The 144,179-nt window shown below is 45.2% G+C and overlaps 2 protein-coding genes across 4 annotated transcripts in view; both read left to right on the top strand.

The window, feature by feature from the left end:
- The first annotated feature begins 31,407 nt into the window (after positions 1–31,407).
- LOC121576507 (TSC22 domain family protein 2) lies at positions 31,408–92,954 on the top strand. Its single transcript, XM_041889695.2, has 3 exons — positions 31,408–33,743; positions 90,149–90,200; positions 90,459–92,954. Exons 1-3 carry the CDS (start codon positions 32,101–32,103, stop codon positions 90,747–90,749), a joined length of 1,986 nt encoding a protein of 661 aa, XP_041745629.1. The 5' UTR covers positions 31,408–32,100; the 3' UTR covers positions 90,750–92,954.
- Positions 92,955–103,339: 10,385 nt separating this feature from the next.
- Positions 103,340–144,179, top strand: part of LOC121576505 (run domain Beclin-1-interacting and cysteine-rich domain-containing protein) — a 58,105-nt gene continuing 17,265 nt past the window's right edge. For 2 of the 3 annotated variants that reach the window (XR_006002490.2, XM_041889692.2), the window contains exons 1-12: positions 103,340–103,602; positions 118,162–118,315; positions 118,656–118,739; positions 120,807–120,966; positions 121,401–121,507; positions 121,919–122,144; positions 124,106–124,561; positions 126,895–126,942; positions 127,687–127,785; positions 130,211–130,326; positions 130,917–131,106; positions 139,660–139,767. Coding sequence is in view for 2 of the 3 variants with exons in the window: in XM_041889692.2 (XP_041745626.1) it covers positions 103,574–103,602; positions 118,162–118,315; positions 118,656–118,739; positions 120,807–120,966; positions 121,401–121,507; positions 121,919–122,144; positions 124,106–124,561; positions 126,895–126,942; positions 127,687–127,785; positions 130,211–130,326; positions 130,917–131,106; positions 139,660–139,767 (1,777 nt within the window). In the remaining variant the exon portion in view is untranslated. The remainder of the gene's footprint in view (positions 103,603–118,161; positions 118,316–118,655; positions 118,740–120,806; positions 120,967–121,400; positions 121,508–121,918; positions 122,145–124,105; positions 124,562–126,894; positions 126,943–127,686; positions 127,786–130,210; positions 130,327–130,916; positions 131,107–139,659; positions 139,768–144,179) is intronic. The other variant, XM_041889693.2, reaches the window with a different exon arrangement.

Genomic DNA, 144,179 nt, shown 5'->3' with positions numbered 1-144,179 from the left:
CACCTTGGTTGAGTGATTTAGTAGTACACAAGAATGGTGACAACCCTGGGATCAACTCACCTTCATCAGCATGTGTCCTCGTTACCCTGTCGGACTTCTGTTGACCTACATTTCTATTGTGTGTAGGTTCTACCAAATTATCGACTATATTGCTTTTTAGGGTCACATAGAATCTGTGCTGATTTTCGTCCACAGAAGCCATATTGCGGTTGATGCAGAGGCGTAGTCGGGGGGGACCAATTTTGGTGGGAGTCCTCCCCCAGATTTTCTTTGAAAATTGAGAACGCATTTCCTGCATTTTTAAAAGGCCCAAATGCAGTCATTTTATCTCAATATCAAATCATTTCTGGGTAACAATGAAGTACCTTACTGTAATAGTTTTCCATTGAAATAGTCAAAAAGCAACAAATAGTTTTTAAGCCATTAATGGTAGTGATTGGGGCATGTGAATATCATTTTTATTTATGGTCAAATCACCTTTAAGTAACATCAAACCAAATATGGAGTTGATTTGAGTTTAATTCAGGTGATTTTGGTCACAGAGATCACATGCTAATTGGTAGCTAAAGTTAGCCAAATTTGTAGTGGAAGTTTAAAGAAAACCGAACCATGTAATTTATCCTGTCCCATAGACCACTCACAGGGTGGGGAACCATGTAACATCAAGTTGAAAAATCATGATCTACTCCTTTTAAGTAAGTACACCTTGGAGAAGTAAGCCTTAATGAGGCAACTTGATGTACAAATACACCCCCTGGACAGGATGCTAGTCTGTTGCAGGGCCTTAGCATTAAGGAGATGGATTGGGGCTGAGTACCAAGTAGAGAGGCATCAGGTCCTATTTTGAGTCTTTGGTTGCACTTGACCGGGGATCAAACCCCCAACCTTCCAATCTCATGGCGGACACTTTACCCACAAGGCCAATGAGTTGGGGCGGTCCTTCATGGCTCAGTTGGTAGAGCATGGCACTTGTAACACTGGGGTTGTATGTTCAATTTCCGTGGCCAAAATGTCTCCAATGACAAATTGTGTCTATCAATTTCTATAACTTATATGAAAGCATTTCTTTATGGCCGAAAGGACATTCTTTGATAGACAATAACTTTTGTATGTTCATGAGTGTTTGAGTTTAGGTCCATAGCTGGCCTCTATCTGCTTACGTTGCTTTCAAGGTAAGGAAACATGGCTTCTTTTTGCATTTCTCAAACTTTTTTTTGTGCCAGGGACATGGCCTTCTTCCTCCGAGGAGCGCTTGGGTAAAAAATAATTGACCACCTTTGTTCAAAATATATATATTTTTTAATGCATTTGATCTATAACTACTATGCCTATGTTAACACATATCATTGTTTTAAGATAGTAATAACATGTACCATCAAGCTATACAATTATCTATTTTAGGAAACCTGGGGGTATCGTATCAGAAACTAATGCGTATAAATTATGATAAAACTTTTGCATTTGGCCTTACTGCCATTACCTTATTAAGTGCACTAAATAACACACAAAGATATGTCATATCAGGTAGCCCAAATTTCAATCTAAAGGATTAATGGTTTCTAGTGACTAAAACGCATCAGAAAGGTATTGGGAGCACGTGGTAGGGTAATTAGTGTATGTGTAGGAAAAATCTTCATTGCTTTGAAATGCAATTTTGTTACAGTCCTTTCGAATGTGTCATGCGCGAAATGTGTCTCGTGAGCATCGTGGAGGGAAACAGAATACACGTAAGTGTTCCTGAGTGTCTTACCTTTCAGTGTTCCTGAGTGTCTTACCTTTCAGTGTTCCTGAGTGTCTTACCTTTCAGTGTTCCTGAGTGTCTTACCTTTCAGTGTTCCTGAGTGTCTTACCTTTCAGTGTTCCTGAGTGTCTTACCTTTCAGTGTTCCTGAGTGTCTTACCTTTCAGTGAAGGGTTCATAATAGCTGATAGCGCCAACCGTTCAAAAGTTAGACCCACATTTTATCACATCCGGTAATTGCTGGTATCTGAGGTTACTGGCGTAACTGCGGTTCTATGAATGAAGCGGCACATTCAGGGATAGAACATTATTGAGGGGGACAAAATAGCCCTTTAGAATATTGGAGGGGACGTGTTCCCCTCACTTATATGCCAACTACGCCTATGAGTTTTTGTCTAGGTTCTCAATTCTACTACAGTGTTTTTGGGGGTCATATAGAATCTGTGATGTCCACTGCCATAATTCAGCTATGAGATATCATACTACTTCCACCACTGTTCTAACAAACACTGCATGGTCATAGGCTGTCTCTATTAGCAGCAATCAATTATTCAATCAATCAATCAAATTAATTTGTAAAGCACTTAATGACACCAATTACTAGGGCTGATTAGGAATTTGACTTCATAGAGAGTTTGCCGTAGTTTGTCCTTCTGTGAAAGTGGCTCTCGTCAGTTGTTGGTTCCCTCGGGTAGTGAGTGTATTTGTGTGTGTTTAGAAAGATGCTAAATGGTAAGCCAATGATGAGGCTAAAAAGTGGCAGCGGTTTAGGTAGAGCAAACCCTAGAGCAGGGGTTCCATGGAGGGCCTAGTGTCTGCTGTTTATTTTCAATTAAGACCTAGAAAACCAGGTGAGGGGAGTTCCTTACTAATTAGTGACCTTAATTCACCAATCAAGTACAGGGAAGGATCAAAAACCCGTAGACACTCAGCCCTTCATGGAATGAGTTGGACACCTGTACCCTAGAGGCCTTCAGAGGTCTTCGGCATCAGGGAAATTCTGTTGGTAAAATAGCGCTGAAATCTTCCACAGGTGTCTAGTAGTCACGTGACACTAGTCTGAGTCAACCAGGAAATAGGCAACCTGTCCAAGGCTAGCACTCATCCCTCACCATTTCCCCCAGTTTCCTCCTTCCTCTAATATGGAAATCTGCCTGGAGGGGTTGGCAGAGACCTATGACAGAATAAGTGACTGGTTGACAGTGGTGGTTATTTGGTTTGAACTTCTTTAGTCTCGTGTCGTGTCTGAGTGGTGTAAACAACAAAAAAACATTCATAGCATGTGCTGTACATGACCGAATCCAGATATGCTCACAAAGACACACACACACACACACACAATCTTGTACAGCTAACCTTACATACAATTCAGTTCCATTGAAAATACCATTTTCCCTAACCCTAAACCTAACCCGTACCCTAACCTTAACCCAAAAACCTAACCTTAACCCTATCCCTAAACCTAACCCTAGCTCCTAACCCTAAAACTAACCCTAGCTCCTAACCCTAAAACTAACCCTAGCTTCACACACACCATTACTTTACATACGCCATACTCTACACACACACTCTTGCATCAAGATTTCCTCATTACTTTTTATTTTTTTCGACTTTGTGTGTGTGAGTGCCATTGACGGTGTTAACTGTAAAATACCATATTTGGAGGAGGATTTGTTTTTTGGGGGGAAGTATTACATTTTACAGATGTTGGAATCTGTCTCTTGAGTCTTACTCTAAACCTAATTCTAACCCTAATTGTAACCTTAACCATACACTCCCTAGAAATAGCATGTGACCTCGTGAGGACCAACACAATGTCCCCAGTTGGCCATTTTTCTCTTGGTTTACTATACATGTATAGTTAAACACGCCCACACACACCCACACGGAAACATACTTCCCACTTTGTCTTTGTGGTTGTAAAGTGATGACTGAGACACAAACACGCAATACACACCCTAATTTTTGCAATAATTATGAATTCCGAAATCAGGGCCTTCTGATTTGCATATAGTGATAAGCTAAAGTTCAGCTGAGACATGACGGTGACACAGACACCCAAGGGAATCCTGGCTGTAGGGGAACTAAATACAGTATCTATTTAAAGGGGCAATCCGAGATTGATACAACCATTTTGGTACTTTTAAATGTCGCCAATGATTGTTTAAGAATATAGCTTATAAATGCCTCATGAGCTTAGTTCAACTTTCGTACCCCGTCAGAACCCCAAATAAGTTTGTTTTACTCCATTGTTTGTAAACAATGTAATTGTAAACACACACGTCATAGCCTCAAAACATGGTTAAAACTATAATTTTGATATCATGGACAGTCCTTGCATCCATAAACGCTCTATCTTTGAGAGTGGTTACATTTCTCCAGCACAATCTCTCAGCTGTTTTAACAAACAAAAAAAACAAGTGGCGGGCTAACCATTTTTGTTTTTCAAATCCCGGATTGCCCCTTTTTAAGTTTTCAAATTTCACTAGAGGTATTGGAGTTGTCATCGTTAACTTTGCGTCTGTGTTAAAGGTTCATTACCTACAATTTATCAGAATTTCGCCCCCTATGTGGAAGCTCGGTGAATTACAACGGCACTAGGATGCATTCTAAACAAATCTTCCCCTTCGCCCGAATCCCATTTCTCTATAACGTGGTGGAGCATTTTACATTCGGTTTTGGTCCACCAGCTTCAAACAGCTGTAAAAATGATATTTTTGTTTGTTATTGAAAATATATTTCTCAGCGATTTAGAAGGTAGAATGATTCCATACACTATTCAGTGCTTGTTTTCTCACATAAACTGAAATTGAGTGAACAGTGTAGAATTTCTGACACCAGGAAATGACAGTCCTATTTCTACATTGGCCACTTGACCCGATTTAAACTAGATAACACAGCCACAAAGTCAAAACCGCTTTCCGATTAAGGCAGGTAAAAATCAATAGGCGAATATCACAGCCAATCACAACACTGTCGGAATAGTAATACTGTGAAACACTATCATTCCACTAGTACTGCAGCTATATTATGGCCATTTTCTGAAATTACAATGCAAAAATTCATAAAGAATCCTGTGTAGCACCTTTAATGACGTGAGAAGTGCAAACCTTTAATGACGTGAGAAGTGCAAACGAAAAAGCCAACTAAACAAACAATCTCACACATACACATTGGCGCTACATACAAACACGTGCAACCAGAAAGACACACACACACACACCACTTTTTAATCACTAGCAGGTTATGTGGTGCCCTGTAAAACCATGAAACGTGACACGTTTATAACCTAAACGTCAGTGTTTAAAACATTATGCATTTAGATTTGCCAATAAGTGTTCTAATCTTAAACACAGGGATTTAGAACGCAAGATTAAACATGATAGTTTCCAACCAGGAGAACACCTATATCTCCTAAGTATTCAGATTTTACTTTCCCATCGTCCTGTTTAGAGTTCATTTAGCAATTAGAAATTGATGTGACTTCCATGCCTTTTACTCGATCAGTGTTAGGAATGTCTGTCACCTTACCTACATTTCAGCAAAACTGAACAGGACATTAGATTCAAAACATATTTTCAATCATGCGGTATTGTTCTCACTCGACTGTGTTGAATTCATTTCCATTAACTCTCTCAGAGTGAAAAAGACGTGGGAAGGGCCTCATTATCATATTTCCAAGCATACTTTGTTGCAGGTAGATTTTTTTGAATAGTTTGTTTTAATATCTATGTTTAATTAATTGATCTTATACTATGCAAAGATAAATAACTTACATTTTTCTAAACTAATCCAATCTGTTACGGGTTTGACTTATTGCACTCGTTACTGCGATGGTTATTACAGTTGTTCAGGGTTCTTCAATTCCGGTCCTGGAGGGCCGAAACACCTCTGTTTTTCATCCTCTCCTTCTAATCAGGGGCTAATTCAGACCTGGGACACCAGGTGAGTGCAATTAACTACCAGGTAGAAATAAAAAACAGAAGTGTTTCGGCCCTCCAGGACCGGAATTGAAGAACCCTGGAGATGGTTTAGATCAGGATTTCCCAACCCTCTTCCTGGAGATCTACGGTCCTGTGGGTTTTCAGTCCAACCCTAATTTAACACACCTGATTCTACTTATTAGCTGCTCAACAAGACCTTAACTAGCTGAATCAGATCTTCTAAATTAGGGTTGGACTGAAAAGCCCTGGTTTAGATTATCTTATTTGTTAAGTCCTTCACCGTCATTCTGAGTACAGGTTGTGGCTGCTAAAATATTCAAATTCATGGATGTCCTCCCTCTGGCTGGATTCTGATAGGAATTACTAATCACTTAACAAACCAACATATTGTGACATGCAGGTCTGATTTTCAGGCCATAATGTCAAGGATAACTAGGCCATAACTAAAGGCCTTAGGAAATGTGGTCATAATGGGTTTAATTTAAATTGAAACACATTCACTTAGGCAGTCACTTGGGGAAGGCTTCAGGAATATAAGTTATTGAATGCAACAACCATGTCTCTGTCACTAACAAACTCCAGTCATGTCATGAGTGGGTATCTCTCACGTTCACTTGGAAGGCATGCTGGGAAATATGCAAATACGGCTTTACACCCTACAGCGTTAAAACAACACCCCCAGTGTTTAAAACTGAAATGTCTTGTATTGAATAAATGTGTTCATGTTTAAAAGGGGTTACAGCGAAAAAAAACATGTTCTGGTGTTTAAAATCTAAAGTGTTACAGATAAGTGTTTGTGTTCAGATCCATTTGGTTTGGGATGTTTTCTATCTCCATGTAAACCTGTTCCTCAGGAACCAGAGCCACTAGTAGCAACAGGTTGGCCATACTTCAGAGATGACAACCTAAATATTTGAAATTAGATTATGTTGGTGAAATCACAATAGGAAACCATAAAAGCAGTTTTAGATGTCAAATCTAAGATTAGAGTTACCATGATGTCACGAGTGTCAGTGTAATGTGGTGGGTCGAAGTCAGGCGCAGGACACAGAAATCAATGAAAACGTACTTTACTGATAAGTAAAGAAACCAATACAAAATACCTCCACACAGGGAGGAACAAACCTGCTCACGAAACGAAAAACAAAAAAAAACACAATGGGAGCCACCGGGTTAAATAGGGAAGGAGTAATTACATGATGGGAAACAGGTGTGTGACAATCAGACAACAACAGGTAGAACATAGAAAATAGATCGGCAGTAGCTAGTATTCCGATGACGACCGCCGAAGCCTGCCCGAGCAAGGAGGAGGGGCAGCCTCGGCAGAATCCGTGACAGTACCCCCGACACCGGCCTCGGGACGGCCAGGAGGACGCGGTGCGGGGCGAGTCGGATGACTGCGGTGGAAATCCCTCAACATGGAGGGATCGAGGATGTCCCTCCTAGGGACCCAGCACCGTTCCTCCGGACCGCATCCCTCCACGAGATACTGCAGGCCTCCCACCCGACGCCTCAAATCTAAGATGGAACGGACCGAGTACGCCGGTGCCCCCTCGATGTCCAGTGGGGGTGGAGGAACCTTCCGTATCTCAGACTCCTGGAGTGGACCAGCTACCACCGGCCTGAGGAGAGACACATGGAACGAGGGGTTAATACGATACTCGGAGGAAGCTGTAACCTATAACATACCTTGTTCAATCTCCTCAGGACTTTGAATGGCCCCACAAACCGCCGACCCAGCTTCCGGCAGGGCAGGCGAAGGGGTAGGTTTCGGGTCGAGAGCCAGACCCGGTCCCCCGGTGCATACACCGGAGCCTCACTGCGGTGGCGGTCGGCGCTCGCCTTTTGCCGCCCGATGGCCCGCTGTAGGCGCACATGGGCAGCATTCCAGGTCTCCTCCGAGCGCCGAAACCATTCATCCACCGAGCACCTCTGAGCACCTCTGAGCTCCATGGGGGTAGGGTCGGAGGTGCTGGGGGATGGAATGGACGGGCCCCGATCAGAACGTCCGCGGGGTTTCCAACAGGTTTTCCAGCCTGATGGACATATCCACCAGTTGGTCCAGGTTGAAGTTGGTATCCCTGCAGGCCAGTTCCCGAACGAACGTCCTCCCTTAAGCTGCATTGATAGTGGTCGATCAGGGCCCTCTCATTCCATCCTGCGCTGGCTGCCAGAGTCCTGAACTCCAGCGCAAAATCCTGGGCGCTCCTCCTGTCTTAGGTGGAACAGACGCTCGCCCGCAGCTCTCCCCTCCGGTGGATGATCGAATACCGGCCGGAAGCGGCGGGTGAAATCCTCGTAGCGGACTGATGTAGCGTCAATTCCTCCCCACTCGGCGTTGGCCCACTCGAGCGTCTTCCCCGACAGACAGGAGATGAGGGCGGACACGTCCTTTACTGATAAGTAAAGAAACCAATACAAAATACCTCCACACAGAGAGGAACAAACCTGAAGGTAAGGAGGTGCCGTTCCCCTCACAGCTCCGTAGGCAAGCACCATGGTCTTGTAGCAGATGCGAGCTTCAACTGGAAGCCAGTGGAGTGTGCGGAGGAGCGGGGTGACGTGAGAGAACTTGGGAAGGTTGAACACCAGACGGGCTGCAGCGTTCTGGATGAGTTGTAGGGGTTTAATGGCACAGGCAGGGAGCCCAGCCAACAGCGAGTTGCAGTAATCCAGACAGGAGATGACAAGTGCCTGGATTAGGACCTGTGCCGCTTCCTGTGTAAGGTAGGGTCGTACTCTGCAAATGTTGTAGAGCATGAACCTACAGGATCGGGTCACCGCTTTGATGTTAGCGGAGAACGACAGGGTGTTGTCCAGGGTCATGCCAAGGTTCTTTGCACTCTGGGAGGAGGACACAACGGAGTTGTCAACCATGATGGCGAGATCATGGAGCGGGCAGTCCTTCCCGGGAGGAAGAACAGCTCCGTCTTGCCGAGGTTCAGCTTGAGGTGGTGATCCGACATCCACACTGATATGTCTGCCAGATTCTATCACACATGCATGCACGCATACACACGATGTGACCCCTGACCTCTCACTGGTCAGACCAAACACACAGGACCCAGGGCCTCTCACTGGTCAGACCAAACACACAGGACCCAGGGCCTCTCACTGGTCAGACCAAACACACAGGACCCAGGGCCTCTCACTGGTCAGACCAAACACACAGGCCCCAGGGCCTCTCACTGGTCAGACCAAACACACAGGCCCCAGGGCCTCTCACTGGTCAGACCAAACACACAGGCCTAATCCTTCGGTGAAATTCTTGAATAGGAGAGATTTTCCTCGGGTTAGTGTTTTTCGTCATTCATCTTGTTCTGGAAGCAGCTCTAGTGGTCAGTGACTGGCACAGGCACACTAGCTGGCATAGCCACAAAGTCATAAAATCTGATTTTAAACCTAACCCTAACCCTAACCTTAACCTTAACCAAACTGCTAACCCTAATGGCTAAACCTTAAATTAAGACCCAAAAGCTAATTTTTGTTTTCATGAATTCTTACAATATAGACAAATGTTTTACTTTGCAGCTGCCTTATCTGAGGAGAAATCACTCAGTTCTGCCTCCAGGACAAGACTCATGACAATAAACGTCAACCTGAGAGATTCCCAATGGCAAATAACCTGACAGTGATATCATTCTGAACATAATCCATTAATGCATCAGAGCATGGCTAAATGCATTCTTTTCTGGGTTAAGCAGACACTTAACTCTTAAGCCTGGTCCCAGATCTGTTTGTGCTGTCTTGCTAATTCCTATGGTCATTGTCAATTGCGGATTTGGGACCAGGCCAAGCAGACGTGTCCTTTATAAATCAATACTTTGGTAATTGTAAACAAAAGCATCAAGCTATTATTGATATCTTATTTCGTTCCCTTTCAGACTGGGGATATACTGTAAATAATTGATTAAAACACACTGTTTTGTAATGAAGGTCTACAGTAGCCTCAACAGCACTCTGTAGGGTAGCACCATGGTGTAGCAAGAGGACAGCTAGCTTCCGTCCTCCTCTTGGTACATTGACTTCAATACAAAACCTAGGAGGCTCATGGTTCTCACCCCGTTCCATAAACTTACACAGTAATTATGACAACTTCCGGAGGACGTCCTCCAACCTATCAGAGTTCTTGCAGCATGAACTGACATGTTGTCCACCCAATCAAAGGATCAGAGAATGAATCTAGTGCTGAAAGCATAAGCTACAGCTAGCTAGCACTGCAGTGCATAACATGTGGTGAGTAGTTGACTTGAAGAGAGAGAAAGACAATAGTTGAACAGTTTTCAACAAATGAATTTCTTCCAAAATTAACGAGAAGTGAGAGAGAGAGAGTGAGAGAGAGAGCTATATTTCATAGTATATATTTTTTCACTTTCACTTACTTAGCTAGTGTCAAATTCAGCTAGCTAGTTTAGCCTACTCAAACACCTGGCTATGTTAGCTAGCTGGCTATGGTTATCCAACACTGGCACTCTTCCAAGTCAAGGTAAGCTTTTGGTTTTATAAATGTATTGCCACCAGAGCCGGTGTAACTGCTAAACTTAATGCTGCTGACTACACTGTACTGCATGATTGTAGCGGGTTTACTAGCACGTTAGTTCTAGTAGCTATGTTGACTATGACTGACAAATGATGTAGGTTATGTGTAGCGGTTAGCGGTCATGATATGAAGGTTTGGCTTAGAACGTTTTTTTAGCCTGGTAACAGAAGTCCACAAGCAAAGGGAAAAGGTGAGAGGAGGAGAGAACGTAGATCCACTACCGTTCAAAAGTTTGGGGTCACTTAGAAATGTCCTTGTTTTTTAAAGAAAAGCATTATTTTTGTCCATTACAATAGTCCTGTGTTCCAATGGCACGTTGTGTTTGCTAATCCAAGTTTATCATTTTAAAAGGCTAATTGATCATTAGAAAACCCTTTTGCAATTATGTTAGCACAGCTGAAAACTGTTGTGCTGAATAAAGAAGCAATAAAACTGGCCTTCTTGAGACTAGTTGACTATCTGGAGCATCAGCAATTGTGGGTTCGATTACAGGCTCAAAATGGCCAGAAACAAATAACTTTCTTCTAAAACTCTTCAGTCTATTCTTGTTCTGAGAAATGAAGAAATTGCCAAGAAACTGAAGATCTCGTACAACGCTGTGTACTACTCTCTTCACAGAACAGCACAAACTGGCTCTAACCAGAATAGAAAGAGGAGTGGGAGGCTGCGGTGCACAACTGAGCAAGAGGATAAATACATTAGAGTGTCTAGTTTGAGAAACAGGCGCCTCACAGGTCCTCAACTGGCAGCTTCATTAAATAGTACCCGCAAAACACCAGTCTCAACATCAACAGTGAAGAGGCGACTCCGGGATGCTGACCTTCTAGGCAGAGTTGCAAAGAAAAAGCCATATCTCAGACTGCCCATCTTAATATTTTCTTTTTATTGGCCAGTCTGTGTTTGCGTGTGATCAGGGGTGTATTAATTGCGCCAATTCTGTTGAAAAATGTTTCTTAAATGGAAGCAAATGGAACGAAACGAGGATAAACATACCTGAATTTGTCCAATAGAAACTCTCGTTTGCAACTGTTGGACTAATAATTACACCCTAGATCAGCTAGATGCAGGCAAGAGTGTGCAAGGCGGTATTGAATGTGTCACTGTCTTTCACCTTAATTACTCAAAATTCTCTCCCCATGTGCACCTACATTGTAGCAACCTCATGATGTGTATAGCGGAAATGCAAGTATCATGTAATAGCCTAAACCTGTCGATGTTACATTGAGCTGGGTGAATGGAGTATGTACGACAGTCATCCAATATGCTGTAATAGAAATAAGGCCATGTTCATTAAAAATATAATCATCCTCCCTCATCTTAAAAGTCACCAGACCGCCACTGAGCTAGTATATTTTGTTTTGACTTGTCCCAAAAATCTATTTGATGACCATATCTCCCTCATGTGAAGTGTTTCCATGTGTTTCATTTAATGATGATATCTAAAACCATTTCATTCTTACCATTATTTGTCTTTGCGCCGTGTGTATTAGTCACAGCGTCTGTGTCTGTCACGCCCTGGCTCTGGGGACTCTAGTATGTTGAGCCAGGGTGTGAGTTTTCATTTGTTTTTCGTTCTAGTTTTGTAGTTCTATGTTGGCCAGTGTGGTTCTCAATCAGAGGCAACGTGTATCAGCTGTTGCTTGTTGTCTCTGATTGGGAACCATACTTAAGCAGCCAGTTTTCCACACAGTGTTTGTGGGATCTTGTTCCTGTGTAGGTTTGTGGTTTGCACCTTTGGACGGCACGTATCGATTTGTTGTTTTTTTGTTCGTGTAATCATTATTTAATAAATATGTTCACCTTTCACGCTGCGCCTTGGTCCTCTGTATCCGACGATCGTGACAGTTTCCAAATAAAAGATAAGTATTCACGTTCAAAACTGTCAAACATATAAATCAGTCTGGTCATTTCATTTCATTATGCGATATAAAAATTAACAAGGCGGTGGAGTCAAGGCTTCAAATGAAAAATCTGGCGGGCCCAACTCTTACAGTGATATGTTGTTAAGTCTTTGGGTGTTGTAGCCTAAGAATTTTTTTTTAAAATCATTTTAGTCATTTAGCAGACGCTCTTATCCAGAGCGACTTACAGGAGCAATTAGGGTTGCTCAAGGGCACATCTACAGATTTTTCACCTAGTCGGCTCGGGGATTAGAACCAGCGACCTTTCGGTTACTGGTGTAGTATATGATGAATTGTGGCAATTACTGCTGTCAACAAAGAGTCCGTTATGCTGCATCATGTTAGAAGTTTTATTCATACCACGAGGTTACAGCATAAATTACAGACACGCGTTGTCCGGAGAACGACTCGCCAGATTGTTATGCTCGTTCTAACGTCTCATCGTTTAACCCCTATTTATAAACCCTGATGCCCACTCTTCTGGCCAATCACCAGTCTCCCCTGTCTACAACCCCCCCTGTCTGTGATATGTGGTATTACACCTAAAACATTCCCCCTTGATACTACCATAAACAACATTCTATCTCTTCATGAAAAACATTTAACAAAGGCATAATCTTCAGATACCATACTGGCACAACGCTCTTAACCACTAAGCTACCTGCCGCCCCAAAGAGTAACCAAACGTGTTCATAGTGCAAATAAAGTAATCAGACATGATCAAATAACAAATAAAGTTATTTCTTTAGATCTATTATAGCAGCAGTCTAAAGGACATGTCTCAAGACTTAAGCAGACAAAATTAGATAAATAAATGTCTTAGATAAAATTAGCTATAATACAATATAGTATAATGCTCTGTGGAAAGGTGAGAAAATACCATTTGGGAATGGTTTTCTTGATAAAAAGCATTATACTTCTATTAGTTCAAATAGCACACCTAAGTTAAATCAAATTTGTTCACTTTAAAAATTGTTTAAAAAAATACATAAAGAATTTGTCAAAAAATCTGTAGCAATATTACACAGTTATTATATAATATAATGTAAATTATATTATATATTACTAATTATATACAGTGCCGTCAGAAAGTATTCATACCCCTTAACTTATTCCACATTTTGTTGTGTTAAAGCCTGAATTCAAAATTTATTTAAGTCGAGATTGTTTTGTCACCCATCTACCCATAATGACAAAGTGAAAACCTGTTTTTAGACATTTTTTATTTTATTTTACTAATTAATTTAAAATGAAAAGCTGAAATATCTTGAGTCAATTAGTATTCAACCCATTTCTTATGGCAAGCCTAAATAAAAATGTGCTTAACAGGTCACATAATAAGTTGCATGGACTCAACTCTGTATTTAACATTCTTTTTGAATGACTACCCCACACATACAATTAAGTTCCTTCAGTCGAGCAGTGAATTTTCAAACACAGATTCAACCACAAAGACCATGGAGGTATTCCAATGCCTCGTAAAGAAGGACACCTGTTGGCAGATGGGTAAAAATAAAAAAATGCAGACATTGAACATCCCTTTGAACATGGTGACGTTATTAATTACACTTTGGATGGTGTATCAATACACCCAGTCACTACAAAGATACAGGAGTCCTTCCTAACTCAGCTGCCTAAGAGGAAGGATCACGCTCAGGGATTTCGCCATGAGGCCAAAGACGACTTTAAAACAGTTACAGAGTTTAATGGCTGTGATAGGAGAAAACTGAGGTTTGATCAACAACATTGTAGTTACTCCACAATACTAACCTAATTGACAGAGTGAAAAGAAGGAAGCCTGTACAGAATAAAAAATTTCCAACACATGCATCCTGTTTGCAACCAGGCACTAAAGTAATACTGCAAAAAATGTGGTAAAGCAATAATTTTTTTGTCCTGAATACAAAGTGTTATGTTTGGGGCAAATCCAATACAACACATTACTGAGTACCAATATTTTCAAGCATAGTGGTAGCTGCATCATGTTATGGGTATGCTTGTAATCGTTAAGGACTGGGGAGTTTTTCAGGATAAAAAAGAAACGGAATAGAGCTAAGCACAGGCAAAATCCTAGAGGAAAACCTGGTTCAGTCTGCTTTCCACCAGACACTGGGAGATTAATTCACCTTTCAGCAGGACAATAACCTAAAACACAAGGCCAAATCTACACTGGAGTTGGTTACTAAGAAGACAGTGAATTTTCCTGATTGGCCAAGTTACAGTTTTGACTTAAATCTATTTCAAAATCTATGGAAAGACCTGAAAATGGTTGTCTAGCAATGACAACAACCAATTTGACCGAGCTGACCAAATTTTGCACAATCCAGGTATGGAAAGTTATTTGAGACTTACCCAGAAAGACTCACAGCTTTAATCGATGCCAAAGGTGCTTCTACAAAGTATTGACTCAGGGGTGTGAATACTTAGGTAAATTAGATATTTCTGTATTTCATTTTCAAGAAATTTGCTGACATTTCTAAAAACAGGTTTTCACTTTGTCATTATGGGGTATTGTGTGTAAAAATATATATGTAATCCATTTTGAATTCAGGCTGTAACACCACAACAAAATGTGGAATAAGTCAAGGGGTATGAATACTTTCTGAAGGCATATTATATAATAATATGATAATAAAGTGATAATAAATGAAATATAAGGTAGTGAATATGGAAGTAGGTCAAATAAAATACCATTTTATTTGTCACATGCTTCGTAGACAACAAGTGCAGATTAACAGTTAAATGCTTACTTACGGGACCTTTTCCAACAATGCAGAGTTAAAGATAAAATAAAAAAATGGACTGGCCCATGTTGGGATGCTGGCCCATGTTGACTCCAACGCTTCCCACAGTTGTGTCAAGTTGGCTGGATGTCCTTTGGGTGGTGGACCATTCTTGATACACATGGGAAAATGTTGAGCGTGAAAAATCCAGCAGCGTTGCAGTTCTTGACGCAAACAGGTACGCCTGGCACCTACTACCATACCCCGTTCAAAGACACTTAAATATTTTAAATCTGAATGGCACACATACACAATCCATGTCTCAATTGTCTCAAGGCTTAAAAATCCTTCTTTAACCTCCTCAGCTTCATCTACACTGATCAAAGTGGATTTAACAAGTGACATCAATAAGGGATCATAGCTTTCACCTGGATTCCCCTGGTCAGTCTATGTCATGGAAAGAGCAGGTGTCCTTAATGTTTGGTACACTCAGTGTACAGGGAGTAGCAGTACCGAGTCGATGTGCAGGGGTACGAGGTAATTGAGATAGCTATGTACTGTACATGTACAGTGGGGAGAACAATTATTTGATACACTGCCGATTTTGCAGGTTTTCCTACTTACAAAGCATGTAGAGGTCTGTAATTTTTTATCATAGGTACACTTCAACTGTGAGAGACGGAATCTAAAACAAAAATCCAGAAAATCACATTGTATGATTTTTAAGTAATTAATTTGCATTTTATTGCATGACATAAGTATTTGATACATCAGAAAAGCAGAACTTAATATTTGGTACAGAAACCTTTGTTTGCAATTACAGAGATCATACGTTTCCTGTAGGTCTTGACCAGGTTTGCACACACTGCAGCAGGGATTTTGGCCCACTCCTCCATACAGACCTTCTCCAGATCCTTCAGGTTTCGGGGCTGTCGCTGGGCAATACGGACTTTCAGCTCCCCTCCAAAGATTTTCTATTGGGTTCAGGTCTGAGACTGGCTAGGCCACTCCAGGACCTTGAGATGCTTCTTACGGAGCCACTCCTTAGTTGCCCTGGCTGTGTGTTTCGGGTCGTTGTCATGCTGGAAGACCCAGCCACGACCCATCTTCAATGCTCTTACTGAGGGAAGGAGGTTGTTGGCCAAGATCTCACGATACATGGCCCCATCCATCCTCCTCTCAATACGGTGCAGTCGTCCTGTCCCCTTTGCAGAAAAGCATCCCCAAAGAATGATGTTTCCACCTCCATGGTTCACGGTTGGGATGGTGTTCTTGGGGTTGTACTCATCCTTCTTCTTCCTCCAAACACGGCGAGTGGAGTTTAGACCAAAAAGCTCTATTTTTGTCTCATCAGACCACATGACCTTCTCCCATTCCTCCTCGGGATCATCCAGATGGTCATTGGCAAACTTCAGACGGGCCTGGACATGCGCTGGCTTGAGCAGGGGGACCTTGCATGCGCTGCAGGATTTTAATCCATGACGGCGTAGTGTGTTACTAATGGTTTCCTTTGAGACTGTGGTCCCAGCTCTCTTCAGGTCATTGACCAGGTCCTGCCGTGTAGTTCTAGGCTGATCCCTCACATTCCTCATGATCATTGATGCCCCACGAGGTGAGATCTTGCATGGAGCCCCAGACCGAGGGTGATTGACCGTCATCTTAAACTTCTTCCATTTTCTAATAATTGCGCCAACAGTTGTTGCCTTCTCACCAAGCTGCTTGCCTATTGTCCTGTAGCCCATCCCAGCCTTGTGCAGGTCTACAATTTTATCCCTGATGTCCTTACACAGCTCTCTGGTCTTGGCCATTGTGGAGAGGTTGGAGTCTGTTTGATTGAGTGTGTGGACAGGTGTCTTTTATACAGGTAACGAGTTCAAACAGGTGCAGTTAATACAGGTAATGAGTGGAGAACAGGAGGGCTTCTTAAAGAAAAACGAACAGGTCTGTGAGAGCCAGAATTCTTACTCGTTGGTAGGTGATCAAATACTTATGTCATGCAATAAAATGCAAATGAATTACTTAAAAATCATACAATGTGATTTTCTGGAGTTTTGTTTTAGATTCCGTCTCTCACAGTTGAAGTGTACCTATGATAAAAATTACAGACCTCTACATGCTTTGTAAGTAGGAAAACCTGCAAAATCAGCAGTGTATCAAATACTTGTTCTCCCCACTGTAGGTAGGGTTCAAGTTACTGGGCAACAGGATATATAATAAACAGTAGCAGCAGTGTATGTGGTCAGTGTGAAAGTGTTTGTGTGTGTGTGTGTGGCATCAGTATGCATGTGTGTGTGTGGCGTCAGTATGCGTATGTGTGCATTTTATGTGTCTGTGGACGTGTCACGATCGTCAGGGAGAGAAGTAGACCAAGGCGCAGCGTGATGAACAAACATGACTTTAATTAGTTAAAGCACGAAACAAAACAAGAAACGACTCGTAACGTCCACGGTATCAATGACCGAACACGGAACAAAAACCCACAACCACAAAGGGAAAACATACAGTTTAAATATGGCTCCCAATCAGAGACAACCAGCCAACAGCTGACACTCGTTGCCTCTGATTGGGAGTCACTCAGGCAAACATAGAATACAACAAACTAGAATGAACACCAACATAGAAATACACACATAGAAATGAACACACCCTGGCTCAACATAATGAGTCCCAGAGCCAGGGTGTGACAGTATCCCCTAAAGGCGCGGACTGCGACCGCGCCTCAACTAAACAAACCAGGGGAGGGCTGGGCGGGCATACCTCCTCGGCGGCGGTTCTGGCTCCGGCCTTGACCACCACCCTCCAATACACCCCCCCATAGTGCCCCTGGTCCAGTCTGGCCCCGCCGGCTGGAGCAGGACTGGACTTAACAGGAGCGATCCTTACCAGGCTGTCGACTCGCACCCCCTGGCTTGGTGCGTGGAGGAGGAACGAGCCTTACCAGGCTGACGACGCGCACCCCCTGGCTTGGTGCGTGGAGGAGGAACGGGCCTTACCAGGCTGACAACTCGCACCCCTGGCTTGGTGCGTGGAGAAGGAACGGGCCTTACCAGGCTGACTTCTCGCACCCCTGGCTTAGTGCGAGTGGCAGGAACAGGCCGGACCGGGCTGGCGACGCGCACCGTAGGTTTGGTGCGAGTGGCAGGAACAGGCCGGGTCGGGCTGGCGACGCGCACCGTAGACTTGGTGCGGGTGGCAGGAACAGGCCGGACCGGGCTGGCGACGCGCACCGTAGGCTTGGTGCGAGTGGCAGGAACAGGCCGGGTCGGGTTGGCGACGCGCACCGTAGACTTGGTGCGGTGGCAGGAACAGGCCGGGTCGGGCTGGCGACGCGCACCGTAGACTTGGTGCGGGTGGCAGGAACAGGCCGGACCGGGCTGGTGACGCGCACCGTAGGTTTGGTGCGCAGTGGCAGGAACAGGCCGGGTCGGGCTGGCGACGCGCACCGTAGACTTGGTGCGGGTGGCAGGAACAGGCCGGACCGGGCTGGCGACGCGCACCGTAGGCTTGGTGCGTGGAGCAGGGACAGGCCGGACTGGGCTGGCGACGCACACCGTAGGCTTGGTGCGTGGAGCAGAGACAGGCCGGGCTGGGCTGGCGACGCACACCGTAGGCTTGGTGCGTGGAGCAGGGACAGGCCGAACCGGGCTGTGGAGACGGATAGGAGGCCTGGAGTGAAGAGCGGCCACCACCCGTCCTGGCTGAATGCCTACCCTCACGCACTCTGTGTGAGGCATCCGCACAGGACGTACAGGGCGGTGAACCCCTGGCCTGGTGGCCTTCTGGATCCGCCCCCTTTTCTCCTCCGTCAGCCCCGTCGTCCATGCCGTGTGCCCCCCCCTAAAAAAATTCTGGGGTTGCCTCACGACCGTCCGACGACGACCCTGATCACGCCGTTGCTCCTCTCTCCGTCGCCTCTCCACTGTCTCACTCCATGGCCGGCGATCCATCCCGGCCAGGATTTCCCCCCAAGTCCAGGACCCTTTACCGTCCAATATCTCCTCCCATGTCCAGGCTGCCTGCTCCTGGACACGCTGCTCCTCTTTCGCCAGGGCCTTTCCCGGCGCTTCCTCCCATGTCCACCCCAAGGGCTGCCCCTGGACACGCTGCTTGGTCGTTGCATGGTGGGTTTTTCTGTCACGATCGTCAGGGAGAGAAGTAGACCAAGGCGCAGCGTGATGAACAAACATGACTTTAATTAGTTAAAGCACGAAACAAAACAAGAAACGACTCGTGACGTCCACGGTATCAATGACCGAACACGGAACAAAAACCCACAACCACAAAGGGAAAACATACAGTTTAAATATGGCTCCCAATCAGAGACAACCAGCCAACAGCTGACACTCGTTGCCTCTGATTGGGAGTCACTCAGGCAAACATAGAATACAACAAACTAGAATGAACACCAACATAGAAATACACACATAGAAATGAACACACCCTGGCTCAACATAATGAGTCCCAGAGCCAGGGTGTGACAGGACGTATGTAATATAATAATATGCCATTTAGCAGACGCTTTTATCCAAAGCGACTTACAGTCATGCGTGCATACATTTTTTTTTTGTGTATGGGTGGTCCCGGGGATCGAACCCACTACCTTGGCGTTACAAGCGCCGTGCTCTACCAGCTGAGCTACAGAGGACCACATATGTAGTGTGTGTGTTTGTGGTTGTGATAGGGTGTCAGTGTAAGTACACTGTAAACCCCAAGGCCTTTTTAACTCAAATACTTATAGTAAGTTGAACTCAAAGTCAATGAAAAGTCATTATTACTTAAAAATTGTATGTGGTACTGACTCAAGACGAAATGAGAAGTCACATCAACTCTATATAAAAAAAAATGTTTTTTAACATTTTTCCCAGCATGCTCTACTGCAAGTTGGTTTTTTGGAATTGTTTTTAATATCTGTGTTTTTTCATGTACATTGAGTGATTGATTGATTAAATGTTATGCTACACAAAGATAAATAGTTTTTTTCTAAACTAATCCAATCATTTCATTTTTGCACCCATTACTGAAATGGTTGTTTCAGTTTAATTGGCTTAGGTAGTTTAGTCCCACTGTTCTTAACACTGGTAGTCATTATTTACCTAGCAACTCACTTGGTGAACGCCACAGGACTGAAAATTAACAAATTAATTTATCTGTCTCTAACAAATACAGTCATGGGTGGTAACTCTACAATTCAATTGAAAATGCAAGGCTCACTGGGAAATGATTGGAGGCGTGGCTTAGTAGGGGTGTTAAATTTAAGTATACCTTACAAAAAAAAGCATTTGTATTAATCAAATGAAGGTAGTACTGCTCAATTCAGCTATTTAAGTTTCTTAACTTAATTTTTTTTAGGTAATCGGTTTTCTCAAAATGTTTGAGTAGCCAGAACTTATCCGGTTTTACAGTGATGTGTGGTTAGAGTCCAGTGTGTGTGCGTAGAGTCAGTGCAAGAGAGTTAGTGCAAAAAGAGTCAATGCAGGTAGTCAGGTTGACATTTGATTAGCCATTTAGCAGTCTTGTTTAGCAGTCTTATGGATTGGGGGTAAAGCTGTTCAGGGTCCTGTTGGTTCGGACATGGTGCACTGGTACCGCTTGCTGTGCGGTAGCAGAGAGAACAGTCTATGGCTTGGGTCGCCTTGTGGCTTAAACAGACGACATTACATTATAAATAAAATACATGATCTGTACAACAGTGAGAAAGGCATGCCTAAAACATGTAAGGGTACTTTAAAATAACGTTCATGATTATGCATTAATAAATTACTAATAAACTATTCATAAATGTGCATTTCATTATTTGTAAACATTTATAAACATTTAGCTATAATGATTATACACCTTACAATTCATAGGCATCTAACACATTTACAAACATAAGCTTATTCATGAAAGTTATTAAAGTGTTACCAATCTAAGTGTATCATGGTATTTATTCATTCATGTACTCTTTTAAATAATACAACAGATGGTTGATGTTGGGCATTTATCAACCCCAAAAGTCTTGCAAAGGTAGAGGTCATTCTAGTATCTTCTGAATCCATCTGGCTGCTTTTCTTTCTCACAATAGCTACCCAATCACCCCATCATGCTGTTCCGCTCATCCTTAAGGGTTAATCCGAATTCAAGCCAAGATTTTCATTTACTGGCAACCCACTAACACACCCACAACACAACACTTACAATGAAAAAAAACAGATTTTTTTCGGGGCAAAAACACCTGGCCATTTTTTATAAAAGCTTCAGCCATGCGCAAAGAACACATGCTTATTATTTATTATTTTAAATGTTCAGATATGACCTGGGATGACTCCTCGTGACCTTTTGGTGGCCGACCATTTTAGAATGTGCAGAGTGATCTTTTGTCAAACATGTTTGTTTACCGTGCTCTCTCAGCCCGCAGGCGCTTCGCTAGAGGTCAGAGTTGAACCAGGTTGGACCACAGAGAGTGACCACTGGCCAGGACCTCTCTCCTGAAAAAGGCTGGCCACACAATGCCTGACTTGTTACCGCTGATACTCTGAAACTGGGCCCAAACCGAACCGTAACACAGTGCTCAGTCACTGGCAAGAGTCAACCCTCAGACCAGCACAAATAAACATGTCCAGCTACACAAACAGTTGGGCCAGTCTGGAAGAGCCTAAGTTAGTTTTTAGGGTCTGTTTCTAAGTAAGGATGTCGCAACTTTGTCAGGCAGTTAGTGTGAGATGTGCCATTGTAACCAAACCTCATGACAGAACTAGATATATTTCCATGAACTGTTAGAGCTAATATGTTTTGCCCCCATTTTAGTTGCCACCGTCTTGACAACGGAATTCTACACATTTTGCCATGAGGTGTAGAGAAAATGTTGCAATTTTAAAGCAAGTTTTTTTTGCAGTTCTACACATTTTGCCATGGTGCGGAGAGAACATTTAGCAATTTTATATGTAGCTCAGTTGGTAGAGCATGGCGTTTGCAACGCCAGGGTTGTGGGTTTGATTCCCACGGGGGGCCAGTATGAAAAAAATATAATTAAAATAATGTATGCACTCACTAACTGTAAGTCGCTCTGGATAAGAGCGTCTGCTAAATGGGGCGGCAGGTAGCTTAGTGGTTAAGAGCGTTGTGCCAGTAACCGGAAGGTCGCTGGTTCTAATCCCAGAGCCGACTAGGTGAAAAATCTGTCGATGTGCCCTTGAGCAAGGCACTTAACCCTAATTGCTCCTGTAAGTCGCTCTGGATAAGAGCGTCTGCTAAATGACTAAAATGTAACAAATTTCCTGTAATTCTCCTCATTTCGCCATGACTTATGCCGTGTTAATGATATCTGAGTGAGAGCAGTGGAGGCTGCTGAGGGGAGAACGGCTCATAATAATGCCCGGAAAGGAGCCAATTGAATGGCATCAAACGCATGGAAACCAATGTGATTGATGTATTTTATACCATTCCATTAATTCCGCTCCAGTCATTACCACGAGCCCGTTCTCCCCAATTAAGGTGCCACCAACCTCCTGTGCGTGAGAGTGACTAACAAAATCAATGGGGCCCCCTGGAAGTCAGGGCCTCTGGGCACGTGTCCTGCGTGCCCGGTCGGTATTCAGCTATGATTACTACAAGTTTAGATAGCTGGCTAGACTAATTTACCAATCTAATCACATTTTTATTTGCTGACATGGCTAATGCAAGAGGGTTAAGGGTTAAGGTTAGGCTGGAGGACGAGAGAGGGTTAGGGGTTAAGGGTTAAGGCTAGTGGTTAAGGGTTAGGCTGGAGAACGAGAGAGGGTTAGGGGTTAAGGGTTAAGGCTAGGGGTTAAGGGTTAAGGTTAGGCTGGAGTACGAGAGAGGGTTAGGGGTTAGGCTGGAGAACGAGAGAGGGTTAAGGGTTAGACTGGAGAACGAGAGAGGGTTAAGGGTTAGACTGGAGAACAAGAGAGGGTTAGGGGTTAAGGGTTAAGGCTAGGGGTTAAGGGTTAGGCTGGAGAACGAGAGAGGGTTAGGGGTTAAGGGTTAAGGCTAGGGGTTAAGGGTTAAGGTTAGGCTGGAGGACGAGAGAGGGTTAGGGGTTAAGGGTTAAGGCTAGGGGTTAAGGGTTAAGGTTAGGCTGGAGAACGAGAGAGGGTTAAGGGTTAGACTGGAGAACGAGAGAGGGTTAAGGGTTAGACTGGAGAACGAGAGAGGGTTAGGGGTTAAGGGTTAAGGTTAGGCTGGAGGACGAGAGAGGGTTAGGGGTTAGGCTGGAGAACGAGAGAGGGTTAGGGGTTAAGGGTTAAGGCTAGGGGTTAAGGGTTAAGGTTAGGCTGGAGGACGAGAGAGGGTTAGGGGTTAGGCTGGAGAACGAGAGAGGGTTAGGGGTTAAGGGTTAAGGTTAGGCTGGAGGACGAGAGAGGGTTAGGGGTTAGGCTGGAGAACGAGAGAGGGTTAGGGGTTAGGCTGGAGGACGAGAGAGGGTTAGGGGCACAAGAGGTTGGTGGCTCCTATATTGGGGAGAATGGGCTCATGGTAATGTCTGGAGCGGAATCAGTGGAATGGTATCAAATACATCAAACATTGGTTTCCAGGTGTTTGATGCCATTCCATTTGCTCCGTTCCGGACATTATTATGAGCCGTTCTCCCCTCAGCAGCCTCCACTGGTTAGTGGTTAAGGTTAATATAATAATAATATACCATAATATGCCATTTAGCAGACGCTTTTATCCAAAGCGACTTACAGTCATGTGTGCGTACATTAGGCTGGAGGACTAGAGAGGGGGTTTTCGAGTAAGGAAACCCTAAACGGCCTCTGTGACCATGCGTTCACCTGGGGCAGGGAGTGAAGGCTTGGCTCCGAGTTGGACTTTTCCTAATTTCACCCCTTCCAACAGAGACTGCCAGAAAGCATGGGGCTGCTTATATATTTATGAAGCAGCAGCTTCCAACAACAATGCAAGTCAGTGTACCTATACACTTCCCCATGACACATTCCACTACGAACCCTCGAGTCTAATTCAAGATGAATGGATTCTACAATGGAGTCCAAAAACAGTGTGACCAAGGATGCTCTGCTTGTCAGAGGATGTTTTGCTGTATGTCATGGGTTGAGCTTGTGACAACAGTTCACTAGGTCTCTAGTTCATGAGCGGGCGTTTTCACGGAACTTAGGCAGCAACCCCCCGGATATGATGGAGATCAAATCAATTCCATCAGCGATTCATTTATAGATTTTTTTATTTTTATTTTTTTAGACATTATGTTTGTATTGGCAAGCTGAAGAAGAGAGATCGAAAGATTGCATTAGACCCATGCATACTGGCTGTATTTGATATAAATAAATACATTAAAATCAGCAAAAGCGTATACACGTCACAGTCATTATTATTACAACATACACCATCTATCTGGAAAAGATATTAACTTGAAATCAGTTGGTTTGGTCTATAATTGTTCCATGACAGATACAAGATCCATGCGTAGATATAGAACACTATATCTGATTCAGCTATTTATATGGATCCATTCATGTAATATATTCATCATAAAAACATTTGGACAACTTGAATATCACCTAATTCAGACAGGTGAAGCATATGGTTTTTAAACATTTGATCTCTATACTGGTTTACTGCACCCAACGGAATGCTACACTGCATTCTGTGCATTGGAGGGGAAAGACAGGGAAATTCATTGGCAGGATGCCTGATCATTTGTGTGTGTGTGTGTGTGTGTGTGTGTGCGCGTGCGTGCTTATTGTGATGAGTGTGATTAGAAGGAGTCAGGCGCAGGAGGGTAAATCACCGAATACAGAGTTTATTCCGTCGTACACAGTTGCGCTGGAGAGCGACAACAAAATACAGGCACAGGGGAATAATCTAACCCGGCAATACAAGGTACGGGTAGCGCCACCGAGCTACACTCAACTCACATAAAACAATCACCCACAAGGACAAAGGTGGCAGAGGGAACACTTATACAAGGACTAATGAGGGGATTAGAACCATGACAAGACAAGACAAATGGAATGATGAGATATGGAGCGGCAGTGGTTAGTAAGCCGGTGATGATGAACGCAGAAGCCTGCCCGAACAAGGAGGGGAGGCAGCCTCGGCGGAAGTCGTGACACTTATAATATGTCCATAAAGCTGAGAATGGCCTGTCTTTACCTTTCACTCACATTTTACAAAATACAGTAAATCAACATCTGAGGAAAAACTGACAGCTATAATCAATGAGGTCCTTCTAGTCCAACCCAGAGCCACGTGGCTCTGTGCCAACCACTTCCATGCCACATTGCCTGAGGACATCTGAACAACTGAATTAGCGGTAGACCTGTATACCATTCTTGCTTGGTTATCCGAGGACAGGCGCTAGAATCATGCAGTTCACAAGATTAAAGACCACTTGCAAAGCACTGGTTAGACTAGATACTGTAGCAACCTTCAACACCTACACCTACTTGTTAAGAGGTTCAGATGTCTTGGTGTCAAGGTGTTGGACTAACAGTCACAGGGACCCCAGGTTCAAGTCCTGGTATGGCTGCCCCCCAAATTTGCTACATCAATGTCAGAAGTGTCGGTGTCGCTGATATGAGGCCATCGAAAGTGTATCCCATTGGTCCAGGCGAAGTGTGCTGACACGTTGTGTGTAGGAAAGGGGTAGTGTAGAAACCTTAGTGCGACCTTAGTAGCTCAATTGGTAGAGCATGGCGCTTATAACGCCGGGGTAGTGGGTTCGATCCCCGGTACCACCCATATGTAAAAATGTATGCACACATGACTGTAAGTCGCTTTTGGATAAAAGCGTTTGCTAAATGGCATATTATTATTAAATATATTATATGGCGAAGATGTTGGACTGACAGCCGCAGGGACCACCATGTTATAAGTCTCACTCCATATTCTCGACAACTAATTCAAACACATGTTATTTTCTTCCAATATCAACTATAAGGACCATTATGCTTCATCAGGGCAAGTTTTGCATAAGTCTGACTATATTCAGATACATCAGAAAAGTTAAACTAGGCCTACCGTTGTTTTTGCAGTAAAATCCGTTTTTCATTCGCTTCAGATGAATATCACAGATTTTGGCCACAAAACTTTTGTTTTGCAATGGAGAAAATGTTTATGGCTATTTGGAGCAGATTTGGAGTCCGTGTTGCCACCACAAGTACTGCATTTGGACAGTATTCCTGTCTATAGACTGTGGTGGTGTGTCATCATATTTGCTTATAAAATTGGATGTTTAATAATTTAATTTACTTAACCATATCAAATCACATTGGTCTAACTAGGCTACATTGTGGCAACTTGCAGCCATTCCAATGAGTTAGAAAAACAGACTTTTAAAATGACTTGATTGACTGAGGCAGTAGCGTCCCAGTAGGCAAAATGATATTTTAGACGTCTTTTCCAGACGCTGACATCACATGCATTTCAGGCGCTGAATGAAAGTTTAGGCAAAAAAAAGTATTAGATGGACGTTGAAAAGACGTCTTATATGGACGTCAAAAATACTTATTTTCCAGACATAGAAAATAGTTATTTTCCGGACATTAAAAATACAAATTTTCTAGACATTGAAATCAGGTGTATTTTAGGTGCTGAATGAAAGGTAAAAATACATATTTTCCGGAAGTTGAAAATATGTAATTTACAGACATTGAAAAGTATTTTTCGGTCATTGATTGGCCAATATTTCAACCACTATACATTCTCAATTAAGTATGCATTATTTAAAAATAAGAACTTTTCACACCTCTTAATAGGAAAGAGGAGCCAACTGAAGATTGCAACATTTACAATAGTGAGTGCATACAAGTTTCATACTTTAACAAACTGGTCCACCGTGGGAATCGAACCTACAACTCTGGCGTTGAAAATGGCATGCTCCACCAACTGAGCCACATGGGACTACACTGAGCCACACGGGACTACACTGAGCCACACGGGACTACACTGAGCCACACGGGACTACACTGAGCCACACAGGACTACACTGAGCCACACAGGACTACACTGAGCCACACAGGACTACACTGAGCCACACGGGACTACACTGAGCCACACAGGACTACACTGAGCCACACGGGACTACACTGAGCCACACGGGACTACACTGAGCCACACGGGACTACACTGAGCCACACGGGACTACACTGAGCCACACAGGACTACACTGAGCCACACAGGACTACACTGAGCCACACGGGACTACACTGAGCCACATGGGACTACACTGAGCCACACGGGACTACACTGAGCCACACTGGACTACACTGAGCCACACAGGACTACACTGAGCCACACAGGACTACACTGAGACACAATGGACTACACTGAGCCACACGGGACTACACTGAGCCACACGGGACTACACTGAGCCACACGGGACTACACTGAGCCACATGGGACTACACTGAGCCACACGGGACTACAACAAAATATATATTATTGCTCCCATCTATCTCATGCAATTATGTTAGCTTTTTCAAAAGCTTTAAAACTGGCAGCAATGATGTTCAATGTAGTCCAACCTACAGAATGAACCAACAGACCACTTCAACTACAGTAACATTCTCAGTAACGGTTACAGATTATTTTTTTCTTGCTATGACTGTGATATGTTGTTGTTTATCTACCTTAGTTGAATGGACTGATTGTGTCACTCTGGATAAGAAAAAAAAAAAGCACCACCCCCAAACAACTGCAGATTTGGTCGGTGCGGACCAGATCCAAACAAATCACAGTTTCACAAGTTTGAACAGCACAGTAGAGCACAGTTTTGTACAATAGAACACGGTACAATACGTGTATTGGACAGTAAAGTAGTGTACAATAGAATATACAGTCGTCATTTAGCAGACACTCTTACCCAGAGTAACTTACAAGGTTTAGTGCCTTGTTCAAGAGCACATCAACAGCTTCTTAATTTAGTCAGCTCAGGGATTTGAACCAGCAACTTTTCAAGTACTGGCCCAACGCTCTTAACCGCTAGGCCCACTGCCCTAGTAGAGTACATTAGAGTAAAGTAGAGTACAATACAGTACACTATACTTTTCTTTACTGTGCTGTACTCTAGTGTGCTATTGGATTGTACTGTACTGTACTGTTCTCTACTGTTCTGTCCTGTGCTCTACTGTGCTGTTCTCTACTGTGCTGTGCTCTAGTGTACTGTGCTGTGCTCTACTGTGCTGTGCTCTAGTGTACTGTGCTGTGCTCTACTGTGCTGTTCTCTACTCTACTGTGCTGTGCTCTACTGTACTGTGCTGTTCTCTACTGTACTGTGCTGTGCTCTACTGTGCTGTTCTCTACTCTACTGTGCTGTGCTCTACTGTACTGTGCTGTTCTCTACTGTACTGTGCTGTGCTCTACTGTACTGTGCTGTGCTCTACTGTGCTGTTCTCTAAGGTACTGTGCTGTGCTCTACTGTACTGTGCTGTTCTCTACTGTGCTGTACTGTACTCTACTCTGCTGTGCTGTGCTGTACTTTACTGTACTGTGCTATGCTCTACTGTGCTCTACTGTGCTGTACTGTACTGTACTCTACTGTGCTGTACTGTACTGTACTCTACTGTGCTGTACTGTACTCTACTCTACTCTGCTGTGCTGTCCAAACTTGTGAAACAGATGTCTACAAACTAGATGGGCTCCCGAGTGGCGCAGTGGTCTAAGGCACTGCATCTCGTGGTCCTCTGTAGCTCAATTGGTAGAGCATGGTGCTTGTAATGCCAGGGTAGTGGGTTCGATCCCCAGGACCACCCATACTTAAAAATGTATGCACACATGACTGTAAGTGGCTTTGGATAAAAGCGTCTGCTAAATGGCATATTATTATTATCTCACTGCTAGAGGCGTCACTACAGACCCTGGTTCCATTCCAGGCCGTGATTGGGCGGCACACAATTGGCCCATTGTCGCCGGGGTAGGCCATCATTGTCAATTAGAATTTGTTCTTAACTGACTTGCTTATTAAATTAAGGTTAAATAAAACATTATGATTGGTGTGGATATCTGAACCAATTATCATAATTAATAATAAGACTTTATCAAACTTTTATAGCATGTGCTTCTTGAAGCCTCCAGCAGATGGGCAGATGTGGTCATGAGAGGATCTGGAAGCTCATAGCTAGATGGTCAGCGGAAGTGGTGGTCAGAGGTGGTGGTCGGAACTGGTGGCCAGGTCAGCATGTCCAAGGGCAGGCAGGTAGGTAGGCAGCTGAATGTCATCAGGGCGTCTCCGACATCTGCAGATTCTCTCCTTACTTCAGAAGTATCTTCCTGAGCAATGAAAAAGCTGGCCCACTGCCACCTCTGCATGCAAAGCCTCCTCTTGGGTCACCGTTGGTGAAAAACAACCCAGAGTCAGTAGGTGTAATTCAAATGAAAACACACACTGGATAGATAGCATTAGCTAGCTAGCTTGTTGACAACACTGTTTTTCATCAATTTAGGGCAAAAATCCAATACATGATATGAAGACTTGATCTGCACTCATTTAGCTATTACAAAATAAAAAGTTTATCAAATAATATTTACATAAAAACTATTAAATATGATTAAATATGTAAAGAATTTCCATGTCTGTTATGTAATTATAGATGTCTATGTTTGGGATAAATCAAGGTCGGTCCGGACCAAATCTGGACGTCTAAGTTTGGGCCAAATATAGACCGGACATCTGTGGACGTCTATGATTGGTTCAGATTTAGTCTGGTCCGAACTGGACCAAAAATCTACGTCCGGGGACGTTGAGAAATCAAGGCCGGTCTGCACTGCACCAGTCAAATGCTTAGTGGGGTGGCCTAATCTAAATGATGTGTGCCATATTAGGTTGATAAAATAATTATAATCTTTAGATCTATATTGCATTTTCATAGCTTTAACATTGCAATATCTATAATGAATATGTCCAATCAGGCTGCATGGGAAAAAAAACTACAATATAAAAAAATATATCTGGAAAACCTCATTGACTGAAAATATGACTCATTCAAGAAAATTATTACATTCATCTTGATCCGTGAATCATGGTCATGAGTCATTTATCTATTGAACTAAAGATTGACATCAAGCTGAATCATCATACCTGGATTCATTGTGGCCACAGGGGGTTGGTGGCACCTTAATTTGGGAGAACAGGCTTGGGGTAATGGCTGGAGTGGAATGGTATCAAATACATCAAACATGTGTTTGATGCCATTCCATTTGCTCCGTTCCAGCCATTATTATGAGCCGTCCTCCCCTCAGCTGCCTCCACTGATTGTGGCACACATTTTCATGAGCCTAGCTTGCACAACTCCGAGTCTTAAGTGGCTCAGTAGAGAACATTTGTTTGAGATCCAACATATAGCTCAGTGTTTGATGCCGAGTTCACGTCATGTCAGAAACTCAGGACCTCCGAGTTTAAATTAATGTAAGTTATTTGCATAGAGCTTCCTATTGGTTGATTCTGATACCTCCCAAGTGGAAAACTCGGGATCCGAATCTTCCGCCTAGATTAGCAAATTGGACATTTCAGAGTTTCCAACACAATGTGAACGCGGCATTTCTACAGCGACTAAGCAAGTCAGAAACGTCAGAGTTATGCCACATTCATGTGCTTGTCGGAACTAGGAAACTCCGAAATTTCGGACGTGCTTACTCGTTGTAGAAAAATGATCCCGAGTTTCTTGGTAAGTATCAGAATCAACCAATAGGAAGCTTACACCAGGGGTGTCAAACTCATTCCATGGAAGTCCTAGTGTCTGCAGGATTTTGGTTTTTCCTTTCAATTAAGACCTTGACAACCAGGTGAGGGGAGTTCCTTACTAATTAGTGACCTTCATTCATTAATCAAGTACAAGGGAGGAGTGAAAACCTGCAGATACTCGGCCCTCTGTGGAATGAGTTTGACCACAGGAGGTTGTTGGCACATTAATTGGGGAGAACGGGCTTGTGTTAATGGCTGGAGCGGTATGAGTGGAATGGTATCAAATACATCAAACACATGGTTTCCATGTGTTTGATGCCATTCCATTTGCTCCGTTCAGCCATTATTATGAGCTGTGCTCCCCTCAGCAGCCTCCACTGAGTTTGACGCCTGTGCTCTTCGTAAAGAATGTTTATTTTAACTTGGAGGTTCTGAGTTTCCGATAGCAAGTGAACGCAGCATTAGACACTGGTTTGAGATGAGAAACACTCTTTTCACGCCACTTCGATACAGCTACAACCGGAAGTTAAGATTAGGGTTAGGGAAAATGTTCTCCTAACCTGCAGGTCGTAGCTGTATTGAAATTGCGTGAAAAGAGTGTGTCCAAATACAGCACAACATAGTCAAAGATGTTGTTCTATCTGTGGTTTGGTGTGTCCCTTCAGAATGGTCGTCACTAGTTACCACAGCCACAAAGTCATAAACCCCACCTATTTCTACCATTTATTTTCCTAAAGTCTGATTTTAAACCTAACCCTTAACCACACTGCCTAACCCCTGACCTTAAATTAATGTTTTCAGGAATTTTTACGATAATAAAAGCAAATCAGCGTATCCCATCCGAAATCTCCAATGATTTACGTAAATCAATGCGCAACCCTCCCAGAGTGCAGTGCGTTTTTTTTGCCATCTTGTCGAGTGGTAAGAGGAAGAGCAGAGCGGCAGTTAGCTTGCTGCTAGTAAGTGCATTTCTGTCATAGCAGCAGCTCTAAAGAGTGAGAGAACCTGAGGACGAGGAAGATAAACTTTCTTAAATTAAGCCATTTCTGTCTGTCGGAGGATATAGATTCAATGTGAAGATTTGGAAGAGGATATGGACTTGTTTACATGATGTCGTACAGGCTTGTTTCTAGGTAGGGATCGAACTAACGACACCGATAGCTATTATTTGGCTAGCTAGTTAGCTTTTAGCTACATTAGCTAGCTAGCTAAAAGGGAGAGTGGTGAAGAACGGAGCCCGCCTCAGACTAAAGTGTCGGTAGCAGCTGGTGAGCGGTAACTGCAACAGGGAGCTGCTTGCAACTCCGGGGCCGGGACAATAACGCACGCAGGAGGCCAGGTTCGGAAGAACCGGAGGAGAGGAGTCGGTGGGATCGGGAGACTTGTCACACAGAGACTAGCTAACGTTACCCTGTCCGATTTCGGACGAAGTGGGCTCGTTCGTTTTTACAGACACAATCTGCAACAGGAGAAGGGAGCAAGGAATATGTCGCATACTTGTTATAATCTGTGAATTCTTTAGGTAGCTAGCTAATAGCTATAACTTATTGAGCTCAGACGAAACACTTATCTGGAAATACAGTCACCTGAGTGACAAGCGTAGATATTCAACATGTCAAAAATGCCAGCAAAGAAGAAGAGTTGTTTTCAGATCACGAGTGTGACACAGGCTCAGGTGGCGGCCAGTAGCATCACTGATGACACCGAGAGTCTGGACGACCCGGACGAATCCAGGACCGAGGATGTGTCATCCGAAATATTCGACGTGTCCCGGGCCGATCCTGGAGTATGTGACAGAAGTTCATCGGAGGAGACTTTAAACAATGTAGGGGAAGCGGAGGCAGCTGTCATGGTCTTACATTTACTTCAAGAGGGGCAGCCAGTGGCTGCAACAGGTCCTTTTAATGGGGGCCATGTTTTTAGAAGTACAGGCGTGAGTCATGTCAACCCACCCTTTTTAGGGGGGAGTGTTCCTGTACCAGCTGTGAGTCAGCCATCCATTCCAACCTCGGCCACCCAGCAGCCGACAACAGTCAACACTGGCCCTGCTGCAAGTGTTTCCCCAAGTGTGTCTCAGATGCCCCCCGCGGCGGCACCTAGCTCTTCAACGACGACAAGCTGTAGTTCACGTTTCAGGGTCATTAAACTTGACCACGGTACAGGAGAGCCCTTCAGACGGGGCAGATGGACATGTACAGAGTTCTATGAGAGAGATTCTGAGGGCTGTAGCATGAGCAGGACTGTGGATAGCATAAAACATGCTGTCACCACTGACCACAATGCAGACAGTGGGCTAGGGGCCACAGGAGGCACTGTGGTCGCTCCTAGTACCCTCTCCACACAGGCTCAGGAGTCAGCGGGTGATAGTGGCTACTACACTTTCCACCATGGCCATCCTCCGGAGCTTCAGCAGCAAGGCTACGGCTTAGAGCCCCAGACAGGGAGCGGGGCGAGTGCCTTACAGCCCACAGGGTACTCAGCGACGGTATCCCAGTCCCAGGTCAACGTGCAGCCCGCTGTCCCCCAAACACTTCACCCTACTGGCCTCAATGGCGTGCCCCAAGATGGCATGCTGCAAAAATCCCCCCTTATGCCTCTTCCCACGCAGGCCCAGCAGTTTGCCTACTCCGCTCATCCGTCTGGAATGCCCCCCAGTCAGCACTTACCCCCTCTACAGCCTCAGGGCTCCAGCCCTCAAACCCTCCCCGTGGCCTCCCTCTCTGTGGGGCATCCTTCGAGCCAGGGCCCCTCGTCTGGCAAAACCCCTCAGGCCGGGGAGCTGGCTGGGTCTTTGCACGGCGGTCCTTTAGCCTTGGCCCAGGGGCTGTTGCTGCAGGTAGCCAGCGGGGCAGTTATGGCTCCTCTCCTGCCCGGGGGTGCCCTACAGCAGCCGGTGAGTCATCCTCAGCCGTCAGGAGGAGTGGGCAGCGCCTCCGTTGTACAGAATGTGCCTGCCACAGTGCCCAGCGCCACCAACAACACCCCAGGCATGCCAAGCCAGGCTCCTGACACAGGAGGACTCCCCCTGGCCCAGGTAGCTCACGGTGAGACCACAGCTGGAGCAGCCGGGCAGGGCCTTCCCACAGCCAGCCAGGGGGATGACAGCCGCAGGAGGTCGGACACCCTACCTCAGCCCAATGCCACCCCTGGAAAAGATGTCATGAGGCCTTTCATCCCTGAGAGCTTGCAGCTGGCTACTCCCACCGTCAACAGCCTGTTCGGGATAGCCATTCCCATGGATGGAGATGAGGATGGGTAAGAGATTTGTTTCAAATTCACTTCAAATGTCGGAGTCAGAGGCCCTAGCTCAATGTTCAACCTTATCTGTGTTCTGTAGTGTCCAGGTAGGGTGTTTACCATTCACACTCAATAGGCATCATGTTAAGATGAAAATAAAGCTAAAGTGTTGGAAAACTGAGTAGCACTGAGGGAGTATCTGGAAGACTGCCATCATGTTATGCATTCCCATGGCATTCTGCAGCAGTGCGGTCATACTCGACATTGTGTAGTGAAGGCCTCCTCTTGCCAAGGCTAGTGTGAGTTATGCTATTCCTGGAAATGTTTACTTGTATGTAAAAACATCTCTCGCAGTTGTGTTAGGAGGGTAAATGTGGAGTTTGGGGGCGGGAGTACAGCGGGCAAGGTGGCAGGGGGGAGCACTGCGCCAGAGAGAACTGGCATGGAGGAAGGAATATTTTTGAAGGTGTTTTTTTTTTATTAGTGCCTACTAGGGCTGACCCCATTTTAGTGGACTGGTTGATTTTTGTATTTTATGTTTTATTTTAATTTAGTCGAGCAGTTGCAAAAAAATAATTTTTTTATGGCACGTGTCTTGATTGACGCCTGTCTCCGTGGACTAATCCATTGTGGATGCTAATTCCAATAATTTCTAATCTACAATGTTTGTTTGGTTACTGTAGTTTCTGTTAATGCATTCAATATATTATTATTATTATTATTATTATTATTTTACAGTTCTCATTGTCGGAGTGGACCTGTTGTTTGCAGAGCGCACAACCGAGGCTACACTTGTGAGAAACAAGTTTTGGTTTATTTCATTCCATTTACGAGTTTTGTCAATTTATTCATTGTGTTTTGTTTGGAGCGCTCCTATCAATGTTGAGTAAGGACGCGCACCTGATTACGCATAGAAGTAGGCCTAGTCTACCTGGCTTGCACGCAAATTTAGGCTTATAAATGTGCTCATTTGGGGATATGATAGTATTTCTGGAAAAAAAATGTCACGCTCTGACCCGATGGAAACGTCATAAAATAGGCCTACCTCATTACTTATCCTTTGCGCAAATACAGCTGTGTCTGTCTGGAGCTCACTGGCGTGGAAACTCAGAGTCCAGAATATTTTATACAATGTTGAAAGTTTGTTAGTGCAAGCTTTGGGCCGGACCAAGTTGATAGTTGATTCAATGTTTTTAAGTTCATTGCAGACAGGCCATGCGCAGCCAATGTGATTTCTTTTCTACCTGCAGGCTGCAATTATTTTATTTGTTGGCTTTATGTAGGCTATTTTTACATAGTTGACAATGGTATTATAAGTTACTTTTAGATTTGTATAGTTTTCATTTGAGTTTTTATTAATCACATGACAATGATTTTGAGATATGAAGACTTTATTATAAAATAAATGATTGTTCCACGAAAATGTGCATTTGAAAATCATAACTAGCATTCAGATCGGTAGAAATGGTAGGCTAAATTGGCACTCTGAATGGAGAAGGTTGCCAACCCCTGGCGTGTAGCCTATTACCGGCAACTTCGGAAGCTAATGGCAGAATCTGTGAAGGCCAGCAGCAGCGGGAGGAGGTGGTTCGGGAACCGGTGTTATTTTCTTCTGGTTAGGCTATCTTGATCTCTGGCTCCCTTTTGAGTCATTTGTGTGTCTTAATTATGTAATCACAGTGTGCTTAAAGCATCAGACAAGTTCAGTAGCTTACTTATAGTTGATTTGAATAAAACACACAGGGTGGGTCTATATATGGAAAAAATGCACGTTTAAAAATGTCGACCAGTCGATTGGTCAAAAGAACAGACTGCTCTTGGTCGACCAAGATTTTTTCTAGTCGAGGACAGCCCTAGTGCGTACTAAAACACTGGATAACAACCCACTTCGTTATAGTCACTCAGAACCCCTTATTTACCCCCTCCCCCCTCCTCCTTTTCGAGTTGAGGGCTCTTAAATATATTACACTAAAAGTAATTATGTTTTGCAGCTGACACTTCACTGAAGTGAATACTCTCCTAGCATGTAGCCCTGTGTTTTGTTCTCTATGGGGTAGAATACCTCCTCTGGATCTTTTCCTAGCATGACACCTCATAAATAGTGGGAAAAGAGGGAGGAATGAAGATGGACAGAGCAAGTTGTTGCCAGTGTGATGTCATCGGGGAAACAGCCCGTGCCCATTTTATAATCGTTCTCGGATGTTGGCCGTGACATCAGCTTAGCCCTATGTAACCGACCATGGAGCCACGATGGCAGCAGGTCAGGCCTGCGTCCCAAATGACACCCTATTCACTACTTTTGACCAGATTCCTATAGAGAATAGGGTGTCATTTGGGAAGCAGACCAGGACAGGGTGTCGGTGGAGAGGACAGGTCGAGGTGACGGTGATAGCCAACGGATGTGGGCTCCAGTCAGCGATGAGATGACACGGCTGGATTGAGTCCTAGTCTCTGTCAACTGTCTAGCTCAGTCCTGTCATGGCCTGCCCTTGCTGATGTTGACATATGGGATTTTCTCTGTCCTTGAAATCGCTCACATTTCAGACTGGTTCTTGCTGACTTGTACTCTCACTGTTTATTTACTTTTGGGGGATCTCCAGAGGCTTCCTATAGATTATCACAGAAACACGTGTGTAGAATGTTCCTGTGCTGAAGTTTGGTTAATCTTGGGAGTGTGTGCTGGTTGGCTAGCCTGTGTGTAGACTAGGGGGGAGATAGCAGGCTAGCAGAGCCAGCTAGGCCCTAGATTATTATGTTATCAGCTAATATTCAGATAAAATATATAAAACTTCCTGAGAATTCAATAATATCAAAATGTAAGAAACACATCTCAAATCATGTCTTTATAGGGAGTGACATGTTTACTCCTACAGTCAAAGACAAATTGTTCTGGACACAATTTAAACTCCTACATGAAACCAGGTCAGGGCCAAGTCTCATTGTTTTGTTCTGGTCTGAATTAAAACAATGCTGGGTGGAGGAGTGGGACTGGGGAGAGATTGAGTCTTCAGCTTGTATCGGTTGGCATCTTCTATGCTCAATGCTGTCCTACTGCCAAATAAACCAGTGAGGATGCCCTTGGGACAAATTGGCTCCATTCAACAGAATGGCTTGGTCTTTAACTGAATTACAACTCCCCGGATAGATCCCCTCAGCCTGACTCTCAATGGAGAGGTTAGTGGGGCTAGTAGTTGGATCCTTGACACGTTTCTGGGAGCAAGTAAACATTGTTCATAGTTGGTGTGGCGCTGACTGAGTACTAGGCTTAGCTTGTTGTGATGTTCTTAGTGTAGTCACTAATCACTCAAATGTCAAACTAACACTAACTTTGTAGTCGGGTTCCTTAAATCTGAATGCACTTAGCAGTTATTTTAACAGCGATGACATTTGGGTGATAATTCAGTAAGTAGTACTATTTCAAGGAAGTTCTATGAAGATGGGCTAAAATAGAACTAAATTCATGCTACATTTGTTTACCAAGTGGGGAAAGGGTATGTTACTTCAACCACCAATAACATAGGACTACATCTTAACATGCAATCTATTATTATTTATTATTATTATTATTATTATTATCAATTATTTAACCTGTATTTATCACATAAATATTTTTTCCCCTTGAGATAAATACCTGGGCTACTCTTCAGAGGAAAACCCAGGAACTAGTGAAGGTGGCATCAACAACCCAGATTGAGCTACAGTCAGGCTTTATGCCATCATGTGGTCACTCCAGGACCCAGCATTGATAGTCTTGTGCCCCTGTGGTGGCTCTGCTTAACAAAGCGGACGCATGTGAGCCTCGCCCCTGTGTCACTGCTGAGACCCCCCTACCCTACTATTGGTTGGTGGGCTTGCTGCTCTGATTGGCCTTTTCTAACTATGCACTCTAGTTCTTTCCCTTTGTCAGATGCGCCAAATACAACAGGTGTATACCTTACCGTGAAATGCTTACTTACAAGCCCTTAACCAGCAATGCAGTTTTTTAAGAAAATAAACGGAAGTAAAAAAAAATAAAATAATGAACACAATAAAATAACAACAATGAGGGTAAACAGCGAGTAGCAGCAGTGTAAAAACAAAGGGGGGGTCAATGTAAATAGTCTGGGTGGCCTTTTGATTAATTGTTCAGCAGTCTTATTGCTTTGGGGTAGAAGCTGTTAAGGAGCCTTTTGGACCTAGACTTGTCGCTCCGGTACCGCTTGCCATGCGGTAGCAGAGAGAACAGATTATGACTAGGGTGGCTGGAGTCTTTGACAATTTTTTGAGCCTTCCTCTGACACTGGCGAGTGTATATAGGTCCTGGATGGCAGGAAGCTTGGCCCCAGTGATGTACTGGGCCGTACGCACTACCCTCTGTAGCGCCTTATGGTCAGATGCCCGAGCAGTTGCCATACCAGGCGATGATGCAACCGGTCAGGATGCTCTCGATGGTGCAGCTGTATAACTTTTTGAGGATCTGTGGACCCATGCCAAATCTTTTCAGTCTCCTGAGGGGGAAAAAGGTGTTGTCGTGCCCTCTTCACTACTTTCTTGGTGTGTTTGGACCATGATAGTTTGTTGATGTGGACACCAAGGAACTTGAAACTCTCGACCCCGCTCCACTACAAGCCCCGTCAATGTGAATGGGGCGTGTTCAGCCCTCCTTTTCCTGTAGTCCACGATCATCTCCTTTGTCTTGCTCAAAGGAGATGAGTACAGGAGGGGACTAAGCACGCACCTCTGAGGGGCCCCCGTGTTGTGGATCAGCGTGGCAGACGTGTTGTTGCCTACCCTTACCACCTGGGGGCGGCGCGTCAGGATGTCCAGGATCCAGTTGCAGAGGGAGGTGTTAAGTCCCAGGGTCCTTAGCTTAGTGATGAGCTTTGTGCGCACTATGGTGTTCAACGCTGAGCTGTAGTCAATGAATAGCATTCTCACATAGGTGTTACTTTTGTCCAGGTGGGAAAGGATGTGTGGAGTGCGATTGAGATTGTCATCTGTGAATCTGTTGGGGCGCTATGCGAATTGGAGTGGGTCTAGGGTTTTGGGGATGATGGTGTTAATGTGAGCCATGACCAGCCTTTCAAAGCACTTCATGGCTACCGATGTGAGTGCTACGGGGCGGTAGTCATTTAGGCAGGTTACTTTCGCTTTCTTGGGCAGAGGGACTATGGTGGTCTGCTTGAAACATGTAGGTATTACAGACTCGGTCAGGGAGAGGTTGAAAATGTCAGTGAAGACACTTGCCAGTTGGTCCGCGCATGCTCTGAGTACACGTCCTGGTAATCCATTTGGCCCGCGGCCTTGTGAATGTTGACCTGTTTAAAGGTCTTGCTCACATCGGCTACGGAGAGCGTGATCACACAGTCGTCCGGAACAACTGGTGCTCTCATGCATGCTTCCGTGTTGCTTGCCTCGAAGCGAGCATAAAAGGCATTTATCTCGTCTGGTAGGCTTACGTCACTGGGTAGCTCGCGGCTGGGTTTCCCTTCGTAGTCCGTAATAGTTTGCAAGCCCTGCCACATCTGACGAGTGTCAGAGCCTGTGTAGTAAGACTAAATCTTAGTCCTGTATTGACGCTTTTCCTGTTTGATGGTTCATCTGAGGGCATAGTGGGATTTCTTATAAGCGTCCGGATTAGTGTCCCGCTCCTTGAAAGCGGCAGCTCTAGCCTTTAGCTCGGTGCGGATGTTGCCTGTAATCCATGGCTAGGAGCACTGTTTCTTGATGAGCATTTTCTTGTTTGCTTATGGCCTTATACAGCTCGTTGAGTGCGGTCTTAGTGCCAGCATCGGTTTGTGGTGGTAAATAGACGACTACGAAAAATATAGATGAAAACTCTCTTGGTAAATAGTATAGTCTACAGCTTATCATGAGGTACTCTACCTCAGGCGAGCAATACCTTGAGACTTCCTTAATATTAGACATCGCGCACCAGCTGTTATTGACAAATAGACACAGACACACACCCCCACCCCTCGTCTTACCGGACGTAGCTGTTCTGTCCTACCGATGCACGGAAAACCCAGCCAACTGTATATTATCCGATAAGACCCCCCCGAGAAGCACACTCGACAGCTCTCCCTCTCTCGTTGGTCAGCCCTGCACTCCGTATGACAGTGCATGCCCTCCCTATCCAAATCAGGACTTCTCTGAGCATAGTGGTGGGTGTGTTTTTATGTCAATTTGTGGTGTTTTGTTGCACGGGCGTGAAGTTACCCGACTTCTTTATCAAGACTTTACTTTGTACTTCGGTAGGAACCCTTTCGTGTGTCCTCTTTGCGCAGGCGCGACCATCCACTGTTAGAACAACAGGAGGTGAAGAGGGAGGGGGGGTTGGAGGGGAATGGCCAGAGCGCAACCTGTACATTGTGTTCCTTGATGTACTGTTTGCATGTATGTACTGGAGTAGCTCACCTGTACAGTTGTTCCGCCCTGCTTCGACAGACAGCTTGAGCTTAGGTAAAGTGTTGAGTGAGTGCCACATGAAAGCATCCATTGTGTGGAAGAGAGATGGGCATTCTCTAATCAATGGGCCTCCGTCATACTTCATCTCTCCTATCTCGAGTTGTGCTGAGGCCCCTATCCTACCCCATGCTGTAGCCCATCACTGTCACAGTTATTTTACCCCGGGCAGTTTCTTTGTCCCTCCTCTCGTCACTACAAAGCAGTTGGTTAGCATTTGGGCAACAAATGTTTCCTCTCTCGTAGCCTCACCGTGGATGGCCTCCTTGAACAACAACTATGACTGGGTTGTCAGATGAACCTGTCCCTTGGATTGAGGGATGTTTGAGTGTATGTGTAAGTTGAGGTAGGAGTACGCAAGGACCAACTTCATGTTTCCAAGTTGCGATGTTTTCCAATTTGAATGTTGAAATGCCTACAATACAAAACTTTTACGGCCTCCCTAAAACGTGTTCAATCACGTGTGTGTGTGTGAGAGAGAGATTAGCTTGTTATTCATTTATCTTCCTGTGAGTGTCGGGCTGTTTGGCTATGATATCAATCCCACTCTGAACTGCTCTGGCTGTCCATCTTTGTCATATTGATCAACCCACTCTGCCTCTCTCTCTCGCTCTCTCTCTCTCGCTCTGTGTGTGTGATATGGGCAGGGGTCCTACTGGACTCTGCGAGACAGAAAATATACAGCGTGTCAAATCACTGCAGAGATGATTACAAACCACAGTCTTCATAAGAGAGGAGAAGGAGGCTGTGTCGACCGTGTAGGGGAATCACCCTCTGGGGCTTTTTTAGGTTCACATTGGTTGGAGAGAGAGGGTGAAAAATATGGAGGCCGTCTGAGGTTTATTCTCAGCAATTTTAAATATGACATTCCTAAATGAGCAATGCAAATGATTCTGGGTGCATTTTTCTCTCTGCTCAGATCTGTCTTAAACAAACTTATTTTCCTGTTTTGATGTTCGCTTTTATTTTTGTCAAACTACATCCTCGGTTTTTCAACTTTGTTTCTAGTGTTTCCTCTTGTCAGCATTAGGTACTTTCTGTTCCCCCTCTTGTGTTGAGCTTCTGTGAAACGGACGTGACTCATACTAGCAGAGTAGAGCGGTAGCAGTTTAATTCACTATTCTGACACAGTTTTGCAACAGACAACAGACTAGTATTCAATCAGTGTGTGTTTGTCATTCACCAAGTGGCGTAAATGAGGGTGTAACTCCTACCCGTAATTTGGTCACAGTGCACTTGGGTAACCTCACTCCTTTCCAACTCTCCTTTTAGTTATAGGTCCCGTGGGGGTTGGGGGGGGGGTACAGAATTAGGAGAATCTTCTGCACTAATCTAGTATATTTGTTGGTTCCTATCAATTCTGAATGACACAAAGCAAATTCTGTAACGTGGCATATCTTGGCGTTTGCGAGCCACTGTTGCCATCCTTCTATGCCTTCAAGGGTGTGCTGACTAATGTATGCTAAGCCCCTTGAATCTCTCACCTACGCACTAGAGCCAAGACTGTGATTTTACCCCGTCCGTGACAATAGCTGTCAGTGTCACGTCCCTGAATAGTCCTGAATGTGGAAACCAGAAGGAGACCACGTCCAATAAAATCATTTACCATTTCAGAGCATTACGAGGGATTAATTTAAAAAAAGGATGTGGTAAGACGCCACGTGAAACCTACCCTGACAACATAATCATAGCGCATTCATTCTCAAATCCCTCTTTGCGTCATCCCTTTCATTCAGAACTGCAACGATGACAGCCACCTAAAGCTTGAAGTGATGGTTGCTTTGATTTCGATAAAGGTTTGCTCAGGGCATCCAGTATGCTGTCCATAAGGCACGCCCGTCGCAGAGAGTACGGTATGTAAAGGGAGTTGCTTGTGACTTGTCACAGTCTTGTGTTAACTGCAGCACAGACGAGAGGCCTGGGATTCTTGGGCCCTGTAGTCATTAGTAGTGGTATGTACGGTCCAGGCCTGCATTATTAGCTGTCTAAGCACAGCTTTAAAGATTCAGGATACAAGTTATGTAACAGAGGGTCACATGCCGCATGGCTGCACAAAGCGGCCTTTTTAACTGAATCCTTTTACTGGGAGCCCTGTTCATTTGCTACCATTGTATAACGTGGCACAGGCAGGGATGAACTGTGATGTGCCAGTCCAGTCTGTCATGTTGCCACTCTCTCTCGCTCTGCTGCACAGTGGCTGTAACAGTGGATGCCTCACACTCCTCATCAGCTCTCGGCTGTGCAACAGGCCTGCTCATTGGACCACAGGCAAAGTCACTGAAGAGTGACCGTGTTGTTAAAGGGCATTGTCTGGCCGCGCTAGAGCAGATCTGAGGGAGACACAGGGAGTTCAGTGGGTCACGCTCACGCTTCAGGAACCAATTCTGTGCTTTATTTAATCGGAGGAGTCAATGAACTAGACCCCGATTAGTGAAATCGAGCCGATGGCGTGTCTTTCTTACCAAGCTAATGTTATCAGTTGCTTGTGCTACCCCAGCTGAATAGGCCAGGCTGTGGGCCTATACAGTAGCTGTTTTACTCACTTGGATTGACTTATTGTGACAGTGTCAGCAAAGATGCACAAGGAATTTAACACCTTTTGGCACATAGAGCTGATTCTAATCTGTGTAATATTTTTGGCGTCCACCTTTCACTGACTTAACGTTTAGCCAGCTACTGGGGAGCAATTTTTCTGTTAGCACTGTGTGCAGGTGAGTCAGAAGACTCTCGCCCCTCTCTCACGCTGTGTTTGGATGTTTTACGAGACGCCTGCCCACGCCCTGCCAACTGTGACCCACCTCAACCCTCCTCCGTGTCCTGACCCCTAAGGACGGAGGCAGGGATGGGTGGTGGTTAGCAGCACAGATGGTACTCTGTCTGAGTCAGTGTGACTGCAGGGTCGGCCCCCTACTGAGAGTCACGTCCTTTAGCCGTCCAATCTCTCCCCATCTCCCAGATCGTAATGCATCAGCTCTTATGAGACTAGCAGTCCTGCTGCAGCTCACTCACTGTTTTTATTTGACTCCCCATCCAGCTGACTCACTGCCTCAGTCATCTGTCTCTGTGCCCTGAGCTCACATTACCTCTGTTGTTCATATTCTGTATGGGATATTTCCGTTAGGAAGTAGTAGCACAGGGAATGGTGGAGCCGTTAGAAAGTAGTAGCATAGGGAATGGTGGAGCCGTTAGGAAGTAGTAGCACAGGGAATGGTGGAGCCGTTAGGAAGTAGTAGCACAGGGAATGGTGGAGCCGTTAGGAAGTAGTAGCACAGGGAATGGTGGAGCTGTTAGGAAGTTGTAGCACAGGGAATGGTGGAGCCGTTAGGGAGTAGTAGCACAGGGAATGGTGGAGCCGTTAGGAAGTAGTAGCACAGGGAATGGTGGCGCCGTTAGGAAGTAGTAGCACAGGGAATGGTGGCGCCGTTAGGAAGTAGTAGCACAGGGAATGGTGGAGCCGTTAGGAAGTAGTAGCACAGGGAATGGTGGCGCCGTTAGGAAGTAGTAGCACAGGGAATGGTGGAGCCGTTAGGAAGTAGTAGCACAGGGAATGGTGGAGCCGTTAGGAAGTAGTAGCACAGGGAATGGTGGAGCCGTTAGGAAGTAGTAGCACAGGGAATGGTGGCGCGTTAGGGAAGTAGTAGCACAGGGAATGGTGGAGCCGTTAGGAAGTAGTAGCACAGGGAATGGTGGAGCGTTAGGAAGTAGTAGCACAGGGAATGGTGGAGCCGTTAGGAAGTAGTAGCACAGGGAATGGTGGAGCCGTTAGGAAGTAGTAGCACAGGGAATGGTGGAGCCGTTAGGGAGTAGTAGCACAGGGAATGGTGGAGCCGTTAGGGAGTAGTAGCACAAGGAATGGTGGAGCCGTTAGGGAGAAACGAATGGTGGAGCCGTTAGGAAGTAGTAGCACAGGAATGGTAACCGTTAAAGTAGTAGCACAGAATGGTGGCGCCCGTTAGGAAGTAGTAGCACAGGGAATGGTGGGGCCGTTAGGAAGTAGTAGCACAGGGAATGGTGGCGTCGTTAGGAAGTAGTAGCACAGGGAATGGTGGAGCGATAGGAGAGTAGTAGCACAGGAATGGTGGAGCCCCGTTAGGGAAGTAGTAGCACAGGGAATGGTGGAGCCGTTAGGAAGTAGTAGCACAGGGAATGGTGGAGCCGTTAGGAAGTAGTAGCACAGGAATGGTGGAGCGTTAAGAAGTAGTAGCACAGGGAATGGTGGCGCCCGTTAGGAGTAGTAGCACAGGGAATGGTGGGCCGTTAGGGATAGTAGCACCGGGAATGGTAGCGCCCGTTAGGAAGTATGCTAGGGAATGGTGGAGCCGTTAGAAGTAGTGCTACAGGGAATGGTGGCGCACGTATGAAAGTAGCACAGGGAATGGTGGAGCCGTTAGGGAGTAGTAGCACAGGGAATGGTGGAGCCGTTAGGAAGTAGTAGCACAGGGAATGGTGGAGCCGTTAGGAAGTAGTAGCACAGGGAATGGTGGGCCGTTAGGAAGTAGTGCAGAGCACGGAATGGTGGAGCCGTTAGGAAGTAGTAGCACAGGGAATAGTGGAGCCGTTAGGAAGTAGTAGCACAGGAATGGTGGCGCCGTTAGGAAGCAGAATGTGACCGTTAGGAAGTATAGCAGGGAATGGTGGAGCCGTTAGGAAGTAGTAGCACAGGGAATGGTGGAGCCGTTAGGAAGCACAGGAATGGTGGGCCGTTAGGAGTAGTAGCACAGGGAATGGTGGACCGTTAGGAATAGTAGCGAGTAGCACTAAGAGAATGGTGGAGCCGTTAGGAAGTAGTAGCACAGGGAATGGTGGCGCCGTTAGGAAGTAGTAGCACAGGGAATGGTGGAGCCGTTAGTAGTAGCACAGGAATGGTGGAGCCGTTAGGAAGTAGTAGCACAGGGAATGGTGGAGCTGTTAGGAAGTAGTAGCACAGGGAATGGTGGCGCCCGTTAGGAAGCTTACAGGGAATGGTGGAGCGTTAGGAAGTAGTAGCTACAGGGAATGGTGGACCCGTTAGGAAGTAGTGCAAGGGAATGGTGGAGCCGTTAGAGATGCTACAGAGAATGGTGGAGCCGTTAGGAATAGCACAGGAATGGTGGAGCCGTTAGGAAGCACAGGGAATGGTGGAGCCCGTTAGGAAGTAGTGCTGAGGAATGGTGGCGCCCGTTAGGAAGTGTGCTGAGAATGGTGGACCGTTGAAGGTAGTAGCACAGGGAACGTGGAGCCGTTAGGAAGTAGTAGCACAGGGAATGGTGGGTTAGGAAGCACGGAATGGTGGCCGTTAGTAGCACAGGGAATGGTGGAGCCGTTAGGAAGCACAGGGAATGTGGAGCCGTTGGAAGTAGCTAGGAATGGTGGAGCCGTTAGGAAGTAGTAGCACAGGGAATGGTGGAGCCCGTTAGGAAGTAGTAGCACAGGGAATGGTGGCGCCGTTAGGAAGTAGTAGCACAGGGAATGGTGGAGCCGTTAGAAGTAGTAGCACAGAATGGTGGAGCCGTTAGGAAATAGATGGTTAAATGTGAGAATGGTGGAGCCGTTAGGTAAGCACAGGGAATGGTGGAGCCGTTAGGAAGTAGCTAGAGAATGGTGGAGCCGTTAGGGAAGTAGTAGCACAGGGAATGGTGGGCCGTTAGGAAGTAGTAGCACAGGGAATGGTGGAGCCGTTAGGAAGTAGTAGCACAGGGAATGGTGGCGCCGTTAGGAAGTAGTAGCACAGGGAATGGTGGCGCCGTTAGGAAGTAGTAGCACAGGGAATGGTGGAGCCGTTAGGAAGTAGTAGCACAGGGAATGGTGGAGCCGTTAGGAAGTAGTAGCACAGGGAATGGTGGAGCCGTTAGGAAGCACAGGGAATGGTGGAGCCGTTAGGAAGCACAGGGAGTGGTGGAGCCGTTAGGAAGAGTAGCACAGGGAATGGTGGAGCCGTTAGGAAGTAGTAGCTCAGGGAATGGTGGGCCGTTAGAAAGTAGCACTGGGAATGGTGGAGCCGTTAGGAAGCACAGGGAATGGTGGAGCCGTTAGGAAGCACAGGGAATGGTGGAGCCGTTAGGAAGTAGTAGCACAGGGAATGGTGGCGCCGTTAGGAAGTAGTAGCACAGGGAATGGTGGCGCCGTTAGAAGCACAGGAATGGTGGAGCCGTTAGAAGTAGTAGCACAGGGAATGGTGGCGCCGTTAAGGGAAGTAGTAGCACAGGGAATGGTGGAGCCCGTTAGGAAGTAGTGCTAGGGGAATGGTGGAGCCGTTAGGAAGTAGTAGCACAGGGAATGGTGGAGCCGTTAGGGAAGTCACAGGAATGGTGGCGCCGTTAGGAAGTAGTAGCACAGGAATGGTGGAGCCGTTAGGGAAGCAATGGCACAGGGAATGGTGGAGCGTTGCAAAGAGGGCCGTTAGAAGTAGCAGGAATGGTGGAGCCGTTAGGGAAGTAGTAGCACAGGGAATGGTGGAGCCGTTAGGAAGTAGTAGCAGGGAATGGTGGCAGCCGTTAGGAAGTACTAGGGAATGGTGGGCCGTTAGGAAGTAGTAGCACAGGGAATGGTGGAGCCGTTAGGAAGTAGTAGCACAGGAATGGTGGCGCCGTTAGGAAGTAGCACAGGAATGGTGGAGCCGTTAGGAAGTAGTAGCACAGGGAATGGTGGAGCCGTTAGGAAGTATGTAGCACAGGGAATGGTGGAGCCGTTAGGAAGTAGTAGCACAGGAATGGTGGAGCCGTTAGGAAGTAGTAGCACAGGGAATGGTGGAGCCGTTAGGAAGTAGTAGCACAGGGAATGGTGGAGCCGTTAGGAAGTAGTAGCACAGGGAATGGTGGAGCCGTTAGGAAGTAGTATCACAGGGAATGGTGGAGCCGTTAGGGAGTAGTAGCACAGGGAATGGTGGAGCCGTTAGGAAGTAGTAGCACAGGGAATGGTGGACCGTTAGGAAGTAGTAGCACAGGGAATGGTGGAGCCGTTAGGAAGTAGTAGCACAGGGAATGGTGGACCGTTAGGAAGTAGTAGCACAGGGAATGGTGGCGCCGTTAGGAAGTAGTAGCACAGGGAATGGTGGAGCCCGTTAGGAAGTAGTAGCTACAGGGAATGGTGAGCCGTTAGGAAGTAGTAGCACAGGGAATGGTGGAGCCGTTAGGAAGTAGTGCTACAGGGAATGGTGGAGCCGTTAGAAGTAGTAGACAGGAATGGTGGAGCCGTTAAAAGAATAGTACACATGGGAATGGTGGAGCCGTTAGAAGTAGTAGCACAGGGAATGGTGGAGCCCGTTAGGAAGTAGTGCACAGGAATGGTGGAGCCGTTAGGAATGTGCTAGAGAATGGTGGAGCCGTTAGAAGTAGTAGCACAGGGAATGGTGGAGCCGTTAGGAAGTAGTAGCACCAGGGAATGGTCGTTAGAAGAGCACGGGAATGGTGGAGCCGTTAGGTAGTAGTACAGGGAATGGTGGAGCCGTTGGGAAGTAGTACTAGGGAATGGTGGAGCCAAGTTAGGAAGTAGTAGCACAGGGAATGGTGGAGCCGTTAGGAAGTAGTAGCACAGGAATGGTGGAGCCGTTAGAGTAGTAGCACAGGAATGGTGGAGCCGTTAAGTAGCACAGGAATGTAGCTAAAGTAGTAGCACAGGGAATGGTGGAGCCGTTAGGAAGTAGTAGCACAGGGAATGGTGGAGCCGTTAGGAAGTAGTAGCACAGGGAATGGTGGAGCCGTTAGGGAGTAGTAGCACAGGGAATGGTGGAGCCGTTAGGAAGTAGTAGCACAGGGAATGGTGGCGCCGTTAGGAAGTAGTAGCACAGGGAATGGTGGAGCCGTTAGGAAGTTAGCTTACAAGGGAATGGTGGAGCCGTTAGAAGTAGTGCACAGGAATGTGGCCCGTTAGGAAAGTAGCTAACAGGGAATGGTGGAGCCGTTAGGAAGTAGTAGCACAGGGAATGGTGGAGCCGTTAGGAAGTAGTAGCACAGGGAATGGTGGAGCCGTTAGAAATAGTGACAGGGAATGGTGGCCGTTGAAGTAGTGCAGGTGTCCTTAGAAGTAGTAGCACAGGGAATGTGGAGCGTTAGGTAGTGCACAGGGAGAATGGTGGAGCCGTTAGGAAGTAGTAGCACAGGGAATGGTGGACCCGTTAGGAAGTAGTAGAACAGGAATGGTGGAGCCGTTAGGAAGTAGTAGCACAGGGAATGGTGGAGCCGTTAGGAAAGTATGCTACAGGGAATGGTGGACCGTTAGGAAGTAGTAGCACAGGAATGGTGGAGCCCGTTAGAAGTAGTAGCACAGGGAATGGTGGAGCCGTTAGAAGTAGTGCACAGGGAATGGTGGAGCCGTTAGGAAGTAGTAGCACTGAGGAATGGTGGAGCGTTAGGAAGTAGTGCACAGGGAATGGTGGGCCGTTAGGAAGTAGTAGCACAGAATGGTGGAGCCGTTAGGGAAGTAGTGGCACAGGGGAATGGTGGAGCCGTTAGGAAGTAGTAGCACAGGGAGTGGTGGAGCCGTTAGGAAGTAGTAGCACAGGGAATGGTGGAGCCGTTAGGGAGTAGTAGCACAGGGAATGGTGGAGCGTTAGAAGTATAGCACAGGGAATGGTGGAGCCGTTAGGAAGTGGCACAGGAATGGTGGAGCCGTTAGGAGAAACAGGAATGGTGGAGCCGTTAGGAAGTAAGCAGGGAATGGTGGAGCCCGTTAGGAAGTAGTAGCACAGGGAATGGTGGCGCCGTTAGGAAGTAGTAGCACAGGAATGGTGGAGCCGTTAGGAAGTAAGCACAGGGAATGGTGGACCGTTAGGAAGTAATGCTTTAGGAATGGTGGAGCCGTTAGGAAGTAATGCACAGGGAATGGTGGAGCCGTTAGGAATAGTGCTCAGAGGGAATGGTGGAGCCGTTGGAAGTAGTGCTAGGGAATGGTGGAGCCGTTAGGAAGTAGTATACAGGGAATGGTGGAGCCGTTAGGAAAGCTTGAGGAATGGTGGAGCTTGAAGTAGTAAGCACAGGGAGTGGTGGAGCCGTTAGGAAGTACAGCTTGGATGGTGGAGCGTTAGGAAGTGTGCACAGAGAATGGTGGAGCCGTTAGGAAGTAATGCTTACAGGGAATGGTGGAGCCGTTAGGAGTATGCTACAGGGAATGGTGGAGCCGTTAGAAGTAGTAGCACAGGGAATGGTAGAGCCGTTAGGAAGTATGCTAGGGAATGGTGGACGTTAGAAAGTAGTGCCTACAGGGAATGGTGGATGCGTTAGGAATAGTGCACAGGGAATGGTGGAGCCGTTAGGGAAGTGAGATACACAGGAATGGTGGACCGTTAGGAAGTGTCAGGAAATGGTGGGCGTTAGGAGTGTGCTGGGAATGTGGCGCCGTTAGGAATTGCAAGGGAATGGTGGACCGTTAGGAAAGTAACACAGGAATGGTGGGCCGTTAGGAATAGTGCTAGCACAGGGAATGGTGCCTTTGTACGCTGGATGGTGCTTAGAGTATCTTAGAATTTTAGGAGTATGTTTAGGAATGGTCCTTGTGTCCTGAGGATTATTGATATGCTTTGTTGTTAGTCTTAGTGACTTGGTTTAATTAGTGGTTACCGGTTCTTATTCCGTTGTTTGCTAAATGGTGAGTTAGTATAGTTACAGGGATGGTTCCTTAGATTCTTTTTTAGTAGCCGTTTTAGTTGCTTGATTGCTTAGATAGTCTGAGAATGGTGCCGTTGAATGTGCTAGGAATGGTGTGATTCAGGAATGGTGAGCCGTTAGAAGTATACCGAATTTTAGTAATGGTAGTTGGTTACACTAGGAGTGTGTCTTAGGTATACAGAATTCCTTAGGAAATTGCTGATTTTAATTTACAGGGAATGTTTAAGTAGTGCACAGGATGGTGGTTAGGGTGCACAGGAATTACCGTTAGGAAGTATGCTTTATGTACCGTTAAATATTTTCTTGTTGTAGTGTTTATAATTGGATTCGTTATTGCACAGGGAATGTGTTAGGGTTCTAATGGTGGCCGTTAGGAAATTCTTCGGAATGGTGACGTTATTCGTTCCTTAATTTCTTAGGAATGTCGTTAGGAATTGCTCAGATTCTTAATGTGCTTAGGATTCGTTTAGTGATGTGACCTTAGAATAATGCTGATGGTGCGTTAATTAAGTTTTAGAATAATGCTTTGGCTAATTTTACAGATGGTGAGTTAGAGTAATCTAGATGTGGGGGCCGTTAGAAGTAATGCACTGAGAATGAGTAGCCGCTTAGAATATGCTGGGAATGGTGGATTAGGAAATTCTTGGAATTGTTATATGCCCTGAGAATGTCTAATATGCCACAGGAATGTGTTAAAGTATGCTCAGGAATGGTGCAGCCGTTAAATAGTGCCTGAGGAATAGTCGGGCCGTTAGATAATCTGAATGTGGGCTTAAAGTAATGCCTTAGAGGGAATGGTGGCGCCGTTAGGGTGTACTCTGGGATAGTATTGAAATGTCATGTGGGTTGTGATGTTTTAATGGTGCCCTTAGAGTATAGCACCGAATGGTGGGCCCGTTAGAAAGTAGTGCCTGAGAATTGTTAGAAATGTTGGATTACTTAGGTAATGTTGGATAGTGGTTAGGATATGTGTTCTTTATGGACTTGCTATTTTGATTTCTAGGTGTGTTAATTCTAGAATTACTTAGTATGTCGTTGGTGCTAGGAATGGTCCGTTGAATTCTGGAATTGATTAGTAATGCTTTATTGGTTAGGTAATGCTCAGAATGGTCCCGTTAGAATATGCTTACAGGGAATGTCCTTAGGAAATATGGTCCCGTTAGCAAATATTGCCCTGAATATGCCCCGTTAGTTGTTAAATGGTTTAGAATGTCCTGTTGTTAAATGCTACCGGGAATGGTGGTTGTCTTAATGTCGTTTTAAGGAATGTGGAGTTAGGGAGAGCGGGAATGGTGGAGCCGTTAGGAAGTAATGTGGGAATGTGACCTTAGGAGTAGTACGGGAATGGTGGAGCCGTTAGGAAGTAGTACACAGGGAATGTTTTGTGTTTGTTGTTGTAATGCTCGCCCTTTTTTTGATTGCTTAATATCTTTTTTTTGATTGCTAGGAATGGTTTGAATAATTGTTACGTTATGCACGGAATGGTGGATTAGAAGTTGCTGATGGTACTTAGAATGTGCTGAGTGGTCCTTGGATGTGCTGAGGAATGTGCCTTAGAGTAATGCTAGGGAATGTGTCGTTAGATGCTACCGGATAGTCTTAATATCTTAAGGAATGGTGGGCTTAAATATGCCCGAGAATGTGACGTTAGGAGTGGTGCACAAGGAATGGTGGCGCCGTTAAAAGTAATGTTGAGATAGTGCCGTTAGGAAGTGTGCGTGGGGAATGGTGGACCGTTAGGAATAGTAGCACAGGAATGGTGGAGCCGTTGGAAGTAGTGCGGGAATGGTGGGCCGTTAGGAAGTAGCACAGGGAATGGTGGCCCGTTAGGAAGTTTCACAGAGAATGGTGGAGCCGTTAGGAAGTAGTGCATAGGAATGGTGGCGCCGTTAGAAGTATGCACAGGAATGGTGGACCGTTAGGAAGTAGTAGCACAGGGAATGGTGGAGCCGTTAGGAAGTAGTAGCTCAGGGAATGGTGGCGCCGTTAGGAAATGTGCTACAGGAATAGTGGAGCCGTTAGTGTGCTAGGAATGGTGAGCCGTTAGAAGTTGCTCCAGGAATGGTGGAGCCGTTAGGAAGTAGTAGCACAGGAATGGTGGAGCCGTTAGAAATAGTGCTGGAATGGTGGCCGTTAGGAAGTAGTAGCACGGGATGGTGGAGCCGTTAGGAAGTAGTGCACAGGAATGGTGGAGCCGTTAGGAAGTATGCTTACAGGGAATGGTGACCGTTAGAGTAGCTCAGGGAATGGTGGAGCCGTTGAAGCACAGGGAATGGTGGAGCCCGTTAGGAAGTAGTAGCTCAGGAATGGTGGAGCCGTTAGGAAGTAGTGCACGGAATGGTGGCGCCCGTTAGGAAGTAGTAGCACAGGGAATGGTGGAGCCGTTGGAAGTAGTGCTGAGAATGGTGGAGCCGTTAGGAAGTAGTAGCTACAGGGAATGGTGGGCCGTTAGAAGTAGTGCTGAGGAATGGTGGCGCCGTTAGGAAGTAATGCTCAGGGATGGTGGAGCCGTTGAAGTTGCTACAGGATGGTGGCCGTTAGGAAGTAGTATACAGGGAATGGTGGCCGTTAGGAAGTGTAGCTAGGAATGGTGGTTAGGAAAGTAGTGCTCAGGAATGGTGGAGCCGTTAGGAAGTAGTGCTACAGGGATGGTGGAGCGTTAGGAAGTAGTGCTAAGGAATGGTGGCGCCGTTAGGAAGTAGTAGCACAGGAATGGTGGAGCCGTTAGGAAGTGTGCCCTGAGGAATGGTGGAGCGTTAGGAAGTAGTGCTTTACAGGGAATGGTGGACCGTTAGAAGTAGTAGCTACAGGAATGGTGGCGCCCGTTAGGAAGTAGTCACAGGGAATGGTGGAACCGTTAGGAAGTGTGCACAGGGAATGGTGGCCCCGTTAGGAAGCTAGCAGAGGAATGGTGGAGCCGTTAGTCGCTCGAATGGTGGAGCCTTAGGAAGTATCACAGGATGGTGGACCGTTAGGAAAGTAGTGCTGAGGAATGGTGGGCGTTAGGAAGTAGTGCACAGGGAATGGTGGAGCCGTTAGGAAGTAGTAGCACAGGGAATGGTGGAGCCGTTAGGAAGTTAGCTAGGAATGGTGGAGCCGTTAGAGTGTGCTCGTGGTGGGTTAGGTAGTAGCACAGGATGGTGGACCGTTAGGAGTAGTGCACAGGGAATGGTGCGCGTTAGAAGGTACAAGGAATGGTGGAGCCGTTAGGAAGTAGTAGCACAGGGATGGTGGAGCCGTTAGGAAGTAGTGCTCAGGGAATGGTGGGCGTTAGGAATGTGCTAAGGGATGGTGGAGCCGTTAGAAGTGTGCACAGGGATGGTGGAGCCGTTAGGAATAGTAGCTACAGGAATGGTGGCGTTAGGAAGTAGTAGCACAGGGAATGGTGGAGCCGTTAGGAAGTTCACAGGGGAATGGTGGAGCGTTAGGGAAGTAGCGAGGAATGGTGAGCCGTTAGGAAGTAGTAGCACAGGGAATGGTGGCCCGTTAGGAAGTAGTGCTAGAGGAATGGTGGGCCGTTAGAAGTAGTCACAGGGAATGGTGGAGCCGTTAGGAAGTAGTAGCTCAGGAATGGTGGACCGTTAGGAAGTAGTGCTACAGGAATGGTGGAGCCGTTAGAAGTAGTAGCTACAGGGAATGGTGGCGCCGTTAGAAGTAGTAGCACAGGAATGGTGGCGCCGTTAGGAAGTATTACACAGGAATGGTGGAGCCGTTAGGAAGTAGTGCTACAGGGAATGGTGGACCCGTTAGGAAGTAGTGCTCAGGGAATGGTGGAGCCGTTAGGAGAGTAGTAGCACAGGAATGGTGGCGCCGTTAGGAAGTAGTAGCCTGAGGAATGGTGGAGCCCGTTAGGAAATGTGCACAGGGAATGGTGGAGCCGTTAGGAAGTAGTGCCACAGGAATGGTGGCCCGTTAGGAAGTAGTAGCACAGGGATGGTGAACCGTTAGGAAGTGTGCTCAGGGAATGTTGGACCGTTAGAAATATGCCCACAGGGAATGGTGGCGCCGTTAGGAAGTAGTAGCACAAGGAATGGTGGCCCGTTAGGAATAGTAGCACAGGGAATGGTGGAGCCGTTAGAGTATGCTTAGGAATGGTGGCCCGTTAGGAAGCACAGGTGGTGGGCCGTTAGATGTAGCACAGGGAATGGTGGAGCCGTTAGGAAGTTAGCTACAGGGAATGGTGGCCGTTAGGAAGTGTAGCACAGGAATGGTGGAGCCGTTAGGAAGTGTAGCACAGGGAATGGTGGAGCCGTTAGGGAAGTAGTGCCAACAGGAATGGTGGCGCCGTTAGGAAGTGTAGCACAAGGAATGGTGGAGCCGTTAGGAAGTAGTAGCTACAGGGAATGGTGGAGCCGTTAGGAAGTAGTACGGGAATGGTGGAGCCGTTGGGAAGTAATGCTCAGGGAATGGTCTTAGGAATATACTGAGAATGGTGGAGCCGTTAGGAATAGTAGCACAGGAATGGTGGAGCCGTTAGGAAGTAGTAGCACAGGAATGGTGGAGCCGTTAGGAAGTAGTAGCACAGGAATGGTGGAGCCGTTAGGAAGTAATGCTAGGGAATGGTGGAGCCGTTAGGAAGTGTAGCACAGGAATGGTGGAGCCGTTAGGAAGTAGTAGCACAGGAATGGTGGAGCCGTTAGGAAGTAGTAGCACAGGGAATGGTGGCGCCGTTAGGAAGTAGTGCACAGGGAATGGTGGAGCCGTTAGAAGTGTAGCACTAGGGAATGGTGGAGCCGTTAGAAAGTGTAGCATAGGAATGGTGGAGCCGTTAGGAGTGTGCTTCAGGGAATGGTGGCGCTGTTAGAAAGTAGTTTACAGGGAATGGTGGCCGTTAGAATAGTGTTAGGGAATGGTGGCCGTTAGGAATGCCCACAGGAATGGTGGCGCCGTTAGGAAGTAGTGCACAGGAATGGTGGAGCCGTTAGGAATAGTGCTACAGGGAATGGTGAGCGCCGTTAGGAGTAGTAGCACAGGAATGGTGGAGCCGTTAGAAGAGTACAGGGAATGGTGGAGCCGTTGGGGAGTAGTAGCAGGATGGTGGAGCGTTAGGAAGTAGTAGCACGGGGAATGGTGGAGCCGTTAGGAAGTAGTGCAGCAGGAATGGTGGTGCGTTAGGGAAGTACTAGCACAGGGAATGGTGGAGCCGTTAGGAAGTACTAGCACAGGGAATGGTGGACCGTTAGGGAAATGCTAGGAATGGTGGAGCCGTTAGGGAAGTAGTAGCACAGGAATGGTGGAGCCGTTAGGAAGTAGTAGCACAGGGAATGGTGGAGCCGTTAGGAACGTAGTAGCACAGAGGAATGGTGGAGCCGTTAGGAAGTAGTGCTTACAGGAATGGTGGAGCCGTTAGGAAGTAGTAGCACGAGAATGGTGGAGCCGTTAGGAAGTAGTAGCACAGGAATGGTGGAGCCGTTAGGAAGTAGTAGCACAGGAATGGTGGAGCCGTTAGGAAGTAGTAGCACAGGGAATGGTGGAGCCGTTAGGAAGTAGTGCTACAGGGAATGGTGGAGCCGTTAGGTAAGGGTGAGCCGTTAGGAAGTAGCACAGGGAATGGTGGAGCCGTTAGGAAGTAGTAGCACAGGGAATGGTGGCGCCGTTAGAAGTAGTGCTAGACAGGAATGGTGGAGCCGTTAGAAAGTAGTAGCACAGGGAATGGTGGGCCGTTAGGAATGTGCAGAGAATGGTGGCCCGTTAGGAAGTAGTAGCACAGGGAATGGTGGAGCCGTTAGGAAGTAGTGCACAGGGAATGGTGGAGCCGTTAGGAAGTAGTAGCACAGGGAATGGTGGAGCCGTTAGGAAGTAGTAGCTAGGGAATGGTGGAGCCGTTAGGAAGTAGTGCAGGGGAATGGTGGAGCCGTTAGGACACAGGGAATGGTGGAGCCGTTAGGAAGCACAGGGAGTGGTGGAACGAGGAACGGGAATGGTGGAGCCGTTAGGAAGTAGTAGCACAGGGAATGGTGGAGCCGTTAGGAAGTAGTAGCTACAGGGAATGGTGGAGCCGTTAGGAATGGCAGAGGAATGGTGGAGCCGTTAGGAAGTAGTAGCACAGGAATGGTGGAGCCGTTAGGAAGTAGTAGCACAGGAATGGTGGAGCCGTTAGGAAGTAGTAGCAACAGAGAATGGTGGAGCCGTTAGGAAGTAGTAGCACAGGGAATGGTGGAGCCGTTAGGAAGTAGTAGCACAGGGAATGGTGGCGCCGTTAGGAAGTAGTAGCACAGGGAATGGTGGCGTCGTTAGGAAGTAGTAGCACAGGGAATGGTGGCGCCGTTAGGAAGTAGTAGCACAGGGAATGGTGGAGCCGTTAGAAGTAGTAGCACAGGGAATGGTGGAGCCGTTAGGAAACGGGAATGGTGGAGCCGTTAGGAAGTAGTGCTTAACAGGAATGGTGGCGCCGTTAGGAAGCACAGGTGGTGGAGCCTTGAAGTAGTAGCACAGGAATGGTGGCGCCGTTAGGGAATGTGCAGGGAATGGTGGCGCCGTTAGGAAGTAGTAGCACAGGAATGGTGGAGCCGTTAGGAAGTAGTAGCTAACAGGAATGGTGGAGCCGTTAGGAAGTAGTGCACAGGAATGGTGGCGCCCGTTAGGAAGCACAGGAGTAGTGGACCGTTAGAAATGTGCACGAGGAATGGTGGCGCCGTTAGGAAGTAGTAGCACAGGAATGGTGGCGCGTTAGGAAGTAGTAGCACAGGAATGGTGGAGCCCGTTAGGAAGTAGTAGCACAGGGAATGGTGGAGCCGTTAGGAAGTAGCTAGCAGGAATGGTGGAGCCGTTAGGAAGTAGTAGCTACAGGGAATGGTGGAGCCGTTAGGAAGTAGTGCAGAGGAATGGTGGAGCCGTTAGGAAGTAGTGCTAACAGGAATGGTGGCGCCGTTAGGAAGTAGTAGCACAGGAATGGTGGAGCCGTTAGGAAGTAGTGCACAGGAATGGTGGAGCCGTTAGGAAGTAGTAGCACAGGAATGGTGGCGCCGTTAGGAAGTAGTAGCCTGAGGGAATGGTGGAGCCGTTAGGAAGTGTAGCACAGGGAATGGTGGCGCCCGTTAGGAAGTAGTAGCACAGGAATGGTGGCCCGTTAGGAAGTAGTAGCAGGGAATGGTGGAGCCGTTAGGAAGTAGTAGCACAGGAATGGTGGCGCCGTTAGGAAGTAGTAGCACAGGAATGGTGGCGCCCGTTAGGAAGTAGTAGCACAGGGAATGGTGGAGCCGTTAGGAAGTAGTAGCACAGGGAATGGTGGCGCCGTTAGGGAGTAGTAGCACAGGGAATGGTGGAGCCGTTAGGAAGCACAGGGAATGGTGGAGCCGTTAGGAAGTAGTAGCACAGGGAATGGTGGAGCCGTTAGGAAGTAGTAGCACAGGGAATGGTGGAGCCGTTAGGAAGTAGTAGCACAGGGAATGGTGGTGCCGTTAGGAAGTACTAGCACAGGGAATGGTGGAGCCGTTAGGAAGTACTAGCACAGGGAATGGTGGAGCCGTTAGGGAAGTAACAGGGAATGGTGGAGCCGTTAGGAAGTAGTAGCACAGGGAATGGTGGTACCGTTAGGAAGTAGAGCACAGGAATGGTGGACCTTAGAAGTAGTGCACAGAGGAATGGTGGAGCCGTTAGGAAGTAGTAGCACAGGAATGGTGGAGCCGTTAGAAGTAGTAGCACAGGGAATGGTGGAGCCGTTAGGAAGTAGTAGCACAGGAATGGTGGAGCCGTTAGGAAGTAGTAGCTAGGGGAATGGTGGAGCCGTTAGGAAGTAGTAGCACAGGGAATGGTGGAGCCGTTAGGAAGTAGTGCACAGGGAATGGTGGGGCCGTTAGGAAGTAGTAGCACAGGAATGGTGGAGCCGTTGGAAGTAATAGCACAGGGAATGGTGGAGCCGTTAGGAAGTAGTAACAGGGAATGGTGGCGCCGTTAGGAAGTAGGCTGAGGGAATGGTGGAGCCGTTAGGAAGTAGTAGCACAGGGAATGGTGGAGCCGTTAGGAAGTAGTAGCACAGGGAATGGTGGAGCCGTTAGGAAGTAGTAGCACAGGGAATGGTGGAGCCGTTAGGAAGTAGTAGCACAGGGAATGGTGGAGCCGTTAGGAAGTAGTAGCACAGGGAATGGTGGAGCCGTTAGGAAGTAGTAGCACAGGGAATGGTGGAGCCGTTAGGAAGTAGTAGCTGGGGAATGGTGGAGCCCTTATGAAGTAGTAGCACAGGGAATGGTGGAGCCGTTAGGAAGCACAGGGAGTGGTGGAGCCGTTAGGAAGCACAGGGAGTGGTGGAGCCGTTAGGAAGTAGTAGCACAGGGAATGGTGGAGCCGTTAGAAGTAGTAGCACAGGAATGGTGGAGCCGTTAGGAAGTAGTAGCACGGGAATGGTGGAGCCGTTAGGAAGTAGTAGCACAGGGAATGGTGGAGCCGTTAGGAAGTAGTAGCACAGGGAATGGTGGAGCCGTTAGGAAGTAGTAGCACAGGAATGGTGGAGCCGTTAGGAAGTAGTAGCACAGGGAATGGTGGAGCCGTTAGGAAGTAGTAGCACAGGGAATGGTGGAGCCGTTAGGAATAGTGCAACAGGGAATGGTGGAGCCGTTAGGAAGTATGTGCACAGGAATGGTGGAGCCGTTAGGAAGTAGTAGCACAGGGAATGGTGGCGCCCGTTAGGAAGAGTACACAGGGAATGGTGGAGCCGTTAGGAAGTGTAGCACAGGGAATGGTGGCGCCGTTAGAAGTAGTAGCACAGGGAATGGTGGAGCCGTTAGGGAAGTAGTAGCACAGGGAATGGTGGAGCCGTTAGGAAGTAGTGCACAGGAATGGTGGCGCCGTTAGGAAGCCAGGGAGTGGTGGGCCCGTTAGGAAGTAGTAGCACAGGAATGGTGGCCCCGTTAGGAAGTAGTGCACAGGGAATGGTGGAGCCGTTAGGAAGTAGTACTAGGAATGGTGGAGCCGTTAGGAAGCATGTAGCACAGGAATGGTGGAGCCGTTAGGAAGTAGTAGCACAGGGAATGGTGGCGCCCGTTAGGAAGTAGTAGCACAGGAATGGTGGAGCCGTTAGGAAGCACAGGAATGGTGGCGCCGTTAGGAAGTAGTAGCTACAGGAATGGTGGAGCCGTTAGGAAGCACAGGAATGGTGGCGCCCGTTAGGAAGTAGTAGCACAGGGAATGGTGGAGCCGTTAGGAAGTAGTAGCACAGGGAATGGTGGAGCCGTTAGGAAGTAGTGCTAAGGGAATGGTGGAGCCGTTAGGAAGTAGTAGCTACAGGAATGGTGGAGCCGTTAGGAAGTAGTAGCACAGGGAATGGTGGAGCCGTTAGGAAGTAGTAGCTACAGGAATGGTGGCGCCGTTAGGAAGTAGTAGCACAGAGGAATGGTGGAGCCGTTAGGAAGCACAGGAATGGTGGCGCCCGTTAGGAAGTAGTAGCACAGGAATGGTGGAGCCGTTAGGAAGCTACAGGGAATGGTGGCGCCGTTAGGAAGTAGTAGCACAGGGAATGGTGGAGCCGTTAGGAAGTAGTAGCACAGGGAATGGTGGAGCCGTTAGGAAGTAGTAGCACAGGAATGGTGGCGCCCGTTAGGAAGTAGTGCAACAGGGAATGGTGGAGCCGTTAGGAAGAGTATGCTCAGGGAATGAGTGGCGCCGTTAGGAAGTAGTGCACAGGGAATGGTGGGGCCGTTAGGAGTAGTAGCACAGGGAATGGTGGAGCCGTTAGGAAGTAGTACAGGAATGGTGGAGCCGTTAGGAAGTAGTGCTACAGGGAATGCTGGAGCCGTTAGGAAGTAGTAGCACAGGGAATGGTGGAGCCGTTAGGAAGTAGTAGCACAGGGAATGGTGGGGCCGTTAGGAAGTAGTAGCACAGGGAATGGTGGAGCCGTTAGGAAGTAGTAGCACAGGGAATGGTGGAGCCGTTAGGAAGTAGTAGCACAGGGAATGGTGGCGCCGTTAGGAAGCACAGGGAGTGGTGGAGCCGTTAGGAAGTAGTAGCACAGGGAATGGTGGCGCCGTTAGGAAGTAGTAGCACAGGGAATGGTGGAGCCGTTAGAAGTAGTAGCACAGGGAATGGTGGAGCCGTTAGAAGTAGTAGCATAGGGAATGGTGGAGCCGTTAGGAAGTAGTAGCACAGGGAATGGTGGAGCCGTTAGGAAGTAGTAGCACAGGGAATGGTGGCGCCGTTAGGAAGTAGTAGCACAGGGAATGGTGGAGCCGTTAGGAAGCACAGGGAATGGTGGCGCCGTTAGGAAGTAGTAGCACAGGGAATGGTGGAGCCGTTAGGAAGCACAGGGAATGGTGGCGCCGTTAGGAAGTAGTAGCACAGGGAATGGTGGAGCCGTTAGGAAGTAGTAGCACAGGGAATGGTGGAGCCGTTAGGAAGTAGTAGCACAGGGAATGGTGGAGCCGTTAGGAAGTAGTAGCACAGGGAATGGTGGAGCCGTTAGGAAGTAGTAGCACAGGGAATGGTGGAGCCGTTAGGAAGTAGTAGCACAGGAAATGGTGGAGCCGTTAGGAAGTAGTAGCACAGGGAATGGTGGCGCTGTTAGGAAGTAGTAGCACAGGGAATGGTGGAGCCGTTGAAAGCACAGGAATGGTGGCACCGTTAGGAAGTAGTAGCACAGGAATGGTGGAGCCGTTAGGAAGCACAGGGAGTGGTGGAGCCGTTAGGAAGCACAGGGAGTGGTGGAGCCGTTAGGAAGTAGTAGCACAGGGAATGGTGGAGCCGTTAGGAAGTAGTAGCACAGGGAATGGTGGAGCCGTTAGGAAGCACAGGGAATGGTGGAGCCGTTAGGAAGTAGTAGCACAGGGAATGGTGGAGCCGTTAGGAAGTAGTAGCATCGGGGAATGGTGAGACCGTTAGGAAGTAGTAGCACAGGAATGGTGGAGCCGTTAGGGAAGTAGTGCACAGGAATGGTGGGCCCGTTAGGAAGTAGTGCACAGGAATGGTGGAGCCGTTAGGAAGTAGTAGCACAGGGAATGGTGGAGCCGTTAGGAAGTAGTAGCACAGGAATGGTGGAGCCGTTAGGAAGTAGTAGCACAGGGAATGGTGGAGCCGTTAGGAAGTAGTAGCACAGGAATGGTGGCGCCCGTTAAGGAATTAGTACTGAGGAATGGTGGCGCCCGTTAGGAAGTAGTAGCACTAGGAATGGTAGAGCCCGTTAGGAAGTAGTAGCACAGGGAATGGTGGAGCCGTTAGGAAGCACAGAGGAATGGTAGCGCCGTTAGGAAGTAGTAGCACAGGGAATGGTGGCGCCCGTTAGGAATGTGCTACAGGGAATGGTGGCGCCGTTAGGAATAGTGCTACAGGGAATGGTGGCGCCCGTTAGGAAGTAGTAGCACAGGGAATGGTGGCGCCGTTAGGAAGTAGTAGCACAGGGAATGGTGGAGCCGTTAGGAAGTAGTAGCACAGGGAATGGTGGAGCCGTTAGGAAGTAGTAGCACAGGGAATGGTGGGGCCACTACGCTGGATGAGGGACACCAGACAATGGACGCCCCCTGGCCTCAAGGCCCTTGCATTGCATTCTGTGTACAGGATCGTTCATGTTTTCCCGCTTAAGAGGACAGTGTCTTGTTGTATATGTGGCTTGTGGGTGTTTTTTGTTGGGAGGGATGGGGAGAAATCATGCATTTTCACAGAGGATGCACTCAGCTGAGTGACCTGAGTATGAGTGGCTGCATTCATATTCAATTCACACCACATTTCGAAAGAGGTTTTGGCACCCAAAATGAGATAAATATCTTGGAATATGTTAAACCCGCCTCAGGTTTTTCCAGGTAACATGTTGACGCATTTGACCTGTCAGGGCAAATGGATTCAAGTTTGTTTTGTTTAGGTTGTGTTTACAACTGGGCTTCAAATATTCACCTTATTTAGCCTAATTTGAAATACAATACATCAATTATGTAAAGGAACCGTTTCACTCATCACCTTGTATAATATTTTAGGCTTTTGGTAACAGCTGCCAATGGCTATGATCACTGAAAGGATAACCCTTAAGAACACTTATATTTTCATTTGTTGCGCAAAGCTTCTCTATTTACTGAAGTGCTCGTTTCTTAATCCCCTGTCAAGTAGGCATCATGAGGCCAAGACACTCTTTTAACGGTTATCATTATGATGCGTTCTAGGGTGACTAGCACAATAAAGACCTTGTAGTATTTATTTGTGCTGTTTTGATTTCCCATGGTTTGGGCCAAATCCATAATATTAGCCTGGACAGGTGTGACCCAAGGCTGTATCCTAGGACCAATACTTTTCTACTCTCAGCTCACCTGTAGGAGTCTGCAATCACTCGTGTTTTGATGAATATGACCTTACCTGCCAGCCAAGTGCAGCAGTGCTCTAAATCTGAATGTTTTTGAGTAATTATCTGACAAGACCATGCCAGAGAGATGCACATAGTTTCTGGTCACGTTTCTCATGCAGACTCGGGGGCTATAGGTCACCCAGATAGGAAGCATTCTTTTGTGGCATCAACCTCTACCCGGCAGCGTTTCCACACCTTTACACTCTTATCTAAAGCAATTATTTGACTGCAGTCTCTACATTTTGGCGTACAGGTAGTCCATATTTAACCCAATACGTTTTTTAAAATTTTATTTAACCAGGTAAGCCAGTTGAGAACAAGTTCTCATTTACAACTGCGACCTGGCCAAGATAAAGCAAAGCAGTGCGATAAAAACAACAACACAGAGTTACATATGGAATAAACAAAACGTACAGTCAATAACACAATAGAACATCTATATACAGTGTGTGCAAATGTAGTAAGTTATGGAGGTAAGGCAATAAATAGGCCATAGTGCAAAATAATTACAATTATAATTTAGTATTAACACTGGAGTGATAGATGTGCAGAATATGATGTGCAAATAGAGATACTGGGGTGCAAATGAGCAAAATAAATAACAATATAGGGATGAGGTAGTTGGGCGGGCTAATTTGATGGGCTGTGTACAGGTGCAGTGATCGGTAAGCTGCTCTGACAACTGATGCTTAAAGATAGTGAGGGAGATAAGTGTCTCCAGCTTCAGAGATTTTTGCAGTTCGTTCCAGTCATTTTCAGCAGAGAACTGGAAGGAATGGCGACCAAAGGAGGTGTTGGCTTTGGGGATGACCAGTGAGATATACCTGCTGGAACGCATACTACGGGTGGGTGTTGCTATGGAGACCAATGAGCTAAGATAAGGCGGGCATTTGCCTATAAGGAATTTATAGATGACCTGGAGCCAGTGGGTTTGGCGACGAATATTACATTTTAGTCATTTAGCAGACACTCTTATCCAGAGCGACATTATTTTTTTATTTTTCATACTGGCCCCTCTTGGGAATCAAACCCACAACCCTGGCGTTGCAAACGCCATGCTCTACCAACTGAGCTACATCCCTGCCAGCCATTCCCTCCCCTACCCTGGACGACGCTGGGCCAATTGTGCGCCGCCCCATGGGTCTCCCGGTCGCGGCCGGCTACGACAGAGCCAGGATCTCTAGTGGCACAGCTAGCACTGCGATGCAGTGCGTTAGACCATTGCGCCACTCGGGAATATGTAGTGAGTGCCAGCCAACGAGAGTGTACATGTTTCAATGGTGGGTAGTATATGGGGCTTTGGTGACAAAACGGATGGCACTGTGATAGACTACATCCAATTTGCTGAGTAGAGTGTTGGAAGCTATTTTGTAAATGACATCGCCGAAGTCAAGGATCGGTAGGATAGTCAGTTTTACGAGGGCATGTTTAGCAGCATGAGTGAAGGAGGCTTTGTTGTGAAATAGGAAGCCGATTCTAGATTTAACTTTGGATTGGAGATGCTTAATGTGAGTCTGGAAGGAGAATTTACAGTCTAACCAGACACCTAGGTATTTGTAGTTGTCCACATACTCTAGGTCAGAGCCGCCGAGAGTAGTGATTCTAGTCGGGCAGGCGAGTGCAAGCAGCGTTTGATTGAAGAGCATGCATTTAGTTTTACTAGCGTTTAAGAGCAGTTGGAGGCCACGGAAGGAGTGTTGTATGGCATTTAAGCTCGTTTGGAGGTTTGTTAACACAGTGTCCAATGAAGGGCCAGATGTATACAAAATGGTGTCGTCCGCATAGAGGTGGATCCGAGCTTCACCAGCAGCAAGAGCAACATCATTGATATACACAGAGAATAGAGTCGGCCCGAGAATTGAACCCTGTGGCACCCCCAGAGACTGCCAGAGGTCCAGGCAACAGGCCCTCCGATTTGACACATTGAACTCTATCTGAGAAGTAGTTGGTGAACCAGGTGAGGCAGTCATTTGAGAAACCAAGGCTATTTAGTCTGCCAATAAGAATGTGTTGATTGACAGAGTCAAAAGCCTTGGCCAGGTCAATGAAGATGGCTGCACGGTACTGTCTTTTATCGATCGCGGTTATTATATCGTTTAGGACCTTGAGCGTGGCTGAGGTACACCCATGACCAGCTCGGAAACCAGATTGCATAGCGGAGAAGGTACGGTGGGATTCTAAATGGTCGGTGATCTGTTTGTTAACTTGGCTTTCAAATACTTTCGAAAGGCAGGGCAGGATGGATATACAGTGGGGGAAAAAAGTATTTAGTCAGCCACCAATTGTGCAAGTTCTCCCACTTATAAAGATGAGAGAGGCCTGTAATTTTCATCATAGGTACACGTCAACTATGACAGACAAATTGAGAATATTTCTTCCAGAAAATCACATTGTAGGATTTTTTTATGAATTTATTTGCAAATTATCGTGGAAAATAAGGATTTGGTCACCTACAAACAAGCAAGATGTCTGGCTTTCACAGACCTGTAACTTCTTCTTTAAGAGGCTCCTCTGTCCTCTACTCGTTACCTGTATTAATGGCACCTGTTTGAACTTGTTACAGTGGGGAAAATAAGTATTTAGTCAGCCACCAATTGTGCAAGTTCCCCCACTTAAAAAGATGAGAGAGGCCTGTAATTTTCATCATAGGTACACGTCCACTATGACAGACAAAATGAGAAAAAATAATTCAGAAAATCACATTGTAGGATTTTTTATGAATTTATTTGCAAATTATGGTGGAAAATAAGTATTTGGTCAATAACAAAAAGTTTCTCAATACTTTGTTATATACCCTTTGTTGGCAATGACACAGGTCAAACGTTTTCTGTAAGTCTTCACAAGGTTTTCACACACTGTTGCTGGTATTTTGGCCCATTCCTCCATGCAGATCTCCTCTAGAGCAGTGATGTTTTGGGGCTGTCGCTGGGCAACACGGACTTTCAACTCCCTCCAAAGATTTTCTATGGGGTTGAGATCTGGAGACTGGCTAGGCCACTCCAGGACCTTGAAATGCTTCTTACGAAGCCACTCCTTCGTTGCCCGGGCGGTGTGTTTGGGATCATTGTCATGCTGAAAGACCCAGCCACGTTTCATCTTCAATGCCCTTGCTGATGGAAGGAGGTTTTCACTCAAAATCTCACGATACATGGTCCCATTCATTCTTTCCTTTACGGATCAGTCGTCCTGGTCCATTTGCAGAAAAACAGCCCCAAAGCATGATGTTTCCACCCCAATGCTTCACAGTAGGTATGGTGTTCTTTGGATGCAACTCAGCATTCTTTGTCCTCCAAACACGACGAGTTGAGTTTTTACCAAAAAGTTCTATTTTGGTTTCATATGACATTCTCCCAATCCTCTTCTGGATCATCCAAATGCACACTAGCAAACTTCAGACGGGCCTGGACATGTACCGGCTTAAGCAGGGGACACGTCTGGCACTGCAGGATTTTAGTCCCTGGTGGCGTAGTGTGTTACTAATGGTAGGCTTTGTTACTTTGGTCCCAGCTCTCTGCAGGTTATTCACTAGGTCCCCCTGTGTGGTTCGGTATTTTTGCTCACCGTTCTTGTGATCATTTTGACCCCACAGGGTGAGATCTTGCGTGGAGCCCCAGATCGTGGGAGATTATCAGTGGTCTTGTATGTCTTCCATTTCCTAATAATTGCTCCCACAGTTGATTTCTTCAAACCAAGCTGCTTACCTATTGCAGATTCAGTCTTCCCAGCCTGGTGCAGGTCTACAATTTTGTTTCTGGTGTCCTTTGACAGCTCTTTAGTCTTGGCCATAGTGGAGTTTGGAGTGTGACTGTTTGAGGTTGTGGACAGGTGTCTTTTATACTGATAACAAGTTCAAACAGGTGCCATTAATACAGGTAACGAGTGGAGGACAGAGGAGCCTCTTAAAGAAGAAGTTACAGGTCTGTGAGAGCCAGAAATCTTGCTTGTTTGTCAGTGACCAAATACTTATTTTCCACCATAATTTGCAAATAAATTCATAAAAAATCCTACAATGTGATTTTCTGGATTTTTTTTCCTTAATTTGTCTGTCATAGTTGACGTGTACCTATGATGAAAATTACAGGCCTCTCTCATCTTTTTAAGTGGGAGAACTTGCACAATTGGTGGCTGACTAAATACTTTTTTTCCCCACTGTATCAGTATAAAAGACACCTGTCCACAACCTCAAACAGTCACACTCCAAACTCCACTATGGCCAAGACCAAAGAGCTGTCAAAGGACACCAGAAACAAAATTGTAGACCTGCACCAGGCTGGGAAGACTGAATCTGCAATGGGTAAGCAGCTTGGTTTGAAGAAATCAACTGTGGGAGCAATTATTAGGAAATGGAAGACATACAAGACCACTGATAATCTCCCTCGATCTAGGGCTCCACGCAAGATCTCACCCGTGGGGTCAAAATGATCACAAGAACGGTGAGCAAAAATCCCAGAACCACACAGGAGGACCTGGTGAATGACCTGCAGAGAGCTGGGACCAAAGTAACAAAGCCTACCATCAGTAACACACTACGCCGCCAGGGACTCAAATCCTGCAGTGCCAGACGTGTCCCCCTGCTTAAGCCAGTACATGTCCAGGCCCTTCTGAAGTTTGCTAGAGTGCATTTGGATGATCCAGAAGAGGATTGGGAGAATGTCAAATGGTCAGATGAAACCAAAATAGAACTTTTTGGTAAAAACTCAACTCGTCGTGTTTGGAGGACAAAGAATGCTGAGTTGCATCCAAAGAACACCATACCTACTGTGAAGCATGGGGGTGGAAACATCATGCTTTGGGGCTTTTTCTGCAAAGGGACCAGGACGACTGATCCGTGTAAAGGAAAGAATGAATGGGGCCATGTATCGTGTGAGATTTTGAGTGAAAACCTCCTTCCATCAGCAAGGGCATTGAAGATGAAACGTGGCTGGGTCTTTCAGCATGACGATGATCCCAAACACACCGCCCGGGCAACGAAGGAGTGGCTTCGTAAGAAGCATTTCAAGGTCCTGGAGGGGCCTAGCCAGTCTCTAGATCTCAATCCCATAGAAAATCTTTGGAGGGAGTTGAAAGGCCGTGTTGCCCAGCGACAGCCCCAAAACATCACTGCTCTAGAGGAGATCTGCATGGAGGAATGGGCCAAAATACCAGCAACAGTGTGTGAAAACCTTGTGAAGACTTACAGAAAACTTTTGACCTGTGTCATTGCCAACAAAGGGTATATAACAAAGTATTGAGAAACTTTTGTTATTGACCAAATACTTATTTTCCACCATAATTTGCAAATAAATTCATTAAAAATCCTACAATGTGATTTTCTGGATTTTTTCCCCCTCATTTTGTCTGTCATAGTTGACGTGTACCTATGATGAAAATTACAGGCCTCTCTCATCTTTTTAAGTGGGAGAACTTGCACAATTGGTGGCTGACTAAATACTTTTTTTCCCCCACTGTAGGTCTGTAACAGTTTGGATCTAGAGTGTCACCCCCTTTGAAGAGGGGGATGACCGCGGCAGCTTTCCAATCTCTGGGGATCACAGACGATACTTTTACTGTTTGATGTAGTAAGCGGGAGAGGCTTTACGGACATACCTGGTGCCGATAATTTTCCGGACGCTTACTATCAATATTACAAGTTATTTCTTGTGTAAGCTGCTATCCTACTCTAAATATAATCAAGTGGGATGGAACAAATTGGCCACGTTAGCTACCACCAGCGACATGTGATACAGCTGCCCAGTGGGAAGCAACAGTGGGAAGCACCTTGATACAACACTGGTCATTCACACCGGCTTGTCGTTACGTTAGCTAATTGTCATGTCACTGTGACATCCAGATTCCAGATGGTGACCAATACTATAAGTTATTTCTCCCTCGCCCATCGAAACAAACATCACTTTCTTTTTCAAGTTTTAACTTTCTCCGAGTTAACTTTCTCTCCCCTTCTCTCTTTTCTGTCTGGCCTCATTCGTCCCCCAAAGGAACTCATTCTGGGCACTAGGGGTGTCTGACTGCCTCGTTCTTTAAAACCAGTCATTTGGTTTCTTACTCTGGTTGTTACCGAGTGACCTCACAGCTGCTCTCTGAGGTATTTGTTGACGTGAAAGTGCCTCTTTACAGCGCTCACTTGTGAGGTAATTCCGCAACATGGGTTGTGAGCGAGACTCGGAGGCGTGATGAAAAATAAATCTGTCATGAGCTAAAATATACAGTGCATTCGGAAAGTATTCAGAAATCTTCCCTTTTTCGACTCGAAATTGAGCTCTGGTGCATCCTGTTTCCGTTGATCATCCTTGATGTTTCTACAACTTGATTGGAGTCCTCCTGTGGTAAATTAAATTGATTGGATATGATTTGGAAAGGCACACACCTGTCTATATACGGTCCCACAGTTGACAGTGCATGTCAGAGCAAAAACCAAGACATGAGGTTGAAGGAATTGTCCGTAGAGCTCCGAGACAGGATTGTGTCAAGGCACAGATCTGGGGAAGGGTACTAAAACATTTCTGCAGCATTGAAGGTCCCCAATAACACATTGGCCTCCATCATTCTTAAATGGAAGAAGTTTGGAACCACCAAGACTCTTCCTAGAGCTGGGCAATCGGGGGAGAAGGGCCTTCGTCAGGGAGGTGACCAAGAACACGATGGCCACTCTGACAGAGCTCCAGAGTGCCTCTGTGGAGATGGGAGAACCTTCCAGAAGGACAACCATCTTTGCAGCACTCCACCAATCAGGCCTTTATGGTAGAGTTGCCAGATGGAAGCAATTCCTCAGTAAAAGGCACATGACAGCCCGCTTGGAGTTTGCCAAAAGGCACCCAAGGGACTCTCGGACCATGAGAAACAAGATTCTCTGGACTGATGAAACCAAGATTGAATTCTTTGACCTGAATGCCAAGCGTCATGTCTGGAGGAAAGAATGGGGCGACGCTCCCCATCCAACCTGACAGAGCTTGAGAGGATCTGCAGAGAAGAATGGGAGAAACTCTCCAAATACAGGTGTGCCAAGCTTGTAGCGTCACACCCAAGAAGACTCGATCGCTGCCAAAGGTGCTTCAACAAAAGTAATGAGTAAACGGTCTGAATACTTATGTAAATGTAATATTAACGTTTTATTTTATTTTTTATTATGCATTTGCAAACATTTTTAAAAACCTGTTTTTTGCTTTGACATTATGGGGTAGATTGAGGGGGGGGTGGGGATTCAGCCGTACAGACCGCACCCCCTTCCACGAATACCACCTAAGCCTCTTTTTGATCAGAGAAAAAAACCCTAGCGTTGGATCCAGGAAGTGTCATTCTATAAATCGTTAATTGGGTACATCTCGAAAGGTACAGGGAATCATACCTTGCAGTGTGTGGTGTACAAACGTGATGATATTTGTGTGATAATAATCGCTAAGTGCTTTGTGATGTTCTCATGCAAAGGAACAATTACTGTGCTGGTATCTCACAAAGTGAACATGCTGCATCTCTCAACCAAATTACAGCCGAACTTGGTCTAGCTGTAGTTGACCGATTTCAGCCTTAGGCCTATAGCCTCGATTTCCAAGCCGGGGCACAGTTGCACTAAAAGAACATTAACTGAAACATGTTCAGTTAAAGCCAAGTACATATAGGTAATGTTTTATATTATATTAGACAACCTTCTGTTGTACTGCACTCGCTGAGTGAAACACAGTTAAACTGACCGTTCTATACCTAAAGGAGGATTCGGTTTGCAAATGTAGCCTAGGTCAGATTCTAAAGGTAACTGTAGGCATGAAATACCATTTTGGGATCAAATGTTTTTATTTATTCTGGAAGCAAGTTTTAGTGCTGGTTCATGGGGCTGTGGAACATCATATAATTTGATGTGAGAGCTCAGCCTGGACTGAGTCAGTAGTAAACCTCAGCTTCACCCCTTTTCCCCTCTTTATTTATACTTCTTTTTTTTTTTTCTTCCATACTCATGTTTCTCTTCCTTCTCTTTTATTTCTATGTTTATGTACAGGAATCCGTCCACTACTCTCTAACAAACCTTCCCTACTAGCAAGTTCTGGGGGTCAAAGCCTGTCAGTGATAGGTATGTGTTGTGTGTGTGTGTGTGTGTGTGTGTGTGTGTACTGTGCATGTGGACCAGCCATGGTTGGCGATCCCCAAGTTTGCATGTTTTAGAAGTATGGCATTGTGGGAAGTGTCGGGGCAGGTCGGAGTTTCTCACTCACTTCAGGCAACACTACAGGACCCGTTGACACTTTCAGTGTGGTCATCTATAGGCCATGAGGACCCAGCACTCAAGTTTATTTGGCGCCGCAGCTGTACAGAGTACCGCCGCGGGTTTAGCGCTCCAAATAGAAAGTCACCTATTACTTTGTGTAATATCCCATGAAATACGATGCGACTTACGTAATATTTTGAAAGCTGTATTTTTGGGGGGGGAATGTTAGGGAACGCTGAAGAGCAGATTTGGTGAATACCTTCACCTCGTTTAGCTTAGGCAAAGTATTTTTGACTCGTCCATTAGCCTTTGTGAAAAGATTATCTAAAATATCTCAGTAGCATATAAAATGATTCTGTACAAAACTGAAGAGTCATGTGCTAAAAAGTGTTATATTGAAATTGAACTCTGACAGACCAGGCAGTAAGAGGACAGATATATATTTTTATTATTAACCCATCCCCCCCTCTTCGGAGGATGCATCTTTTTAGCTTTTACATCTTTTCTGCTACATATACATTTTACAGATATTTTGTATGTTGACGTGATTGATGGAACTTGAGTTTTGTTTGGTGTTACGGACATGACCAACTGTGAAGTCATGCAGTAACTTGGTTTGTTTAAGTGACCTTGCATAACTCCTATGGGACATCAATCATTCACTTGCATTAGATTTGACAACTTTTAACTCGCATTATTGAAACACTTGGATAAGACTTTAATCTGTGTGTGTGTGTTGTATTGCCTCAGTAACAAAACTTTAGGCCTACCTCAATATAATAAGTGCCTGTTTTTGGAAGTATAGGCCAACATTGTATCAAATCCTCCAGCCGACCCACCTGGAACTGAAGACGGGTTATATAACCAACCATGCATATTGTAAATCAATCATTGAATCTCCTTTTGTAATGAAATGCCTGCGGTACTTTTGACAATACAGGTGATAATATTAGGTCCTGTGTGGCTCAGTTGGTAGAGCCTGGCGCTTGCAACGCTAGGGTTGTGGGTTCGATTCCCACGGGGGGACCAGTATGAAAAAAGAAAAATGTATTCACTCACTACTGTAAGTCGCTCTGGATAAGAGCGTCTGCTAAATGAGTTAAATGTAGATAATATTGGATTGGAGAATTCCATTTACACTTTTTGAAATGATGTGACGGCTATGTACATTGTTCGGAGACGAGCATGTATTACTCATACCCCTGTTCTGATGATTGAGGCAGATGAAAGACTTTCCCATGTGCCGTCTCATGCCCCTGCAGCACTTGACTCTCCGCCACGGACGTTATTGGCTGCAAGCTAGTGCCTTTTTTGTTTTATGGGTTAAAAGGCAGGACACATCTCATGTCTGTTTGTCTAGACGTCGTAGTTAGGAGCAGTATACAACCGCTCTGATCTCATGATTTATATAAGGAGCGGTCGACCATGGAGAATGTGCTTTGGTGGTACAGTGTGCTTTGGTGGTACAGTGTGTGATTTTGGTGGTACAGAATGTGATTTTGGGGGGGTACAGAATGTGATTTTGAGTCAGCGTTAGGTATAGGCCTACAGTGCACCAGTGGGTAACCTATTCTGAAGCTATCTCTGAGGGTCTTTCTCAACAGTTATTTATATATTCAAGTTCATGCAAGGTCACTGCCATAGATGTTTGCATGAAGGTTGGGCTATGTTTTCTATCACTGTTTTGTTTTTCACTGTCATCCAGTAGTATGTCCTATTGTGACCCAAGCGCCGGTTACCATACACTCCCAGTTCACCAACAACACACTGTCACACTTGGCAAGAGATAGATGGCGTTTGTCCACACCTGCTGTTGAAATTGGTTGGATTGGGGTAAACAACAGTAGCTGAGTTGCACAAGAGCTGTGGCTCGGTATGCCGTGGGTACACCACTAATGTGTTTGATCCCCATCCAGCTGCAGTGACAAACGGTTTGTCTTTATTCCCAACCGATTTAATCTAACCACAGGTAAACCTGAGAACTGCCTCCCATCCACCTTCCCTTTGTCTGGAGTCGGCTAACTCGTCGCTCCTCTGCAAGGTCTGACTTGTTGGAATGGGGCTAACGTAGAACTGGGTGGTATACCGTAATGTTACTATATACCGGTATTGATGCACGGACCGGTTTGGGGTGTTTACTTTAACTTCTATAATGGTATTTGAATGTTTTGTTTGTTAAATGTGATACACTGTGTGTAACGTCCATTTTTATAATAATATGCCATTTAGCAGACGCTTTTATCCAAAGCGACTTACAGTCATGCGTGCATACATTTTCGTGTATGGGTGGTCCCGGGGATCGAACCCACTACCTTGGCGTTACAAGCGCTGTGCTCTACCAGCTGAGCCGCTGCTTGAGTCATCTCCCTCCGCTCTCTCTCTCTCTCCATGCCGCTTTCCACCCAGACCTAGCCCCGCCCCCTGTCACTCGAGGGCATTTGTTGTTGCTCGGCTACAAGGCACTTGCGTTCAGTCTGCATGGTCAATGCAGCACATGCAACAATATTGATGACTACGATGCTGTTTCCACTTTGCTTCTTAATATAAATCCAGAAGCATTCTATAATTACACTATTAGTTTGTGTTTCTTACATCTGCAAACAGCTAGTTTGTGTTTTCTTAGCAGGTTGTGGCTAAATTGTGTTAGCCGCTAATGCTAATTGCTAGCTAATACATGTACTGAGTCCGAGCAAACGTAGCTAGCTAATACAGCCTGATACCAGTGATGGTGTAGGCCTAAATCAGCATGTTTGTGCAACAGTGTCTTCAAAACCAAAGAGGATTAGGCGAAGCATGAATTTGATAACTACATGATGTAGCTAAGAGAACATTTAATGTAGCCAAAGATTATAGGGTCCCCTAGGAAACACTGACAAACACTTTGGTTCCTACCCTGATTTTTTTTTTGCCAATATCGTGCGGCTCTACGTGGCAGTGTGGAAATTCTCAAATTAGTGCAGGAAATGAAGAAATCGATTCAAATAAAGACTATTTTTGGCTGAAGTTTAATTGAACAGTGTAAAACAATCAGAATGGAGAAAACCCCATTTGAAATCACGTAGAATGTATGTGTTGCTACCCTAGGGTCACGCACTACTCATAAAGTAAATTTAGAATTTGTATTATTCAAAAACATAAAATACCGCCATACCGTAATATGATATTTTGGACATATCGCCCTAGGCTAACTTGCTTGAAAGCAATTTGAGGGAGAAAAAAACATTCCTTCGAAATAACTTTTTAAAATTATATATATATATATATATTTTTTTTTACAAATGGCAAACCTTGTAGGTGGGTTGGATCTATGGGCGGCAGGTAGCTTAGTGGTTAAGAGCGTTGTGCCAGTAACCGAAAGGTCGCTGGTTCTAATCCCAGAGCCGACTAGGTGAAAAATCTGTCGATGTGCTCTTGAGCAAGGCACTTAACCCTAATTGCTCCTGTAAGTCGCTCTGGATAAGAGCGTCTGCTAAACGACTAAAAGTAAAGTAAAAGTATCAGTCATTGTTTCAACCAATGGCTTATCCCTAAATTGTATTATAATCGCCATTTGACCTTTTTATAGTGCAACCACTGGAGTAAGCCAACACCGAAACTCCGTTGGTCTCATGTTTCCTTTGGCTAATTTTTAAATGGGGGCGTCGTCGTTCAAAGTTAAGTGACTCCGCTCGCATCTCTACCTGTTATGGGCTTCCTTTTTAAACAGCAAAAAACATATCGATGACTACATTTTTGGTCACCATGACCGAATTAGCGATCGCACTGACTGCGTTTGTAAACATTCCAGGAAAGCTACCGGTTGGCGTGCTGAATGGGATCATTGTAAAAGGTGGCAGCACCAAAAATGAACTTGGACCCAAACTAAAGTAGCAGATGCATTCTTTTTTTTTTTTTTTTTTTACTGCCCATAGCCCTGAATAAAATACTTTATGATTATGGGCTATAAAATTAGACAGATTTATAGTAGAGTGCACATATCTCATGCCAGTCTGGTATAGAGGGTGATTTGATGTAGATCAGGTATGTGGCCCATATTTATGGCTGGAAAAAAACATTATATTATCAAGAGCGACAGAGGTAAACTTGATCGTGGGAAAGCAGACTGAATTGTTATCGATGCACCTCGTTAGTGCCCTACAAGATCGTGGAGTCCGCTTTAGTGGGCGGCAGGTAGCTTAGTGGTTAAGAGCGTTGTGCCAGTAACCGAAAGGTCACTGGTTCTAATCCCCGAGCCGACTAGGTGAAAAATCTGTCGATGTGCCCTTAAGCAAGGCACTTAACCCTAATTGCTCTGGATAAGAGCGTCTGCTAAATGACGGAAATGTAATGTAAATGTAGTAGCTAGGACACTATCCAGATAGACCATTTACACTGAACAAAAATATAAACGCAACATGTAAAGTCTTGGTCCCATGTTTCATGAGCTGAAATAAGAGTCCTGATTTTCCATACGCACAAAAAGCTTATTTCTCTCAGATTTTGTGCACAATTTTTTTTACATCCCTGTTAGTGAGCATTTCTCATTTGCCAAGATAATCCATCCAACTGACATGTTTGGCATATCAAGAAGCTGATTAAACAGCATGATCATTACACAGGTGCACCTTGTGCTGGGGACAATAAAAGGCCACTCTAAAATGTGCAGTTTTGTCACACAACACATCTGCCACAGATGTCTCAAGTTTTGAGGGAGTGTGCAATTAGCATGCGGACTGCAGGAATGTCCACCAGAGCTCTTGCCAGAGAATTAAATGTTAATTTCGCTACCATAAACCGCCTCCAACATCGTTTTAGAGAATTTGGCAGTACGTCTAACCGGCCTCACAACCGCAGACCACGTGTAACCACGCCAGCCCAGGACCTCCACATCCGGCTTCTTAACCTGCGGGATTGTCTGAGACCAGCCACCCGGACAGCTGATGAAACTGTGGGTTTGCACATTCGCAGAATTTCTGCACAATCTGTCAGAAACCGTCTCAGGGAAGCTCATCTGCGTGCTCGTTGTCCTCACCAGGGTCTTGAACTGACTGCAGTTTGGCGTTGTAACCCGACGTCAGTTGGAAAATCCTCACCTTCGATGGCCACTTGCACGCTGGAGAAGTGTGCTCTTCAAGGATGAATCCTGGTTTCAACTGTACCGGGCAGACTGCATGTATGGTTTCGTGTGGGCGAGAGGTTTGCTGATATCAATGTTAACAGTAATCCATGCTTTTGGTTTAGTTTCCCTGGCACTGTTTCTAAATGCTAACATTTGAGCATTTATGGCACAAATTCTGTTTAACTCATGGTACCGATATTAGCAATTTTCTCGCATCATGTCCAAGTCATACCAAAGTATCTCAAATGTATTGTGAAGCTCTACAAAGTCACGTATAGATGATTTGAGCATGACGCGTGAAAAATGCTCATATCGGTACCATGACTTGAATGGGATCTGAGCCACTTATGCTAAGACGTTAGCATTCGGAAACCGTGCCATGGAAACTAAACCAAAGCATGGATTGCCGCCATACCTTGTCCATAGACTGCTTACAGAGTAAGGAAACAATGTCATTTTCTAATTTGGGTGACATATCCCTTTTAAGGTGTTGCTCGTACATTGATGATGTTTTCTGTCCCGACAACGACGATGAAATAAGGTTGTTGTTCAGATTTCATTTTCAACCGATACCCCCTCCTCCTTACTACTCCTGAAGTAAATTTGAAGATTGGCCTATTACCCCCCCCCAGAGTATAATTACTAACAGGCCGCAGTGTATTTCCTATAGGGAGGCCTCCCAAACTACAATTAATTTCACTGTCCTTGTCTAAGCATCTTATTAAGGAGCACACGTAAGTACATCATTTTGAGGGGATTACATGGTGCCTCCACTGCAGGCAAAATCTCAAATCTCTTCTCTACGAGGCCTGATAGATATGACACAAGCCAGGCACGCTGATCTTTTGCTTTACGACTTGGGGGAGATTTACCGTTTCATGTCCCCAGGGGGTTAACACTCGCTCCTTGGCAAGCCAGGATTCTCCTCCATTTAACAAGTTATTTTAAAGGACAATGTTAGACTAACATAGCTCCCGGCAGACTTTAGTAGGGTCTAACGTGCTTGTGTGTGTGTGTGTGTGTGTGTGTGTGTGTGTGTGTGGAGCAAACTCTCTCGTCACTCACATCCAAAACATCTACAATTCTGTATACCTCTCCCCACTCTTGCCACTCTCACACACACACACACACACACACACACACACACACACACACACACTTGTGCTCATTCCAGCCCGCCTGCCAGGAGGAGGACGTGTGTCTGAAGGAGAACAACCTATAAGCTCACAGCGCAGCATGCATGCTGGGACATCTGCAGACAGAGCAGCTGTGTGTGTGTGTGTGTGTGTACCCGCCCAAGGATTATGCAACAGGACAGTGAACGAGCTGGCCGGCATCAGGTTTCTATTAAGGCCTGTTTACAGGAAAGCCTTGGGAGGGACAATGCTCATAACTCTGATTTTGCATTGGAAAATAGCATGGGCCAGTGATCTGATTATGTACAGGCATGGGGCGTTTGAGGCTCTTTCTCTCTCTGTTTCTTTTTTTGTCAACCAATCTCCATTTACAGTAGATTACATCCTAACAATGCAACCTCAGAAAAATGGTTGTTCAGAGGAACCCGTTCATCCAGATCCCACATCCTTCAATTGTCATCTTCCTTGGAATTATGGCATGACTTGAGATCAAGGGACCAGGGTTCCGATCTAGAAGCACGGTTTTGGCTGCTCCTACAGTTATTTTTTTATTTTCTTTGGTACTGCAGTTTAACTAACGCTCGGGCCAGAAAGACAGTTTCCATAGACGGCCACATAGAGAAGTCAGATTTGAACATTCCTAATAGAGTTCTGGGTCAAGCGAGCAGTGTTAAGAAGCAAAATCAGCTGTTTTTAATTGTAATCCAAGAGCACCTGTTTGTTACACATAATATGACCTGGAAGCACCTGTTTGTCACACATAATATGACCTGGAAGCACCTGTTTGTTACACATAATATGACCTGGAAGCACCTGTTTGTCACACATAATATGACCTGGAAGCACCTGTTTGTCACACATAATATGACCTGGAAGCACCTGTTTGTTACACATAATATGACCTGGAAGCACCTGTTTGTCACACATAATATGACCTGGAAGCACCTGTTTGTCACACAAAGCTCTCTCTCCTTACCTTCCTCTTTTTTCTTGATCTCCAGTATTTTCCACAACTAGTCAAATTTCTTCCACACATCTGACTTCCTGTTCCCCTCCTCAGCAACCAGTAAACATTCCCCTTTACCTCCTCAGCAACCAGTAAACATTCCCCCGTTTTGAGTTTGTTTTTCACGTCCTTCACGTAATTTTTCTGACGTGTTGCGGTGTTCAGAGTTTGTTATAACCAATTTAATGATGTGATTATGATAGGCTATAGGTCAGGCCCCATTGGTCACGTGCATGTGATGAAGCCATGTCATGTAAAGAGAGCAAAGGTTGAGAGAATAGGGAATGTTTTTCCTAAACAAATTGAGGATTTCGGAACTTTTCAGTTAGAAATGGCTGTAATTATGTTGCAGCTTCAACTGCGCAATAAACACTGTTGATGTTTTCTGGTGGTCCCTGCAGCAGGGAGTTGAGAAAGACGACGGGTGCTTGTCACACAGGCACAAGCTGTAAAACATTTTTTAGCACAGCACGGCTGAGCCTGGCCCGGCACAGTCAAATACATTTTGAGTGGAGTCATTTGTGTGTCTTAATTATTTCAGAAAACTGTGCACTTAAAACATCAGCCAAGCTCAGTGCATATAGTTGATTTGATTTAAAATACATAGGGTGTGTCTATATATGGAAATATACACGTTTTTAAAATGTTGACCAATCGATTGGTCAAAAGAACAGACGACATTAGTCTGGGACAGCCCTTTCCTGTGGCACTCTAGTGTGTGGAGTATTTTCTGTGCTGTGCTGTCCGGGTGTCAAGTCAGTCTTTTGGCCGACCTCCGCCTCGTGTGTGTGTGTGTGTTCGTTCTCAGGTTCCCAGAATCTGTCCCCCTACTCACATGAAACGGGTATCATAACAAACCCAACCAACCCACCGGCTCAACCCAGTTGCTCATTGCGTTCCCTTCAAATCCAACTAAAGAGCATCTTACAATCAAATAGGGTTGCAAAATTCCCTTTTTTTTTTTTTTTTTTAGAAACCCCAGTTGAAGGATTCCAGGTTGGAGGATTCCGTCAACTTATTCCCTGTTTATTCCAGAAATCCTCCAACCAGGATTTCTACAAATCCAGAGAATTTTGGGAAAGTTATTTTTTTGCAACCCTACTGTCAAAGTAGAGTGCAAGGGTTAAGTTGATCCCCCAACCCAATGCTGACTATACCGGAGTATGAATATTAGTAGGATCTGACCCATACCAATTCAAGAGACTCAAAAACAAGCTTGAACCTAATGTATAGAAGCAGGGTTTGAATTGCAGTGGTGCAAAGCGCATCTATAACAGTCTACAGAATCAGGGCACCTAGGGAAGCAGTCAAAATATATAACATAGGCATTTCATAAGGAGTAAAAAATAACATTGGTACAGAAACACTATTTTCAGGGCAACCCCCAGAGCCCCTGCAGATCAGTGTGGGCCCTGTATGTTAATGTTCCCCCTGGCTAAATATTAGCCCAATAGACCAGGTTTATACTGGGCTCCTTACTTAGAAGGTCTTCACGCTACAAGAGAGAGGTTTTGAGAAAATACCCTCAGCTAGACCTTTTTACTGTAATGTAAACTTGCAAACTTGTCACGTCTTCTACGCGACTTTATGGAGGCTGCGAGCCTTGCTTGAGATTCACACCCCCTCCGAGCATCGCTGTGTGAAGAGAAATGTATTGGCCAATGTGTATTGTAGTCACGTGAGCGGTGACGTACGAGGTCTAGGTTCAGAGGTCAAACGGACAGAGAGAAATCCCTATGCTCTGCATGCTGTTTGTACGTATCCGTATATCGATATCGACAACACCAGTAGTGAAATGAGAGTGCACGGACCTGGTACACTGCGGAGACAAAGCTTTTGATCTCCACAATTTGGTCAAGCGATCAGATTCTAGCGAGGTTGTTGCAGTGTTACAGAAACCTACCTTGTCTACCTTGTTGCTTGAACATGGCCACCATCGTTCGTGGAAGCAGTGCCAGACAAAAATCTAAGACATGAAATATGCGTATCACCGGACCAAAGACGAAAATGGACTGAGTGGTGGTGGTAGTGGCGTAGAGGCCTTTCCGTTCTATAGGGAATTGGACGAATTCCTCGGCACACGACCTGCCTCCGTGTTATTGAGTCCAGGGTAACTGCAGCGGATGAAGAGAAAAATAAAGGCAAGTACTTTTTATTTGTAGCTAAGAAAAGACGTCCGGACACTGATATGTCCTAATGTATTACCCAGCCGGCTAGCTAGTTATAAGTTATATGAATCAAAAGTATCACTACTTCACGTTGTTGTCTGCTAGCTGGCTGCTAACAAAACTCACTGTTCATAACGTTAGCGAATGTTGCTAGCCTGTTTGTAAACTTTGCTTATCACTCTCACCCAAATGCTTGTAATGACTACGAGCTAGTTGCCGTATAGTTATTTCACCACTACTTTACATTGTTGACTGCTAGCTGCTTGCTAACAAAAGTCACTGTTGATAACGAATGTATCCTGTTTGGTAACTTAGTTTATCACTCTGTCCCACACAGACTGACGAAAAGCCATTCAGCAACACCAGCCCTGGGCCCAGCAGTAGCTGCTCTAGGATGTAACACTGTACTCCAATTTACAGTCAAATTATTATATAATTTTTAAGTAGGAATGATTTGCATGCCTAACGCAATAGCGTAGTTTTAATTTGAGTTTAAGCGTGTCAGTAGCCCCAGCCCTTGGCCCTTCAGTAGCCCCAACTCTGAGCAGTCTGCCCCTGGTTTCCCTCCCAAGTCTAACCAACTCATATCTTGGCTCGGGGAGCCCTCCTCGGGCCAGCAAAAGATCCCTTGCAGGTGTAGGACAGTATAACATTTTATTGTACTTGATGTTTGGTTGGTGACGCCACATTGACTTATGACAATCCAGCCAGGGAAACAACGGTTATTATTGGCTGTAGTTTCCCACACTGAAGAAAGCGAAAGCTGAAACGTCTGTGCATGTTGTTCTCGTAATACATAAAAAATAAAATATAAAAAATTAAGTAGTAAGCTCTATGCGACATCTTTTAGTGTGGACCCATTTTATTTTTTATTTTTTTACCTATCTGGATCAGCTGGTTTTGCGCACCAAACACACAATGGGTCTCTTTTTGATTATAATATATAATAATATATAATATAATATAATATGCCATTTAGCAGACGCTTTTATCCAAAGCGACTTACAGTCATGCGTGCATAAATTTTTTTGTGTATGGGTGGTCCCGGGGATCGAACCCACTACCTTGGCGTTACAAGCGCCGTGCTCTACCAGCTGAGCTACAGATAATAATTACCCTGTATAGACGACACCACAATGCCTTTGAACTTGAAGATTTTGGTTACGTACTTGTTATAGATCTGTCATGGTATATCTGTTCTATGTGCGCTATTTCTATGCTTCCCGTTAAGTTTTGTTTTTGCGTCTTTTTACTTTCTGTTGTGTACACCAGCTTCAAACAGCTCAAAATACAATATCTATGGTGATGGAAAATATATTTCACAGCGGTTTAGATGGTACAATGATTCTCTACACTGTACTTGCTTGTTTTGTCACATAAACTGAAATTAGGCAAACTATTTGAATTTGAGCAAGCAGGAAATGGCGACGCGATTTCTGCGTAGTGCATCTTTTTAAACCTTTTTTATATACTTTTTTGATATTACTTTGATTTATAGTGTATATTTTGCAACAAGTTTTATTTTATTTTATACATGTTCTTTTAAATTGACCCTTTTACTTTTTACATTAGTTTGGTTTCAGTTTGCTATTACTTTGATTTGCACAATATTATATTTTGCCGTTCAGCAAGCATTCTCTTTATTGCGTCCCTTGCAGCTTTGGGTCTGGCGTCGGACCCAGCTCCCGGATGGTGCACGGGCTGCTGAGCATTGGAAGCTAGTCCCATTCATAGGCCTTGTTGTTCCTTTCGTATAGATTGTGAAGGACACAACAGGGTGACACCTTGCTTATGTGGATGTCCATCCGTTTCAGTAGACACCGCCACCTTTCCTTCAGTCGGCCGAAGGCACACTCCACAGTCATCCTGGTACTGAGTCTTGTGCCCGGGATAGGACTTCATCAGCCATGGAAGCAGCGGGTATGCTGGATCAACCAGAATACCCAGAGGGACTGGAACGCCGTGAGGGACTGGAACGCCGTGAGGGACTGGAACGCCGTGAGGGACTGGAACGCCGTGAGGGACTGGAACGCCGTGAGGGACTGGAACGCCGTGAGGGACTGGAACGCCGTGAGGGACTGGAACGCCGTGAGGGACTGGAACGCCGTGAGGGACTGGAACGCCGTGAGGGACTGGAACGCCGTGAGGGACTGGAACACCGTGGCTCATTCATGTTCCAGAAAACACAGAAGTTGAGATCTTGACAATGTGTAATCGATTAGGCTAACCGGGAACTGCTATTGACTGTACAGCACTTTTGAGTTAATCTAAGTAAAAGAGACCTACGTCTGGCAGAAGAGCTCCACTCTCAGCATCTTGAAATGGCTTTGCACTTTAGCATTGTGTACACTCCCTGGCTATCCCACATTGATGTCCATGAACCTGTATTAGAAAGTATTTTTTTTTAAACAGTCACACAGCATTGACATTACATTATAGCTAATAGTTATGAGTTAACATTGATTAAATATCAAGCTCCTTAATAGCAGAGGTGCATAAAGATGGCGGCCCCCATGCACTTACCACAAGTGTCCTCGTTTGCCGTATTGCACATTGCTCTCGTTACTCTTTTTTTGTATCGTAATTGGCACAGTACACATGATGCACATTCTTGCTCCAAGATGAAAAAAAAAAAAAAAAGTATATTGGGTTGATTTATTGCCGCATTGAACGATGTCTGCGTCATAGTTTAAAAACTATGAATAGTGCTAAAACGATTACGTCATATATCTGGATTCTGCCATCTTTTTGCACGTTTGCCATTGTCCAGTGCTCTTTTGAGTCGCCAAAGGCAGCGTTGTAAGACATTCCATATTTTTTCTGCTATGTACTATTAATGTTGCTTGGCCTTCAACTAACAAGTTTTTACCTTGAGTGGTGGTCGTCGACCCCTTGTTGAATAATCTAATGCCATCCCTTCCGATTGAAGTGGTCTGTGTGACTGTCGAGTGGTGGGCTTATGATGGGTAAATGGTACCTAGACATTGAGGGAATCCAAGATCAAGTTGCCTGAATCCCCTGACTGTGTCCCTCCGTCTATCTCCAGTTATCCATCAACCTGAGCTCAATTGCAAAGCATACATTATATATACAAAAGTATTTGGACACCCCTTCAAATTAGTGGATTTGGCTATTTCAGCCACGCCCGTTGCTGACTGGTGTATAAAATCGAACACACAGCCACACAGCCTCCATAGACAAACATTGGCAGTAGAATGTCCTTACTGACTTTCAACGTGGCACCGTCATAGGATGCCACCTTTGCAACAAGTCAGTTCGTCAAATGTTTGCCCTGCTAGAGCTGCCCCGGGTCAACTGTAAATGCTGTTATTGTGAAGTGGAAACGTCTAGGAGCAACAACGGCTCAGCCGCGAAGTGGTAGGCTACACAAGCTCACAGAACAGGACCGCCGAGTGCTGAAGAGCGTAGAAATCGTCTGTCCTCGCTTGCAACACTCACCGAGTTCCAAACTGCCTCTGAAAGCAACGTCGGCACAATAACTGTTCGTCGGGAGCTTCATGAAATGGGTTTCCATGGCCGAGCAGCCGCACACAAGCCTAAGATCACCATGCGCATTGCCAAGCGTCGGCTAGAGTGAATCTGGGTTTGGCAGATGCCAGATGAACGCTGCCTGCCCGACTGCATAGTGCCAACTGTAAAGTTTGGTGGAGGAGGAATAATGGTCTGGGGCTGTTTTTCATGGTTCCGGCTAGGCCCCTTAGTTCCAGTGAAGGGAAATATTAATGCTACAGTATACAATGACATTCCAGACGATTCTGTGCTTCCAAATTTGTGGCAACAGTTTGGGTAAGGCCCTTTCCTGTTTCAGCATGACAATGCCTCCATGCACAAAGCGAGGTCCATACAGAAATTGTTTGTCGAGATCGGTGTCGAAGAACTCGATTGGCCTGCACAGAGCCCTGACCTCAACCCCATCGAACACCTTTGGAATGAATTGGAAAGCAGACTGCGAGCCAGGCCTAATCTCCCAACATCAGTGCCTGACCTCACTAATGCTGTTGTGGCTGAATGGAAGCAAGTCCCCTGCAGCAATGTTCCAACATCTAGTGGAAAGCCTTCCCAGAAGAGTGGAGGCTGTTATAGCAGCAAAGGGGGGACCAACTCCATATTAATGCCCATGATTTTGGAATTAGATATTCGACGAGCAGGTGCCCACATACTTTTGGTAATGTAGTGTACTTCTTGAAGGGTAGAACAGACGCACCTGTAGCCAGCCACCACACCGCAATAGCAACACGTTTCCTCACTGGTACCGTGACTCTCAAGCGAGTGTCGGTGCGCTCAACAAGTGGCTGCAACTCTATAGTGTTAAAAGTCAGATTTCACCCAGTCCACTTCGGTGAAGTTTCCAACAATGTTTCCCCACCAGTGATTACTGTGTTCCCACGTCCTGTGGCAGTAGCTAATGCTAAAGTTAGCCTTCTCAAAGCTTCTTGTCTTCGGTCTGTTAAAATTGCACGTACCGGTCTCCGTATGGACCATATGTGTCATTGTCACGATGCATTTTAAAACCCTACCAAACAGGCATGTCAACATTTATACCAGAAGCAGCACTTGTTCCCTGGAGATTGCCATGTAGAATTGAAGGTAAACAAAATACCAGTGAGTTTATACGCCTTCCAGGTCATGTGGCTGTTCAAGGTGATAAGCGTGCATACGTCACTTCAAGCCCCCCAAACCCTCTCTCGGTACATGACATTCCCGTTTCTAATGTAAATTGAAATGTTTATGTACGTATTGTGTAAATTGAAAGTTCTTTGCGATGCCTCTGCTTCAACTCTCTTCAATCTGAATAGGCTCTATATGTTCCCCATGGCTCCCTATCTGATTGAAAAGGTAAACATTAACCCAATAGCCCTCACAGTACCCATAGAGACCCCCCTCTGGGCATGTTTATACTGGGCTCTATACTTTGATAATGGGCACCATTTAAGACAGTGGAGGAGCAAAGCTGGTTTATAAGCATTTTTTTTTGTCTTTCTTGATGTTTTACATTTACCATGCAGGACCATTATCCCTTTAGTCTTCTGGTCTTGGGTGAACAACTGCCAAGACATGAATGGTCTATTTAACATAACGTACCTGATCAACTGGGCTTCTGTTCTGTTTGACCTAGTTCATAATCAACTGAAGTCGTTTGTTGACATTGATTTAGATGAGGATCGTGGCTGATAACTCTGCTGACATCATCTGGTTTAGGTGAGATAATGGCTGATAACTCTGCTGACATCATCTGGTTTAGGTGAGATAATGGCTGTTAACTCTCCTGACATCTGGTTTAGGTGAGATAATGGCTGATAACTCTCCTGACATCTGGTTTAGGTGAGATAATGGCTGATAACTCTCCTGACATCTGGTTTAGGTGAGATAATTGCTGATAACTCTCCTGACATCTGGTTTAGGTGAGATAATGGCTGATAACTCTCCTGACATCTGGTTTAGGTGAGATAATGGCTGATAACTCTCCTGACATCTGGTTTAGGTGAGATAATGGCTGATAACTCTCCTGACATCTGGTTTAGGTGAGATAATGGCTGATAACTCTCCTGACATCTGGTTTAGGTGAGATAATGGCTGATAACTCTCCTGACATCTGGTTTAGGTGAGATAATTGCTGATAACTCTGCTGACATCTGGTTTAGGTGAGATAATGGCTGATAACTCTCCTGACATCTGGTTTAGGTGAGGATAATTGCTGATAACTCTCCTGACATCTGGTTTAGGTGAGGATAATGGCTGATAACTCTGCTGACATCTGGTTCAGCTCTATTCTCTCACTTGTTTTGCCTTGTATCGTAGTTGCAACGCGATCACTTCAGTATTCAGTGTTTGTCCCTCATCCCCAGGACATTGGATGATGCCTTTAATACCGTCCACTAGGTGCAACTTAACCGTAAAAAATGTTATGCTTCACCGTGAAGTGCTTTTCTGTTTTTAACAACTTTACTTTTACTTCACCTATAGATGTTTATCCCCCTGGACAAACGTTGAATACTGAAGTGAGATCTTGTTGCTTGTTGAGCTGACCATGTCAAACCACACTGCTGTTTCATCCAAGGCAATGGTGTTATTCTTTGTCTTCTGTTGCGCAATCTTTACATTACTCACTTTGAAGTTCACTCGTAAACAATTCATTTTAGACCCGGTGTTTATTTGAAACGGGCGTTTATTTGCTGAAACGTGTGGCAGCTATTAAAAGGGATAGGCGGCTATTTGAGACCCCCCCCCGCACGCCTCTCTCCATAGTTTGAGATCCATTGGCTGAGGGGTTGAAGTATGATTTGTACAGCTGCTGCCTCCTGGTGGGGTGTTTTGTATGGGTTTGCAGGGCGAAGTGTGCCTGTGCATCTGTCCCCTGATGAAGAACGAATTAGATTTTTCATCTCTGAAAGCACGTGTTCTCTATGTTTTTGTGTCCCTGGTATCCGGTCAGCACCCCTGACCCGAATGTGGGGTGTTTTGGTTCTGCCGGTGTCCCGTCGGGAGTGAGGTGACTTGGATGTTTGGGTTTGCGTCGCGGGGGCGTTGTGTTGGGGGTCTGGGGGCGACTGGAATGCCTGGTGTTGTGTTCTCTCTTATATAAACGGCCCATAGGTCCCCTCCGTCAACAAAATGTACAGGCCACCTTGTTTTCCTTTAGATTTGGCTGCCAGTGTCTGTCCTCCTTTTAACCCCTCCCTGCCATCATCCTTCCCCGGCTCTTATTGGTCAGTGACACAGCAGAACATTGCCGACTGCTGGCTCTGTGTTTTGTAATGGATAAACACATTCCGTACTCAGTCGTTGGGCATTCTGTCACCTCCTTTGTCCTGGATGTGTTAATTGGTCGGTTCAAAGGGGAAAGAATGTGCTGTTCTCGCCTTGTTTATCGGATTTCAATCAACTCCGGTCACTTAATTTAGCTGTCTCGCATGTTATCGTGGACCTGTTGGCATCGCATTCCCCTCAGTCCCTGGCCTGTGTAGCTGTAGTATGCATAGCCACTATAACAACATTTTGAAAGTAGGTAATCGCAGCAGGAATAATGTCTCCCCAATTGTCCACTGTTGAGTAGAGACGCTGGAAAAGGTCAAAGGGTCAAACGATCCATAGTTTCAAAAAAATTCCATCTATTGATACCCGCTTTTGATAGTTGGATGTTTGCGTTTTGAAACTCTGCCACAGAATACTGCACAGTAAGGACCTTGGTGACATGAGGAAAGTTAAGTTGGATATTTTATTTGTTTAATTCAGGGGTTCCCAAACTGTTCCCATTTTTATATTTTAAAAAATCTGAGACCCCCACCATGTAAAAAAAGAAAAAAGTTAAGTAATCAACTGTCAAAGTTTACTTTTTTAATTTGGGCTATGACAGTCTATTACAAATCAGTCTGACAGTATTTTAATAATCTGAAGATGGTATGGTTTGGGGGGGTTTAAGTTAAGTTTAGACAAAGGTAATTATCAGGCCCACACAACCTGAAAATAGTATCACCCTGAAATACCATATCGATATTCAATAACCATAGTTATTCAAAAGTAAGTGCCATAATTTGGGCTTGATAGAAATCAAAGAATAATTAAACGTGTGCAGACTTGAGAGATGTATGAGTAAACTTAGATTGTTAAAGGTGTGGTTTACACATGCAGGGTGGTACATTACATTTGGCAGCAGCGAATTTAAAGGAAATATGATTATATAAGCCTGTCACTAAGTAGACAAATTAGAATGTAGAGCCCACCAAACTCCTCCCCTAACATTCTCCCAAGCAAGTCCACGTGACGTGAAAGGCTTTTAAAGACTGGATACACGCACTCCCATCAAAACACTGATACCTACGAGTCAGAGAGATACCGTGGGCTCTTCTTTTTACTTTTCTGAGAGTTGTGTGTTTTGGGAACTTTTGGGAGTCATGCGCTGCGAAATGAGCTACAGTCTTCACTGCTCGCCAGGATCCTCACCCACAAATTCAGGACGTGTGGTTACTTACAGAGCACGATGCAGGTAATAGTCTTGAGTATTTGGACATGCTGTATTCCCTCATCATCCTGTAGCTGTCTTTGCTACTGTATGAAGACGCATCATCAATGCAGGATTTATATCAATGTTGTTTTTTTGTGGTATTTTATCAACTTGCTTGTGCTCTTGCTCTATATCCATTATCAGTTAGAAGAACATAGTGTGCCAGTGTCCCATTGAGAATATCTCCACGGTATTGTTACCAATTGTATCAACTTTGTAGCCGCAGTGATTTAAGCGCTTTGGCTACTTTGTAGAATCAGTAACTTCAACGTGGTGTTTTGACTGGGCAGTTGTGACTGTCTCTCTCTGTACGTCCTCACGTCGCCTTGTTGAGCTGCAAGTCATGTAGCCTACATAGTCTTGGTGGTACAGTGCGCCCTCTCTGCACGTCCACTCATCGCCTTGCTGAGCTGCAGCGAGGCACGTAGCCTACATAGTTGTGGGGGTACAATGGGCGTCGACGATTGATCGATGCTTTGTGTTTACATTGAATGGAGGAGCCTACGACATTTATGGAATACTCAGGACCTAATTGAAAATGATCTTATCAACTGTTTTGCGAATTGTAAGTTAAATTGCGCGCCAGCATAATTTTAGGCAACAGCTGAGTGATATTCCCACACAGACACACTCTCTACCTTACATTTACATTTTAAGTCATTTAGCAGACGCTCTTATCCAGAGCGACTTACAGTTAGTGCATACATTTTCATACTGGCCCCCCGTGGGAAACGAACCCACAACCCTGGCGTTGCAAGCGCCATGCTCTACCAACTGAGCTACATGGGGACTCTCACACAAGCGTTTACCACCTGTAGACACTATCACACGCCGACGATGCGCTCTAAGTCCGAATTGTAAAGGGACATTTGATACATATGTACATTGATCAGCAAATTAATGTTCTGTATCCTGTTCATGTTTGAAGTAAAAGCGAGGAAACGTAAAACTTCCACTGTCTTTGGAGCAGAACAGCATGGGCCGTATAGTTTCACTTAACCCGGGCAAATGGAGGAAGAATACCATTTAATTTATTCTGTATGATCAGTAAAAGATTAAATCACACAATTACACACCTGGACAGTGTGTTGTCTTGCCAGTGCACCTTCTAGCGGCGTGTTGCGCGCAAGCCCCTTTGTTCAGTCGGAGCTTTGCGGGGCGGTGTAGTCAGTGCACGAGAGGCATCGACCGCGCGTTGGTAAAGGGATAAAAAAAACACATTTTGGGCATTAAATTGCGATTTGTGAGATTATTTAATGTCAACGAGACGTTGGGGTCTGATCGAGGTGAGTATAATGTATTTTCTATAAGGGTAATGCGCTAAACAGAGTAAGGGAGGAGAGCTGGTGGGAACCACCATAAAAGGGTACACCATATGCTGTGTATTCGACTGTAGGCTACGTGTCGCCTAGACAACAAAATATTGCAACAAATACTATCCTCAAACCGATGTCGACAAAGCGTGCCAAAACATGATCTCTCTCTGTCTCTATAGTATTACATCTGACATGAGTAATAATTATTTAGAGGATGGTGTTTTGAATATTTCTTTCCTCGTTTTTCCATGTGTGGTTGTGAGCAATGCGCAGCTTTTACTCATGCATCAAAATGAGATGCTCCTTTTGTGAGATTATCCCATTTTACATATGATCTGCATAATAAACGGTAATAATATTGTTTTCAAATAATAATGGGATCGGTTGTTGGTCCGTTCTGTTTTGTATGGCATGTAATTCTGTCGCTGGAATGCAGTGACCACGCATTTTATCTTCCACAGTATAACAATTTTATGCGAATTTGCTTATTCCCTTGTCCTTTAGGTTTTGTTTGCACTTGATTAGATATCATATTGGAGTAAATGTGCAGCTGAAATGCGTCGTGTGCGGCTCACGTTGGCTCTGGGCCTATTGAAAGTGCACTGTATCATGAAACGATGACTTTCCACACAATGGAGCTCCCAGGGGGTGGAAGGCATTTTGCATGAACCCCTTTCACCACTGGATTCTGTGCTATAAACCTAATCCCCAAAACATCTGTGCTGCTTAAACCCCCTTTTAAATGTTAAACTAGCCTAAATCCCAAATGCATTTAGGCTTTTTTTTTTTTTTTAACAGTATTAAGAGGCAGGCAGCATTCTTCTACATGCTGGAAAAGCAGACTGTCAAATGTGGTGTTACACAGGATTGTGCATAAGTCCCTGCATTCCGCTGCATGGGTCCCTGCATTCTGCTGAATGGGCGAACAGATGACTTTTGCTAAGTTCTTCTATAATATTGAATACACTGTACCGTCCTAATGATGATTGGTGCCTACCTTGGAAAATAAGTTCAGTTCTGCTCCAAAGTAAAGGGGATATGACGTCATGCTTAGGCTTGACTGGTGGCAGTCATCATGGAAAACAGAAACATACATTGGAATGTGTAATAGAGGTTTGATGATTCTCTTCAATTCGGGGGGCCTTTTCCTCATTCCTTCGGTGTATTAACATTATTTTCTCTCTGACTCTTTCTCCACAGTTCTTCTGGAGCCAGTGTTGTAGCCATCGATAACAAGATCGAGCAAGCAATGGTGAGTGTATCTCTGGTTCTACATTTTCTACCCTTTAGCTAGGCTCTACTAACATATTGAAAAGTTGAAGTACATGATTTTGACCTGAAGTCAGTGTTAAAGCCTATGAGTAACATATGACATGGTAGTATTGCTGTCTTGCTAGCCCTCTGACATAACCCCTCACATCTCTGTAGTGTGCAGTGTTATATGGCCCTGAGTTGTTGTACTAACGCACGCCTCTCTCTCTCTCTCTCGCCCTCTCTCTCTCTCTCTCAGGACCTAGTGAAGAGCCACCTGATGTATGCGGTGAGGGAGGAGGTGGAGGTGCTGAAGGAGCAGATCAAGGAGCTGTATGAGAGGAACTCTCAGCTGGAGCGGGAGAACGCTGTGCTCAAGTCCCTGGCCAACACTGACCAGCTCACCCAGCTGTCGTCCACCCAAATCAGCCCGGCCGGCAGCATCTCCCCGCCTCAGCAGCTACCCCCCACCAATAACACCAAACCCCACTTGGAGGGTGCAGCTCAGGCTCTCAGCCTGCCCCAGCAGCCCAACGTCACCTCGGCATGATCCCCTGCCTCCGTAACACACCTCCCCGAAATACGCGATGAGGAGACCCCAACTAACCAACCATAACATAATCAACACTTGATTATGTTTTTTTTGAGAAGCAAAAACAAGCAAAATTGACCTTTGTTTGCCGCCATTGTCTTTGAGTGGCGTTAAGAGCCGTGCTGCAGTGTGCTGCTGCTTCCCCTGTATTAGACAATCATCATCCTGTGAAAGCGTTCTTTTGGCCGGGCGTCCCCGCGTTAAGTCGAAAGGGAGCTGGCCAATGGAGGAGTACGGTGCAGGCTGCGCCCCACGCAGGGGAGAGAAGTGATGGGCTGCATGGTGGCAGGATATCTGGTGGTGGTCCAAAGGGCCCAAAAACTATGGGCTGTTGGTGGCGAGTGGAAAAGAGCAGGGGAATGAGAGAAACAAAGAGACTGAGGTGGAGAAGAGGATTCACCCCACCATAGGAGGAATGGGTCTCTCACGGTGAGAAGAGGATTCACCCCACCATAGGAGGAATGGGTCTCTCACGGTGAGAAGAGGATTCACCCCACCATAGGAGGAATGGGTCTCTCACGGTGAGAAGAGGATTCACCCCACCATAGGAGGAATGGGTCTCTCACGGTGAGAAGAGGATTCACCCCACCATAGGAGGAAGGGGTCTCTCACGGTGAGAAGAGGATTCACCCCACCATAGGAGGAATGGGTCTCTCACGGTGAGAAGAGGATTCACCCCACCATAGGAGGAATGGGTCTCTCACGGTGAGAAGAGCGAGCGAGACTAGTTTTCCCAGAGCCACCACACTTTGACCCAAGTAAAAAAAAATAATACCTTCATTAGTTCAGTTTTACTGTTTGCATTTATTTATTTCGGGGCTGCTATTTTCATAATGTAAATGAACAATGTCACAGAAATACTTATATTATAAAAAAAAACAAAAACAAGTTTCTGGTATGTTAGATTATCGGTCAGGCATTCAGTTGGTAGTCTAATGCAAAAAGTAGTTCCGTATAGGCAATAGCACCGCTAACACTAAAAGGCAGTTCGTTTAAATGAGATGAAATCCAGGTTGAATGTACATTTTGTAGAGCGTGTAAAGTATTGAGAGCATAGAGGGTTTGTACAGGTGAAAACCAGTTCTTCAAATATATATTCTTCAATGAATTTTCGGTGGTTATATTTTGATGAAGAACACTGTTCATTTCCTTTGCTATAGTTTCTTTTTTGAAAAAAATGTAAAAATTGCCATACTTCCCCAACCTTTTAGAAAATTATATTGCGCATATTTAATTTCTGAGCTGGGGGTAAAAAAAAAAAAAAAAGCTGTGAAATTGTTCAACTTACTTTTGTAACCAAAGACACAAAGCTGTGTAATTCCTATATTTTTATTTTTATTTTTTAATGCACACTTCTATGTATTTTTTTTTATTTTTTATTTTTTACTTCCTCCTTCACATCAAATGTTTTTTTTGGGATGCTGTTTAGCATGTTCTGCATGATCTATAATCAAACCACTTTCTTACCTCATGTTTTTATCCAACACTCTTAATGTAACATGTAGTTAGTCATTCAGTCTGAGCGATGGGTAAAGGAGCGATCTGAGAGATTGAGGGGAGAGAGACAGAATGAGGGATTAAGAGGAAGGGAGAGTCCGATGCTCACATTAGCAGAAAATGAAGTTTGACCCATCTTTTTGTTCATGTAAACAGTGTTTTCTTTAAAATGTCATATGCAGACAAAGTTTTGTTACATTTTAATGTATTTGATGAATGCAAACATTTACATTCTGATTGTAGTGTTCCAATCCGTACTTCAATAAAAAAACGTTCAAACTTAACGGAAAACTTTGTACACATTTCACAACTCTAGCTTGAACCCAGTAAATTCTTGTATGAGCGTATTATGGTATGTCCTATCTGTGTTAGATGTATTTTGTGCCTCCTGCACCATCGCCGGTTGTCGGCGACCTGGTTTATTCTTTGTGGCTTATAATTGTACAATCGGTCATCTTTAGCGGGATGAATTTAGATTTCACCTTCAGTTGGGTTTTTTATTTTTTTGTTTGAAGGAGATGCTGTGCACATGCCAGGTGTACTGTATGAACGTGATTATCACTGAGCCTTGGAGAAAATATCTTAACAATGCCCTTGTAATGTGCTGTTCTGACGGTTTCAGTTTTCAGTAAAAAAAATAAATTACTGTTTTATTAAGAATGTCAATGTCTCGCCCAGTGCAGTTTGTGTGTTTGTGTGTCATCTTACAATGAATGACTAATGATCAGCCTAGACTGACTAAGCTGGTTCGAGCTAAAAGCTGAATAGGAAATTGCCCGGAGGGTTAATGCCTGCTTCCAATGTACACTACATGACCAAAAGTATGTGGACACCTGCTCGTTGAACATCTCATTCCAAAATCATAGGCAACGATATGGAGTTGGTCCCCCCTTTGCTACTATAACAGCGACCACTCTTCTGGGAAGGCTTTCCACTAGATGTTGGAACATTGCTGCGGGGACTTGCTTCCATTCAGCCACAAGAGCATTAGTGAGGTCGGGCACTGATGTTGGGAGATTAGGCCTGGCTCATAGTCGGCGTTCCAGTTCATCCCAAAGGTGTTCGATGGGGTTGAGGTCAGGGCTCTGCAGGCCAGTCAAGTTCTTCCACACCGATCTCGACAAACCATTTCTGCATGGACCTCGCTTTGTGCACGGGGTTATTGTCATAATGAAACAGGAAAGGGCCTTCCCCAAACTGTTGCCACAAAGCTGGAAGCACAGAATCATCTAAAATGTCATTGGATGCTGTAGCATTAAGATTTCCCTTCACTGGAATTAAAGGGCCTAGCCCGAACCATGAAAAACAGACACAGACCATTATTCCTCCTCCACCAAACTTTACAGTTGGCACTATGCATTCGGGCAGGTAGCGTTCTGGCATCCGCCAAACCAAGATTTGTCCGTCGGACTGCCAGATAGTGAAGCGTGATTCCTCTGCTCCAGAGTCCAATGGCAGCGAGCTTTACATCACTCCAGCCAACGCTTGGCATTGCTCATGGTGATCTTAGGCTTATGTGTGGCTGCTCGGCCATGGAACCCATTTCATGAAGCTCCCGACGAACAGTTCTTGTGCTGCCGTTGCTTCCAGAGGCAGTTTGGAACTCGGGTAGTGAGTGTTGCAACCGAGGACAGACGATTTTTATGCGCTTCAGCACTCGGCGCACCATTTCTTTTAGTTTGTGTGGCCTACCATTTTGCGGTTGAGCCGTTGTTGCTCCTAGACGTTTCCACTTCACAATAACAGCACTTACAGTTGACCGGGGCAGCTCTAGCAGGGCAGAAATGTGATGAACTGATTTGTTGGAAAGGTGGGATCCTATGACGGTGTCACGTTGAAAGTCACTGAGCTCTTCAGTAAGGCTGTTCTACTGCCAATGTTTGTCTATGGAGATTGCATGGCAGTGTGCTCGATTCTATACACCTGTCAGCAACGGGCGTGGCTTAAATAGGCAAATCCACTAATTTGAAGGGGTGTCCACATACTTTGTTATATATAGTATATCTTCCCAGAGGGCTAATACCTGATTTGCCCCATTTCTAATTTTCTCAACTTTTGCATATTTGTGATACTGAATGTTATCAGATCTTCAACCAAAACCTAATATTAGATAAAGGGAACATATGTGAACAAATAACACAACAATTACATATTTATTTCATTTATTTCATAAACAAAGTTATGCAACACCCAATTCCCCTGTGTGAAAAAGTATTTGTCCCCTTACACTCAATAACTGGGTTGTGCCACCTTTAGCTGCAATGACTCCAACCAAATGCTTCCTGTAGTTGTTGATCAGTCTCTCACGTCGCTGTGGAGGAATTTTGGCCCACTCTTCCATGCAGAACTGCTTTAACTCAGTGACGTGTGGTTTTTCAAGCATAAACTGCTCGTTTCAAATCCTGCCACAACATCTCAATTGGGATTAGGTCTGGACTTTGACTAGGCCATTCCAAAACTTCAAATTTGTTGCTTTTTAGCAATATTCATGTAGACTTGATTGTGTGTTTTGGATCATTGTCTTGCTGCATGACCCAGCTGCGCTTCAGCTTCAGCTCACAGACGGATGGTCTGACATTCTCCTGTAGAATTCTCTGATACAGAGCAGAATTCATGGTTCCTTCAATTAAGGCAAGTCGTCCAGGTCCTGAGGCAGCAAAGCATCCCCAAGCCATCACACCACCACCACCATGCTTGACCTTTGGTATGATGTTCTTACTGTGGAATGCAGAGTTTGGTTTTCGCCAGGCATTGCTGGAACCATGTCGTCCAAAAAGTTATACTTTTGAGTTATACTTTTGAATCATCTGTACATAGAACGTTCTTCCAAGATTCTTGATGATCATCCAGGTGCTTTTTGGCAAACTTGAGTCAACTTTTTGGACGAAATGGGTTTCATTATGCCTGGCGAAAACCAAACACTGCATTCCACAGTAAGAACATCACTGAATGGGCGTGATGAGTTATTATAGCTAGCTGGTATTTCCTTAGTATTTCCTAAGAAATTCTGTGGTAATGTGTACCTAACTGTATCATACGTACTTCAAAGATTTCAACATGGTATTTCCTGGTACCAAATGGTAGCCTACAACCAAGTTAGATATTTGCCTACAGTGTGTTGCTTGTTTCAATGCATCCCAAAGAAACTAAACTCCCAACGTTTAGGTAGTAACAATGTAATGACCATTGTACTCTGGGATTTCTAAATAAATGCTAGTTAAATCAGAAGCTCTCACAGACAATACTGATTCTATTCTACTCAACCATCGTCGAGTCCATCTTCACCTCCTCGATCACTGTTTGATTCGGGAATGCGTCTGCCCGGTCCAAGGGCAAACTGCAACGGATTGTCCGTTCTACTTAGAGGGTCATCGGCTGCCATCTGCCATCCATCGAGGTCCTGTATGACTCCAGGGCAAGGAAGCGTGCAGGAAAGATCATCACCGACCCCTTCCACCCCCGGACACCCTATCTTCCAAAGACTCTGGCAAACGGACAGTTCAGGTCAATCACGACCAAAACCTCCCGCCACCTGAACAGCTTCAGTCCCCCGCGCCGTGGCTCTCACCAACTGGCCACCTGGTCCAGGATGATCTTCTAATTCATGGTCTATGCATCCTGAACTATCATCCTAGAACTGCATGTTACTCTTTGCACATACTCCTATACACCTGACTCTACATATACAGTGTCTTCAGAAAGTATTGACACCTATTGACTTACTCCACATTTGGTTTTGTTACATCCTGAACCAATGCCCCATAATGAGAAAGTGAAAACATGTTTTTAGAAATTCTAGCAAATGTATTAAAAATAAACACAGAAATATCGAATTTACATAAGAATTCACACCCGTGAATCAATACTTTGTAGAAGCAACTTTGGCGTCGATTACAGCTTTGAGTCATCTTGGGTAGGTACAGTGGCTTACGAAAGTATTCACCCCCCTTGGCCTTACAACCTGGAATTAAAATGGATTTTTTGGGGGGTTTGTATCATTTGATTTACACAACATGCCTACCACTTTGAAGATGCAAAATATTTTTTGTGTGCGAAACAAACAACAAATAAGACAAAAAAACAGAAAACTTGAGCGTGCATAACTATTTACCCCCCCAAAGTCAATACTTTGTAGAGCCACCTTTTGCAGCAATTACAGCTGCAAGTCTCTTGGGGTATGTCTCTATAAGATAGCCACTGGGATTTTTTCACATTCTTCAAGGGAAAACTTTTCCAGCTCCTTCAAGTTGGATGGGTTCCACTGGTGTACAGCAATCTTTAAGTCCACCAATTGGATTGAGGTCTGAGCTTTGACTAGGCCATTCCAAGACATTTAAATGTTTCCCCTTAAACCACTCGAGTGTTGCTTTAGCAGTATGCTTAGTGTCATTGTCCTGTTGGAAGGTGAACCTCCATCCCAGTCTCAAATCTCTGGAAGACTTAAACAGGTTTCCCTCAAGAATTTCCCTGTATTTAGCGCCATCCATCATTCCTTCAATTCTGACCAGTTTCCCAGTCCCTGCCGATGACAAACATCCCCACAGCATGATGCTGCCACCACCATATTTCACTGTGGGGATGGTGTTCTCGGGGTGATGAGAGGTGTTGGGTTTGCGCCAGACATAGCGTTTTCCTTGATGGCCAAAAAGCTAAATTTTAGTCTCATCTGACCAGACTACCTTCTTCCATATGTTTGGGGAAACTCCCACTGTATGCTTGGGGTCATTGTCCTGTTGGAACGTAAAGGTAGTTTGCACTCTGAAGCAGGTTTTCATCAAGGATTTGCCTGTATTTGGCTCCATTCATTGTTCCCTCTATCCTTACCAGTCTCCCAGTGCCTGCCGCCGAAAAGCATCCCCGTAGCATGATGCTGCCACCACCATGCTTCATGGTAGGGATGGTGTTATACGGGTGATGAGCTGTGCCTGGTTTTCTACAGACATAGCGCTTTGCATTCAGGCCAAATAGTTACATTTTTGTCTCATCAGACCACTGCATCTTTTGCCTCATGCTCTCAGAGTCTTTCACGTGCTTTTTTGAAAACTCCAGGCTTGCTGTCATGTGCCTTTTTCTCAGGAGTGGCTTCCATCTGGCCACTCTCCCATAAAGATTGGTGAAGTGCTGTAGAGACTGTTATCCTTCTGGCAGGTTCTCCCATCTCAGCCAAGGAATTCTGTAGTTCTGTCAGAGTGGTCATTGGGTTCTTGGTCACCTCCCTGACCAAGGTCCTTCTTGCCAGGTTGCTCAGTTTAGTCGGACGGCAGTCTGGGTAGTTTAATATTTTTTCCATTTCCCAATGATGGAGACCACTGTGCTCTTGGAAACTTTCAACACCCTAGAAATTGTTTTATACCCTTCCCCAGATACGTATATGCCTCATCACAATTCTATCTCTGAGATCTATGGTCAGTTCCTTGAACTTCATGGTACAGTTTCTGTTCTGACATGCACTGTCATCTGTGGGACCTTTTATATAAACAGGTGTAGTGACATCTCAAGGATGATCAATGGAAATTGGATGCACCTGAGGACAATTTGGAGTGTCGTAGCAAAGGGGAGTGAATACTTCTAGTATGTAAATGAGATATTTCTGTATTTCATTTTCAATACATTTGCTAAAATGTCTAAAAACATGTTTTCACTTTGTTATTATGGGGTATTGTGTGTAGATGGGTGAGAATATCTATATGTTTTTATTCATTTTGAATTCAGGCTGTAATACAACAAAATGTGGAATAAGTCAAGGGGTATGAATACATTCTGAAGGCACTGTATATTTTCCCCATTGCACATCATCCTGTTAAATTGTTGTTATTTACAGTTGAAGTCGGAAGTTTACATACATTTAGGTTGGAGTCATTAAAACTCGTTTTTCAACCACTCCACAAATTTCTTGTTAACAAACTATAGTTTTGCCAAGTCGGTTAGGACATCTACTTTGTGCATGACACAAGTAATTTTTCCAAAAATTGTTTATAGACAGATTAACTTATAATTCACTGTATCACAATTCCAGTGAGTCAGAAGTTTATATACACTAAGTTGACTGTGCCTTTAAACAGCTTGGAAAATTCCAGAAAATGATGTCATGGGTTTAGAAGCTTCTGATAGGATAATTGACATCATTTGAGTCAATTGGAGGTGTACCTGTGGATATATTTCAAGGCCTACCTTCAAACTCAGTGCCTCTTTGCTTGACATCATGGGAAAATCAAAAGAAATCAGCCAAGACCTCAGAAGAAATATTGTAGACCTCCACGTCTGGTTCATCCTTGGGAGCAATTTCCAAACGCCTGAAGATACCACGTTCATCTGTACAAACAATAGTACGCAAGTATAAACACCATGGGACCACGCAGCCGTAATACCGCTCAGGAAGGAGACGCGTTCTGTCTTCTAGAGATTAACGTACTTTGGTGCGAAAAGTGCAAATCAATCCCAGAACAACAGCAAAGGACCTTGTGAAGATGCTGGAGGAAACAGGTACAAAAGTATCTATATCCACAGTAAAACAAGTCCTATATCGACATAACCTGAAAGGCCGCTCAGCAAGGAAGAAGCCACTGCTCCAAAACCGCCATAAAAAAGCCAGACTATGGTTTGCAACTGCACATGGGGACAAAGATCTGACTTTTTGGAGAAATGTCCTCTGGTCTGATGAAACAAAAATATAACTGTTTGGCCATAAAGACCACCGTTATGTTTGGAGGAAAAAGGGGGTGCTTGCAAGCCAAAGAACACCATCCCAACCGTGAAGCACGGGGGTGGCAGCATCATGCTGTGGGGGTGCTTTGCTGCAGGAGGGACTGGTGCACTTCACAAATTAGATGGCGGAAGGAAAATTATGTGGATATATTGAAGCAACATCTCAAGACATCAGTCAGGAAGTTAAAGCTTGGTCGCAAATGGGTCTTCCAAATGGACAATGACCCCATGCATACTTCCAAAGTTGTGGCAAAATGGCCTAAGGACAACAAAGTCAAGGTATTGGAGTGGCCATCACAAAGCCCTGACCTCAATCCTATAGAAAATGTGTGGGCAGAACTGAAAAAGCGTGTGCGAGCAAGGAGGCCTACAAACCTGACTCAGTTACACCAGCTCTGTCAGGAGGAATGGGCCAAAATTCACCCAACTTATTGTGAGAAGCTTGTGGAAGGCTACCCGAAACGTTTGACTGTGATGCGTGATTTGAAGGAGTCAGGTGCAGGAGGGTAAATTACAGAATACAGGGTTTATTCTGTAATACAGCGTTACGCAGAATAGCGTCAACCAGTCCAGTGCGCAAAACAGGCGCACTGAAACCAAACAGGCACACGGGGAAAATATACCCCGGCAATACAAAATACACAGAGCTCAACCGAGCTGCTACTCCTCACAATAAACAATCACCCACAAGGACAAGGTGGCAGAGGGAACACGTATACACGTACTAATGAGGGGATCTGAACCAGGTGTGTGTAATAAGCAAGACAAAACAAATGGAATGATGAGATGAGGAGCGGCAGTGGCTAGAAGGCCGGTGACGACGAACGCCGAAGCCTGCCCGAACCAGGAGAGGAGGCAGCTTCGGAGGAAGTCGTGACATTGACCCAAGTTAAACAATTTAAAGGCAATGCTACCAAATACTAATTGAGTGTATGTAAACTTCTGACCCACTGGGAATGTGATAAAAGAAATAAAAGCTGAAAGAAATAATTATCTCTACTATTATTCTGACATTTCACATTCTTAAAATTAACTGACCTAAAACAGGGACTTTTTACTAGGATTAAATGTCAGGAATTGTGAAAAACTGAGTTTAAATTAATTGGGCGACAGGTAGCTTAGTGGTTAAGAGCGTTGTGCCAGTAACCGAAAGGTTGCTGGTTCTAATCCCCGAGTCAACAAGGTGAAAAATCTGTCGATGTGCCCTTGAGCAAGGCACTTAACTCTAATTGCTCATGTAAGTCGCTCTGGATAAGAGCGTATGGAAACTTCAACTGTATATATAATTTACAATGTAGCTTAGTGTCTTTAGCCTTAACCTATAGTTCTCAGCTACGGTGTTCACGGTGTACATACCGCATGTGGACTTGTGCTAATTACGTTGTCTGTATATCCTGTTTATAGTCTGGCTGTATATCCTGTTTATAGTCTGGCTGTATATCCTGTTTATAGTCTAGGTGTATATCCTGTTTATAGTCTGGCTGTATATCCTGTTTATAGTCTGTCTGTATATCCTGTTTATTGTCTGGCTGTATATCCTGTTTAACATCTGGCTGTATATCCTGTTTATAGTCTGGCTGTATATCCTGTTTATAGTCTGGCTGTATATCCTGTTTATAGTCTGTCTGTATATCCTGTTTATTGTCTGGCTGTATATCCTGTTTAACATCTGGCTGTATATCCTGTTTATTGTCTGGCTGTATATCCTGTTTAACATCTGGCTGTATATCCTGTTTATAGTCTGGCTGTATATCCTGTTTACAGTCTGTCTATATATCCTGTTATAGTCTGGCTGTATATCCTGTTTACTGTCTGGCTGTATATCCTGTTTATAGTCTGGCTGTATATCCTGTTTATAGTCTGTCTGTATATCCAGTTTAACATCTGGCTGTATATCCTGTTTATAGTCTGTCTGTATATCCTGTTTATAGTCTGTCTGTATATCCTGTTTATAGTCTGTCTGTATATCCTGTTTAACATCTGGCTGTATATCCTGTTTAACATCTGTCTGTATATTCTGTTTATAGTGGCGACACCATTTCACAGAGTCAAATTCCTGTACATGCAAATGTATTTGGTGAATAAAGGTGATTCTGATGCCAAATGATACCATTAGGTACAATATAGTATTACGAAAACGATATGACAAATTGTCTTGGCAGCAACAGAGTAAGGAAGTCTGATGCAGTAATTATTCCAGTACGTGACCATTCACACGGTCATGGATGTGTCTGTGAATCTTGTGTAAATCACTTGCTGTCAATCAATGACACAGTCTTACATCACTCAGTAGTCCATAACGCCTCAAGATGTGGGGCCTTGATCATGTCTGAGTGGATGACAGGACACAGAATAAGCATGTAGTCCTGGGACCGTGTTCATTCAGCACCTCAGCATAAGAGTGCTGATCTAGGATCATTATAATGTAATAAGGCAAAGCTGATTCTAGATCAGCACTTCTACTCTTAAGACGCTTTGTGTTTACAGGCCCGTGACTGAGGCACACTTTCAGTGGAGAAACCGGCTTCTCAAAGACATTACTGTTCATTACATGCACATACTTGAATAGGCCTGATTCAGAGGATTTGGGTTAAATGTGGAAGACGTTTAACCCAAACCTTCCCTTTTCCAAACCTGCCTCAACAGCAACCGCTCTCTCTGCATAGACCCGTTTATTGAGCCGTGACTAGATAGCGCCATCATGTGGGAACCTTGTAAAACATTGACACAAATCCATGAACTTTTCCCTAGATAAAGGGGTTATCAAAGATAGATGTTGCCACCACATGAGTATCTTCGTATGTGTTTCTGTCTATGGTCTTTAGAAAGTCACAAAGTTTCTCAAAATAAACTTACTGAATGAATACTCAGAACAAGAGTTACTGGAGGAATATGATACATAACACTAATAGCCCTTTCTTCTTTATTGAAAATAATGTAGCGAACGGCGGGTGCAGCAAACCCAGGTCTCCGGCGTGAAAAGCCAACACCCTACGCATTGCGCCAGTAGGATTAACCCACTTGGTGGGAAATTGTAACCTGGTTTGTATAGCGAGGATCGCTACACTACTGACCAGTGACGAGAGACGCAATCCCCTGTAGGTAAAGACGTCAAATCCTCTCCTTATGCGTTTGTTCCTAGACATAATCTTTGTGTGTGTGTGTGCCCATGCGCGTGTGTGTGTGGTGCGCACATCAACAGTTTATTGAGCAGAGCATGCAACAAGCGATGGGCACACAGTGCCAGGGGCCCTTACAAAGTAACAATAGCTTTTCAAATCAAATCAAATTGTATTGGACGCGCACACATATTTTGCAGATGTTATCACGGGTGTAGCAAAATGCGTATGTTCCTAGCTACAACAGTGCAGTAATACCTAACAATACAAAACAATACATACAAATCCAAAAAATTAAAATAAAGGAATTAAGAAATATAGCAATATTAAACGAGGAATGTCAGAGTCCGCAATATAATAATGTATGTATATGATGGTGTGTATAGACATTATGGACAGTATATGAATAGAAAAGGTGTGTACAGCAGTAGTTATATAGGATGAGCCTTTACTAGAATACAGTATATACATATGAAGTGGGTAAAACAGTATGTAAACATTATTAAAGTGACCAGCGTTCAATGACTATGTACATCGGGCAGCAGTCTCTAAGGTGCAGGGTTGAGTACCAGGTGGTAACCGACTAGTAACCGTGACTAAAGTTCACACATGGTACAAGGATGAAAAGCTTGCGAAATACGGAAGGATTTTTTTCTGTGTGTGTGTGTGTGTGTGTGTGTGTGTTTGTGTGTGTGTGTGTTTGTGTGTGTGAGAGAGAGAATGATAGAGAGAGTGAGAGAGCGAGAAAGAGAGAGAACCCTTCAGGACCAGCAGGTGGAAGCATTGTCAATATATTAGCAGGCTTTGTATGAAAAGTAGAGTTCTAGGCCTATATATATATATATATATATATATATATATATATACTGTCTCTGCTAGATATGTATGAAAACGTGAGGTTCTGGGCTGTTCTGGAATTTTCTAGAAAAGTCATTAATTCATCCCCCACCAGCTACAAATAATAATGTAAAACTTGACATTTAATGTCCCAGACTTGATTCAACAGAGAATAGAGGATAATTGAGTAAGGTAGCAAATGTGCAGTCATGTTCATTAGAATAACTCACAGATAAGATCAGCATGAAGCATGAAGCTATTTTGCAATAAATAGCTCTAGCAAAATACATGTCAATATATCACTTAAAAACCAACCTGTGTCAAATAGTTGGAGTAGGAGCCTTTGAAACATGAACCCCGCCCACTGAAGTCATGCGGTTGTGTGTTTGTGTTTAGTTAGGACTGTCCTACTGTTTAGACCTGCGATTCTGACACTGACAGCGTTTATGTTGGACCACAGTCACACTCCTAGCCGAAGTAAATGCGACGAGCTAATTTTAAACCACCGACTGTAAGTGGCCGGTGACTTGTGCCAACTGGAAGGGGACTTGGGGGGAAGCTGATACCGTATTCAGTTTCCCCATTGCTTCCAGGGAATTTGCATGCTTCGAGGAAATTGAGAATATGTCGGAGGATGAAGCCGAAGAACGCAGGTGAGGGACTGGGTGGGGAGTCGGCTAACCAAGCTAGCTAGCTAACCAAGATTACACGTTTATGCTTGCTAGCTAACATTAGCTTAGCCGACTAGCTCGTTGACTACATTTTGGATGTTTACGAATAAAAACAAATTTGAAATAGAATTTCAAATGTTGTCCTCAGTACCATGGCATATCCAATAATGCTTCAGAAATATATATTTGCTAACTAGTTAGCTAGTTGGCATTAGCTAGATGACGCTAAACTAACTAGGCAGCTAACGTTAGCTAAATAGCTAGTTAAATTGCAAACTCTGGAAGGAACGGGCAATTTTTTGGGGTATGGCAAATTCCAGTTTTACAGGTGCGTACACAAGGGGTAGCTATTTATAGAGTTCACATTGCCGGGGTTCATTAATCATTATTTGTGTTTGCAAGACAGGCGCCTAGCTAGCTGGCTAAGGTCATACGTAAGCCTTTGCTATTTGATTGACTGGGATTTACTCTGCAGGATTATCTATGTATGATGCAGGGATATTGCAGTCAATAAATTATCAGTTTATGTAACTTGACAGCTAACTAACACCACTTTTCTGCGGTGTTCTAAGGCCAGGGTGTTAGCAATAAGCCACCTCTGTTAAGTTTTGGGAAGAGGCTCAGTCCTGAGGAAATGCACTTCAGCAACAACATAGTTACCCATGTTGTATTAACTGCCAATCAAAACAATCCTTTTCTCGCTTTCCACAACAGACAGACCTTATTGTATGTAATGCACTATGCTACACTATATATACAAAAGTATGTGGACACCCCTTCAAATTAGTGGATTTGGCTATTTCAGCAACACCCATTGTTGACAGGTGTATAAAATCGAGCACACAGCCATGCAATCTCCATAGACGAACATTGGCAGTAGAATGGCCTTACTGAAGAGCTCAGTGACTTTCAACATGGCACCGTCATAGGATGCGATTTTTCCAACAAGTCAGTTTGTCACATTTCAGCCCTGCTAGAGCACTCACTACCGAGTTCCAAACTGCCTCTGGAAGCAACGGCAGCACAAGAACTGTTCATTGGGAGCTTCATGAAATGGGTTTCCATGGCCGAGTAGCCGCACATAAGCCTGAGATCACCTTGAGCGATGCCAAGCGTCGGCTGGAGTGATGTAAAGCTCGCTGCCATTGGACTTTGGAGCAGTGGAAACACGTTCTCTAGAGTGATGAATCACGCTTCACTATCTGGGTTTGGCACTGCCAGGAAAACGCTACCTGCCCCCCAATGCATATTGCCAACTGTAAAGTTTGGTGGAGGAGGAATAATGGTCTGGGGCTGTTTTTCATGGTTTGAGCTGGACCCCTTAGTTCCAGTGAAGGGAAATCTTAATGCTTCAGCATACAATGACATTCTAGACTATTCTGTACTTCCAACTTTGTGGCAACAGTTTGGGGAAGGCCCTTTCCTGTTTCAGCCCCTGTGCACAAAGCTAGGTCCATACAGAAGTGGTTTTTCAAGATCGGTGTGGAATAACTTGACTGGCCTGCACAGAGCCCTGACCTCAACCCCATCGAACACCTTTGGGATGAATTGGAACGCTGACTGCGAGCCAGGCCTAATCTCCCAACATCCTCACTAATGCTCTTGTGGCTGAATGGAAGCAAGTCCCCTGCAGCAATGTTCCAACATCTAGTGGAAAGCCTTCCCAGAAGAGTGGAGGCTGTTATAGCAGCAAAGGGGGGACCAACTCCATATTAATGCCCATGATTTTGGAATGAGATGTTCGTCGAGCAGGTGTCCACATACTTTTGGTCATGTAGTGTATTATAAGACAACATGGAAATTGGCGCAAACATGATCTTTTTGTGTGTGTGTTAATGCATCAGTCAATTGTGGCTGCACTCTGTTAAACAGAATACGATGCACAAGGTCGTAACCCAGCTCTGACTCAACTGTTTACAATTACAACAACACCTAATTCTTAGCTTGTTTTATTGAACTACACAGATATGTAGGTAGGCACTAGGGACCCATGCCTCTCGTCACTGCCTGTTGTTGACCTTTGCTTTGATCTGTGTGACCGCTTGACACCACTCTATAATCACTGACCGACTCCTCCAGTAGTCATGAAACAGTGACACACACCACACCACCTCCTGCTGTAAAACTATCCGTTCTCCCTGCTACGGGGAGAATGTGTGTGTCCCATGTTCTGGCCTTTCTCTGGTTTAAAATGTGACGTTGATTTGATTAGAGCAGTCAGTGGTTGAACTCGTGATGGTCGTCACTAGGGACTGCTCACTTGGCACACTGAAAGAGCCTGTAATGGTCATGAATGTAACTTTGTTTACTCCTCACAGCCAATTTCACATCCATAAGACTGACCAGTCATTTCTCTCAACCGCGTCTCCTGCCTTGAAATGAAAAAACCCTTTATTTAACCCGAATGGGATGTTTTTAGGCCTCATTTCTTTCATACTTTGCTGCAGATTTGAGTCATGCGAAGATGCAGAGATTTTACTAGAACCTCCCTTCTGTTCTCCATTGTTCCTCATTACCCTTTTGTGTGGGAGAGAGTGAGTGTGTGTTGGAGAGAGAGAGCGTGAGAGTGTGTGTGTGGATATTTAACTATACTTGTGAGGACCAGAAGTCCCCACAAGAATAGTAAACTAACAAAAATTGTACTAACTGGGGACATTTTGTTAGTCCCCACAAGGTCAAATGCTATTTCTAGGGGGTTAGGGAAAATAGGATTTTGAATGTGACTGAATTTTGTGTCCCCACAAGGTTAGTTGTACGAGACTTTGTGTGTGTGTGTGTGTGGGAGAGAGAGAGAGAGAGAGTGTGTGTGTGTGGGATAGTGTGTGTGTGGGAGAGAGTGTGTGTGTGTGTGTGTGTGTGTGTGGGGGAAAGAGGTTGTGTTTGTGTGTGTGTGTGTGTGTGTGTGGGAGAGAGAGAGTGTATGGGAGAGAGTGTGTTTGGGAGAGTGTGTGGGAGAGAGAGTGTGTGTTTGGGGACAGAGTGTGTTTGTGTGGGAGAGAGTGTGTGTGTGTGTGTGGGAGAGAGTGTGTGTGGGAGAGAGTGTGTGTGTGTGGGTGAGAGGGTGTGTGTGTGTGTGTGGGTGAGAGGGTGTGTGTGTGTGTGGGTGAGAGGGTGTGTGTGTGGGTGAGAGGGTGTGTGTGTGTGTGTGGGAGAGAGGGTGTGTGTGTGTGGGGGAGAGAGGGTGTGTGTGTGTGTGGGGGAGAGAGGGTGTGTGTGTGTGGGAAAGAGGTTGTGTTTGTGTGTGTGTGTGGGAGAGAGAGAGTGTGTGTGTGGGAGAGAGAGTGTGTGTTTGGGGACAGAGTGTGTTTGTGTGGGGACAGTGTGTATATGTGTGTGGGGGAGAGTGTGTGGGGGAGAGTGTGTGGGGGAGAGTGTGTGGGGGAGAGTGCGTGGGGGAGAGTGCGTGGGGGAGAGTGCGTGGGGGAGAGTGCGTGGGGGAGAGTGCGTGGGGGAGAGTGCGTGGGGGAGAGTGCGTGGGGGAGAGTGTGTGTTTGTATGGGGACAGAGTGAGTGTGTGTGGGGGGGGAGTGAGTTTGTGTGTTTGTGTGTGGGACAGTGCGAGTGTGTGGGGGAGAGAGAGTGTGTTTGGGAGTGTGTGTGTGGGATAGAGAGTGTGTGGGAGAGAGCGTGTGTGTTTGGGAACAGAATGTGTGTTTGGGGACAGAGTATTTATGTGGGGACAGAGTGTGTTTGTGTGGGGGCAGTGTGTATATGTGTGTGGGGACAGAGTGTGTGGGTGAGAGTGCGTGTGTGTGTTTGTATGGGGACAGAGTGTATGTGTGTGTGGGGACAGAGTGAGTGGGTGAGAGTGCGTGTGTGTGTGTGTGTGGGGACAGAGTGAGTGAGTGTGTGTGTGGGTCAGAGTGAGTGAGTGTGTGTGTGGGTCAGAGTGAGTAGTGGTAGTGACTGCAGTAGTAATGGTGGTGACTGGTTATAGTTGAAAAAGTAGGTACAGTGAGGGATAAAATGTATTTGATCCCCTGCTTATTTTGTACGTTTGCCCACTGACAAAGACATGATCAGTCTATAATTTTAATGGTAGGTTTATTTGGACAGTGAGAGACAGAATAACAACAACAAAATCCAGAAAAACGCATGTCAAAAATGTTATAAATTGATTTGCATTTTAATTAGGGAAATATGTATTTGACCCCCTCTCAATCAGAAAGATTTCTGGCTCCCAGGTGTCTTTTATACAGGTAACGAGCTGAGATTAGGAGCACACTCTTAAAGGGAGTGCTCCTAATCTCAGTTTGTTACCTGTATAAAAGACATCTGTCCACAGAAGCAATCAATCAATCAGATTCCAAACTCTCCACCATGGCCAAGACCAAAGAGCTCTCAAAGGATGTCAGGGACAAGATTGTAGACTACACAAGGCTGGAATGGGCTACAAGACCATCGCCAAGCAGCTTGGTGAGAAGGTGACAACAGTTGGTGCGATTATTCGCAAATGGAAGAAACACAAAATAACTGTCAATCTCCCTTGGCCTGGGGCTCCATGCAAGATCTCACCTCGTGGAGTTGCAATGATCATGAGAACGGTGAGGAATTAGCCCAGAACTACACGGGAGGATCTTGTCAATGATCTCAAGGCAGCTGGGACCATAGTCACCAAGAAAACAATTGGGAACACACTACGCCGTGAAGGACTGAAATCCTGCAGCGCCCGCAAGGTCCCCCTGCTCAAGAAAGCACATATACAGGCCCGTCTGAAGTTTGCCAATGAACATCTGAATGATTCAGAGGAGAACTGGGTGAAAGTGTTGTGGTCAGATGAGACCAAAATTGAGCTCTTTGTCATCAACTCAACTCGCCATGTTTGGAGGAGGAGGAATGCTGCCTATGACCCCAAGAACACCTTCCCACCGTCAAATATGGAGGTGGAAACATTATGCTTTGGGGGTGTTTTTCTGCTAAGGGGACAGGACAACTTCACCGCATCAAAGGGACGATGGACGGGGCCATGTACCGTCAAATCTTGGGTGAGAACCTCCTTCCCTCAGCCAGGGCATTGAAAATGGGTTGTGGATGGGTATTCCAGCATGACAATGACCCCAAAACACATGGCCAAGGCAACAAAGGAGTGGCTCAAGAAGAAGCACATTAAGGTCCTGGAGTGGCCTAGCCAGTCTCCAGACCTTAATCCCATAGAAAATCTGTGGAGGGAGCTGAATGTTCGAGTTGCCAAACGTCAGCCTCGAAACCTTAATGACTTGGAGAAGATCTGCAAAGAGGAGTGGGACAAAATCCCTCCTGAGATGTTTGCAAACCTGGTGGCCAACTACAAGAAACGTCTGACCTGTGATTGCCAACAAGGGTTTTGCCACCAAGTACTAAGTCATGTTTTGCAGAGGGGTCAAATACTTATTTCCCTCATTAAAATGCAAATCAATTTATAACATTTTTGACATGCGTTTTTCTGGATTTTTTTGTTGTTATTCTGTCTCTCACTGTTCAAATAAACCTACCGTTAAAATTATAGACTGATCATTTCTTTGTCGGTGGGCAAACGTACAAAATCAGCAGGGGATCAAATACTTTTTTCCCTCACTGTATATGGAAAGATTGATCGGTTGATCGGTTGATTGGATAGGATAAGACAGGATAGCCTGAACATGTGAAAGTTGGTTTGGTGTATCTAGTTACTGTTGAAATAACACTTATGGAATCATGTAGTAACCAAAAAAGTGTTAAACAAATCAAAATATATTTTATATTTGAGATTCTTCAAATGCCCACCCTTTGCCTTGATGACAGCTTTGCACTCTCTTGGCATTCTCTCAACCAGCTTCACCTGGAATGCTTTTCCAACAGTCTTGAAGGAGTTTCCACATATGCTGAGCACTTGTTGGCTGCTTTTTCTTCGCTTTGCGGTCCGACTCATCCCAAACCATCTCAATTGGGTTGAGGTCGGGGGATTGTGGAGGCCAGGTCATCTGATGCAGCACTCCATCACTCTCCTTCTTGGTCAAATAGCCCTTACACAGCCTGGATGTGTGTTGGGTCATTGTCCTGTTGAAAAACAAATGATAGTCCCAGTAAGCCCAAACCAGATGGGATGGCGTATCGCTGCAGAATGCTGTGGTATCCATGCTGGTTAAGTGTGCCTTGAATTCTAAATAAATCACTGACAGTGTCACCAGCAAAGCACCCCATTTTTACATTTACATTTTAGTCATTTAGCAGACGCACACTCTCATCGCTCACCCAAATCTCCAATTTGGATGTAAGAGCAGTGGCGAATCCAAATACCTCCCATTCAAGCCTATGGAGCTTTTATGAACATTTTAAAATGATTTATAGTTCAAAAAGTATAAATGGTATCAAAATACAAGCAATACAAGCAATCTAATCTGAATGCAAGCAATCTGAACATCTCAACTTTGGTTTGGTGTTGACAGTTTAAACGGTGTAAGAGTGCCAAAATGTTCAACCTGGCCTCAGGGGTAGACTTAACACAGTAAAGAGAGAGAGAGTGTGTGTCAGTTTTTGAATTTTTTTTCATACTGGCCCCCCGTGGGAATCAAACCCACAACCCTGGCGTTGCAAACGCCATGCTCTACCAACTGAGCTACATCCCTGCCGGCCATTCCCTCCCCTACCCTGGACGACGCTGGGCCAATTGTGCGGCGCCCCATGGGTCTCCCGGTCGCGGCCGGCTACGACAGAGCCTGGCTACGACAGAACACCTTTGGGATGGTTTTTGCGACTGCACTTGAAGAAACTTTTAAAGTTCTTGAAATGTTCCATATTGACTGACCTTCATGTCTTAAAGTAATGATGGACTGTCGTTTCTCTTTGCTTATTTGAGCTATTTTTGCCATTATATGGACTTGATCTTTTACCAAATAAGGCTATCTTCTGTAACCCCCCCCTACCTTGTCACAACACAACTGATTGGCTCAAACGCATTAAGAAGAAAATAAATTCCACAAATTAACTTTCAAGATGGCACACCTGTTAATTGAAATGCATTCCAGGTGACTACCTCATGAAGCTGGTTTGTTTAACAGTTTTTTGGTTACTACATGATTCCATATGTGTTATTTCATAGTTTTGATGTCTTCACAATTATTCTACAATGTAGAAAATAGTACAAATAAAGAAAAACACTTGAATGAGTAGGTGTTCTAAAACTTTTGACCGGTAGTGTAAATAGTTATAGTTATTAAATGTTTTTTAAGAATTTGAAGTTAGGATAGCCTGAACATGAGAAAGTTGGTTTTGTGTCTCTAGCTTGGAAATGTTATGCAAATGTTAAATGTTTATAGTAAAATAAAAAATTGTATAAAAAATCTGAATGCAATCAACGTTGGTTTGGCGTTGATAGCTTAAGCGATGTAAGAGCAGTGGCGAATCCAAATACCTCCCATTCAAGCCTATGGAGCTTTTATGAACATTTTAAAATGATTATAGTTCAAAAAGTATGAATGGTATCAAAATACAAGCAATACAAGCAATCTAATCTGAATGCAAGCAATCTGAACATCTCAACTTTGGTTTGGTGTTGACAGTTTAAACGGTGTAAGAGTGCCAAAATGTTCAACCTGGCCTCAGGGGTAGACGTAACACAGTAAAGAGAGAGAGTGTGTGTCCGTTTTTGTGTCCAGCTACAGTAGCTGCTGACTTGAGGGAAAAAGGAGGAAGTCTGTTGTGTCAAGTTTTAACGTCACGCGCACAAATACAGTGAAATGCCTTTCTTGCAAGCTCCAAACCCAACAACGCGGTAATCAACATCAATGTAGCACTAAAAATAACAATAATGTAGAACAAAAACACACGAGAAATGGGATTAAGAACACGAGAATGTAAGATGCTATATACAGGGACAGTTCCAATACCATATTTACAATGTGCAGGGATACTGGCGTGATGGAGGTAGATATGTACAGGGGTAAGGTGACTAGGCAACAGGATATAAGATAAACAGAGTAGCAGCAGCTTGTATGTGAGTGGGTGTGTGTAGAGTCAGTATAAATGTATGCGCATATTATGTGTGTGTTGGTGTCAGTGTGCATAGAGACAGTGTAAAAATAAAATACAAGGGTCAACTCAGATAGTCTGTGAGTCTTATGGCTTGGGGATAGAAGCTGTTCAGGAGCCTGTTGGTGTCAGACTTTGCCGTGCGGAAGCAGAGAGAACAGTCTATGGCTTGGGTGGCTGGTGTCTTTGATGGATTTCCGGGGCCTTCCTTTCGCACCACCTGATATCGAGGTCCTGGATGGCAGGGAGCTCGGCCCCAATGATGTACTGGGCTGTCCGCACTACCCTCTAGCACCATGCGATCGAGGGCGGTGCTGTTGCCAGACCAAGCAGTGATGCAGCCAATCAAGATGCTCTCAATGGTGCAGCTGTAGAACTTTTCGAACCTCCTGAGGGGTAAGAGGCGCTGTCGCTCCTTCTTCACCACTGTGCGCGTGTGAGTGGATCATTTTAAGTCCTTAGTGATTTGGACACTGAGGAACTTGAAGCTCTCGACCCGCTCCACTGCACCCCCCCCGTTTCCTGTAGTCCACGATCAGCTCCTTGGTCTTACTGATGTTGAGATAGAGGTTGTTGCTCCGGAACCACACTGCCAGGTCACTGACCTCCTCCCTATAGGCTGGTCTCATCGTTGCCGGTGATCAGGCCTACCACCGTCATGTCATCAGCAAACTTGATGATGCTGTAGGAGCTGTGCGTGGCCACGCAGTCGTGGGTGAACAGGGAGTACAGGAGGGGAGTACAGGAGGGGAGTACAGGAGGGAAGTACAGGAGGGGAGTAAGCACACACCCCTGTGGGGCCCACGTGTTGAAGGTCAGCGTGGCGGAGGTGATGTTGCCTATCCTCACCACCTGGGGTCAGGAAGTCCAGGATCCAGTTGCAGAGGGTGGTGTTCAGTCCCATGGTCCTAAGTTTGGTGACTAGCTTGGAGGGGACAATGGTGTTAAACGCTGAGCTGTAGACAATTAACAGCATTCTCACATACACTATATATACAAAAGTATGTGGACAGCCCTTCAAATTAGTGGATTCAGCTATTTTAGCCACACCTGTTGCTGACAGGTATCTAAAATCGAGCACACAGCCATGCAATCTCCATAGACAAACATTGACAGTAGAATGGCCTAACTGAAGATCTCAGTGACTTTCAACATGGCACCGTCATAGGATGCCAGCTTTCCAACAAGTCAGTTTGTCAAATGACTGCCGTGCTAGAGCTGCCCCGGTCAACTGTAAGTGCTGTTATTGTGAAGTGGAAACATCTAGGAGCAACAACGGCTCAGACGCGAAGTGGTAGGCCACACAAGCTCACAGAACGAGACAGCTGAAGCACGTAAAAATTGTCTGTTCTTGGTTGCAACACTCACTACCGAGTTCCAAACTACCTCTGGAAGCAACGTCAGCACAATAACTGTTGGTCGGGAGCTTCATGAAATGGGTTTCTATGGCTGAGCAGCCGCACACAAGCCTAAGATCACCAGACGCAATGCCAAGCGTCGGCTGGAGTGGTGTAACGCTCGCCGCCATTGGACTCTGGAGCAGTGGAAACGCGTTCTCTGGAGTGATGAATGACAATTCACCATCTGGCAGTCCGATGGCCGACTCTGGGTTTGGCGGATGCCAGGAGAACGCTACCTGCCCGAATGCATAGGGCCAACTGTAAAGTTGGGTGGAGGAGGAATAATGGTCTGGGACTGTGTTTGATATAACAACATATTTTTATACAGTATTTGTTCATGTCTATCTCCTGAGCTGTATGGGAGTGAGAGGAGAAGGAGATTCCAGGTAGTATTTCTGTCACTGGTGGGTGCCAGAAGGTCTGCGTGCCAAGATAGCTTGGGGGCCACTGGTGCTAATCTTAGAAGGAGTACGTGATAGAATAGCCTGTCTAGGGTGCCACAAGATACCATGTATGGGGATCCTATTGTAGGAGATGAGTGACGCTCAATAATGATTGGCAACTGTTGTATGGAAGTAGCTCAGAAAGCATTATATAAACTGAGAGATGTTTCTATGTAAGTAAGTCGCTCTGGATAAGAGCGTCTGCTAAATGACTAAAATGTAAATGTAAATGTAAGTCATTCTGATGACAATAGGCTACGCCCGTACCGCTTGTCATACAAATCCAGGACTGTAACTATTAAATAACTATGAATAAACTCTCCATCTAAGTGTTTAACTATTCTCTTACATCCTGAAGTACGAGATACCAGAGAAACTCGTCATAACAGTGTTTCATGTTTCGGTCCAGACCCCTTAACTCCAATGAAGGGGAATCTTAACGTTACCGCATACAGTGACATTCTAGACGATTCTGTACTTTCAACTGTTGTGGCAACAGTCTGGGAAAGGCCCTTTTCTGGTTCAGCATGAAAATGTCCCTGTGCACAAAGCGAGGTCCGTACAGAAATGGTTTGTCGAGATCGGTGTGGAAGATCTTGATTGGCCTGCACAGAGCCCTGACCTCAACCCCGTCGAACACATTTTTACATTTACATTTTAGTCATTTAGCAGATGCTCTTATCCAGAGCGACTTACAGTTAGTGAGTGCATACATTATTTTTTTACTTTTCATACTGGCCCCCCGTGGGAATCGAACCCACAACCCTGGCCTTGCAAACACCATGCTCTACCAACTGAGCTACATCCCTGCCGGCCGTTCCCTCCCCTACCCTGGACGACGCTGGGCCAATTGTACGCCGCCCCATGGGTCTCCCGGTCGCGGCCGGCTACGACAGAGCCTGGCTACGACAGAACACCTTTGGGATGAATTGGAACGGCGACTGCGAACCAGGCCTAATCGCCCAACATCAGTGCCCGACCTCACGAATGCGCTTGTGTTGGAATGGAAGCAAGTCACCGCAGCAATGTTCCAACATATAGTGGAAAGCCTTCCCAGAAGAGTGGAGGTTGTTATAGCAGCAAAGGGGGAACCAACTCCATATTAATGCCCATTATTTTAGAATGAGATGTTCGACGAGTAGGTGTCCACATACTTTTGGTCATGTTGGTGTAGGTATTCCTCTTATTTCGGTGGGTGAGGGCAGTGTGGAGTGCAATTGAGATTGCGTCATCTATGGATCTGTTGGGGTGGTATGCATATTGGTGGGGTCTGGGATGATGGAGTTGATGTGTGCCATAACCAGCCTTTTCAAAGCACTTCATGATTACAGATGTAATCATGAAGTGTGAACAGGAATAATGGTGGTACTCTTAAGACGTGTGGATTACAGACTGGAACAAGATGTTGAAAATTACCATGAATATTCCTGCCAGCTGATCTGCCCATGCTCTGAGAACGCGCCCAGGAATACCGTCCGTTCCCCCGTCCTTGAGTACCGTCCGGCCCCCTGATTTTAAAACGTTACTCACGTCGGCCTCGGAGAGTGAGATCACCCAGTCCTCTGGGTCGGCAGGGGCCCTCACGCACGGTACGGTGTTGTTATTGTGGAAGTGTGCATAAAATGCATTGAGTTCGCCTGGAAGAGCGGCATCATTGGGAAGATCATAGCTGGGTGTTCCTTTTTGTAGTTTGTAATGGACTGTAGCCGCTACCACATGCTGCGTAATATGATTCCAACTTATTCCTATATTGTCCTTTTGCTCGTTTGCGGAGGTCGTAGCGGGACTTTTTATTCCTGTCCTCAGCCGTAGCCCCAGGGTTGTCTGCGATAGCCCTGTGTGCGGTAGCCCTGTCCTTTAGTTTAGGGCCAACCTTGCTGTTAATACAGGGCTTTTCATTGGGGAAGCAGCAAACCTTCACTGTGGGGACAACGGCGCTGATGCATTGCCGTATGAAGGCTGTGACGGTGGTTAGCTCGTCGACGTTCTCGGTGGAGTCTTGGAACATATTCCAGTTTAGCGCAAGCAAAGCGGTCCTGTAGCATATTCTCTGATTCTGATGACCATTTCTTAATTAAGCGAGTCACCGGTGCTTCCTGTTTTGAGCTTCTGCTTGTAAACAGGAAGCAGGAGTACAGAGTCATGATCTGATTTGGCGAATGCCGGACGAGGGAGGGCCTTGTGGGTAGAGTAACAATGGCCTAGGACTTTATCGCCCCAAGTGGCGAAGGAGACGTATCTTATTGATGCAGAATTAAAATCGCCGGTGCAAAGAAAGGCGGCCATCGGATTTACGTTTTCCTGCTTGTTTGTAGCCTCGTACAGTTTAAGTGCCAGCTTGTTATATTTCTTGTTATGTGGTAGAATGTATACAACAGTCATGATAACAGCTAAAAACTCCTTTGGGAGGTAGAAGGATCGGCATCTGACCTTCAGGTATTCCAAGACGGGTGGACAATGGGTCGAGACATTGTTGATGAAGAGGCAAATCCCTCCCCCTCTCGATTTCCCTGACTCTACTGTCCTGTCTGCTCGGTGAATGGAGAATCCATCGAGTTGGATTGGCGTGGGGGGTATCTTGTCCAAAGGCCATGTTTCAGAAAAGCAGAGAATATTGCAGTTATGAGAGTCCCGTTGGTAGCAAATCCGCGATTTGGAGGTCATCCATTTTATTATCAAGTGACTGTACATTGGCCAATATAATCGAGGGAAGAGGTGGCTGGTTTTCTCTTCGCATTAATCTCCCGAGGACTCCCCCTCCTCTGCCTCAAACGCCAGCGTTTCCTCTTGGATATCCCGAAAATGTGGTCGGAGTTACATAAAGAGCCCCAGGGCGATGAGTTGAAGTTTAAGCCAGAATCTGGGTAAGCAACTGCCGATCTGATGTTCAAAGGTTATTGTCGGTTATATGAAATGATGGCAGATACATTTCATGAAAATAAAGTATAAATGCCAAAAGAATCACAAAATAGAAAAGTTGGATAGGAGCTTGCAAAATGGCTGCCATCCAGTACGGCGCCAAAGGGATTTTATCAAAACTTTTGTTTTTCCTGATCTCTCCATGGAAACGCACGGTTCTATTCAAATCGAATCAAATTAAATTTGTATTTGCCACATGTGTCTAACGCATTTAACCCAACCCCTCTGAATCAGAGAGGAACGGGGGGCTGCCTTAATCGACATCCACGTCATCAGCGCTTGGGGAACAGTGGGTTAACTGCCTTGCTCAGGAGTGGAACGACAGATTTTTCAAATCAAATAATATTTTTCACATGTGCCGAATACAACAGGTGTAGACCTTACAGTGAAATGCTTACATACAAGCCCTTAACCAACAATGCAATTTTAAGAAAAATAAGTGTTTAGTAAAAAATAGATAAGTAAAAAATAACAAATAAAAATAAATAAAGAGCAGCAGTAAAATAACAGTAGGGAGGCTATATACAGGGGGTACCGGTACAGAGTCAATGTGCGGGGGCACAGGTTAGTTGAGGTAATATGTACATGTGGGTAGAGTTACTATGCATAGATAATAAACAGAGTAGCAGCAGCGTGGGGGGGACAATGCAAATAGTCCAGGTAGCCATGATTAGCTGTTCAGGACTCTTCTGGCTTGGGGGTAGAAGCTGTTAAGAAGCCTTTTGGACCTAGACTTGGTGCTCCGGTACCGCTTGTCGTGCGGTAGCAGAGAACAGTCTATGACTAGGGTGGTTGGAGTCTTTGACCATTTTTAGGGCCTTCCTCCTGGATGGCAGGAAGCTTGGCCCCAGTGATGTACTGGGCCACACGCACTACCCTATGTAGTGCCTTGTGGTTGGAGGCCGTGCAGTTGCCATACCAGGCGGTGATGCAACCAGTCAGGATGCTCTCGATGGTGCAGCTGTAGAACTTTTTGAGGATCTGAGGACCCATGCCAAATCTTTTCAGTCTCCTGAAGGGGAATAGGCTTTGTCGTGCCCTCTTCACGACTGTCTTGGTGTGTTTCACTCACTCAGAATAACAATCTACACTGATTATACCAAACATTAGGAACACCTTCCTAATATTGAGTTGCGCCCTCTCTTTTGCCCTCAGAACAGTTTCAGTTCGACTGGGCATGGACTCTACAAGGTGTCGAAAGCGTTCCACAGGGATGCTGGCCCATGTTGTCATTGCACACTGTTGTTTTAAGAGTTTATCATTAGCCTATATCCATTGGAAGTTATAGCCCACATCACCTGTCTTAGATGCTCTGCACAGTCACTATGTTGTACTGAAGACATTCAACTACTACTTCCTCAACCATTAGGAAACACTTCCTTTGCTAATAAAATCTATGCTAACTTCAGTATTAATGACTTCCCCAGGAGGCTTTTCTGTTGAACCAGTAGGCGTACTCCAAGTCTATGGTCGCAGTATACTATAGCTACTTAGCCTATAGCTACTTAGCCTAGTACAATGCATCTTATTGGGCGCTGTAAATGCAGTGCACTGCCAGTAGTTTGTAGTCACCATGGTTCGTTTGGGGTCATTGCACAGTAGTTTGTTTGTTATGGCAGTATTTTACTGTATGGTCGTGTATTCTTCACAGTCAGTCACTTCATGCAACCGTTTTATCTCTCAACTGTCTGCTCTTGAGTGTTTGGGTGGGGCACGAGTTCATTCAAGCCTGTACCTGACTTCTCTCTCTTTTCTCCCCCTCCTTTCTCTCCCTGCTCCCTCCCCTTCTCCAGGCGGGAACACTGGAAGCTGCTGTCCAGTCTGAAGACCACGGTGGAGGGCCTGGTGTCCAGCAGCAACCCCAACGTGTGGTCTCGCTACGGGGGCTTGCAGCGGCTGCACAAGGACATGAACCACATCCTCATCCACGGCCTCAAGCACGAGCAGGTCAGCCCTCGGGAATGACTACTCTTCTACTCTGTCATTTGTACTTTTGAGAAGGAAAAAAAAACCAAGGCATTATTATTTGGCAGTTTTTCCAGCCGCTTTATTTTAATGCATCATATTATTGCCCTGGATAAGAGCATCTGCTAAATGGGAGTTCAGGCTTTTCTTCCCTGTGTTTTCTTTGGGTGCAAAAGAATGAACACATCATAATTCTACTGCTTTTTCTCAGAATCTGTTTTGCCATAAAAAATAAATAAAATCCTGTCCTGGTAACCCAAATGTAAGATGAGCCCCATACCAATACCATTTTACTGTAGTAAACGCTGGTTTTGTGTTGCAGGTGTACTACAAGCAGAAGGACTACTGGCCCTTTGTGTGGTGCGTCCGTTACATCAGCCCTCACCTGGCCTCGCATGTAGAACAGGTCCTCTCTCAATCTACCCCCCATGTTATTTATGCCCATCTCCTTTCAATGACATTTCACCCCATGTATATTATATTGTGGTGGATCCAGTACAGTTTATTGTGACCACAGACATTTTGGTGCGTCCCAAATGGCACCCTATTCCCTACTTAGTGCACTACTTTAGACCAGAGCCTTATGAGCCCAGGTCAAATGAAGTGCACTATATAAGGAATAGTGTGCCATTTGGTACGCTGGCCATTGTTTTATCTCTATGGTTGTGTCATTTAAACAATGCAGTGATTAGTCATTGTGTAGCCTAATGATAAGTAGCGGTGCTAATTTGATGCTAAACCTGAACTGATAGGCCTGCGGTTGACAATGAGTTAAAAAGAAGCAAGGGAAAGCTTTAGTGGATGAGTAAACACTGACACGCAGTGACTTCCGTGCTCTCACTAGGGTCATACTTCATCAACACCCTTGTCACACACTGCTGATCTTCGCAGCGCTTTCTTAATGATCTCAGCTAGCCCAGGTTACGTTAGCGCAGACGGCACAAACAGATCTGACCAGGCTACTATTACATACCAAACAGCTGGAGAGGGGGAGAGAGAGGGGTCAGCCACAGGTTCACCTGTTATATAATGGTCATGTGAGCGGAGCTTTGATGTGAGTCTCTCTCTCTCTCGCTCTCTCTCTCTCTGTCTCTCTATCTCTCTCTCATGGCCTCCCCCACCTCTTTCTCTCTCTCTCTCTCTTTCTCTCTCTCTCTCTCTCTCTCTCTCATGGCCTCCCCCACCTCTTTCTCTCTCTCTCTCTCTCTTTCTCTCTCTCTCAATTCACTTCATTGGCATGACTGTCTCCCTTTCTCTCTCTCTCTCTCTCTCTCTCTCTCTCTCTCTCTCTCTCTCTCTCTCTCTCTCTCTCTCTCTCTCTCTCTCTCTCAATTCACTTTATTGGCATGACTGTCTCCCTTTCTCTCTCTCCCGCGTTCTCTCTCTCTCTCTCTCTCTCTCTCTCTCTCTCTCTCTCTCAATTTACTTTATTGGCATGACTGTCTCCCTCTCTCTCTCTCTCTCTCTCTCTCTCTCTCTCTCTCTCTCTCTCTCTCTCTCTCTCTCTCTCTCTCTCTCTCTCTCTCTCTCTATTCACTTTATTGGCATGACTGTCTCCCTTTCTCTCTCTCCCGCGTTCTCTCTCTCTCTCTCTCTCTCTCTCTCTCTCTCTCTCTCTCTCTCTCTCTCTCTCTCTCCTCAATTCACTTTATTGGCATGACTGTCTCCCTTTCTCTCTCTCCCGCTCTCTCTCTCTCTCTCTCTCTCTCTCTCTCTCTCTCTCTCTCTCTCTCTCTCTCTCTCTCTCTCTCTCTCTCTCTCAATTCACTTTATTGGCATGACTGTCTCCCCCTCTCTCTCTCTCTATCTCTCTCTCTCTCTCTCTCTCTCTCTCTCAATTCACTTTATTGGCATGACTGTCTCCCTTTCTCTCTCTCTCTCTCTCTCTCTCTCTCTCTCTCTCTCTCTCTCTCTCTCTCTCTCTCAATTCACTTTATTGGCATGACTGTCTCCCTCTCTCTCTCCCTTCTCTCTCTCTCTCTCTCTCTCTCTCTCTCTCTCTCTCTCTCTCTCTCTCTCTCTCAATTCACTTTATTGGCATGACTGTCTCCCTTTCTCTCTCTCCCGTTCTCTCTCTCCCTTCTCTCTCTCTCTCTCTCTCTCTCTCTCAATTCCCTTTATTGGCATGACTGTCTCCTTCTCTCTCTCTCTCTCTCTCTCTCTCTCTCTCTCTCTCTCTCTCTCTCTCTCTCTCTCTCTCTCTCTCTCTCTCTCTCTCTCTCTCTCTCTCTCTCTCTCTCAATTCACTTTATTGGCATGACTGTCTCCCTTTCTCTCTCTCCCGCGTTCTCTCTCATGCTCTCTGTGTCTTTTTCTCGCTCTGTGTGTCTCTCTCTATTGATTTCTCCCCTCCATCCTCTCATCTATTCGCCTTCCTCTTTATTTTTCCTCACCCTTATCCTCCACTTCCATCACTTCCCCTCACTCTCTCCCTCTACCATCACCTCTCTCCCTCCCCTCTCTGGCCCTGTAGTTCAGTAAGCTGGAGCCCGTGCTGAGCAGTGGGCTGCAGAGTGTCGGGGAGGGCTACAAGGCCGAGCGCTGGCTGCTGCACAGCCTCCAGGTCCACCTGCTCTCAGCCCAGCTCCGACCCCTGCTCAAACACCAGGGACACACGCGCAAGTACTACAACGGTAAGAGTGTGAGCCAAACCAAAACCAGATTTGGCATTTGAACCCCAAAAAATCTGCTGTGTTTTTTTGGTGTGAGTGGGTGTGAGACTGGGTGTGGGGGGTGGCAAACCAAGACCATTTGCAAATGGACATTTGATGAAAGAAATTTGATGAAAGAAAGATTTCAAAGTAATCAATCTTCTGGGTCTTCGATGTTGATCGACTGTGACAGTGTTATAGATTTTTATCCTGCCCTATCTTATCTTGACTCTCTCTCTCTCTCTCTCTGCCTTCCTCTCTCTCTCTCTCTCTCTGCCTGCCTCTCTCTCTCTCTGCCTGCCTCTCTCTCTCTCTCTGCCTGCCTCTCTCTCTCTCTCTCTGCCTGCCTCTCTCTCTCTCTCTCTGCCTGCCTGCCTCTCTCTCTTTGCCTCTCTCTCTGCCTGCCTCTCTCTCAGTGGAGGCCTTTCTGCTGAGTGAGCCCCATGTGAAGGCCATGTTCCAGTGTCTGGAGGCCGTGGAGCAGAACAACCCCCGTCTGCTGGCCCTTGTCAACACAGTTAGGGTGAGACACACACACACACACACACACACAGAGAGTTGAGCACACACCAATCATTCTCTCTCTCTTCTGTCTGTCTCTGTCTCTGTCTCTGTCTCTGTCTCTGTCTCTGTCTCTGTCTCTGTCTCTGTCTCTGTCTCTCTGTCTCTCTGTCTCTCTCTGGGTCTATCCCTGATATCCTCTTCAGTGTATGTGGCTGATCTCTCTGCCTCTTTCCTTGTCTATCTATTTGTGTTGTCTTTTCTGTTACCTCTCAGCTCTGCCGCTCAGAAATTGTTTCCTTTTTTCTCTCATGTTTTTACTGTAACTTTTTTTCTATACCTCATTTTCTGTGCATGTATTCATCTCTTACCCTGTATCTTACAGTAACTCTCTCTCTCCTCTAATCCACATCCCTCTCTTTTTCTCTCTCAGCTGTCCACTCTAATGTGCTCTCCATACATGGAGGGCCTGTTGAAGAGCCGGAGTCTGTGTGTTCTGCCGGGGACTGGGGGTGGCTGGAGGTCCGGGGAAGGCCAGGATCCCCCCAGAGGGGAGCTGAACCACAGGCTCACCACCTCCCAGTGCTCCCTCCCCCACCGAGACAGAGGACTCACACCCAACAGCAATAACACAGGGGCCATCTCAGAGAGCGACTCAGGTGAGGAGGGGGGGGAGTGAAGGGACATAGTGAGATGGGGGAGAGGGCTAATGAGAGGGCTAATGAGAGGGCTAATGAGAGGGGGGAGAGGGATAATGAGGGGGCTAATGAGAGGGCTAATGAGAGGGCTAATGAGAGGGGGGAGAGGGATAATGAGGGGGCTAATGAGAGGGCTAATGAGAGGGGGGAGAGGGATAATGAGAGGGGAGAAGGCTAATGAGAGGGCTAATGAGAGGGGGGAGAGGGATAATGAGAGGGGAGAAGGCTAATGAGAGGGATAATGAGGGGGGAGAGGGATAATGAGGGGGAGAGGGATAATGAGAGGGGAGAGGGATAATGAGGGGGGAGAGGGATAATGAGAGGGGAGAGGGATAATGAGAGGGGTAATGAGAGGGGGGAGGGGTAATGAGGGGTAATGAGAGGGGAGAGGGATAATGAGAGGGGAGAGGGGGATAATGAGAGGGGAGAGGGGGGATAATGAGAGGGGAGAGGGGGGATAATGAGGGGAGAAGGGATAATGAGGGGGATAATGAGGGGGATAATGAGAGGGGGGAGGGATAATGAGGGATAATGAGAGGGGGGATAATGAGAGGGGAGAGGGATAATGAGGGGGGATAATGAGAGGGGAGAGGGATGGGGAGAGGGGATAATGAGGGGAGAAGGGATAATGAGGGGAGAGAGGGATAATGAGAGGGGGAGAGGGATAATGAGAGGGGAGAGGGATAATGAGGGGGGATAATGAGAGGGCTAATGAGAGGGGAGAGGGATGGGGAGAGGGGATAATGAGGGGAGAGAGGGATAATGAGAGGGGAGAGGGATAATGAGAGGGGAGAGGGATAATGAGAGGGGAGAGGGGTAATGAGAGGGGAGAGCGGGACAATGAGGGGAGAGAGAGATAATGAGGGGAGAGAGGGACAATGAGGGGAGAGGGGTGAGGGATAATGAGTGTGGAGGGGGATAGAGAGAGGGATAGAAGAGAGGGGGGAGGAGCGAGGGATGGTGAGAGGGGGGAGACGATAGTGGAGCAACAGTCTGAATGGAGGTTAGACAAGATGTGTTCTGTGGCGGTAGGTAGCCTGTTGTTTAAGAGCGATGGGCCAGTAACCGAAAGGTCGCTGGTTCGAATCCCCAAGCCAACTGGGTGAGAAATCTGTGCCCCTGAGCAAGGCACCTGTAAGTCGCTGTGGATAAGAGTGTCAAATTTACATTTACGTCATTTAGCAGACGCTCTTATCCAGAGCGACTTACAAATTGGTGCATTCACCTTATGATAGCCAGTGGGACAACCACTTTACACAACTTTTTTTGGGGGGTGGGGAAAGTGGGGGTAGAAGGATTACTTTATCCTATCCCAGGTATTCCTTAAGGATGTAAATGTTATTGCATCATCATTCCAACAGGTCGATGTCCCCAATAAGTCACTATGGACCACAATAGCACACTGACACCAGAATTGGCTTCAGTGTTTGTCAGTGCCCTGAGCCTACACAGGCCTGATTTGGGAATGGAGATATGGTTTATTAGTGACTGTAACATGAAGGATTCACTAAAACTCCTATCTGTGTTTTTTTGATAGAGCGAAACATTCAGAATGTTGCATATATAAATAGAATATATTGAAAAGACTGTGGATGCTACTCCACGTTAGAGAATCAGGATATGATCTCTTGAATAAGTCAATTTTTTTATATTTCATCAGAGACGTAGCAATTACTATAAGCTATATAAAGTTATATCTATCTCTCTGATTCAGCCCATACTACTAGAAGTGTATCCAGGCTATATAAAGTTATATCTATCTCTCTGATTCAGCCCATACTACTATAAGTGTATCCAGGCTATATAAAGTTATATATCTATCTCTCTGATTCAGCCCATACTACTATAAGTGTATCCAGGCTATATAAAGGTATATATCTATCTCTCTGATTCAGCCCATACTGTTCTTGTTTCTCCTCTAGACTCTGCTCCATCCACTAGGTCCTCGAGAGCCCCCTGGGGGTGCGTGGGGTGGTCCGAGGGAGATGGTGAAAGGGGCATGACCCCCCCTCCCGGTCCCTCATTGGCGGTCCCCTCCATCGCCCTGACTGAGCCCGCCTCCCCAGGCCCCGCCCACTCCGACGCTCTAGACTCAGGCGAGGGCGACTACGACGACGGGCCCGAGTATCTGGCTATCGGGAATCTAGGGCAACGTGGCAATCGGCGCCACTCCCAAAGCTCCACCCCCGGCGGCGGCGGCGAGTCAGGTGACGAGACTCAGGTCCAGTCCCCTGGGAGGAGCTCCTTGGCTTCGGTCCCGCCTCCCGCTCCCCGGAGGTCATCCTTCTCGGAGGGTGAGAGGGAGCCGGGTCGGGGGGGCAGCAGGGGGCACATCCGCTCGATGTCCGACACAGGGATCAACAACAAACATAGACCTGGTGAGCGTGCGTGTGTGCGCGCGTGTGTTTATGTGTGTGTGCGTCCGTGTGCAGCAGGTGAGAGGTTAGGGTATGTTTGCTGAGCGTGAAAGCAAGCCTGTAAGTGTCTTTATCTATGCATGTTTCGGTGTGAATTTAAATGTCAAAAAAGTCATTTACAATGTTTGTGCTCCACTGGTTGCCCTTTTCTCATGGCAACGGGCCACAAATCTTGCTGCCGTGATTGCACACTGCGGTATTTTGCCTAACAGATATGGGAGTTTATCAATGTTTGATTTGTTTTCAAATTCTTTGTGGGTCTGTGTAATCTGTGGGAAATATGTCTCTAATGTGGTCATACATTTGGCAGGAGGTTAGGAAGTACAGCTCAGTTTCTACCTCATTTTGTGGGCAGTGTGCACATAGCCTGTCTTCTCTCGAGAGCCAGGTCTGCCTACGACGGCCTTTCTCAATAGCAAGGCTCACTGAGTCTGTACATAGTCAAGGATTTTCTTAATTTGGGGTCAGTCACGGTGGTCAGATATTCTGCCACTGTGTACTCTGTTTAGGGCCAGATAGCATTCCAATTTGCTCAGTGTTTTGGTTGAGTCTTTCCCGTGTGTAAAATAGTTATTGTTTTGCTTTCGCATAATTTGGTTGGATCTAAATGTGTTTCTATCCTGGGGCTCTGTGGGGTCTGTTTGTGAACAGAGCCCCAGAACCAGCTGGCTGAGGATACTTTTCTCTATGTTCATCTTTCTATAGTTGAGGGCTTTGTGGTGGAATGTGTGGGCATCTCTTCCTTTTAGGTGGTTGTAGAATTGAACAGCTCTTTTCTGGATTTTGATAACTAGCGGGTATAGTCCTAATTCTGCTCTGCATGCATTGTTTGGGGTTTTGCATTGTACACAAAGTATATTTTTGCAGAATTCTGGATGCAATCTCAATTTGGTGTTTGTCCCATTTTGTGAATTCTTGGTTGGTGAGTGGACCCCAGATCTCACAACCATAGAGGGCAATGGGTTCGATAACTGATTGAAGTATTTTTTTAGCCAGATCCCAATTGGGATGTTGAGTTTTTGATGTCTCTTAGATCGTTCACCGCCTTGTGGAAGTTACCTGTGGTGTTGATTTTTAGGCCGAGGTAGGTGTAATGTTTTGTGTGCTCTAGGGCAACAGTGTCTAGATAGAATTTGTATTTGTGGTCCTGGCAACTGGACCTTTTTTGGAACACCATTATTTTTGTCTTACTGAGATTCACTGTCAGGGGCCCAAGTCTGACAATCTGTGGAAATAAATATTTTTGGGTTGGAGGGTTTGTATTTTGACCTGTAGCTCATCCAATGTAATTGGATAATCCAGTGGGTTCTGGTAGGCTTTAATAGCTGATTTTAAGTTTAGTAAATTATCATGTATATGTTTTTGCGCTTGGTTCTTTGTTAAATGGCTGAAAAGGTTGGAGAAGTGATTTATCCATACATCTCCATTTTGGATAGATAGCTCTTTGTGTTGTTTGATTAGTGCGTTCCAATTTTCCCAGAAGTGATTTGATTCTATGGATTCTTCAATCACAATGAACTGTTTTCTGACGTGCTGTTAATAATTTTATCTTAGTGTATTTCTGTATTGTTTTAGTGTTTCACCATAGTGAAGGCGTAAGCTCAGGTTTTCTGGTTCTCTGTGTTTTTGGTTGGATAGGTTTCTCAATTTTCTTTCGTAGGTTTTTACATTCTTCATCAAACCATTTCTCTTTTGTTGTTAGCTGTCTTAGGTTTTCTGCCGGAATTTTAAATTTGATAAGTTTTACACCTTCACTATTGCAGGAAAACATTTTGTCCAGGAAGTTGTCTAGGAGGGATTGGATTTGTTGTTGACCAATTGTTTTTCGGTAGGTTTCTACACTACCCTCCTTCCATCTGTTGCATTTCTTAATAGTATGCAGTCTGCTCGGCTTCCATGCCTCTTGGTTGATTATTGCTCCGTTCAAGGAGACTGTGATTTTGCTGTGATCTGATAGGGTGTCAGTGGGCTGACTGTGAACGCTCTGAGAGACTCTGGGTTGAGGTCGGTGATAAAATACCCTTGGTTATTGTTGTTACTGTTGTCGTCCCGTTGACAATGTTAATAGTGTAAATATCTAAAGTAAGCTTTGGCGATATGTACATTGTTACGTCATGCCAATAAAGCAAATTGAATTGATATAAAGTTGTCTTCAGTCCTACTGCCAAGAGATGAGCTTCTCTCTCGCTCTCTCCTTCTCCTCTTTCTCTCTCTTTCTCTCTCTCTCTGCTTTGCGGTAATCTTTTCTCTCTCTCTCCCTCTCTCTTTTCCTCGTTCTGTCTATCTGCGTGAAGGAAGGGGCCACAGGAAAATCAGCATTATAATAGAGGACCCTGTAGCAGGTTGGCAGTGCAGTTCTTCTGCGCTCCATCTATCCCTCTTTCATCACCCTTTCCCTGCCATCCTTCCGCATGCTAATTCCCTTCTTCCCCTCTCATCTGGCCTTGCCTTTGGTTCCTCATTTGTGCCGTTGTTTTCTTGGTTGCTGTTTTGGTTGTCGTTTGGTTGGTTTTAGGTCAAACCAAGATCAAGACCCGAGGCCAAAACAGCCACGTTCATTCATTGTGTTGGATAATGTTTTAAATGCACGCTACTTTTATTACAATATGGTGTTTCAATGTTGTTTTTTGGTCATTCATTGAATGCATCATGATTTTACTATCCATTTGTTTTAACGAATGATTTCTTTTCTCTGTATCATCACAATATTTGCCCTGGGTTTGCAGCGAGTACACCACATGCACGGACATGTAAATGTTTAGTACTTGATATTTGATAGATTTTTACCCTGTGATGTCATTGACCTAGCTGGTAACAAAACATTGACGTTTTGTTTTTATACGTTTACTTTCGATATTATCCTTTTGTGGGTGTCTAACTGAGCATGTCTCAACATGGATACTAACGTTGAAATCCTAATCTACTGACACAGTCGATCAGTTACCAGTCTGTTAGCTAACTTTAGCATAAATGTTGAATACAGAACCAGTCAGGCAACCAGGCTATCTGTTGGCCCTTGATGATAAGACTGATCTAATGTCAGTTCCGTGGTCAATCTAAAGTCGGCTGTGTGTTCTGTGTGTCAGAATCATTGGTTGCAGAGGACTGTCGTGTGAAGGACTACAGCCCTTTCTCCCTTGCCAGCAGTGATGCCAGCACACCCAGTTCCCTCTATATGGAGGCTAGTGAGTAGACTGGTTCAAACATGATAAATTCCTAGCTGTCTAGTGAGTAGACTGGTTCGAACATTGTCCTTCATTACCTTACCCGAGGTATATATTCCTGTTACCTGCACTGCCTTCAGAAAGTAGAAAGTGTTCACACCCCTTGACTTTATCCAGTTTGTTGTGTTACAGCCTGAATTTAACATGGATTACATTTGAGATTTTGTGTCACTGGCCTACCCACAATACCCCATAATGTCAAAGTGGAATTATGTTTTTAGTAATTTTGACAAATTTAATTTAAATTAAAAAGCTGAAATTTCTTGAGCCAATTAGTATTCCACCCCTTTGTTATGGCAAGCCTAAATAAGTTCAGGAGTAAAAAGTTGCTTAACAAGTTACATAATAAGTTGCATGGACTCATTCTGTGTGCAATAATAGTTAAACATTATTATGTTTTTATTACTACCTCATCTCTGTACCCCTGACATACAATTATCTGTGTCAGCCGAGCAGTGAATTTCAAACACAGATTCAACCACAAAGACCAGGGATGTTTTCCAATGCCTCGCAAAGAAGGGCACCTATTGTTAATTTTTTTTTTTTAAAGCCGACATTTAATATCCTTTTCAGCATGGTGAAGTTATTAATTACACTTTGGATGGTGTATCAATACACCCAGTCACTACAAAGATACAGGCGTTCTTCCTAACTCCATTGCCGGAGAGGAAGGAAACCGCTCAGGGATTTCACCATGAGGCCAATGTTTGACTTTAAAACAACAACATTGTAGTTACTCCACACAATACTAACCTAAATGACAGAGTGAAAAGAAGGAAGCCTGTACAGAATAAAAAATATTCCAAAACATGCATCCTGTTTGCAATAAGGCACTAAATTAAAACTGCAAAAAATGTGGCAAAGAAATGACCTTTATGTCCCGAATACAAAGCTTTATGTTTGGGGCAAATCCAATACAACACAGTACCACTCTTCATAGTTTCAAACATGGTGGTGGCTGCATCATGTTATGGGTATGCTTGTGTAACAGTTTTGCTTCCGTCCCTCTCCTCACCCCAATCTGGGCTTTAACCAGGGACCCCTGAACACATCGACAACAGTCACCCTCGAAGCATCGCTACCCTTCACGCCACAAAAGCTGTGGTCCTTGCAAAGCAAGGAAAACAACTACTTTAAGATCTCAGAGCGATTTGACGTCACCGATTGAAAAGCTACTAGCGCGTAGCGCTATCTAGCTAGCCATTTCACACCGGTTACACTTGTCATCGTCAAGGACTACAGAGTTTTTTTTTTTTAGGATGAAAAGAAACAGAGTAGAGCTAAGCACAGGCAAAATCCTAGAGGAAAACCTGGTTGTCTGCTTTCCAACAGACATTGGGAGACAAATTCACCTTTCAGCAGGACAATAACCTAAAACACAAGGCCAAATATACGCTGGAGTTGCTTACCAAGATGACATTGAATGAACCTGAGTAACCTAGTTACAGTTTTGACTTAAATTGGCTTGAAAATCTATGGCAAGACTTGAAAATGGCTGTCTAGCAATGATCAACAACCAACGTGATCGAGCTTCAAGAGTTTTTTTTGAAAGAATGTGCAAATATTATGCAATCCAGGTGTGCAAAGCTCTTAGAGACTTATCCAGAAAGACTCATAGCTGTAATCGCTGCCAAAGGTGCTTCTAGAAAGTACTGACTCGGGTGTGAATACTTTTGTAAATGAGATAGTTCTGTACTTCATTTTCAATAAATTAACAAACATTTCAAAAAACATTGTTTTTTTTCCCCTTTGTCATTATGGGGTATTGTGTGTAGATGGGTGAGATATTGTTTTACAAATCCATTTGGAATTCAGGCTGTAACACAACAACGTGTAATAAGTCAAGCGGTATGAAAACTTAAGGCACTGTATGTTGTCATACACCAGCACCTTCAAGTTTAAACACTGTCTTTTCTGAAAGTGTGGTTTGTGTGTGTGACTCTCTCTTTGTGTGTGTGACTCTCTGCGTGTGTCTGTGTCTCGCTGCGTGTGTGTGTGTGTGTGTCTCGCTGCGTGTGTGTGTGTGTGTCTCGCTGCGTGTGTGTGTGTCTCGCTGCGTGTGTGTGTGTCTCGCTGCGTGTGTGTGTGTCTCGCTGCGTGTGTGTGTGTCTCGCTGCGTGTGTGTGTGTCTCGCTGCGTGTGTGTGTGTGTCTCGCTGCGTGTGTGTGTGTGTCTCGCTGTGTGTGTGTGTCTCGCTGTGTGTGTGTGTGTGTGTCTCGCTGCGTGTGTGTGTGTGTGTCTCGCTGCGTGTGTGTGTGTGTGTCTCGCTGTGTGTGTGTGTGTGTGTGTGTGTGTGTGTCTCGCTGTGTGTGTGTGTGTGTGTGTCTCGCTGTGTGTGTGTGTGTGTGTCTCGCTGTGTGTTTGTGTGTGTGTGTGGTCTCCGCAGACTGCTCCCAGTACAGCAGTGTTCCAGACTGCATGTTCCGGAAGCCGTTGGAGGGCCAGAGCCTCATCAGCTATCTGTCGGAGCAGGACTTCGGCAGCTGTGCTGACCTGGAGAAGGTGAGCCTTGGGGAGGGTTCATAAAACCCGCTTCTGACCCCTGACCCTTGACCTCTCTCTGAGTGATTAGAATCTAACGTTCAAACGTTCCAATTCTCCCGAAGTCTGCACTCGTGCACTCCTCCCCACACATTGAATTCCTCACCCCAGACCACTCCTTTTAAAGGAAGTGTATGAGCGCACACTAAAGACAGAGGGTTAGAGAATAGGGCCGTAGTTAGAACCTGCCTCCGCTGCTAACTTGTCCTATAGGATAAGCAACATGGTCGAATAAGGCACTGGTTGGCAAGGAAGATAGGTTTCTTTTGATGAAATCAATGATCTAATACGATTGGATTGGGCCTTACACTTTTTATTTCATGTTTAACGGATGCCCCTTTTACACTTTTGTCAACAAAAATATATATAATGGACTGAGAAATTGCACGATTATTGCGATAATAATGTCCTTACCTTAATATCCCTTAAGTTCACCTCCCCAACTGTGTTAAATCAGTCATAACTTCAAGTTAGGGCAGAAGGGAGCATCCATTTTGAAAGTGTTACAACAAGGCCTCACTCTCCCCCCGGCCATCTGTGTCTCATTCCAGGAGAACGCCCACTTCAGCATCTCAGAGTCTCTGATTGCCGCCATCGAGCTGATGAAGTGCAACCTGCGGCGGCTGGTGGAGGAGGAGGAGGAGGGTGGCGACAGTGACTCAGAGATCCAGCAGCTCAAACAGAAGATCCGCCTGCGTAGGCACCAGATCCAGCGCAGCCGCCTGCCGCCCTCGCAGCACTGTAAGAGTTTACGCATGACCAGACGTACACCTGCACGGATACACGCACACACACACGTTAGAGCTGGGGACCATAAACCAAACATTACCCACACCGACATTGCCGTCCTCTTACTGAAGCATTTTGCGTACGTCTGTAATTTTCTGTGATTTTTGTTACACAACGTTCCTGTAGATTTTGTTCTAAAACCATTCATTTGGTCAACAGTTAATAGCCTATGCATTTTGTTGATATTCCTGCTATGAAAGTATCAGCCTGTTCCTGTTTTGCTGTCTGTCGCTGTGTGATCGAGCCACTCTCACTCCCTCTCCCCACTGTGCTCACGGAGGATATGACCGTTGCACAAACTGCAATTGCGGGAAAATACAGTTTTCTAAGCAACTACTGTTGCTCCAGTCAGAGAGGAGTCGCCGCTCTCTGTCAGAGAGGAGTCGCCGCTCTCTGTCAGAGAGGAGTCGCCGCTCTCTGTCAGAGAGGAGTCGCCGCTCTCTGTCAGAGAGGAGTCGCCGCTCTCTGTCAGAGAGGAGTCGCCGCTCTCTGTCAGAGAGGAGTCGCGCTCTCTGTCAGAGAGGAGTCGCCGCTCTCTGTCAGAGAGGAGTCGCCGCTCTCTGTCAGAGAGGAGTCGCCGCTCTCTGTCAGAGAGGAGTCGCCGCTCTCTGTCAGAGAGGAGTCGCCGCTCTCTGTCAGAGAGGAGTCGCCGCTCTCTGTCAGAGAGGAGTCGCCGCTCTCTGTCAGAGAGGAGTCGCGCTCTCTGTCAGAGAGGAGTCGCCGCTCTCTGTCAGAGAGGAGTCGCCGCTCTCTGTCAGAGAGGAGTCGCCGCTCTCTGTCAGAGAGGAGTCGCCGCTCTCTGTCAGAGAGGAGTCGCGCTCTCTGTCAGAGAGGAGTCGCCGCTCTCTGTCAGAGAGGAGTCGCCGCTCTCTGTCAGAGAGGAGTCGCCGCTCTCTGTCAGAGAGGAGTCGCCGCTCTCTGTCAGAGAGGAGTCGCCGCTCTCTGTCAGAGAGGAGTCGCCGCTCTCTGTCAGAGAGGAGTCGCGCTCTCTGTCAGAGAGGAGTCGCCGCTCTCTGTCAGAGAGGAGTCGCCGCTCTCTGTCAGAGAGGAGTCGCCGCTCTCTGTCAGAGAGGAGTCGCCGCTCTCTGTCAGAGAGGAGTCGCCGCTCTCTGTCAGAGAGGAGTCGCCGCTCTCTGTGAGTGTATTATTTATTTTCTCACCTCTTAATATTGAGTTCATGGCGGTGTTAATTTCCTCCACAAAAATAGTGAAAAACATTAGTCAAACCTATTTTTCAGTGGCAATTGACGAAACGGTAACTGACTAAATCGTTTTTTCTGGGTCTAACTAAACCAGTGCTTCTCAATTATTTTCTGTTACGCCCCCCCCTAGGAAGAAGTAAACATTTCGCGCCCCCCAACTCTCCGCCGCAACTGTAAATAGTATAATTTGTCTATAAAATTGCTATAAGTACACCTCTGCATAACATTGTATCCTTATTAACATTAAAGAAAACAAAAAAATAAAAAATAAAAATATAGATAAACTTACAACAAAGAATAACTTTATTAACATTGTTTTTTAGTCTGTAACAGAAAATACTAAAAGTGCATACATTTGCCTGAAATTAAAAAAAAAAATTCTAACCTTATTTAAACTGTAAACATTTTTTGACCATTTGATACTGAAAAATAAAATAAAATATAATCAATAAATAATAATACATTCAAATTGATCAGCAACATTAACTCAGGAGCACAATATATGAAACACTTTGACCTATAAAATGAATAAAACAATTTGTGCTTATTATTATTTTTTAAATCAAAATGAGGAAGTCAGGATTAATGGCTACAATGAGCACGTTTTGCAGTGCACAGCTTTTCGAAGCGGAGTTTGAAGCATGATACTGCAATTCTCAGCTCCTGCTCAATGTTTAGCTGGGACCTGTACTTGGTCTTCAGTGCAGCAACAGCAGAGAAGCCAGTCTCACAAAGATAAGATGTTGCAAAAGGAAGAAGAATGCCCATGGCCCTCTGCCCTATGAGTGGATACTGCCTCTCTACACTCAGCCAGAATTCACTCAGTGTCTGTGATGTGAACCTCAGTCTCAATGTGGAGTCAGACGTCATATCAATGAACTGGTCCTCCTCTGCAGAGCTGAAACCAGTTGGAGCTGGTGCATTGAAAGGATCTCTCACCCAGTCATATTGGGAACTGTTTTCAGGGAAGTACTTTTTAAAGAATCCCATCAGTGATGAAATATGCTCCTTAATATATGTAATCACTGAGGTGGCATCATAGTCAGTAGTGTCAACAAATTCATGCAGGTTCTCGAATGAATCAGTATTTCCTTCATCAAGTCGCCTGCCCCACATTGCAAGCTTTCGAGTGAAAGAGCTGATCTTGTCTGTGACCTGTGGGAGGTGTTTATCTTTCCCTTGAAGCTGTAGATTTAGTTCATTTAGCTTTCCAAATATGTCACTCAGGTAGGCCAGTTTTGCCAGGAAGTTCTCATCACAAAAATTTTTTGCGAGGTCATACTTGTGCTCCTGCTCGAAAACATTCTTATCTGCTCTCTGAGCTCAAAAACTCGGGACAAGACTTTTCCTCGTGACAGCCACCTTGCTTCACTGTGAAACAGCACAGCTTGATGTTCAGCTCTCATCTCCTCACAGATAGCAGAGAAGACTCTTGTTTTTAGTGGTCTGGTCTTTATAAAATTGACTACACCTACAATGTCAGTCATAACCTCACTTAATTCAGAGAAAAGGTGCCTTGATGCCAGTGCTTCTCTGTGTATAACACAGTGTGTCCACTCAGCATTAAGTGAGGCCTTCTTGATGAGTGCCCGAAGTCCTTTTCTCATCCCTGCCATGGTCTGTGCACCATCACTGCAAACACCAATGCAGTTCTCCCACTTTAGCCCATTCTCAGTCAGGAAGCAGTCCAGCATTTTGAATAGCTCTTCAGCTGTGGCTCTGTTTCTGACATATTTACGAAAAAAGTAGATCCTCACACAGGGAGTTTGTCATGTCAAAACGTACATAGCTTGATAAACAAACAGTCTTTGTTGCTGTCAGTTGCTTCATCGAACTGTAAGGCAAAACGTTTGTCTTTGAGTTTATCTACCAGCTGTTCTTTAAGATCGTTAGCAATGTCATTTATACGTCTGGCGACAGTGTCATTGGACAGAGGGATAGTTTTTATTTTTGCAGCACTTGCGTCATCCAGCATGACAGAGACCATGTCTAATGCTGCAGGCAGTATCAGCTCCTCTGCTATGGAGTGTTTTTTTTTGCACTGAGCAATTTGGTACGCCACCTTATATGATGCTAACAGTGCTCGCTGGTTTACTGAAGTAGCATTCACAAAGCGGGACGATTGTTTGCAATTTTCGGCACGTTTTCGCTGAAAACTCAAGCGGCTTATCAGCGTGATTGGGGTGTAATGTTTTTAAGTGACGCATTAATTTATTTGGCTTCATGCTGTCCGCTGCCAACATTTTTAGACACAGTAAACATACCGGTCTTTCCTCGTCTCCCACCGTAGTCACAGTCAAGCCAAGCGCTACATACGCTTCATCATATTTCCTCGTCTTAGCTTTCGGGAGACTTACGTTTGTCTCAGTATCTCCGTCTCTCTCCGCCTTTCTTTTCATCCCTGTTAAATATTTTTCCATGGTGTCTCCTAAGGGTTTGTTATCTGCACTTCATATCTCCTGCTCTGTGCTGTGTGCTCTTGTTCGGTGCAAAAAAAACCTACTCCCTGCGGCAAAAAAAAGCATGTTCCCCGGGGTCACACGCGCCCCCCCGGCATCGCTCCGAGCCCCCCCAGGGGGGCGCGCCCCACTATTTGAGAAGGACTGGACTAAACAAAGGATTTTTCATTTATCTCTGTGACTAAAATCTGATTAGTAAGTGGACTGGACAAGAGTTTTTGGAGAGATTGAGAGCTTTTCACTGTTATTTGTTTAGTCCAACCAAAAACATGCATGACATTAGCAGAATTGCAATGCTTTTATTGGTGGAAAATAAATAACATGCCCAGGTCATTCACGAGTCACTTCTCTGCCCAGCAACCATTCTCCAATCTGGCGGCAACAAATCATTGATGTAAATAAGGCACACAGCATGGCTACTCTGCCGGTGGTACAAGCTCCCGGTAGAAAAATGGGTGATGTTTGGAGACACTTTACTTATCGTGCCGATTCAAACAAGACCGACTGCAACGTTTCCACGGGAGAAGACGGTGTTTGCACCCAGAAGTTCACGAGGAAAAATACTTCCGACCTCGAGAGACATCAGAAAGAGCATCATCGCAATATACAGTGCATTCGGAAAGTATTCAGACCTCTTCAATTTTCCACATTTTGTTACGTTACAGCGTTATTCTAAAATGGATTAAATCGTTTTTTTCCACCTCCAATCTACACACAATACCACATAACGACAAAGCAAAAGCAGGTTTTCAGAAATATCACATTTAAATAAGTATTCAGATCCTTTACTCAGTACTTTGTTTCAGCACCTTGAGTCTTCTTGGTACTTTGTTACAGCCTTGAGTCCTCTTGGGTGTGATGCTACAAGCTTATCACACCTGTATTTGGGGAGTTTCTCCCATTCTTCTCTGCAGATCATATCAAGCTCTGTCAGTTTGGATGGGGAGCATCACTGCACAGCTATTTTCAGGTCTCTCCAGAGATGTTCGATTGGGTTCAAGTCCGGGCTCTGGCTGGGCCACTCAAGGACATTCAGAGACTTGTCCTGAAGCCACTCCTGTGTTGTCTTGGCTGTATGATTAGGGTCGTTGTCCTGTTGGAAGGTGAACCTTCGCCCCAGTCTGAGGTTCTGAGCGCTCTGGAGCATCAAGGATCTCTGTACTTTGCTCCGTTCATGTTTCCCTCGATCCTGACTAGTCTCCCAGTCCCTGCTGCTGAAAAACATCCTCACAGCATGATGCTGCCAGGTTTCCTCCAGACGTGACGCTTGGCTTTTACATTTTAGTCATTTAGCAGACGCTCTTATCCAGAGCGACTTACAGTTAGTGAGTGCATACATTTTTTCATCCCCCGTGGGAATCGAACCCACAACCCTGGCGTTGCAAGCGCCATGCTCTACCAACTGAGCTACACGGGACTATCAGGCCAAAGAAGATTCAAGGATGTAATTGCTGCCAAAGGTGCTTCAACAAAGTACTGAGTAAAGGATCTGAATACTTATGTAAATGTGATATTTAAGTTTTATTTAATTTTTTATAAATGTGCAAAAAAAATCGACATCTGTGTTTGCTTTGTCATTATGGGGTATTGTGTGTAAATTGACGAGGGGGAAAAAAACGATTGAATCCATTTTTGAATAAGGCTGTAACGTAATAAAATGTGGAAAAAGTAAAGGGGTCTGAATACTTTCCGAATGCGAAATGTATAGACTATAATGATTTAATACAACAAAATGGTGTTTAAATGCTGAGCACTTTATGTCCCTGCCAGACTAGCGTGTTGCACTCGCTAATGATTCACAATGTATTACTTTGTAGGCTAAAGCCTTGAAATCATTGAAATAATAATATAGCCTAAATAATTCATTTTCGTTCCTCCTTAGGCTCCCTGTCTGGCTCCTGACCTATTTAGAGTGTTTATATGCTGTTTAAAATGTGTCCGACCGGCTCGATTCGGTCTTATGTAGCAAAATTAGAAATTTTGTTTTTTTACATTGGATAAAAGTAAAGACTGAGCTAGAAAATGGTAGATCATACACTACAGTTGAGGAACAATGGGAAAGTAATTCTGCTTTGAAAGTTGATGAACTTGTAATCTCACTTTTGAGAAAATGGACCTTTGAATGTTTTGGTACCTACTGGAGAGCTCTTCTTTGTCTACACCCATTTTCATCATCGTTCACACCCTTTTAAGCTTTAGCCCCACCCATCTCGTTAAGGATTCACATGTGAAGTTGTTTTGCACACAGCCTCACATGTGAACACAAAGATTACAAGACTAAAGGCTGGTGTATACTACGGGTGTGTTCGTGAATTTAATCTGGAGTGCCAGAGTGTGCTCTGGACGTTCGTAAACTCAGAGCGTTGTCAGATTGGCCGTTAGTAAATTTAGAGTGTTTCGCTCTCGGAGCGCACACTGGACGCTCTGGCCGAAAAGTAGGGTTGATCCCAGTGTTCTGACCTAACAACAGCAGTCAAGCACCCAAGCTAACTGGCTAACATTGGCTAGCTACTTCCAGACACACATTTTACTCGCCCTAGCAGAGCTGGTTAGGCTGTTTTTATGTTATCCAGAGCCTTGGTGACTGCAACTGTACTGGGGGTTGCGTTATGAGTTGGGATTATGGTTCATTGTTTAGCTAGCTAGCTACATGTCTAAACAAAAGACTCCACTATGCAAGTAACTATTTCAATAGAATGTTTATGATGTCACTGCGACAACTGTCGATAGACGTAGCTGGTAAATTCGCTGTGGCTATCTACTCAGATTTCAGAGCACTCGTGACTGCAACTGTACTGCTGGCAACAATTTAATTATGCTTTTTTTGCCAACGTTTACTGACACCGGCCATATTCAACGGGTGTTGAGCGTTCGTAAATTTGTCAGTTATTCTGCGCTCTGGCACACTCAGACGAGTGCTCTGAAATCTGAGTAGATAGCCACAGCGAATTTACCAGCTACGTCTATCGACAGTTGTCGCAGTGACATAATAAACATTATATTGAAATAGTTACTTGCATAGTGGAGTCTTTTGTTCAGACATGTAGCTAGCTAGCTAAACAATGAACCATAATCCCAACTCATAACGTTACTACCCTGCATGAATCTGCAGGTAGCTAACCAACCAGGTTCAATGTTAGCTAGCTAACATTAGACTATAACTAGCAATGCAAATGACTCTGAGATACAAATAATATTACTACACAGATCATACACGTAATGTTAGCTAGCTAGCCAGCCAGCTAACGTTAGCTAGCTAGCTAACACTCACTTCAACTTGAAATGAAAATGACTTTCTGACAATTAGAAACGTGTAATATCAGAAAATGTAGCTAGCTAGACTCTCTTAACCATATACATGGACGCTTCTCCCGCTCTGTCACGGATGACATGGTTGACACTTAGTTTGAAGATGTAATCCAGAGCCTTCTGTGTTCTCTTTTCGACTCTGTCTGCATATTTGCAATCAAATGCCAGAAATTTCTCCATCTCCTTAGCTATCATACTCTAGTTCCACTGATTTCAAAACTCGGTCCTCCAGAAAGTGGAGAGCAACAATTATGCAGTTCTACTACGTGATATCTTTCAAAAACGCTGGGTTAGAAAGGATTACCTACACATACTGACCAGCTCATATTATAGACAGAAGCGTGCTACATGGCAGACCAATCCGAACTCATCTCTCGGCATGTCCAGCCCACTCATTATCTCAGCCAATCATGGCTAGCGGGAAGGTTGCTGTCTTTTTCCATGGCTAAACCAACTAGGCTCGTAATTTATCAATTTTATTCGTATTTACAAATGGCGTACAAGTTTGTTATTAAGGCACATGAAAGTTCAGATGTTCCAGAAGGCATTTCTGTCAAAAAACGCATTTTGATAAATAAAATAAAAGTTTACGTTCAAATGCCTCTCCTGTGAAGTAGTGACGCGTGACATACGCCTGGTTTCCTGAAACTAGTCACATATGACATGTAGCCTTTTTGAAATGATGTGCGCTTACATTCACCTTGTCATGTTTATTCAAATACTTTTAATTCAAATCCATATGGTTTGGTTTCAATACTTAAAAACCAAATGGTAGGTCCAGGTAGTCAAAAAAAATAGATGGGTGTTGGTTAAATTGTGATTTTAATGAATGGAGTTAATTTGGAGCAGCATTTATTTTATTTGATTATATATCAAAAAAATAAATAATTGCGTAGTGGTTTTGGAAAGGACATGGAGCGCTTTAGTGGTGCACTAGCACTGCTCCATGAGCTATGAGCAGTATTTCCAACCGCTCAACTCACATACTTCCAACTGCTCAACTCACATACTTCCAACCGCTCAATTCACATACTTCCAACCACCTCAACTCACATACTTCCAACCACCTCAACTCACATACTTCCAACCACCTCAACTCACATACTTCCAACCACCTCAACTCACATACTTCCAACCACTTCAACTCACATACTTCCAACCACTTCAACTCACATACTTCCAACCCCTCAACTCACATACTTCCAACCGCTCTACTCACATACTTCTAACCGCTCAACTCACATACTTCCAACCGCTCAACTCACATACTTCCAACCACCTCAACTCACATACTTCTAACCGCTCAACTCACATACTTCCAACCACCTGAACTCACATACTTCCAACCACCTCAACTCACATACTTCCAACCACCTCAACTCACATACTTCCAACCACCTCCAACTCACATACTTCCAACCACCTCCAACTCACATACTCTGCCACCCATACAACTCCTCCATTGGGGGCTTAGGCCCCATGTCGTAATTTAGCTGGTATTCATTTTAACCATCTGTCTCTCTCTCCCCTCTCAGTGTTCCACTCCATAGACAGTGGATGCTCCCGCAGGAGCTCCCGGGATTCCTTAAACCTGTCCGACTCGGGCTCCGCCGAAGAGGTGGAGGAGGTGTGCGAGCTGAAAGGTAGAGCGAGGGGAGACATTAAACGCATGCTTCATGGGAAGTAGTTGTCATTTGTGTTACTGTACCATACATTCACAACCTCATTGTCATGTGTACCATATTATTGATCCACCAAGGCAGGAAATGTCTTCCATTTTTACTGGCAGTCATTAACATTGCTCTCTGGACTGTTAGGGGCACGATAGATTGGTGTGTGTGTGTGTGTTTGTAAAAGTTGTAAACCTTTTATTAGCTATGATAAGGCCATATCGAAACATTGAAGGCAGATTCATTTAAGGTTCATTGGCACAGACTCGGGTATTTATGATTCTCTAACTGTGGCTTCCCGAAGAAGTGTGTGTGTTTTTTAAAGATTGTATGAGTGTTTTAACCTACATGCACAGACTGTTATTTGAAAAAAAAATAGTGGAGGATGTGTAAAAAGTATTTTTCTGTGGTTTCCAGCTGCTAAGATGCTGTACCAGTCTTAACTACAGGGTTTGTGGGCTAACATATGAATACGCTTTTTACCTAACATTGCTGTGCTGACTAACAGCATGGTTGGGTGGGTTTTAGTGTGTGTGTGTGTGTGTTCCCATGCCCTTTATCTGTGTGGTGGGTATAGACAATACTACCTTGTGGGTAGTGTGTAGTATATATGTGATGTGTAGTAGGATATAGTATATACAGTACCAGGAAGAAGATTATATATACACACACACACACACACACAGCACCAGTCAGAAGTTTGGACACACCTACTCATTCAAGTGGTTTTCTTTAAAAGGCACATGACTTCCTGCTTGGAGTTTGCCAAAAGGCACCTAAAGACTCTCGGACCATGAGATAACAAGATTCTCTGGTCTGATGAAACCAAGATTGAACTCTTTGGCCTGAATGCCAAGCGTCACGTCTGGAGGAAACCTGGCACCATCCCTATGGTGAAGCATGGTGGTGGCAGCATCATGCTGTAGGGATGTTTTTCAGCAGCAGGGACTGGGAGACTAGTCAGGATCGAGGCAAAGATGAACGGAGCAAAGTACAGAGAGATCCTTGATGAAAGCCTGCTCCAGAGCGCTCAGAACCTCAGACTGGGGCGAAGGATCACCTTCCAACAGGACAATGACCCTAAACACACAGCCAACACAATGCAGGAGTGGCTTCGGGACAAGTCTCTGAATGTCCTTGAGTGGCCCAGCCAGAGCCCGGACTTGAACCCGATCGAGCATCTTTGGAGAGACCTGAAAATAGCTTTGCAGCAGCGCACCCCATCCAACCTGACAGAGCTGGAGAGGATCTGCAGAGAAGAATGGGAGAAACTCCCCAAATACAGGTGTGCCAAGCTTGTAGCGTCATACCAAAGAAGACTTGTGGCTGTAATCGCTGCCAAAAGGTGTTTCAACAAAGTACTGAGGAAAGGGTCTGAATATTTATGTAAATGTGATATTTCTGTTTTGTATTTTTAATAAATTTGCAAAAATGTCTAAAAACCAGTTTTTGCTTTGTCATTATGGGGAATTGTGTGTAGATTGATGGGGGGCAAAAAAACAATGTAATACATTTTAGAATAAGGCTGTAACCTAACAAAATGTTGAAAGAGTTAAGGGGTTTGAATGCTTTCCGAATGCAATGTATGTGGTTGTGTGAGGCTGGTAATGTGTAGTATATATGTGGTGGTGTGGGGCTGGTAGTGTGTAGTAGTATATATGTGGTGGTGTGGGGCTGGTAGTGTGTAGTAGTATATATGTGGTGGTGTGGGGCTGGTAGTGTGTAGTAGTATATATGTGGTTGTGTGGGGCTGGTAGTGTGTAGTAGTATATATGTGGTGGTGTGGGGCTGGTAGTGTGTAGTAGTATATATGTGGTGGTGTGGGGCTGGTAGTGTGTAGTAGTATATATGTGGTGGTGTGGGGCTGGTAGTGTGTAGTAGTATATATGTGGTGGTGTGGGGCTGGTAGTGTGCAGTAGTATATATGTGGTGGTGTGGGGCTGGTAGTGTGTAGTAGTATATATGAGGTTGTGTGGGGCTGGTAGTGTGTAGTAGTATATATGTGGTGGTGTGGGGCTGGTAGTGTGTAGTGTATATATGAGGTTGTGTGGGGCTGGTAGTGTGTAGTAGTATATATGTGGTTGTGTGGGGCTGGTAGTGTGTAGTAGTATACAGTGGTGAAAAAAAGTATTTAGTCAGCCACCAATTCTGCAAGTTCTCCCACTTAAAAAGACGAGATAGGCCTGTAATTTTCATCATAGGTACACATCAACTATGACAGACAAATTGAGAAAAGAAAATCCAGAAAATCACATTGTAGGATTTTTTATGAATTTATTTTAAAATTATGGTGAAAAATAAGTATTTGTTCACCTACAAACAAGCAAGATTTCTGGCTCTCACAGACCTGTAACTTCTTCTTTAAGAGGCTCCTCTGTCCTCCACTCGTTACCTGTATTAATGGCACCTGTTTGAACTTGTTATCAGTATAAAAGACACCTGTCCACAACCTCAAACAGTCACACTCCAAACTCCACTATGGCCAAGACCAAAGAGCTGTCAAAGGACACCAGAAACAAAATTGTAGACCTGCACCAGGCTGGGAAGACTGAATCTGCAATAGGTAAGCAGCTTGGTTTGAAGAAATCAACGGTGGGAGCAATTATTAGGAAATGGAAGACATACAAGACCACTGATAATCTCCCTCGATCTGGGGCTCCACGCAAGATCTCACCCCGTGGGGTCAAAATGATCACAAGAACGGTGAGCAAAAATCCCAGAACCACACGGGGGGACCTAGTGAATGACCTGCAGAGAGCTGGGACCAAAGTAACAAAGCCTACCATCAGTAACACACTACGCCACCAGGGACTCAAATCCTGCAGTGCCAGACGTGTCCCCCTGCTTAAGCCAGTACATGTCCAGGCCCGTCTGAAGTTTGCTAGAGTGCATTTGGATGATCCAGAAGAGGATTGGGAGAATGTCATATGGTCAGATGAAACCAAAATATAACTTTTTGGTAAAAACTCAACTCGTCATGTTTGGAGGACAAAGAATGCTGAGTTGCATCCAAAGAACACCATACCTACTGTGAAGCATGGGGGTGGAAACATCATGCTTTGGGGCTGTTTTTCTGCAAAGGGACCAGGACGACTGATCCGTGTAAAGGATAGAATGAATGGGGCCATGTATCGTGAGATTTTGAGTGAAAACCTCCTTCCATCAGCAAGGGCATTGAAGTTGAAACGTGGCTGGGTCTTTCAGCATGACAATGATCCCAAACACACCGTCCGGGCAACGAAGGAGTGGCTTCGTAAGAAACATTTCAAGGTCCTGGAGTGGCCTAGCCAGTCTCCAGATCTCAACCCCATAGAAAATCTTTGGAGGGAGTTGAAAGTCCGTGTTGCCCAGCGACAGCCCCAAAACATCACTGCTCTAGAGGAGATCTGCATGGAGGAATGGGCCAAAATACCAGCAACAGTGTGTGAAAACCTTGTGAAGACTTACAGAAAACGTTTGACCTGTGTCATTGCCAACAAAGGGTATATAACAAAGTATTGAGAAACTTTTGTTATTGACCAAATACTTATTTTCCACCATAATTTGCAAATAAATTCATTAAAAATCCTACAATGTGATTTTCTGGAATTTTTTTCCTCATTTTGTCTGTCATAGTTGACGTGTACCTATGATAAATTACAGGCCTCTCTCATCTTTTTAAGTGGGAGAACTTGCACAATTGGTGGCTGACTAAACTTTTTTTCTCCACTGTATATGTGGTGGTGTGGGACTGGTAGTATGTGGTATATATGTGGTGGTGTGGGGCTGGTAGTGTGTAGTATATATGTGGTTGTGTGGGACTGGTAGTATGTGGTATATATGTGGTTGTGTGGGGCTGGTAGTGTGTAGTAGTATATATGTGGTGGTGTGGGGCTGGTAATGTGTAGTATATATGTGGTGGTGTGGGGCTGGTAGTGTGTAGTAGTGTATATATGTGGTGGTGTGGGGCTGGTAGTGTGTAGTAGTATATATGTGGTGGTGTGGGACTGGTAATGTGTAGTAGTATTCAGTGGGGAGAACAAGTATTTGATACACTGCAGATTTTGCAGGTTTTCCTACTTACAAAGCATGTAGAGGTCTGTAATTTCTTCATAGGTACACTTCAACTGTGAGAGACGGAATCTAAAACTAAAATCCAGAAAATCACATTGTATGATTTTTAAGTAATTAATTAGCATTTTATTGCATGACATAAGTATTTGATACATCAGAAAAGCAGAACTTAATATTTGGTACAGAAACCTTTGTTTGCAATTACAGAGATCATACGTTTCCTGTAGGTCTTGACCAGGTCTGCACACACTGCAGCAGGGATTTTGGCCCACTCCTCCATACAGACCTTCTCCAGATCCTTCAGGTTTCGGCGCTGTCGCTGGGCAATACGG

The sequence above is a fragment of the Coregonus clupeaformis genome, chromosome 11, assembly GCF_020615455.1.
Source record: "Coregonus clupeaformis isolate EN_2021a chromosome 11, ASM2061545v1, whole genome shotgun sequence".
Lineage (NCBI taxonomy): Eukaryota > Metazoa > Chordata > Actinopteri > Salmoniformes > Salmonidae > Coregonus > Coregonus clupeaformis.
This window is presented reverse-complemented; position numbering and strand designations above follow the sequence as displayed.

Excerpts from the sequence above, each read along its gene's own strand:
- LOC121576507 (XM_041889695.2), top strand. The coding sequence starts at position 32,101 with ATGTCAAAAATGCCAGCAAAGAAGAAGAGTTGTTTTCAGATCACGAGT. Across the intron at positions 33,744-90,148 it reads ATGGATGGAGATGAGGATGG|TTCTTCTGGAGCCAGTGTTG; the intron begins GTAAGAGATTTG and ends CTTTCTCCACAG. Across the intron at positions 90,201-90,458 it reads ACAAGATCGAGCAAGCAATG|GACCTAGTGAAGAGCCACCT; the intron begins GTGAGTGTATCT and ends TCTCTCTCTCAG.